Here is a 144,179-nt window from a genome sequence, read left to right as displayed (position 1 = left end):
GCGATGCTACTTTGTCCATGATCACATGGCGGGTTCTACTTCTGTATAAGTGATTGCAAGTAGAAACCCACTGCAGACCTTCCCCTCTCAACAAGGTCAGTGTCACTGAGCAAGAGAACCTTGGGGGGTGGTAGGGCATGTGAGCACACCCTACCAGCTGTCCACAGACATATTGCTTGTGTGTTCCATATGCAATGACTTCTAGCAGTGCGATTTTTCTTGAAAAAGAGGTGCTGGAACTCACCATGTACACCTCCTTCATTCCCTTAGAATGGCAGTGGTGCCCACCTGAGAGGTGACAGAACTGAGTTCCAACAAGTTCTGCCTGAAAAACAGCCCTCGTCTCTAGGTAGTTATCACATGGTAAGTTGCCATCTCTGCTTCTTCTGTTGCCTGGAGATATTGCACTCTAAAGCCCCTCTTTTGTGACTTCTCTATGACTTGCTTTGTCATAACTAGCATGGTTGAGAAACAAAAATAATCGTACATGGAATTAATAACAACATAATTTTTAGTGGTGTGGCAGTAATATTGCTGCATGGCTGTCAAATTTGGGTCCTCTTTAGGATCAACAATTGTCCTGAAGAAGTTGTCACAAGGAAGCTATGTTTGGAATGTGTTGTTATCAGCCTAATTATGGCAGCTAATTTGCATAGTATAATCCCATGTGCTGAAGCAGTGGAATAATGCAGCAATGGCATCTTAGGGTATGGATTGTCAGTTCCATTCAGAAATTGAGGGAAAATTTTCCCAGTGTGTTTTGACAGCATCTTTGACAAGGGTAGTTATTCATGTTATTCCTTCCTTTTTAAAAATAAAAATAAAGGAGGGGGGGGAGATACATACCACAGTAATTTCAAACATATATTTTTGAGATTTCCTCAGTCTGTAGCTTTTCGTTGTGCAGGTTCCATGATAGACTGAACTGAATATTTCCCCTCTTAATAAAGACAGAGTTGAATGCGTTAGGAACTTTCCACTTCTTGCAGCTGACTTTTGCGTATGTGCTTGTGTGGTGCATTAGAGCTATTTTTATCTCCCTCTTTTTAATCTCTTTTTCCTTTGTGCTGGATCCCTTTCTGGTGAAGTGCTCAAGGTTACAGAGTTGAGAGGGAAAATCTCATCCAGTATTTATCAGAAGAGAATTTTTTTGACAATTTTTGAATGTGGTCCCCCCCCCCCTCAACTATTTCCCTGGAGAATATTTGGCAAGGTGGTCTCCCTGCTCTTGCCTTCCACAAGAAGCTGAGAGCTTTTTACCAACTTCCCACGTTACATCATTCTGTTTTATTCCACACCCCTCTCCCCACATGTGTTCACATGCCTGCAATGTGCCCTGCCTAGATTTAGGGTTATGATTCTCTCCTCCCTATTGGAGTTGCTTCTCTCTGCTGGCAACTCTGTTAGGGAAGTGTTTTCTGCTCCTCCTCCTCCAGTCCACTTTCTTTTCCAGCCCTCCCTTCTTTTCCTTGGCTCAGTTCAAACCTCTAATACACTTGCCCCCTATTGCTGGCAGTTTTGCCCTTGGCTGGGGCTGGCGGTCTGGCTCCCATCCCTGATGAAGAGACATGATGGTTCCTGATGGTTCCTGAGAGAAAACAAAGCAGAAAGCTCCTGTAAGCACACCTATCGACAGCTTTCAAGGGCAGCAGGAGTGCTTGGAAATAAGGACGTGCCATTGCTGATTCCACTTGTAAACAGTTTAAAGGATTGTAGGGCATTTGGGCACCACCAGCAGAGCAATTAGATATGACAGTGGGGGAAAAAATGAATAAAAAGTTATTTTACAGAAAACAAACAAAAACATGCATGGGGAGGGCTTTGGGGGGGGGACCCAATAAACCCTCTGGAGGTTGGGCGTCCCCTCTTGGCCATTAGTTGGCCAGTGTGGTCTACATCTTTGATCAGCTTTCTTTAACCAGAATTTTGGACCGAGATTCTGGCGCCCTGAGTCTGGGTTAAGCCTCCTGTGATGCATTTATATGGATCTGTTAAATCTGTCACCTAAAAATGAGATGAAGCTGAAGGATGTTCTTTGGATTTTAGTGCACGTTCTTTTTATGGTAATTGAAGAACAAAAGTTCAGTACACTGGTAAAGCTTTTACTGGACTGATCTAGTGGTTGAACAGTCCTCCATGGGGGAAAAATATATCTGAATGTAGAAGGCTAGTGTGACCTAGGAGGTGGATTCCATCTTGCCTTCTCCCTGCCATCTTTCCATCTATCTAAATTTTCATGGAAGAGCATCCCCTCATGCATACCTGAACCTGTACAGCCTCAGAAAAGCTTTACCAGTTGGTTCTGGTCTTCAGTCAGGAAGGTTTATGCTGGGCCAGTCCTACCTTGAGGCAGAGTGTGGTAGCTGCCTCAGATGGCAAATTCTGAGGGGTCAGAAAGGTGTGGCATGTGGTTTGCCCTGTAGCCCCTAAGCTAGCTTTCTGCCCCAGCATGGCTGGCATTCCAATGAGGCAATCTGAGATGATTAGCCTTGGGTGGCATGACTCTCCCACTCCACCAGGGCATGTGTCTGCTTCAGGAACGGGGAAGCATTGGTCTCATCTCTGACACCAAAAGGTCTTGGGCCGGCCCTGGGTATGCGGGATAAATTTGCAGCAAGCATCCCGATTTTGCTGAGAAACAATCACAATGCAAGCGTATGGCAACACTGCTGAAATAAAACCGCTAAGCTGGGCTGGGGGGGTTGATCTGTTTACTTATGTGCAAAGAGCCAGATCCCAGTAGCCAAAAGAAATTGGATGAGCCTTTAAGCCTTTTCTGTTGACTGCATTCTATTTATATTATTTTTTAATGAGAATATCATCTGTAGAGTTAAAATAAAAAGAGCCTATCCTTGGAGGAGCTGGAGGAATCTTCATGTAGGGATATTGATTTTTGTGAGGCGGAGATTTTAAGCAGAGATTTTAAAGAAGCTCAGGTGTTTTTGTTTTTGAGCAAACATAGATTGCTGTTTGTCACTAATTTCATGGTTGACTTCAGGGTTTTAAATTTTTTATCTCAGATGTGATAGAGCATATAAAATGTTTGCTTCCATCCCCCTGCTTCCTCCTTTGCTTGGTGTGTGTTTTTTCAAGGAAATCTACAGACTGAAGTCTGAATTACAGCCTTTATTTATTCTTTTAGAAAAAGAAAAATGTATCAACCACTTGTTTAAAAACCATATTTTCTTTTTCTTTGGTGATCACTCATAGCCGAGTAAGATGGTCTTCCATGAACACTGTCTTAACTGTGAGTCCAGAAGTGACTGTGGAGGTCAATTCTGGATCGACATGTCCTTTCACAGTAGGTTTCTAGGTGGGAGCTGATCACGGTGAGGGTTTGCCAAACGTGCCTTCCTCTTAGCACATTTCTCCCTTTTGTCCTGAGTTTGAGCATCTTCAAAGTCCAGGACACCTTTGCTAAAAGCTGTTCTCCAATTGGAGCACTCACAGGCCAGTGTTTCCCAGTTGTCAGTGTTTATACTACATTTTTAAAGATTTGTCTTGAGAGAGTCTTTAAACCTCTTTTGTTGACCACCAGCATTATGCTTTCCATTTTAAGTTCCTTTGGAAGAAAATAATCAGGCATCTGAACAACATGACCAGTTCATTGAAGTTGACGTTGAAAAATCATTGATTCAACACTGGTAATATTTGCTTCTTCCACAATGCAGAGTACTAACTACTATACGATTACAGCTTCTTCCAGTACACTGGAATTAGTTTGCCTGTTTTCCCAATGTATTTTTTTTTTTTTGAAACACCGTTGATGGAATCTTTTGAGGAGTTTGGGATGGCGTTTATAAGTGGTCCATGTTTCACAAGCAGTAGTAAGGTTGGTAGTACAATAGCTTTGTAAACAAGAATTTTGGTTTCCCTGTGAATGTCCTGGTCCTCAAACACTCTGCACTTCAGTTGGAAGAAAGCTGCACTTGCAGAGCTCAGGCGATGCTGGATTTCGGCATCAGTGTTGGCCCTTGTGGAAAGATAACTGCCCAAGTAGGAGAAATGATTGACACTTTCCAACGTTACACCATTGAGTTGGGTTTGCCCAAGCTCCTAATGCTATGCCTCAGTTTTGAGTTATACCTGCATGAAGTTGCTGTGTTAATAGCAAAAATGCATTATAAGGTGAGCCACATGTAAGCACAGATATATTAGGATTGAGTGTAGGAATACCTCAGTTTTCCTGTTCTTCTATATGTGGGGTATATATTGGAAGAGTGAAGAGACTTCCTAGTTTGAAATAAAGAGGAAGTGCCAATTGTATGTGCAATTTTGAATAAGGTAGCATATTCTAATAATTGCCATGGGGATCTACCATATTTTTCGATCTATCTATAAGGCGCACCAGACCACAAGACACACCTAGTTTTTGGAGGAGGAAAACAAGAAAAAATAATATTCTGAATCTCAGAAGCCAGAACAGCAAGAGGGATCTCTGTGCAGCGATCCCTCTTGCTGTTCTGGCTTCTGGAATAGCTGTGCAGCCTGTATTCGCTCCATAACACACACACACATTTCCCCTTACTTTTTGGGAGGGAAAAAGTGAGTCTTATAGAGCAAAAAATACGGCAATTGCAGTCTTGCTAATTCAAAATGTTGTGCACAGTCTAAAAGTAAGGGACGCTCAGCTGATGACCTCCGATTCTCCTAGCTCTAGGCATTCTTCCTTCTCTCTCACCAGCAGCATGGCCACAGTCCCATACTGAAAGAGGCAAAGGCAGGGGAAGACCACAGGGGCTACGAAAAGGCTGCCCCTGCTCCAGATGGCATGCTGCAGTAGTGATGAAGCTGGCACAGCACCATAGTTTGTTGCAGCCTCGGGTTGAAGAAGCGGGTGATGGAAATGATCCAGGTGGTGGAGCAAAGGCAGCTGTGAGAAAGTGCCAGCAAGTGGCCCAAGATGCAAACCGACTTCAGCAAGATGGAGCAGGCTTTTAGAGGAAATCTCTCTGGAACAGCAAACACGGAGAGCTTAATTGCTTTTAGAAATGCTCCAACAGGAAATGACTCTCTTTGGCAGAATGTAGGAAAGGAGGCACTGACACTCGGAGCCATAAGGGGTTGTTTATAATAGAACGCATAGGGGCTTATCTTGAGAGCAAACCTAAATAACTTTTAACGTGCCATCCCCCCAAATGCAGGACCCAGCCCTAGACAAAGGAGAGGTGGTTGCAGTACTTAGATAAGCAGATGGTGTCAACCGAGTGGCAGCTGTTCAGCCTTCTTGCCACGCCAGAAAACTGGTTGCAAATAGGTTGGTAGATTTTGACAATATACATAAGGAAGAGGTAAAGAGTGGCAAAGATGGGGGGACCCACAGAGGTGGTTGCCCTATGCGCAAAATGATTAGGGGCACAAAATTTCAATACCCAGATTGTGTGCTTCCTTCGCTGGGCTCTATTGAAACAGCTTCTCCATGCAAACCAGGAGGTGACCTCTCCAGACAACAGAATGACTCTTCTTTTCTCTGTGGCTGTGATCTCCTGGGTGACGCAGATGCTGTTAGGCAGTTGAATGTGCATGCGTACTCCATCCATTTCCCTCCCATCCAGCCCTCCACACAGCCCTGGGCACTGGCAACCCATGCTACACCACTGGAAGCAAAGTAAACTGAATAGCTTCTGAGTGGGTGGCAGGGTGATGATGGGATTTCCCCTCCCCCCAATATTCAGAAAAGGTGCTGCACACAAAAAGAGGAAAAAATCAGAACTGTCAAAATACATTTGCTGTAACGCTTATTTTACTTCGCTGCTTTGCATCAGAGTGGTGTGTTTTGAGCTTTCAAATGGCCTTTCAAAATTCTCCACTGTAATTGTGAGCAGATGAATTGGAGGAGACCATCTTGCCAAATTTCTCCAGTGAGAGAGTAAATTCTCCAGCAATTTCTCAGGCTCACCATTTGCAGGGACAGTAGCACAGGTTCTTTGGTTTGCCCTATGGCTTTTTAAATTTTTGCTGCTGCACGTAACAACAGCAACCATCACAATGTTCTGGATGTAAATCAGAGAAAACTCTGCAAAGTGCCATTCCCATCCACCTCTAGAGGACTTAGTCCAGTACTCCTAGTTCAGCATTCCAGCCTCTACACCCCGGATGCATTCCAGGCAGGAAGAAGCATTTGGGTGGGGCATGGAGCAAGGCCAGTGAGGGATGTAGCCTGGGGAGGGTCCCGAGGGCCTGGTTTAAAAGCATGGGGGGGCCACATTCCACTCTGTTTTTAGCCCGTTACCTAAGATGGTTGTTGTGGTGGTAAAATGGGCTAACTTCCCCTTAGCTCATGGAGGAAGGATGAGAAGAATAAATAACATTTAGTGAAGAGGTTTCTTGTTGACATAAATGGCCCTTAGGATATTCCAGGCGCTGAATTGATGCTGCTTTGGAATGTCTGTTGTGTTCATTCTTTCTGTTTGAGCATCCTTTACATTTGTAATGTATAAGAATCTCATGACAGAAGGCAGTATTAAGTCCCTGGTGTGCTCTGTTCTGTAAAAGGCTCTCTCTTGAATGTCTTACAATTCACACAAAAATGGGGAACAGGAAAACACTGTAGTTTTAAGTATGGAATGATATTTGGAATTTTGACCAAGATCTGTAATGCTAGATTTGCCCCAAGGGGGGAAAAAGTCCAACCATTCATATACCGGGCAAAGGGAAATTGAGGAGGAAGCAAAGCAACACTGTCAAACCTTTTGATGGCACAAAGCTTTCTCTCCCTTCGTATATTCTTTTTTTTGTTTTCAGCTTTTGAAGTACCATGTTTCTGTGTCCTCTTTCTCTACCAGCTGAGGTTAGGGTCACAGCCAGCAACAGCAGGAGGTCATGCTCACTACAGAATGAGTATTGAGCCACTGAAGGAGAATTTGACAATTTCCTGACCCACTTTAATCTCTTTCTCTGTTCTCACCGGCGACAAGGAAGAGTAGGAACAGCTGCCTGGCTAGGTGTTTCAGAGCTGTTTGACAAAATGGTTGCTATTTAGTTTGGTCACCTTGACTTTTCTAAAAAATATATATATATTAATGTGTTTATTTATTGCAGGTAAATATAATGTTCTTCAGGGGTAACTTTCAAACTCTGTTTTTTTAATTTTTATGCAGCAGTTAAAGTATGCAAGAGAAGTATGTTGCCAAATTGTACAAAAAATTTAAAATAAATACAGTAATAGTTCCACTATCCAAACTCATAAAGGTGCAAGTCCAGTTTAGTTATAAATCCCAGCAGCTTTATCACAAACTCTTGCAGTACTTTGTCATAATTCCATGTAACAGGGAACTTAATGGCCCCATGCCACCCAATAGGGGAGTGAGATTGAGCCACCCATTGTCACTGCCCCACATTAGGATTCCTCAGAGAATCCTGCCTTTGAAGAAATCCTATGGTGCGCAAACATATTTGCTCAGCTCGGTAGGTTTAGACTGCACTAATGGTTTCCTGCATTTCTTATCTCAGCCCAAGTGATGTACCCCATTAGGCTCCATAGTGGAGATCAACTGAACTGAGAAGTGCAAAGCATAGATCATGGAGAAAGCAGCTTCTCAATTACCTGCTGCTTAGACACATGACAAAGTGAGGGAAGGGGTGTGGGGAGAGGAGGGGCAAAGGAAGAAATTTATTCTCCCCCAGTGATTTGATGGTCCCTTTTAATTTGTCACATTTGTATCCCACCCTTCAGTGAACTCTGGGCAATGTAGATAAGGTCTCCCATATATCTCCCCATTTGGAAAATGAAGGGAGGGAAGAACCTGCTAGTTTTGGTTGCCTCAGTTTCTCACCTTTCCAATCTCAAATTCAGTTCTCTGCATTTCTACTGCAATCTACTTTTTTTTTTTAATCCTCATGAAAATTCATCAGCATTTCAAAATGAATTTATCCCAATAAACACATTTTTGTATGCAGATGTATTTTTTGATTCGTGGACATTTGTGAAAGCAATCTTTCAGAATAAGATGTGTTTCACTAGTCTGTTATTTTTTATTGCAGCCTTTCCCCTAATATATGCATTTTTTGCAAACATTGTTTGGTTGGAGGATTGCATCACAAAATGTGGATAACTGCGAATTTCAAAGGATGGCTGTGTTTTGGTTCTCGTATTGTTTTGGAATGTGGGAATTTGATACATTTGCCTTTAAATGTGAACAGAATGTCCTTTCATGATGAAGAAAGAAAGTATGGAAGCTCTTAGAATAAGCCACTATCAAGGTGAGCCCTGTGTTTACTGTGAACCTTAAAAGCTGTAGGAAACTGAAGGTAATAATCTGATCTTAAGGAGCTTCATAACTCCACCATATTAAATTGTGCAATGCAACAAGAAGTGGCACTTTGACCTTTTGATCGGCTAGTACATACTAGTATTATTAGTTAATGCTGACATGGCTTTTCTGTATCATATACCTTTAAATGTCAAGAGTACCGAGATGAAAGTGAAGTGACCTATTGAGCAAAGATTAGGGAAGGGTTTCTAAAAGGCAGAGCCTGCTTTATTTCATGAATGTCCTGAATATTGGTTGCAAGACTCATTTTATTTCCAAACAATGAATGCATCTGAACATTGCAGAGATTGTCACTGCGATTCAGTTTTGCACTTGCTAATGTCCTGATTGAGAAGCTCTAACATCCTGCATGCGGCATGCTCCCATGAACACCAGAACCCATGTCCCAGCAGCAATATACTGTATGTGGCCTGTGAGGAATTGATTGACACATTCACCATCTACCAGAATTCATGGTGAATGCCTGAGTTTATGCTATATTTATGAGCAATGAATCCTGTTTTCATTAACAGGCAGTGCAGGGCAGGGAAAAGAGAATTTGGATCAGTCCCTGGAAAACTCTCCCTAACAGTTCTGCCATCTTTGCCATATGTGTCTTGCTACAGCCTTGGATTTCTCTTTGATCACTTTGCAAGGGAGAAATCCTCTGGAAAAAGAATCTCTCAAAGGACCTGTTGATGGCATTTTACCATTGTACTGTTGAGAGTGTATTAACTCTGTGTGTGTGGTTTGGGAGCTGCATGGACCATGGTCCAGAGTAGTAAAGACTGCGGAGAGAATAATTGGGTGCACTCTTCCCACCTTGGATCAAATCTATGCTGCCAGGTGCCATAAGAAAGCTGCAGAGATAGTGCAGGATAGTGCGCACCCCGGAAATTATCTCTTTCAGCTTCTGCCTTCTGGAAGAAGGTACAGGGTTATAAAGACTAGGACTAGCCGCCTGAGAAACAGTTTTTGTCCAAATGCGATTTTAGTTTTAAACACAGTGTAAGGTTGTCTCTATGGGAGTATATTGTATTTAATTATGGGGTTTCAAAGTTTTTAGGGGGCTAACCAGGCTGGGATAGCTGGGATAGCAGGCTTGTTGGTTTCTGAATGTCTGATGTAGATTTTCAGTTTCGTTGTTCTGCATGGAACAATGACAATAAAGATTATCGTATCGTAGTGAGTGTTTTGTCCTTTCAGCTCTCTTAATCTAAGTGAGGAAAAACAACTTTATGCCACAAAACTATTCTGTTAATTTAAAGGATACACCAGCTACGTAAGAAAAGCCATTATAATTCTTTACTTGTGTTAAGGAGATGGCAAGGGTAGGAGGTACAGTTGCTACAGGGCATGCAACATTGGGCAGAATTGTCCTAAAGAACTCAAGCGTTGCATAATGGAAGCTGCGCCTGCATTTCTGTTTGCATTCATAATAACATGTTATCTTGTGGAATAGGAAAGTTAAACAGGATTGTTTGGCTTAAGAGAGTTACATGTTTAAAACCCAGAGCTCCTTGTTTGCTGTCAAGGTGTAAATGGGCTTTTTATCAGGGTTACAAGCTGCCCTCAACAGTGCTCTGCAAGTAAATGCTTTAGGGGGAAAGCCAGTTAATTATATTTATGAGAAATCCAAATCAGCTTTATAACATTTGGATTCTCTAACCCTTAATAAAATATCCACCCTGGCCAACTGGCAGTGTTTTATCACCGAGCTCTAAGATGTATGGGAGTTCATAAAGACTCTATCAATTGTAATTCAAAAAAGCTCAAAAGATGTGATTTATTACCATGTTGCAACACAAATTCCTTTGTGATATGAGAATTCCTTGTCCTATGGAAGGTCATAATTTAATTATCATTCTCTTATTCACATTCCTAATAATTAAATATTGTACTTTCCTCTTCAAATATGCATATTGCTTTTGGGGGAGGTATCTCATTGTGAACAGAATTGGTGTGTGCCGGTTAAAAGAATGCAGCAAGCTTTGTCAAAAGACAAGTCTGAAGGAAATGAGTCTGGTTGAATGGTGGACATCCACTATGAACTGAGCTAACAACTTAAGGTCCTATGGTTCAGATTAATTTCTTGCAGATACATATATTGTGTTGACGAAAATGCAAAAGCAGTTTTTTCCAAAAGCCCTCAGCTCCTGGTTATTCAAACAAGGATGTGAGAGAGCTTGAAAAAAATGAGGCCAAAATCTCTTCCAGCTTAAAGGTATTGACTCCCTAATTCTCTCTCTAGCCTCATTAAACTGAGGCAGGTGACTTTGTCACAAGCAAGAACTCACATAAAAGGCAGAATAGTTTGCAGTGACTTTATAAAGCAATAAAAATGCATTTCAGGTACATGCAGAATGTTTGCTGCTGTTTTCATTAGTGGAGCTTACCTTTCCCTTCCCTTGGGCACTCTTTTCCCCGTGCAGCTGCTGTCTCTTTCTTCCGTCTCTGCAGCGTCTCCACTCAGGCACGGGGTGGGGGGCTCCCCCTAGAAATGGTAGGGTGCTCGCTTGGAGCCACCGACGCCGACCGAGCTGTTCACTTTGCAGTGATGCCTCGGACCTTCGTCCTTGTCCTCGGAGAACGCGGATTCCTGGGTCAACTGCTTGGAAGGCAGCTATGCTAACCACTATACCACCAACGATCTATAGCTTGGCAGTATATGTAATCAAAACCAAAACATGGCCTGTTTGCATGTTTACAATATAAAAATACATGGTAAGAAATGGAAGCATATTGGAGTTGGAATGCGGAGAAGGGGTTAAAGCAAAAAGTTCTCAAAGTGGTACTCAGATGGATAATTAAGAGTGTTCCTTTGGTACATTTATGCATTTATAAGAAAATGGATAAACCAATGAATTGCTACCCAAGTGCTGAACAAAAGTCTACAGAAATATATAACTACACTAAAAACATTTTTAGGACAACAGATAAAAAGCTCCTTCATTATAAATATAGTGTCAGCTGCGGGCAATTCCGTGAGCTATTTGTGAAGTTCAGAGTATTGAGACAATAGTTTTAAACCAAAACCTTTATGTCATGTCAATTATGATGGTTGATTATTATTAATTTGTTGCCATGTATCATTGTGGTCTCAAGGTGACTTACGAGGAACACAAAGTAAAATATTTTCAAAATGACATACAATAAACTGCAATGAAAAGATAAAAGTGATCATACACTCTCAATAGTTGAACCTTCCCTGTCCATCCCGCTCCATTACCACTGAGTATTCTCAGGACATTGCAACTATTAAATCCATTTATTAAGGCGATTACCCTGAGGTCAGTAATGGATAACTTGGAAATGGAGGCTATTTTCCAGGAAACTTCACATAGTAGGTATTTGGGCCAGCTTTGCATACTACAGCAATAATACCTCACAGTGCATCTCAGGAGGTCTCATGAACTGTGCATGTTAATAGCAAGTTATGCTATTGTTACATTAAAAAGAGGCATTTGGTTCATGGTGGCCCATATTTGACTCTGTTTTGTCCCATTATCTGGCTATAATAGAGAGAAGCCAACCTTGTCAAAGTATACATTCAATTACTTGGCTTGCAATGTGCATTGTAAATTGCTTTTACATGTTGTGCTTGTTAGATTTATAGGGCAACCAGGCAATAAAGAATGATGAGCACTGAATATTTTGGGCATAATAGAATTTTATCACAAGCCATCTGATATTTGACAGATAGAAATGGCTGGAAGCTCCTGGTGTCTTTGTGGCTATGGAGCTACAACTGGGATTGAGTACTGAAGGCATTATGATGGCCTCTCACCCTGTGCCAACCACAAACCCAACTATCACACTAAGGGAGGGCACCTGTTAGTTTAACTTACAACTTATATTACTGGGATCAAGAGGTTTATTTTCTTTCTCATCCTTACTTTATTTTTGCAATTTTAACCAGTCACTTTAGGGATTTGTTTTTATGCACCCTTTCATAATTTAATGCAACCTGCATTGAGTTCTTATTTAAATATGGTGAGGTACATTTTAAAAATAAATTGCATTGCAGGAGATAGGATTTAATAATATTAACAACAGAGCATAGAGGCAGCCAATGTGATGTCTTTGAGAAGTTGCTAGATTCCAGCCTCCATCAGCTCCAGGCAGCATGGTGTATGCCCAGTGATTATGGGAGTCTAAGAACTCAGTATTTTAATTAGCATTTTTAAATAACATTTAGATTAAAAGAACTGGAAAAGCCAGTTTGTTATCTGCTAGACACAGACATTATGTTTACACAAGAAAATTTGACCACACTTCTGCACATAATCAGACAAATAGGCAGTGGGTACAATTCAGTTCATAACTGGACAGGACAATGTAGATCATTACAGACCATTGTTGTTGTCGGTGTTATATGGTAAGTACGGTAATTTATTGGTAAATGATCATGTTTATTCACCCCAGATCTGCCTGCACACTGATGACTTCAGTAGTACTCTACTGAGAATTGTTCCCCAAGTTATTTGATGCTTGCTTCTCCCACAAAGTGGGCTTCCATTCTGTCTTATTCAAAGGGTGCATTCAGGGCTGTATTAAGCATATGCAGTGCCAGGGTGCAAAGATCCGCCCAGTGCCCCCCCCCCCAGGTTGCCCAGTCCCAGGCACGCAGGAGGGCGGAGCCGGCCAACCGCCTCAGTGTCTTGCTGGCTTGGTCGCCCCCAAACCCGTGGTGCAGAGCCGCCCACAGCAGAAGAGCCTGCTGTGGCGCTCCGACCAATGGACAGGCTCTTCCCCAGACTTAACTCTTGGGCCCTGGACTCTTGGCCTGGCACCCCGAGAGCCCGGTGCCCGGGTGCCCTGCACCCCTAGCGCCTATAGGTAAGACGGCCCTGGGTACATTACACTTCCTTTATCATTTTTTAAGGTGCATAGTTCAGGTTTTTGTTGTGAGGTAGTCAATATTTCATTACCATTAAATATTTCCCCAGCACTCTGCAGCCTTCCTGGTTGTCCTCACTCCCTGATCTAAAAAGGCCCCATAGGAAGATAGGCTCACAATGGCCTTTAATTGAAACATGGGAAGCCAGGGGGACTGGCTAGCAAGCCCCAAGATTGGTGAGCTTGCTGATTTTGTTTTTAAGGGAATGTCTTCCTTTCACCTTAAAAAGAACCTCACTTTTCTTGGAAAGACCAGCCATGGACATACTACAGTTTGCAGGGAGCATGGGCATCTAGGAAGCTTGAAAAATGCATACCACCAAAGATATAGCTTGAATTATTTTATTTATTTTAATTCATAAAAAATTTACCCCACTTGATTGTAAAAGAAACCCTCAAAGCAGTTTACAAAAAGCTAAAACAATCAAATCCAGAAAAAATTACAACCATACTTTAAAAAGATACAATGTAGAATGAAAGGGCATTCATTTCTCTAGCATCTTGAAAGTAAGATAACTCCTAGAACCGTAACAACGATCCACCCCAACCTGTGGGGGCTTCACTGATTTTTTTTCTCTCCCATTTGATAATTTTTGGTGGATAATTAATTGATAGTGGATGGTCGGGGGGGGGGGGGGAGAAATCTTCAGCATAGCACAAAATTTCAATGTGCAGCATAAATGTTCCCTTCTTTCCAACTTTATTTATTTATTTATTTTTTTGTTTCTTTTTAATATATATCTTTTGCATAATCCAGGACATGCCGCTGAATTTCCTTAGCTTTTTTTTTCTTTGCAGAGAAATGAAGGTGGCAGCATAGTTTATTGATTTGGATCACGTCCCAGCTTTCAGGTTAAATGGGGATACTTTGCTCACAGGCTTCTTTGTGAAGAACTGTTAGTGCTGACAATAATGTCATTGCCTGATTTCTAAGAAATTCTGCCAAAGCAATTATGCTCAGGAATGAAAAATAGCTTATTAGCTAGGCCAAAATGACAGGTTGTAAGTGCTTTATATGGTAATGATGAGAAGTTGGTTCCACCTTCTTGTGCTGGGTGCACTGGTGTAAAGTAGATCTGATCTGAGACAGTCCCTTCAGTTTTGATTCTCATATTCGGGAACATCACCTTCAGATGGGCTCCTTGAAATTTTGTCTATTGTTTTCCAATTCTTGGACTGTAGGGGAAGTATGCAAACTCTCAAAAAACTGATCTTATGGCTCTGGGAAGCTGTGCAGCCCTTGCACATAGCACAGCACAAGGAACAAAATGGTGAAAGACTCATGATAGTGAGTGGATTAACTAAACTTGTGTTAAGGATAACTTCAATTTCCTGAAATGGGAATGTTTGATTATGTGGAATTGCTGTGTATTTTTAGCATCGGTTTTTTCCTTTGGCAATAGCTCTCATGTGATTGGCTGACTGTCAATCACATGAGAGAGGCATTCCATTCTGTTGTGACTGTTATTCAAGGAACTGTTGTTTTTAACTTTTTTTTCTGGCTGCTGAGAGAGACTTCTCAGGATGCTGCTGAGGACAGTGTGAGTGTGATCTGTCTGAAGTGAAACAAAGGAGATCCCTAAACGTTAATAGCAATCTGAGCATGATATTGTAAATATATTCTTCTAAGTTATATGTTTATTAAAGTAAAGGTTTTAACCTGGCCATCTTTTCCTCCGCTGCCCTCACCTTACCATTGTGTAGATGATTGTCATTGAGTATATCCTGTACTTGACAACTAAATATGCATATGTTAATCTATAAGTCAGATGTGGGTGAACTCCGGATATGCCTAAATGGCGTTTTGGGGAAAAGTTGGAATCAGGCTTGTTCTAGGATCATCACAAAGGGTCTCCTATCATATTAGAGTTATGTCAATCTTATACATGCCATGAGTTACAGAGATACACCATGTCATAAGTTCAGATTCATATACATCTCTTCACAATCTTGAGTGGTGGGTGGGATCAGGTTGGGGAAGGCTGATATAGGAGCATTCTTCATAACTGTGGTGTCTCGGTGTGTAGAACCAGAGAGACAGCTAGAGAAAAAAGTGCCCCAGAGGGACAATCATATCATCTGAAACATCTATGGTGGTACTCATATGACACTGGTCTCATGACATGCCAAAACGAGTGCTTGTGTGGATGGATACCCTTCAAAGAAAGCCCCAAAGTCACCAGCTTGATGTTCCTCCAGATGTTTCCAGAAAACACAGCTGCTTCTCACATGTTTGTGTTCCTTATTCTTTGGCAAGCAGGCAGCACTTTAAAGACTAGTTATCCCATCAGAAGGAGAGAAGGCACTGAACCGTATGAAAATCATTTCAAGGAAGGGTGCTATTCTATTTGGTGGGTTGTGTAAATTATAGATGAAATTTCCCCTTTAAAAGTAAAGAGTTCTGTTGCAAGGGTGGGGTGGGGTGGGGAGTAGGCTATAATTTTCCTTCTCACTTTCCCCCTTCCAGCAGCTGACGTATTCTGGGAGGGAGGAAGCCCAGGCTACTTGATTTGAGAATACACAGAAAATGGACCTTGTCTTAGACCATTGCAGGAGGGAAAACAAATCAAAGTTTATATCAACCGTATAAATGACTCAGAGCAGAAGGGGTGTTTTTTTCTCTCCTGCTTTTTTGTGGCAGCAATCCTTTTTACACAGAGCGACTCAATTCAAATGATGCTCCAAGGCCAAACAGCGGTTTGGAGTACCAGAAACCAGATTGGGCTCTGTCCTCCCTGTTTCATGCACCTTTCTCTCTCAATTTCATGTTTGAAGTTAAACATAAATCACTTGGATTTAGCAGTGCAATTATTACTAGTTAAGCACAGGAGCATGTCAGGTTTGTTTTGCTGTTCTCACAACAGAAAGCTTTGATTGCATGGGAAGAACAGAATGGTCATTGGAGTAAGCTTCTCCTCCTTACAGAGGGGAGGAGTTGTGAGCAGGAGCCGTTTCCCGTGTTGGCAGGGGGCCACACCCCCAGGTAGCCAACCAGTCAGGTGGAGGCTTGGGGGCGGGGTTTAGCCACTCAAATGCGGCCGTGGCAGTGCTTCCCTTTCATTGTGCTCCTGGTTTTCCTCTGATCACCCACCCACCCTCCCTTTAGTTCATTGCCTGGTTCTTGACATTGCTATGGACCTCCGGTTGGTCGCCTTGGTTGTCCAAGGGGCCTGGTAGGAATTTTTATCCAACTGGCAAATTGGCATCGGCCACTTGGTTTTTCGCCTACCTCGTAGCAACTCATCACAACTTTGTGGGTATTGGCGGTTAGGCATTGGAATATGTTTGTGTATTGGAGAGGAGGGTGTGGCCATCGCCTACCCCTCCACTTTATGGGTATTCCAGTAAAGGAATCCAGCGGTCGTGGATCCTGTCCGATGCCCTTGCTGGTGGCTAGGGCCATGGCACGACCCCCGGTGATATCAGGGGGAGCTTTCAGTTGTATTTGCACCAACAGGCTCCTCGCACTGGTGGTTAACCCTTGATAGCCCCCCTCCCTGAGGGGGTGGAGTCACACTCTGATGTTTTATCCAATGCCTAAGCCAATACCTCTCACATGCTGTAATCAATAAAGTTGTGGCCTTTTTTAGCCCATTAACCTTATATATTGTCCATGTGTCTTTCTTATCCCCAAGCGGGTGGTGGGTCCTCGAATCACAAAAGAAACCTATTATCTCTTGATTATTTTCAGTCTTACTTATCAGTATATACATTACACTGAAACAAAGGGATTTGGTATCAGTTTACACATGAATATTACAATTTATTACTTGGGCACAATGATATGCAACCATTTCTGTTTGTAAATGGGGGCATGCAACAAAATGTTGCAGTGTGAAGTGCTTCACTTCAGGGTACCAGGCTTTCCATTCCATCCTCTCTGTAAAAGTTGGCCAGTATTCTGTTCAGCCTTGTATACCTGAAGGAGCGTCTCCACCTCCATCATTCAGCCTGGACACTGGGATGATGATGTTGGTGGTGATGATATGATGATGATTCCTATTGAACATGTTCAGTCTTTATGGGCTGTTTTGTGCACAGAGTGAGAAACACTAGTATTCAATCCTAGCTACATGAAAACCCTGAGTTTCCCCACTGGTTTCTATGGAGAGTTCTTATTTCCATCACTGAAGACACTGAAAAATAGCTTTTTATTTTGATCCAGGAAATGACCTATCAAGACAATGAGATGCTCCATTGTCCCCCCCCCTCTCTCTCTCTTTCTCCCCCCATCCTCCACTTCCTGCTGTCCTTTGACAGCTTCTCTGTTCCATTCCCTCTCCCACCCAGATTTGCTTTTCCAGCATCAGGGAGACACCTACCTGTTGCATCCTGGAGGTTAGAGCTGCTTCATTGTTCGTGTAGGAAAATTTGTTTTGGTGTCAATTAATTCACCTTTCCATGTTGTGCTGCACAACAAGATGCTTTGGTCTCAATTCTACGGTGTCTAGTTCAGGTGTTAGTGTTGCCCTGTAGTTACCTGTCTGCATGTGTTCATACCTGCATGTCTGTGCCCGAGCACACACAAATGAAATAGCTTTTTATAGGTAAAATAACAAAGGAGTCATTTTGTTGAAGGTTGCTTGGCTGTACATAATTGGTTTTTTTCTTGCGTGTATATTAAAATACATATTTTAGCAAATGAATTGTTACTGCATGGGAAGCATCAAAATACTTTTTGTGCACTTGGTTAGCTTCAGTGAAATATTCTTATTCTTGAAAACTCTGGCAATATAGGTGGATGCCATGCTTTCTGAAGCCTTTTCCTTCTTTAAACTGAATGGGCTATGATTTCATATAATATTATAGTCAGTTAGCGTTTATAGGTTCTTGAGATACAAACTCCCTAGTGCTTCATTAGATCACATATTGCGGAGCCAGTTGATATAGTATCTTTGGAATGAAATGGGACATAAGAAGCTTCCTGTGCTGAGTCAGATCATTGGTCCAGCTCACTGCTGTCTGCTAGCTGACAGTGCCTCTCTGGGGCTTTAAACAGGGGGCTTTCTGCCTGAGATCATTTAGACTGGAGATGCCAGTGGTATAATCTAAGTCGTTTTATAAATGCAAAGCCACATGTTCTATTGCTATGTGCCCCTCATCTCACAAAGCTACATCACCACTACATGCATGGGAATTTTCCTTTACTGCGTTCCAAAAAGTCACCATGGCACCTTTTGTGGACAATTAGCAATTTATAAAACCTCTAAATAAACAAATATAATTAAATAAAAATATTGGAAAGTTTGGACATGGAAAGACATCTGAAGGCAGCCCTCTTTAGAGAAGCTTTTAATGTTTAACAGACTACTGTATTTTAATACTTTGTTGGAAGCTGCACAGAGTGGCTGGGGAAATCCAGCCAGATGGGCAGGGTATAAATAAATTATTATTATTATTATTATTATTATTATTATTATTATTATTATTATTATTATTACAAGTAGGAAATGGCATGCATCCTGCATGTGGATTGCTACATATTTATTTATTTGTGTATTATTATTTTTATCTTATAGTCTATTCTTCCAATAGAAAGCTTGTGGTCACTTAGGGGAGGATCATGATTTTCTCTCATCTGAGCACTGAGTCCCCAAATCCTAAACTTCACCAGTGCTAAAGGAGTAAGTGAATAATCATGTTCATTGCACATGACTTGCATGTTATTTCTGTTACAGGAGTGCCTTGTGCCTAGTGTTTAATGAGTGTGTTGGTGCTATCTTAAAAAGAAAAGAGAGTCAGCAAGTCAGCATTGCTTTCATCTGTTCTGCCGTGTGCTAAAATATCTCCAAAGATGCATTTTAATTAACTGCACGGGTGTTGGGCCCGAGGCAGGCTGTGTGGAGAAGAGTAAATCCCTCTGTTCTCTGCTGACAGCAATGTCCCCAGTTGTAGCTGTGCATGAAAGAATGTGGGGTGTCCGATTCAGAGACATGGGAAGTCCCTGTGCAAAACTAGCTGCTCTTGGTGCTCGGAACCAAATTGGTGCATGCTAGATAGCAGTTCACTTGAAAGATTCAATCGGCAAATCTTTCCCAAAGTGAAACGGAATCCTTTTTCATGCCACATTTCCTTCCCCTTTGGACCTGCCAAGACCCCGCATGATCCCTAAATTATTAAATTAGGGCTTTCATGATCATCCGAAGGTCATGGTGCCTAATGTGTGCTAATGTGATGGAAGTGTCAGATACAATTATCTTTGGCAGTAAAACATGGTTTTATAGCCCTAAATACAATAAATTAGAGTGGGCTGCTCAGACTGCTGTCGTCAGGGATATTTCTGCACCATTAAGGTCTGATGAGGAAGTCAGGTCTTTGCTTGGATGCTGGGGAGAAGCAGAAAGAAGGGAATTGGTTTGTTTCTGTCATTGCTGCTGCTGCTGTTTGATGGATTAAATATCAGAGTGATTTTCAAATTCCTCATCTAGTCTTGGGGGCAAAAATCCAAGCGGATCCACATTATGATGATTCTAGTGTTTTCTTTGCAGCTGTCACTCTCCGGTGTATTTCCTTTGCTTCCCTTTGTGAAAGGCTCAATCTTTAAATCCTCGGCTATCTCTTTGGGCACAGCCAAGCAAACTGTAACTGATTTATCATAGCTTGTCTACACATCTTGTTGCTCCAGGGACAACCAGGTAATGAACCACCATGCCTGGGATGTAAAAAAATACAACCGTTTAATTTTGCTTTGCACTCGTATCTGTGGATAACTTAATTATGGCAGTTTCCAGGTGGGTTCCAGTTTGGCTGACGAAGTTGCTCCCTTTGAAGGTGCAAGCCCAGCCAATCAGCTGCTTAGCACCGAAAGCTCATCTTCCAATGAGGTTTCTGTAACTGCTAATCAGCTAATCGGTGGTTTCAGCAACTGTCTTTTAGCTTTGACAGGTGTCAATAATGTGATGCTTTTATGCCAGTTGATTGGCAGGTGGTTGGTTCTGCCCACCTGCCAAAGTTGACCCATTCTTGTCTCTTGGCACCAACATGTTGAATTACTAGTTGGGCCAATCAAGTATCACTTTCATATGTGATTTACTTTACAAAAGATCTGAAACCGCACCTTTTCTATGCTCTTCTAAAAGGATGTGCGATTCATGGGGAAGGGAGGGGAAATTATTCTGCTCAACATCGATCTGTTGTCATATTAGTTAATTCTGGAACATCAAGCTCTTCCTCACCTTCCAAAGCACATGTCTGAATAGATAAGGAAGACAAAGCCAGGTAACCCAGCTGGGAGTAATAAAACAGGGTAAATTACCATTGTCTATAATCTGTCTTAATAGAGTCGGATGCTACAATTAACTGCTACTATATCTCTTTTCTGCCTGTAAGCAAAAAAAACCATACAGATAGCAGGCGATAGGAGGGACGGAAGGGAGAAGGGATCAATTTTAATTGAAAATTCTTGTAGCTTTGCTGTTGAAAGGCATAAGAGACAGTGCCAGATTGTGAAAGGCTTGTCTCGGATAGCTGAAGGGTATTAAGAGAGAAGGGAAAAGTTCACTCTTCACAGAATAAAGTCCAACACCTTTGTGAACCTGAACTATTAAAAATGAAACCGAAAATTCAGTCCTTTGGCTTGAGTAATTGCAGAATGGGTACCGTAAAATTTTGGGGAAGGATTTTGCTGTCTAAAGTAATCCCGTATGTTTAACACTAGCATATTCTTTGGGGGGGGGGGTTAAGTTTTTTCCATTGGGTGGAAATACCATTGTCATGCCAAACTTGAGTTGCTGAGTTTACATACTTGGAGAACTCCCCAGCAGGTACCCTGCCCAGGCCCTTTGGGGCTTTTGAGGCACCCAATGCTCTCTCTTCCCTTGTGTTAAAGTGTGGGCTATGCTGGCTGCTTTCTGCTTTCCAACGGGATTATTATAATTATTATTATTTTGCCTGTCAATCTGATTTGCCTTGCTTTCAAGGATTTTCACCTGCTTCTGCTTGGAAAGAGCAAGTCATTTAGGTGGCTGTTAGTGGTGTTGGCTCCATTTCTATTAACTAGGTTGAGAGTTGGTCACACTGGGAAGGAGAGTGCCAAAAGAACAAGAACAGACAAGAATCTGGTGAAGAACCAGAGGTGACTTTAAAGTCACTGGGGACTCCCAAGACTTGACACTCAGAGCTGTGGGATCTTTGGGGTGAGGTCAGTGTGAATGTGTGTCTGGGGAAAGCTGGTCCTGCTCTCTTGGCTGAACAACACTTTGTGTGAACCAGCCCTAGAGGGACAAAAATGCAACCATTTTGACTTAACAAATTCGTGGCTCTGACTAACTGTGGGCTGCTTCAGAGCTCACTGCTGTTAACCTAGTTGTACAAATGGGGATTGCACAGCTCACATTTTCTGATGACACACAGCTTAGGTGAAACATCTAACTCTGAGAAAAGCAGAGATAAAACTCAGCAGATTCTAGGGAAGCTAGAGACGGGCGAAGAAAAAAATCAATAGAAAGAGGTTTAATCAGGATAAATGTGGAAATGGTTCCTTTGGGAAAGAATAAATTGGTATGTAAGGATAATCCGGGGGGGGGGGGAATGTCAGCTAGGAAGCCACACTGAAGGGGGAAGATTCTAAACTGGAAATAACAGGGTGTGGGAGATTAAATTTGGATATACATCTTGATGAAGCGAAATGTTCTGTGAAGTATGTTGTTTATACAGAATAAAGACAGTGATCCTGGCTTTACAGCAGCACTGTGTAAGCCACTGACTTTAAATTGTGTGTTTCTCTCTTTGTTATCTATATTATTATGTCCTACTGGGGAATGCATACTTTTTAATAGCACCATCTTATGCATATTTTCTCAGAAGTAATTCTCGCTGAGTTTGTTTTGACTTACTCCCTGTTTCTCTGACTGCACAGAGAAAACAGCATGAACCATGACTGGCCCTAACATGGAGCTGTTGTCAAAAAGTAATCCTTCTGATAATTTCTATAGGTATATGTCTTCCAATGATATGTGAACTCTGCTTGGGGCTCCTCTAGAGTTGGTTGCACTACTGCACTGGAAGCTTCATGGTGAATATTTCCTATGTTTCCTGATTAAGGATTTTTTTTGCTCCACTACCTTTTGAATTAATGGAGTCATTGGGGTGTTTACATGTTACATTCAGTGAGTGCGCAATCTATGCACCTGTGTACCCAAAAAGGTTGGGTGATGTGTGGTGAAGTACATCTGGAAAGGGACACGGGTTGTGGCAGGAAAACAAAAAGCCCTTAGAGCAGTGTTTCCCAACCTTGTGCCTCCAGATGTTTTTGGCCTACAACTCCCATCATCCCTGACTAGCAAGACCAGTGGCAAGGGATGATGGGAATTGTAGGCCAAAAACAGCTGGAGGCACAAGGTTGGGAAACACTGCCTTAGAGGTTCACTCTTTGCAGGTTGGAAGAGGTCCATGCTGGCTGTGACTTGACCACCCAGTCCCTGAACTAAGAGCAAACCCCAGAGTCCCCCTCTGCTGTAACGCTGGTGAGAGAGTGGAGAGGTCTGATGAGCTCCAAGGGCAAATTTTGCAGCTTAGCAAACCCTTGAACAACTGCTACCTTTGCTTTATAATTCCCAGTCTACATTTTTCCAGAAGCTCAGTTCAGATGCAGTGATAGCTTGTTCACCTGCATTCCATACATTTATTGACTGTTTCTTTGTAACCTGAAATCTTTAGTTGTTAATATTCATATTACAATTTGATTCAGCCCTTCAAAACCTGTCTTCTCAGCTTTGGGATTTTGAGTATATGTTCATATTGATTACAATTATTTGATTTTTAAAAACGAGAATAGCAAAAAGGTCACTTATAAAGGCAAGCTCAGGCTCTGTTCATTACCTTTCCATATTATTTCTCTCTCTCTCTCTCTCTCTCTCTCTCTCTCTCTCTCTCTCACACACACACACACACACACACACACTTTTCAAGATGAATCTTTTCTGTCTCCCTCCTCTGAGAAACGCAAGTTGGTAAAGATTGCTTCAGCAAACGGGAGAGTTCCCCCAGGCATAATTGTCTTGTAAGTCGACTTCTGTTTTTAATTAATTAATTGCCTTGGTTCTCCAGCTTTTGCTATACATCTTTTCTTTTCTCTCTGCGATAGAAGGATTTAATTCCGGAGCTCCCAGCAACATCACATCTTATTATAAGCACTTTCATTATAACAATGCATCTTAATTATACTTGAAATGCTTTGAACTTGAGAATTCTGCTTTAATGAGTTTGCTCTGTGCATTGTACTGTCTTCTCAGAGGTGTTTAACTGAAGATGTGAGGTCTTCATTGGATCCTGTAGCCTGGTTCAGTTACTGACTGGCCTGGTGCGCCAGTTCATTCATGTGATGGAAGACTAGGCATGTGCCACTCTCTTCCCCTTGCACCTGAAGTAGTTTGCAAGGTGTGCAGGAGAGCTGAGCTGAAACCGTCCTGTTTTCCATTTCCAGGAAAGCACTGTTTTTCTGTGTGCTGACAAACACCCTCCATGTAATTTTGACCCTGGTCCTTTGAAGAATATCTGCGGATGCTCCAAGGGCTGCTTTAGAAGGCTCAAGGCAACTGGCCTACCCTTTTCTACCAAGTGCAGAGAAGTCCCCTAACCCAACTGAGCCAGGGGAAAGGAAGCTGCTGTTGGACTCCAACTCCCATCAGCCACAGCCATACTTGGAAAGGAAAGTGCCGCCATACTTGCTAGGCTCTGGGATGGCTCTCAAAGTGACCATCCCCAAACCTGGTAAGCAACCTTACAGCGTGGAGCGGGGGGGAAGCAATTCTGGGGTTTCCTGACTTTGCTTTTGCATGCAGACCCTAAGAACCGAACCCTCACATAAGTGGTTGACCAACTAAATTCTTTTGTAAGCCCTTCCCTAAGGCCATGTGATTGTACATAACCCCACTCTAGCTCTGACATCAGGCCTTCATGTGAGTGATAAGGAAAGAAAAACTCACAGAGGGTATATATAACTTTTTGGGTTTTTTACTTATTAAATTGTATGTTGTTGTTGTTTAGTCGTTTAGTCGTGTCCGACTCTTTGTGACCCCATGGACCAGAGCACGCCAGGCACTCCTGTCTTCCACTGCCTCCCGCAGTTCGGTCAGACTCATGCTGGTAGCTTCGCGAACACTATCCAACCATCTCGCCCTCTGTCGTCCCCTTCTCCTTGTGTTCTCCATCTTTCCCAACATCAGGGTCTTTTCCAGGGAGTCTTCTCTTCTCATGAGGTGGCCAAAGTATACTGCCCCTCATCTGCAGATCACAGGGCGGTGCACAACATGAAAATACAAAATGAGAACACAAAATACATAATAAAGACAAGAATGAGAACAGACCAATAGCCTCACTCCCACAAACACATTTTTTAAAGGGCATAGACTGTTAATCAGTCAAAGGGCTGGTTAAAGAGAGACCTTTTCACCTGGCACCTAAAGATTTGCCATGAAGGCACCAGGCGAGCCTCCCTGGGGGAAACATTCCACAAGTGGAGAGACCATTCCACAGAAAAAGGTGCATTCCTGTGTTGCCACCCCCCCCCCCCAGACCTCTCCTGGACAAGGCACATGAAGAGGGCCCTCAAATGATGATCGCAGGGTCTGTGTGTTGGCATTCAGCCAAGGAAACAGGGGCAATTGGCAGGCCCCCAGCTGGCTCCAGCCCACCGGCCGGTGTGCCAGGCAAACTCCAGTCCTTGGTGCAGCATGAATCTGCGACCCGAGCTTCAGAAGCTAGGGCACGCTACTCAGCAGAGTAAACGCTGCACAAACAGAAGTGGCAGGAGAGGCTGTGTGAGCATATTTACAAGCAGTTTATTCAGCATACATCAGGACAAAAGGAAACATGTCTGATCTCCTTCGTGTCCAAAGCAAAGCGGCAAAAACAAAATCTATACACAAACGGAAGTTCCCAGCATACTGTGCTGGAGTGTAAACAGACATGTGACACAAAACAATCATGCCTGTTCCTTAAGGTGGAATGGAATATCCCAACATCCTTCTCCTTTCCGTGTAACCTGTGTCGCAGTATTTCAAACCAACTGCAACCGCTGTACATAAACCTTAAGCTGTTCTCTGTTAACAACCTTAGACAACAGATCTGTAAGAATTTCGTTCCCTGGCATGTAGGACATCTGAATGAGTCTTTTCTGGATACCCTCTGGTGCATGAGGTAATTTATCTGCAAGTAGAGGTTCATATAAAAGGAATCTCCCTCAGCTTTTCCTGAGTTGGGTCAGAACACTGCATGTGACAGTGCTAGGCTGTGGCTGCAGCGCTTCTGGCAAGAACATAACAGCCTGCTTGTTGTTGTTTAGTCATTTAGTCGTGTCCGACTCTTCGTGACCCCATGGACCAGAGCACGCCAGGCACCTCTGTCCTCCACTACCTCCCGCAGTTTGGTCCAACTCATGCTGGTAACCTCGAAAACACTATCCAGCCATCTCGTCCTCTGTCGCCCCCTTCTCCTTGTGCCCTCCATCTTTCCCAGCATCAGTGTCTTCTCCAGGGAGTCTTCTCTTCTCATGAGGTGGCCAAAGTACTGGAGCCTCAGCTTCACGATCTGTCCTTCCAGTGAGCACTCTGGGCTGATTTCCTTAAGAATGGATGCGTTTGATCTTCTTGCAGTCCATGGGACTCTCAAGAGTCTCCTCCAGCCTGCTAACAGCCTGCCAACAGCCTGCTAGATCAGGCCAATGGCTCACCTGGTCCCACAGAGGCCATCCAAGTGACTGTAGGAATCCCGCAAGCAGGACCTGAGCCACAAGAGCCCTCTCCCCTCCTGTGGCTTCCAGCCCCTGGTAGAAGCATTGCTGCCTTTGACTGTGGAGACAGATCATAGCCATCATGGCTAGTAGCCATCAATACACAAAAGTGTCCTTGTAAGACCAGGGATGGGGACTCTGCAATGCCTCTTTCCCACCACATACTTTAAGAGGGCTGTAGAAGTTTGGACGTGCCCTCTGGGCTGCCTTCTTGTTCACCCTGTTCTAATGCATGCGTCTATAAATTTCTTTTATTTTTTAAAGACACCAGAATCCTAGAGTGTTCTTTAATGAGCGCCGGACAAAGTAGCTTGCACTGCTCCATATTCTGGCTTGGAAATGGGAGGCCTGACCTCAGATTGCTTCCTTAATAGGCCAGGATTGGCACTTGCTGACTGCCTTCCTCATCCCCCATTAGGAGAACTGTCAGGGAAGTTTAAGTGTGGCAAGCTCACGCTTCTCGACGCAAGCTCTTTGGGAGTGCATGGTGGGTTAATTGCCTTGAGGCATGTGACAAGGAATCCTAACTTGTGGAACAGCAACTTGTCGGCAAGGAATCACACGTGATGTGGAGCTCTGGACGCAGAGAGTCTTCGTCACCGTGGTAACCGTTTGCACCTGCGAATGGAGGAGTGAGTCACAGGGCTGAGAGTCGGCATTCTTTTTATGGAACATCGGAAGCTATTCATAGTCAAGCTCTTGTATAGAGTAGAAAATCCCCCCTGTTTTTAACACCACAGATGCCTCTTGAGAGAGAGAGAGAAGGAGAGAATACTGAACATCATTTAATCATATGTGCAGAAGTACTGTCTTGCTGGATCAACCTAAGATCCAAATTCAGTCCTACTGCTTATCCCCACTTGATGAGCTTCCTGTGTTCAAGGTGCTAGTCTCTCGCTCAGTTCCCCATTCCAAGGGCTGACCAGTTTAGTTCTGTGAATAGTGACCAGCTATTGCTAATCCAGACCGTCCAAGTGTTCCTATCTTCCAGGGACAGTCCTGGATTTACAGAAGCCATCCCAGTTTCTGATTTGATCCTGGAATGCCCCACTTTTCCTTAAAGGTAAAGGGACCCCTGACCATTAGGTCCAGTCGCGGATGACTCTGGGGTTGCGGCACTCATCTCGCTTTATTGGCCGAGGGAGCCGGCGTACAGCTTCCGGGTCATGTGGCCAGCATGACTAAGCCACTTCTGGCAAACCAGAGCAGTGCACGGAAACGCCGTTTACCTTCCCACCGGAGCGGTACCTATTTATCTACTTGCACTTTGCCGTGTTTTCGAACTGCTAGGTTGGCAGGAGCAGGGACCAAGCAACGGGAGCTCACCTTGTCGCGGGGATTCGAACCGCCGACCTTCTGATCGGCTCTGTGGTTTAACCCACAGCACCACCTGTGTCCCATTTTTCCTTAGGATGTCCCTATTTTCATCATAGAAATGTTGGAGGATATGGAAGGACCAGGGATTTTTTTCAGCGGAAACTCAATGGAAGTCCATACTGGAACCTCTCAGGTGGGCGCCATTGCCATTATAAGAGATCAAGGGAGGCATTCATGATGATTTCCAGAACCTCTTTTTCTAGAAAAATAGCACTGGGTAGGACCTCCCTATTTTCATTGGAGAAATGTTGGAGGGTATCCTAATCTCTGTATCTCATTCAAATGAAGGCTAGCGTATACAATGCCGGACAGTTTCATTTCTTTCCCAACTCTGTACAGTTGGATAATTGTGAAGCAGGTCACAATTAATGGCAATTTGTATACACAATTTGTATGTACAAATTTTCCAAAAAACCCACTGCACTTTCCTTCAGTGAAGAATCCATTTTTGTGCCCGGAAATAAAAATAAAGGAAATTCTGTTTCATTCCTATAACAGAGTATGGATATATCGGCAATTGTCCACTCATAGGCAATCTGGGGATACATAGTTTTTAAATATATATTCAGAGTCAGGCACGTACTGAAGTCCAATCATTATGTAGTGTCATAGCTGCTAATTTAAAACTGGAGTGATGCGTTGGAAGACTAGCGTTGTTTTTATCCTCCAGATCTAATCTGTTTAGGATCAGTTCATTTTCTTAGTTACCGCTGTATTTTAAGAAGGCAATTTTTCAGTTCTGTGCTAACATCATTTATCACCTCTGTACAAGGCTCTGACAAGACACTTGCCTTGTGATTATGCATAATAACAGCTGCCCTTTTCTGAACCTCCAAAGTTTGCACTCTGCTATCTCTGTGCAGCAAAAGTATTGGTGTAACTTCCTTGAGCGCCCAGTTCCTTCCCCCTGCTTGGTGCTGCTGTAACAAAGCCAAAGGGTTAGTTAATTTCTCATCCTGCCCTGTAACAGGCAAGATGTACACTTGGTGCTAAGTGTAGTGGAGAGGGGAAAGGGGCCAGGGCTGCTGTCCAGTTGTTTTATCTTCTCAAGGAGGAAATAGCAAATCTGACCTCTTAGCTGCCGAACGTCACTCAATTAATGTCTCGGCAAAGGGCAAGAGCAATGTCTCAATTGCATTAGGGATTAGGTGGAACAAAAGGGATGGTGCGAGAGCACCATGTTGGTAATCAATTCTCTGATTAACAAGACCAACCTTCTAGTAACCCCAAGAAACTTAATTAACGCAGAGCCTCTTCGGTCTCTCTTGCTCAGCGCATAGAAAGGAGCTCTTCATTCCCTAATGAATTCTCATCTACTTCTCGGGCTCCATATTGTGACAGCGTCCAATAACGTCATCTGGACAGACAGACAACTGAAATTGTCACAAAACCTAAGTGTTTTTAGCACAACACCTCAGTTTATATTAGGTTCAGGGAGCTTCTCCTAAGCAATGACTGCCACATGTTTGAAGGCCCATTCACTGCCATGTGCTTCCATAAGGAGACTCATTGGAATAGGAGAAACTTTTTTTAAAAAAATTATGCATGTGTAAGGAGTGCTGCTATGGATTTCATGTGGTTGCTTTGAATGCTGCCATAACTATTTGGACCAAGGGAAGGACTGTGACAGTGATAGAGCACACGCTTGGCAGGTTCAATCCCCAGCATCTCCAGGTATCGCTCCCTGAAAATATGGAGAGCTATCACCAGCCAGTAGAGACTTGGGATGGAGAACCACTAGCCCTCCAGATATTGCTGGACGCCCAACTCCCATCAGCCCTGGCCAGCATGACCAATGAACAGGGATAATCTAGACCACAGGTCTAGTGCAGGGGTCAGCAAACTTTTTCAGCAGGGGGCCAGTCCACTGTCCCTCAGACCTTGTGGGGGGCCGGGCTATATTTTGGAGAGAAAAAATGAACGAATTTCTATGCCCCACAAATAACCCAGAGATGCATTTTAACTACAAGGACACATTCTACTCATGTAAAAACATGCTGATTCTCCGACCGTCCGTGGGCCACATTTAGAAGGCGATTTTGCCGGCCTTGAGCCTTAGTTTGCCTACCCATGCACTAGTATATGCAGAACTAGATGGATCAGTAATCTGATAGTATAAGGCAGCTTCCTACATTTATATTGTTGCTGTTTGCAACTGGTGGTGCTCAGTGTCCTTACTTTGGAGTTTTGTTTTCATTATTTATTTCATAACATTTGTACGCTGCTTGATTGTAAACAAACAAACAATAACCCTCAAAGTGGTTTACAAAAAAATATATTGGTTTAAATACAGTATTTAAATACAGTCAAACTTTAGTTCCCAAATGCCTCCGTTTCGGAACATTTCGGAACGTTTCGGCTCCCAAACGCTGAAAACCCAGAAGTAGCTGTTCTGCTTTTTGAACATTTTTCGGAAGCCAAATGTCCAACGTGGCTTCCACTTGAGTGCAGGATGCTCCTGCAGCCAATCGGAAGCCACCCCTCAACAACTGAGGTCTGACTGTATTATGCTTGTATCCAGTGCTTTTTTCCTGGGGGGAAGCAGGTGTACGCATACCCTTAAACATTTTGTGAATCTAAGTTTGGACTCCTTGAGGGGCAGTATTTCAATATGAGTAGGAAAATGAGAGTACCCCTAAACATTTTTTTAGAAAAAAGCACTGCTTGTTTCCTTCCCTTCCTTTAGCTAGCGCTCATAGTGGTGTTCATAGGTATTATTTCATTTTATCCTCGCAACAAACCTGTGAGGTAGGCTGAGGTTGGCCCAAGATTACTGAGTGAGCTTCATGGCTGACTGGAGCCTGAAACAAGGCTTTGCTAATCCAAGTTCTGTATCATCCACTTGCCACACAGGCTCTCAAAAGTGGCTCTTTATATCAGCCTTTCCCAAGAGGGTGTTTTCCAGAGGTTTTGGATTATAATTCCTATCATCCCTGACCATTGACCTGGCTGGCTAAGACTTATGGGAGTTGTAGTCCAAAACATATGAAGGGCACCAGGTCGGGGAAGGGTGCTTCATAACGTATTTGTCGAGCAAAGCACCTCAGGAATTCTTATGGGAGGATGAGATGTTCAATATATATATATATGGAACCAAGAAAGGAATTAAAAGCAGAGAGCAGCAGCATTCATAACCTACACTTAAATGGATATCAGATTTCCTCTGCACACAGGTTCTGGTGCTGTATGAACAATGGGCCACATTTCAGTTGCTACAAATATACTGTGGCATTAATAAAAGGAGGGATATATCTACATTTATTTCTACACTGACAAACAAATTAAAATGGAAACAGGATTGCTGTGGACTTTAGCACTGAAAATAATAATTGCAGCTCTATTGGATTTTTACCATCTCCAATGCGTGTGTGATTTGCAACCTCTCTCCTTATCGGCTAAAAACAAGGTCCTTGTGTCAGAGTTCCAGAAATAACTGCATCCTCATCATGAATTTGAATATCCAGCTGGGATTTCAAATTGCAGCCCCAGAGAGCAAAGGCTAACGCATTAAAGCAAATTCCTCATTAGCGCCTTGAGCTTCTATATTGGGCTGTGCTACATATAAAAGGTTTGTGCTGCATAGATCAGTACAGAGAGGAAGGAATGGGGGGGGGGGAGAGATGATCTGAGGCTGTAATATGTTGTTTTTCCTTTGAGAATATCAACCTCATCTTGGTGGTTTTGTTGGGGATAATGATGAGACCATATACTCAATCAGGATTTATAGCTAGTCTCACTTTAATCAAATGAGGCTAAAATCATCCTGGTGACCCTGTAACCTTGCCCCCTTTGACCAGCAGAGGTTTGTGACATGAATACATAAGAAGCACTTAAGCCTTGAGAGACCACCTACTCTGATCAAAGCTTCCCTTTCTTTTTCTTGCACTGTCGGTAAAGAATGCTGACTGAAACCAGCATGGTACGGAATCGGTCTCTCCCTATTAATGGACATCCCTTATTGTGTGGAAACATGGCAAGGGAAGGTGAGAAGATTGGCCTATAATTGTCCTCTGTCTGTGAAAGTCCATCAGAGAAAGAACCATGAACTAACTGAGGGGTACTCTCTGTCATACTGAGCCCTGATTCAACCCTAGACAGCTCATCCTCTGATGAGGAACTAGACTTCCTGGACTCCTGAGATGTGGGGGAACAGATAGAGTACCCCAGTTACACAATGGATTGAAAAGTTCTCTAGGTCCAGAGAGAGAGATCTCACCAGGAAGGATGTGTGGTAGAGGAGCCCCATGTCTGAGCTGGAGCAGGAGGCTCTTGGAAGACTCAAGCTCAGGCAGCTGGTTGGCCAAGAATGACTCCCCTGGAAGCTCTATATATTTGTGCTACTTGTGAGTAAAAGGCTCCTTGACAGTACCCACACTTCTCAGTAGTAAAGTGTTCCTGGTGAGCAGGCTTCAGCACCTGTAGATGATTTTGGGTGGTTCTCAAGATGCCAGGGTGTATAAGCCTTCTTTTGAGATCTGCTGGTTGCAAGAGCAACAGATTACTTTCAGCTCTTTCCCCTGCAATTTGATTTCCCTGCCTTTGTAATGCCTACTGACAGGTCTATCTAGCTGCCAGCTTCTGCCTTTGCATCCCACTTGACTCAGGCAGGACTGCTTTCTTGTGCCCGTGCTTCACATTGGCTTTGCTTTTGGACCCCACTCGCTACTCTTTTGTGGCTGCTGTGTTTTGGAGCTCAGCTTTCAATGGATGTAGTGATGCATTCTTGTCCCCAGCCAAGCTCAGGGGCTAACCCAACCGGATTAGGACCACTTGTATTTGTCTGTGTGGTTTCTGTCCCTGATTTCTGATGAATGTATGAATTGCTGCACTTTCTGCTTGTTTTGCATTTCTGGTGAAATTCTCCAACCTCCCTACTCTTGTGTTGCAGGGGCTATTCAGTTTGCTCAGACATCTTCCTTATGTGTTACGCTTGTGGCTTGCTCAGGTAGATAATTTTGTTTTAAAAGAATGAAGGCAGAATCATGAAAAAGACATACACAACAATAATTAGAAGTATTTTCTTGCCTAAGTAAAACTAAATTGGTGGTTTTTAGCTTTACTAACTTTGGAATCCAAATTAACTTGCAGTTAACTCAATCATAATTTTCAGGCTCATACTCAGAAAGCAAACATTGTATTGATTTTTTTGATAAAAATAAAAGTCTGAAGAGAGCTGGTGAACCTGACTATTTTTAGAACCAATTACTGCTTTATTTGGATAATTTTGTATGTAAACCACACAATTCTCTTACCGGTTGGATATGCATAGCAGCTTGGGGCTGTTTCTTTGTTTTTATTTCTCAGTATTTATTTTTAAACCAAAGACAACACCCAGTGAGTGATCTCATTATGGCTACGATGTTCAGTGGGCCTCTTGGGAACTGGTTTCCCATTTTAGATTAATTTAACATCTCCCGCCTCTCGTTCAAAAAAGAGGGAGGGAAGTGTGTTAGACTTGTTCTGCTTGTTTTGCATGGCTAAACGTTGATGACATTTTGCCGTGCTGATTGGGAGGGAATGGATCGAGCATTATAGAATCCGGTAACAGGGAAAGTGCCAAAGAAATCAAAGGTGATAGCCAGTCATGTAAGGAAAAGCATGCATTGATTTGGCGTTTTGCTCTGGACAATAAGGTGTTGATGGGCCGTGGGATTTTATTACAGTGCCAAGATTAAGCCAAAGACTAGGGATGCAGAATGTATGGCCCTGTTGATGTTATTGGACGCCTACTCCCATCAACCCCAGCCGCTGTCAGCTGTAGACAGCGTGGCCAGGGATGATGGGAGTTACAGTCCAAAAAGCATCTGGAGGGCCAATGGTTCCCCATAGGCAGTGGTCCAAGATGAGCTAAGAGCAGGAGTTTTGAGATGAGGCACAACAACAGGTGAGGGGAGAGAGACTTTGCAATGGCTTTTTCCACCTACCTGGCGCCTCTCTCCGACCCCAGGAGCTTTTCCCAGACCATGACTTCAAGAACAGCAGAAGCAGCTGGGAAGAGAGAAGAGTTCAGGGATATTTTAAAAAATAATAATTTTATAGGTTGTATTTCCTTGTTTCTCAATATGATCGTTTTACATATTTTTAATGCTTTGTGACCAGCCATTACTTTTATTGATTATAGCTTAGTAAAGTGCAAATTGTTTAATTATTATTTGCTGATATTTAATTTTACTGTTTTACTATTATTTTCTAGTGGGTTATTGAATGGAAGGCAGGGATGGGCTTAATTTTGCCAGCCGGCGGACGTGTATCAGGACCTAAACAGTTTCCTATTTCAGCATCTCTCCTGTGGATGGAAAGTGGCAACTGTAGGTAACAGTTTTCAAAACACTGTGCTGATTTCATAGTTGTGGAATTAAATTTAGTTGGTTGCATTTTGCTTCTTCCTACTATGCAATAGTGTTTCCCAAAAGATTTTATGGTATGGGGCACTTCCTGACTTAATGCATGATCAGAAGAAATGTACAAAGCTGCAGAAGTTGTTCCCCCCGGAATTTCACCAGTTCTCTCTGGTGTAGTCAAATAGCTGCCATTATAGCCATGTTCGGGTGTTCTAATGAATGTTCTAGCTTTGCCTCCCTGTTGGCATCATCCTCCATGGATTTGTGTTGTGTGAAGGGTAGTTCATGGGCATATTTTTATATTTTTCCTGTTTTACAATACACCTGCTATGTGGAGTCTTGGAATGATCTCTCTCCCCTTGAGGGACCTTTCTGGGCTCATCTGGCAAAGGTGTGAAGCAATTCTTGTGCTTTATCTTTACTCCTGTTTGCAGCCATCAAATTTTATGACAGTTTGTTGTTTATGTAAATATACTGCAGACAAGGAAGGAGGCAGGGCACTGCAGAGATTAGGTTTGATGGTACAATGAGCAGAGTAGGTTCAGCATCTCAGTGAAATGAATAACAACCAGAGACGAAGTCCTGTTTTTATCTGCATTGAACACATTTCATCCAAGTGTGTTAATATATTAAATAATGTGCCACATCTTCGTGAATCTGTTTGTCTGCTTTCACCTTCTTAATTCTTTTGCTAGTGGAGATAGGACAGGTACTGGCTGAAAGCTGAGAAAGAGGGGAAGGCAATGGCTTTCTCTTGAGATAGCCTAGCCAACATCCTTTTCCCACTTAGTACTGCTTTCCTCTGGGGTGAAAACAGTCCATTTGTAACATCGTTGGCTATTTCTCCAATTGCCCCCCTCACCTCAGTTCTATTTTCATGACTAGCAACCAACACATTTCAGACAACGCTTCTCAGACTGAGGAAAATGGTGAAGACTGTCATAATTAAAAGGCCTGGAAGCAAGGGAACGAGAAGAAAGTGGGCATACTGTGGTGGTGAGCTCAACAGCCCATCTTTGTGGAAACATAACTGCGTGACTGTTCTGCCAATCATAGTTGTTCAATAAGCATGCTTTTGAGTGAGGATCTCACATAATTTCACATATGTTCGTAACAGTCCCACACCATGTTGCATTTATCTGCAATTTTTTTAAAAAAATGTGCATGAAAATATGGGTGCTCTAAAGCATTTTCCCGCAAAATAAAATATTCCTAAATGTATTATATCTCAAAATACATTTTAAAGCTAAGAACTGCATTGCAATATTCATAGAAGTTTGAAACCCAAAGGAAAGCTATGTTCTGATCTGTACACTAGTCAATTTTTGGCTCTCTGAAAACTATTGTCTCTTTCCAGGTTTGCATTTCCCTGCTCCCCTCAGCATCCCGCCAGTTATTGTCGCTGAGCTAACATGACGGGCTTTACTCAAACACCTGCTGGGCTTTCTTTATATGACAATTTTTCCATCTGTTTGTTCCCCAGGAAGGGCTTAAACATTCCTCCACAGAAAGGAAGCTGGCTTAGAAGCAGAGCCTGACAAACTCTCTAGAGTTTTGAGTCTAGGGAAAGCATAATTACTATTAATGAAAATTATGAATCATTGAAAAATGCTCCGATGTATTGCAGTGGTTCTGTGCTCCTCTGAGTCCTCCTACTTTTTCCCTGGTACATCTGGGAATGCAGTGCTTTATAAAAATGCAAAATCATCAGACCCGGAGGCTGCAACAGCTACAGACTTAGTAGCAATCTTGAAAATTCTGGTGTGTCCAATATTATGAATTAATTCGTAGAATAAATATAGCCCTCTGGTTCTGTTTTCATAATCACTTAGTCAGTTTATAGACTTTAGATTTATTTTCTCTTTTTTTAACAGAATGCTACATTATCATTTCATCCAGGCATTGAAAATACTACAGGCAATAGCTTAGGGCAGTTTCACACCTTACATGGCTTTACCAATTCTGGGACTGTCCCAGCAGTATCAGGGCAGTTGAGAGGTATGAGATAGCATGGGAAGCTCTGGTGCACATAAATCTTTGAATGTGAGCTGAGGCTGTTACTGGTGACTACATACCCTCCAACATTTCTCCAATGAAAATAGGGACCTCGTATTCCATTAAAACAATTTTACTATTCATACCCTTCCCATCTGACTGGGTTGCCCCAACCACTCTGGCGGCTTCCAACATAAAATAATAATAATAAAACATTAAGCATTTTAAAAGTTCCCTATACAGGGCTGCCTTCAGATTATTTGTGGGCTGGATAACGCCACACCATCCAACATTTCTTTGATAAAAATAGGGACATCCTAAGGGAAAGCAGGACATTCCAGGATCAAATCAGAAACCGGGATACCTTCTGTAAATAGGGACACTTGGAGGGTCTGTGACTAGGAGTTATCTGTCATAATAGTAGTAGTAGTAGTAGTCGTAGTAGTAGTAGTTTTCAGGTTTTACATTTCCACATTAACATCTTTAATTATACCCATACATACAACGACTTCCCTCCTTCCCCTTCCAAGGTTCTTTTAATTTACCTGTAATTCCTGCATATTCTTGTATCTGTCTCTATACTACCTTTTCCAAAGAAGATGTAAAGGTGTAGGAGTTTCTGCAGGTATCCTGTAGGCATGGTTACGAGCCCAGTTGTTCCAGCATTGGCCTAGCTGAGCACCTTCTCTGTTGCCTTCTCCATGATAGCTTCACCTTTGAGGTCAGGCTACATTCACCATCCCCTTTAGAACAAGGAAACTCTTTCCTTTCTCATCTGTATGGCTGGGAAGCTCCTTCTGCTAGGAAATTGTGCCCAGTCCTTGCATTCCTGGCATGTCACTCTGTATCTCATTCAGGCACCCCCAACCTTCAGCCCTCCAGATGTTTTGGCCTACAACTCCCATGATCCCTAGCTAATTGGACTAGTGGTCAGGGATGATGGGAATTGTAGTCCAAAACATCTGGAGGGCCGAAGGTTGGGGTTGCTTGGTTTAGTTGCAGTGGGGTGCTGGGAGTCGGAGTTGAATAACATCTAGATGGTTAGCTCTTCCCCCATCTAGCTAAATCATTGCCTTTACATATATTTTCAGTTGCATGATAAGTGAACACACTGATTACATGAACTAAGATTACTTGTGTCAGATCCAGGTCACGTGTGATGAAGGATGGCATATAAACTGAAATTACGTAGTTTACACACATTCAGGTGTTGTTGTTTGCAATATTACTCTCCAAAAAATAATGTGTGGCATGCATGGTTTGAGGCTGCCTAGGCAAATTCTAGAGCAAAGGATATAATGGAAATATTTTTATAATTTTAAAAAAATATATAATTACCATTGTATTGTATAATGTTCAACCATTTTTAGTAGTTACATTGGAACTCTATAACAGCCTGTTATAATTCAACAGAACTTTTTTTAACACTGTAGAAGTTAATCTGTATTCAGTTTTGAAAGTGAGCATAAAATAACATTATTATATTTGTGTTTGCTTCCTGCGCTTGAAGACAGGCTAGTGGCCTAAGCTAATCCACTTTTAAATCCACTTAGAACCTGACTTCCACAGTAAATTAGCATTTAATTAGGTTTTTTTTAATAGTCACAGCATTTCATGGAAATATTCAATGGAAATATTCACATTATTTTACTTCGGAGTCATTACTGTGGCATAAATGCCATGCAGGGTTACCTCCACCCTCTGAGTTTGTTGTCACAATCATTCACATGGAATTGAAATGCCACTCTAATGTATTTATTTTTTAATCCAAGTTAAGACAAAAACTCTCCAATTTTGTTTGGGTTTGGAGACTAGGGCCTAACAATTTAGCAGAGTAAACATTTTCCTGAAAGTTTTCTTTGAGCTGTTTGAACCGTTGCAAAGGTTGTGAGTAAAAAAATGTTTGGCCTAACCCTGGGCTGGGGTGGAGGGGAGAACTTAGAATCATAGAATCATAGAATCATAGAGTTGGAAGAGACCACAAGGGCCATCGAGTCCAACCCCCTGCCAAGCAGGAAACACCATCAGAGCACTCCTGACGTATGGTTGTCAAGCCTCTGCTTAAAGACCTCCAAAGAAGGAGACTCCACCACACTCCTTGGCAGCAAATTCCACTGTCGAACAGCTGTTACTGTCAGGAAGTTCTTCCTAATGTTTAGGTGGAATCTTCTTTCTTGTAGTTTGGATCCATTGCTCCGTGTCCGCTTCTCTGGAGCAGCAGAAAACATCCTTTCTCCCTCCTCTATGTGACATCCTTTTATATATTTGAACATGGCTATCATATCACCCCTTAACCTCCTCTTCTCCAGGCTAAACATGCCCAGCTCCCTTAGCCGTTCCTCATAAGGCATCGTTTCCAGGCCTTTGACCATTTTGGTTGCCCTCCTCTGGACACGTTCGAGTTTGTCACTGTCCTTCTTGAACTGTGGTGCCCAGAACTGGACACAGTACTCCAGGTGAGGTCTGACCAGAGCAGAATACAGTGGCACTACAGTGGAACTTAGATTTTACAAATAGTGGCTTGGCTCTAATGACCTCTTCCATGCACGGAAGCACTTTTCCTGAATTAGCAGCAAGATCCTTGTGTGAGAAAAGAGATACCTCGGGATGCATACATGTAGTAAGTCAGTGGTGTACAAAGTCTTATGATAGCTCTTGTACAACTGGGTGCAAAATAGTGCCACTGCCAGAACTTCTTCCATTATGTTTCTGCATCCAACCTAATTTTTGTGTGTGTGTGTAAATATTCTGCTTGATATCATGGCTTCCTCGACTTGATTCTTAGGCACCATTTCCTTCCCTTCTGCTTTTTTTTTAATCCCTCCTGCATTAGTGGCCTTGTAAAACGGTTATGTGATGGTATCACCAAGGGCAAAGTAAATTTACAAGCAGTTTTTATCAGAAATGTCGAGGAACAGAAAGTGAGGCTGAGATTTTTGGCACAATCCTTTGTAGACATAATAAAGACATAAGGAATAAGTTAATGTTCTCTGTTACTGATAGGTCTGTCAACTGATTCAAAGTTTGTTTGTTTTTTAGTTGCTCAAGTAGTTCTTTTTTAATCAGTCAATGGGTTAAAGTTTAAACAAATGTGCATATTACCAAGATTTCAATACCGGTGCCATTTTGATATATCAAAGGCAGTATGAGGCAGTTTAAGTATGTCATCAGGAAAGGGGGCCTGATGATATTTTAGTTTTCATTCCCTGTTGCAGAAATACACCACTTCAAAAAAGCCCACATTAAAATTGTCCCCCAACAACTAATCAGCTGAAGGTTTGGTTAATTTAGGGATTCAAACTTGCTGCCATACTTCTGCATCCATTTTGACATGTGAATAACGAGGAAATTACAGTGGGGTGTATGAGAATCTTGTGCTGGTGCAGTACCTCTATTAATGCAAATAGTACATCTCCTGCTGACCTTTCTCTCCTATTAGTCTGCTGACCAGAGAAGATAGGAGTCTACTGGGGCTGGGCTCAGGGTGCTACAAGTCTTGAAGAAATCTAGTGTGCTGAATTATCCTATCTAATCCCCCCCTCCCCAAACAATCCTGTTATGTACCTCAAATAGGCATATGTAGCAGTAAACCTACAGCAATGCCAAGCCCTAAGTTTTCATGCGGTGACATTTATTAAACATAATATTAAGGGGAAAGGGTGCTGAAGAGAGTGACCTCAATGATGGAAAATCAATTCAGCAGGGAAGAACAGATGCTACCAGACAAGTTGAACTTATTGTCAAATCCAGGAGCTCAAGGTCATGAACTGCAGCTAATGGAGGATCAAATCCTATGGGAATATTGATGGAATTCCTTTACCTTGACAGACAGTAGTTAAGAAAAGGAATCGACAAGGGTGAAGGCAAAAAATAATGTACGAATAGGTTTAAGAGTGAGTTCTTGTTGTTGTTTGTTAAAAACAGATTTATAGAAAGTTTGGCTTTTATTGTGTTCCATGTTTAAAATTTTCAATAAAAATACTTACAAAAGCCGTGCGGCGGGTGGACGGAATCAGCTTACAATTGTTTACATTCCACCCTTCCTCCATGGGCTCAGATTTTAACTATCCTACTAGTCAGGTGTGTTTTCTCCCCTCAAAACACCCCTATGTGCCAGCAGTTCTCAACCTGTGGGTCCCCAGATGTTGTTGGACTACAACTCCCATCATCCCTGACCACTGGTCATGCTGGCTAGAAATGATGGGAGTTGTAGGCCAACAACCACAGACCCACAGATTGAGAAACACTGGGTTAAACTCAAATAGAGTGATTGGTCCAACATCTAACAACATTATCCCTCCCCCCCCCCCCAGATGGAAGCCTTTTGTAACAGAAGGGTAAATGGAAGAGTGATTGACAGCAGAGGACTTGGAATGGAAGAGGGAGTGAGTGACAGGGAGAAGAACGTCAGTTAGAACGTCAGTTAGGAATGAGTAGTTGGAGGAGGGGAGGAGAGAGAGAGACACTGAGAGGAATCAGAGAAGAAAGAAAAGGAAGTTTATTCCTTTTCAACTCTGGCTCCCAAAAAAAGCTCAACAACTATCACTGCCAGTTTTTTTATACTGTGAGTAGATCGCAGTCTCTTGGGAGTTGGACATCCCTGTTTTAGATTAATCAGATTTAACTGTAAGGACTTCGTATATTGGACCACTACCTGTTCTGAATGTAATGGCCCTTACTTAAATTCAGGTTTAACAATCTGTTTTCTGTTTTGGGTAGTTTAGCAGGCATATTTATCTCACCCAACACGTGAAATCAGACTGGTTCGTGTTAGTTGGCAAAGGGAGACTTCTCTGCAAGTCAGTAGGTGGTGGCAACCAGTATCTAAGGGAAGTCTGAGCTCTGTATATTTCAAACCTAACTGTCACACAGACCATTGGGGGAGGGGGGAGATGCAATTCTCCAATTTCAAAAGAATTGTATCTCATTCTTACCTTTAACACAAAAAAGTTAGATGCACCAGTTCCATGGAAAAATAAAGCAGGATAATCTAATGTTGACTTCAATTGGTCTTGGAAATATACAGGGGATTTATGCCTCTTAAATGGGATTGGGACCAGAATCTGGCTTGTCTTGAGCAGCACTGCAAAGGTGTAAGAGCAATGTTGAAGTGATGTATTTTTGATGAGAGCTGAAATATTTATAGATAGCAGTAGCTGAGCCAGCCAAAGAAGAGGAGAGTTCAAAGGAGCTGCTTCAAACTTAGTAGATGAACAGATAAAAGCTATTACTATTCTGGCAGTCCATCATGTATGTAGTGATGGACCTTAGTTAAAATCCAGAGACAAATAGGATCTAACTTAAGAAGGGAGAGTTCTCTTGTGATTTCAGTTGCCTACTCAAGCATCAGTTTATATGGGGAAATAGTTCTTAGGTTATACTACTGCAGGTATGTGGGGGAATCATGTGATCAAATTCATCCAATTGTGCATATGTCACAGAGAAGGGTTCGACCATACTTTTCTCCCTAGCCATACTTGTTTTCTTTGTGAGGGGATTTTGTGGAGAATAATTCAAAGTTATACTCCCTTAGCAAAAGGTTTGGTTTGTGATCTGTTGTTTGTTTGTTTGTTTTTTGTCTGCACTGGCCACAAACCACAATTTGATAAAGCCAGTGTACATAGATTTAAGCTATTGAATCCTGAATCCAGTAAATCCAAGTGATCTGCTGGAAGTGATTTGTGGAGCCAATAAGGAAAATACTTTTAAATCCATGAGTTTTTGTTTAACTGCACAGCTTCCACGGTTCTTCTTTTGCATAAAATGACATGAGAAAGTTGGGCCATATATTGCTGTTCAGTCGCTTCTGCTGCTAAGGCAATCTTGGATTTTCTATGTGACCTTTCCCATAAGGTGAAGATTGCCGGGGGGGGGGGGGGGAGAGAGAGACAGATAGATATGTTCTGAGTGTTTGAACAGAAATTGATTTACTTTGGAGAGTTGGTAGGTTATGTCCTAACATGCCTGATACAGCTATTTTGTAACTGGAACTTGAGTTGAGTGTGTGTGCACTCATCCTTCTTCAGATTATTTCCTACACATCTTGAATTTGTCCTAGATGCATTCAAAATAGTTAAATCTGCCATGATAAAATGGGCACAGGATGTTGGACATAACATTATGTTTGAAGACTGGGAAAGGTTATGGAACACCGGAATAAAATTCACGGCATGTACTGCCCTGAAAGAAAATATTATGAAAATGATATACCGGTGGTACATGACCCCAGTCAAGCTAGCTAAGATATATCACCTGTCTGATAATAAATGTTGGAAATGTAAGGAGGCAGAAGGGACATTCTTTCATCTCTGGTGGACCTGCCCAAAAGTGAAGGCTTTCTGGGAAATGATTTATAATAAATTGAAAAAGGTATTTAGGTATACCTTCCCTAAGAAACCAGAGGCCTTCCTGCTGGGCATGGTGGACCAGAAAGTGTCAAAGAAAGACAGAACGTTGTTTATGTATGCCAGCACAGCAGCAAGAATACTCATCGCAAAGAACTGGAAGACACAAGATCTACCCACGTTGGAGGAATGGCAGACGCAGTTGATGGACTACATGGAGTTAGCTGAAATGACCGGCAGAATCCGAGATTTGGATGAGGAATCAGTTGAGGCGGACTGGAAAAAATTTAAAGACTACTTGCAAAAATATTATAAGTTGTATGAACCCTAAGATAGTGCATGTTATTGGAAATGTTATGCTTTAGCAAATATGATTAAGCAAATGGCAAAATAAGTGATAAAAGAGAAAAGAGGACAAAGTGAACCAAACATATTATGTTTATTTTAAAGGTATCAAATTTGAGATACAATATATTGAATACGGATACATAATAATTGAAAGTTGTAACAAGGTTTGAAATAAGGTAACAAATTGCTGACATTGATATTACAGAGAATGCAGATTTGGAAGGTGTGGGGAAGTACAATGGTTTTTTTCTTTTTCTTTTGTTAAAAAAAAAAGTCAAAAAATTGTTTCTTGTATTTGATTTATTCTGTATTGTTTGGAATGCACAAAATTATGAAAAGAAACGCAATAAAAAATATTTAAAAAAAAAACAAAATAGGGCTTCAGAGGTGAGATCATGTGATGCATTGTGGCCATATATCAAACGCAAGATGATAGAATCTGAATAGTAGTTGCAGTGATGTTTGGTGTTATGTGAAGCTTATGTGAAATCTCCAGATGGGTAAGTGAAACAAAAAAAAAAGTGTTACACCTTCAAATACATCCAAATTTTAACTAATTCATTTTTCAGATATGTCACATTCAAACACTCATTTGTTCAAATGGCTTTGAGCTCTGGATGACTTGGTTTTGAAGAAGAGGGAAACCATATTTTAATGTCCAAACGTCATATTTCCTGATGAGAATTATGTGGCGGCAATTTCAAAATACGCTTTCCCCATACCTTCATGCTAAAGCATTTAAACTAAATAAGGATGGGTTCCCCCATAGCTAAATAGATACATTTTTTCTCATCGTGGAGCTGCACAGTAGCAGCTCATTGTTTGCACTCTGCTCACATATGGAACATGTATGTATTTCTTAAAAATCAGATTAATGTACAAATGTGATGCAATGAAATACGAACATGTGAAATTGACACTGAGTGGAAATATACTGATCCATCCCCTATATAGCCAGTGAATGTTATGTGCATATTTACAAATATAGACTCAGAGAAGCATATCACTTGCTGTGTTCTATAGACTTTGTGCTGTGTTCTCATGAGACATTAAAACAGAGTACGAATATTGCCACAGTAGTTAATGAAGTAATGTACCATGAAAGCTAACACTGGCAGTGTTTGAACTGAATATTTCTCACACAGGGTTTAGGTTTTGCTTTTAATAAAAAGAGTGCATGTACAGAATGGCTCCTTAAATGTGCTTATTAAACAACAGCTGCTTGCTGTATATGATTAAGGTTTTGTTTTTAAAAATCCAATAGGCTAATCAGTAAACATACAAACTGTGTTGGTTTTCAAATATTCCTTAATGTTTGTTAACATATGCATTTGCCTTACTCTCCTGAAGATTTAATAAGATGTTTGTTTAAGAAATGAAGAAGTAGACTGATATGAACTGCAAAGACATTCTGGGCAAAGCAGAAGAACTTGAGCCCAAATTAGTAATGCAGAATAATGTTAATCACAGCTGCCATTCATAACCAAGAAGAACATTTTGAGTGTCTCTGTGTTGCCACTTGTTAATGACAGATGAAGCAGTCATCACATAAATTCAAATGATAAAGTGTAAGTACAGATTGTAACTTGGCACATGGCACCAATAATGTCAGAAAGTATGGAAAGAATTTATTTGAAGAGCTTGTCAGCAAAAAACAACAGTACAATAAAAGAGTAGGTATCAGCAGATAACCATTGTAATACAAATTAATTGCTATTTGATGTAGTAAAACCAGGGTTTAAGAGGAGAGTATTTTCAACTGATAACATACTCTAATTACTATTAGAAATAGATCACAGTAATCCCAACTACAGAAAAATTGAATTGTCGCTTTGGGTGGCTGAAAACTTGAGTGCAAATCCTTTGAAAGGTCCTGGTATTTCTAGCTCTGAAGATAAGCTATACTTATCAGACGAACATCTGAACAGGCTAGGGCACTGTGGCACAGAGGGGAAAAATGAATTTGGAAGACTTTTGATACTGTCTCCACTCAGAAAAATGGAGCCCACTGAGTGACTTTGAGGCAGTCACTTTCTCCTAACCTAATCATCTTCATCAGGTTGTTGTGAAAGAGAAAAGCGAATAGTCCCAGGTGCAACTGGAACATGCAACAAATTTATTGTAGTGTGGAACGCTCTTTTTCCAAGTTTCAGCCAGCCAACCATCCCTTCCTCCCCAATACAGCAAATCCTCTTACCTGGTTTTCCACTCACCCACAGCATACACTCAGCATTTTGTGGTCACTTAGCATGCTCAGTACTCATTGGGCTGTATGTGATGTTCCCTTGCCTTTGTTCTGTAAATATTTTGTGTACTTCGGCAAAACCTGCTTGTGCATGGGTAATGCTGTTTTGACTTTATAAACAACTGCACTCATGCCTGAATGTCAGGAATGATGTTCCCCTGAGGATCTAGGGAGTATAGCAGGTTACATATGTAATAAATAAATATATTGTAAAGCATCTGACAGCTAGTCACAGTATCCAAACATGCAGCCCTTTAAAGTGCCAAGTCCTAGCTAAAATAAGCCCAGGTGAAATATAAAGGAAGCAGGTCAGGGAGAGGGATAAAGCACATAGATGGGGCAGCAAAGGAGTTTGTATGCACTTTAAGATTGCAGATAGTAAAGCAAGAGTGGAGGGGGGGAGGGAGAGAGAAAGGACCTTCAGTACCTTGGACAGCTCCCCAAGAAGAGACAGCACATTCTGACAAATGCTGGATGCTATATGAACTCTTGCATATACCTAGCAACCTTAGCCCGTCTTTCCCAGACAATAGTAATAATAATAATAATAATAATAATAATAATAATAATAATAATAATCATTTCTTATTTGTACCCCAGCCACTCTGGGCGGCTTCCAACAAAGATTAAAAATACATCAAAATGTCACACATTAAAAACTTCCCTGAACAGGGCTGCCTTCAGATGTCTTCTAAATGTCAGGTAGTTTATCTCTTTGACATCTGATGGGAGGGCGTTCCACAGGGCGGGCGCCACTACCGAGAAGGCCCTCTGCCTGGTTCCCTATAGCTTTGCTTTTCATAGTGAGGGAACCACCAGAAGGCCCTCGGAGCTGGACCTCAGCATCCAAGCAGAACGATGGGAGTGGAGACGCTCCTTCAGGTATACTGGACTAAGGCCGTTTAGGGCTTTAAAGATCAACACCAACACCCCTTGCTGCAGAATGAAGACCTTTAACTTTCACTTTTGGAGAAAGGGCTGTACCAAATAGTCTGGGTAACCGTGATGTCCATTTCAACCCCACCCCTTACAGTGAAGGCTTTAGGGGAATGTGGGAAGGAGCTCCCTCTCATTTCTTCACAGTTATGAAGGCAAAATGAGAAGGTTCACACTTACATCCTGAATGTATAGCCAGATAACTTAGGGGACAGATCATGTCCCAGAAGGCTTGAGATGTGATCTTTATTTTATGAAACTCCTATGGAATTTTGTAGATAGTATACCATAGCATCTCATGAGGATGCTATTAAGGCAGGAACGGAAAACCTGTGATCATCCAGATGTTTCTGGACTATAACTCTCACCACACTTGACCATTGGTCATGCTGCCTGGGGCTATTGGGAGTTTTACACCTTCCCTGTACAAGTGCATAGTAGTGTGGGCTCTCTGACACAGCGAAGTAAGTGTGCATGGCTTCAGAAATCAATGTGCTTTTAAGAAAGGTAGTGTGCATGAGGTTTTTTTTGTAGGTCTCTCTAAAAAGCCTTAAAATGCCCTCTTCCTTTAATGGAAGAAACCGCTATCAAGAATAATGGTAATAAAGTCATGTAGAACAAGTAGAAATTGTTGGATGGAAAAATTCCTCTCATCTGAGAGAAATTCAGATTAAGAAATTTAACAGGAAATGAGAGGGTGCATTAAGGCATGATCCCATCAATGTTCTACATGCATGTAAAATTATAAATGCTGTCGTAATTATTTATTAGTTCAAAGAATGAGATTTTTTTCACCATTTCAAAAAAATAAAAGAATGTACAACATAATATAAAATCACCATGCACACCTTTTAATGCCATTTTAGTGTGAAATATGTTTAGCATATGTTAAACCTTCTCTTCGTTTTGAATTCCAATACCTAAAACTTTTGTGTCCCACTGATATCTCTCTTACCTAAGGCATGTTAAGTATCTGGCTAATGGGGGAACCTTTTGGTGTTCCAGGCATGTGGGAACTGATATACTGAATCTCTTCAGCTGCTTCTAACCTTGCAGTTAGCTTTCAGCCAAGCTTCCAACCCCTTTCAGTTCTTATTTAGCACAACAACTAATTGTACATTATATTCTAACAGTGCAATACAAACCCAAAATCCACCAGGACAAGAGAGTTTGGATTCAGTGGTTCTTGAGTTCTCCTCATCCAAGGTCAGTCGGGGCATAGCCAGCCTGGCCAGACCCAGTTGGTGGAACTGAAGTTTCTACACACAACTGTCATTCCATTCTCCATCCAGGCAAGCCAGGGGCATTGTGACAGTTCAGTGTCACATTCCGGCCAGGCAAAGGTGCTTGAGAAGGGATGTGGTCTAGAGAGACCTAGAGGGCTGTCTTTGGCCCCCGGGCCTGTGGTTCACCACCTATGGTGTAGGTTCTTTCTACATTCAAGAGCTGCTTCTGCTGTCCTGACTTGTTGACCATTGGAACTCAGAAGCTCCTGCTATCTGATAACCTGCAATGGAGTTTGTGGGTATTGTTTTGGCAGAACATAGAAAGCTGCCTCATACTGTGACAGACCAAAGAAACTTAGTATTTTCCGTGCCAGTGATGGGGGATGTTTTGCCTGCCAGGTGTTGTTGGAGTCCAGTTCTCAACAGTCCCTTCCAGAACAGCCAGTGACCAGGGCTGGTGGGAGTTTCTGTCCAACAACATCCAAGGGTCCCTGGTCTACACTGCCTGACAGTGATTCTTCAGGATTTCAAAACAAAGCCATTCCCAGTCCTATTTGGGGATGCCTAGCAGTGAACCTGGGACCATTTGCATGCAAACTGTGTGTTCCACCACTCCAATATCAGCCCTTCCCTAGAGGGAAATGAGGGGATAATAGAGTAGAATGAATCATGAGGCCGTGGAAGGGAAATAGATATCTTGGCCATGTTGTGCTTTCTTTCTGGATACATTTTTAAAATTACATCTCTGCTACTTTCCCCATCAAGATTATGAACTCTGTGACACTATCTTTTCCAAAGAAATCTTTTGCTGCTTGAGATTTTAATGTTAGAGTGAGCTATATGGGTTTTAAAGTGCCTTTTTTACGTAGCACAGCAGTGCAGTCCGGGCTGCTTTCCCAAAAGTTCATCCCATGGCACCATTTGTAAATCTTTTGGCTACAATCCTGTGCATTGTTTCCTAGAAGTAAACCCCACTGAACTCAATGGGACTTACTTCTGAGTAGACATGCATAGCCATGCAGTGTTTAAGGGTCATTTCCTTGGTAGGGTATGTGTTTCATGGGGGAAGGTACTGGTGGGCATTTAAATGTTAAAATACCTCCATGGAATAAACCCACAGCAAAGCAACCTCCATAATGCTGCTGGATATATTTAATGGGCATCTAATATCAATGTAATTGATTGCACTTGGGTGTCCCTTCACATATTTAGTGAATACAATCTATTCTTTGTAAACCACTTAGAGGTTTTATTTACAGTTAAGCTGTATACAAATGCTGTTAGATAAAACAAATCAACAGCTTTTTGTGTGAGTTGAGCTTTTAAAGCTGGGCCCTATGGATGTTTACGTGCATCTAGGGCAGGCATTTACTGAGCAATTTCGGGAAACCATGGTGAGCTCCCACATCTGTAGTGACGAGGGACATAAAAAGGAAAGACCAGCAGTGGTGATGCCACTGGAGCCCTCAAGTGGTTTAATTGGCTCAAATACTGTAATACTATGTGACATGAGAGCCGGCATGGTTAAGCAGTAGTGACAGGTCAGTGGTTTATCTGCTGCGATAAGTAATAGTGTAATATGACAGTTTCCTAATGACACATTGTTAACCCTTACATTGAGAAGATTCCAAACTTTTATTTGAGATGTGAATAACATAATACATTATCTGTGCACCCTTGAAGACTACCTGGAAGCTCCTGCAAGTCCACAAGGCAGCTTTTCACCAATAGGAACAGCTTGTAGTTCATAGATGCTGCATTTTCTTATTGTGTTATCCTAGCACAACTGAAGATGCTTATTAAGGCATGCCAAGCCCTAAGGGATGCCTACCCTAACAAGGACCAAGAATGTCATCTTAACCATACAGCTCCAGCACTAGTCATGCTCCACCACATTGTGGAATTCCCTCAGCACAGAGGTGCATCCGAAACCTTCACTACATAGCCTTTGGCAAGTGCTGAAGACTTGCCTCTTTTTCCTGATCTTTGACACCTGAGATGAGTATTTTTAGGATTCACCCTCTTCCCCTGACTGTGATTTGTCTTACCTATTTTTAATACGTAATTTTAAATCGTTGTAACCCATGTTGGGGCCTGCTGGTATAGAGTGAAATAAAAATGATAACAACAACAACAACAACAACAATACTTTTGAACTATTTTCTACAGCAGTTTAGGACTGCCCTGTACAGGCAATCCCGTGTTTACATGGGGGTTACATTCTGAGGCACTGTGTGCTTTGGTGAATTTGCATATAATTGAAACCCATTGAAAATGCCTGCAAACACCCCATTCCTCCCCTATTCCATTCTTTTAGTGACATTCAGTGACATCTTTATGACCTTTCTGGGTCACTTTCAGGTTCGGCGTGATACGCATGTACACAGTTGCGCGCATATTGAACGTGCATAAATGGGGGCTCCCTTTACATCTTCCAGATTAGTAGGTGTTTCTGAACACAAAAACTTGGTATTCATGAATTGTGGGTGCACACTCAAGCCTCACTCCAACATTGTTGTGCCTGCTGCATGCTTGGTGCTCAACCATCTCCATTTTGAGTGTGGAAGATCTGCAGGGGGGAGGGTCTTCTACTCATGTTGGCTTGAATTTTGAGGAAAACCCTCCATATGATTGAGGACCCTGAATAAAACAGAGTCCCTCATCTCATGAACTGTTTTCTTCACATTCAAGTCAACACATGGAAGGCCCCTGCACATCTTTCCTGCGTGATGTACTTTGCACATAATTTTTTTTTGTGCCAAGGTGGCACAGAAATAAAGGGATGTGACGGTCTGGTGGGTGGGTGTGCGTGTGCCGCAAGGAGCACAGTCAGGGTGGGGCTTGCTTGTGTGCCTGCACCCATAGGTTGAGCGTTTGCATGTTCAGGTGAGTGCCCTTTAAACCTTTTTGGTAGAGCTGATATTTTGTAGCCCCAATTAAGCAGGTAGACAATTGTTTCAATGCATTTCTGTCACATCTTCTCATGCTTTTTTTCCTTGGCACGGTTCATACACAGCTGAGGTGTGTTGGGTCTATCTGTGAAGGGATGCAGGAACAAGCAGCAGACAATGTGTTTGCCTCCACCAAAGAAATCTCTCTCTCTCTCTCTCTCTCTCTCTCTCTCTCTCTCTCTCTCTCTCTCTAAGGGGCAGTTCACAGAAGACAAATTGCCTGTTGCAACAAAGTAAAATTTCGTCCTGTAACTCCTAGGATCAGCAAACATCCTAGGTGCCTTTTGAAACCTCTTCTAGACCTGATGCATAGTTTCCACAATTTCCATCTTCTTCTAGCTGATTTGCTCACTGAAATTTCTAATAAGTATAAAAGCAAGCAATTTGGCAAGATAAGGTGGTGTATTGTTTTGCTATCTAAAATGGAAGGTGTTGCCTTAGGTATATTTGGGATATTTCAAAATCCCGTTTTTGCAAGTGTCTTTCATTTCTGACCCCAGGCAAACCAGCCAGGTTGACTTAAAGAGATAAGAAATCCTGTATAATGTGCAGCACTTTCCTGCCATCCCATGGATACCAATTATGGCACATTTAAGTTTTATTTGGAACGAATTCACATCTGAGCGTCATCTAGTAAATTACTGTGGTGCTCCCATTGGCTCTTGGGAAATGAGGCTGAAAATTCTCAATTGGCCTTCAAGAAGCTTGAGACATGTCAGTTGGAGCGGTAGTTAGAGAGACCCATGAGAGATGTGGAATCACCTGTTTCTACTCAGGCTGGGAATGCAGCCAAAATGGCCTTGCTGTTCTATTCAACACATCCATTTAGGGCCCCAGTTTGGAGCCAGAAAGTGCATCGGCTGAATTAAGATGAAAAGAAGAACAACCCCCTACTACTCCCTATGAAATGTGAGTTTGGAGGCGTGCGGGGAACAGGGGGGTGGGGGAGAGAGAAGCTGGTTTTGAGCAGACTTTAGATTTTTCTGTACACATTCTTAATAGCTTGTCCTCAGACCTACCATGTCTTGTTGGGTCATTTAATTTTCTGGCAGAGCAATGGGATATTTTATACCAGCATTTCCCAACGGCTGGGATTTTGACGGAGAAATACTAGCTGGAAGTCTTGGAGGAAATAAATGGACAGCTTCTGTCTGTTTTTTTAACCTAGCAATTGAACTCCAGACTTGTTACTCCTTTCTTTAGCATCAATATGAGAGTAAATATCCTATATGCAGTGCGTGTGTGGTGGGTACTCCGCTTTCCCATACTTTTAGCAATCAGGCTCAAGAGCATTTCAGCTACCACGCTTATCAGACTGAGAGACATCTGAAAGGGAGAAGTCAGATCTAGTTTGGAAAGGCAGCAGTGATGTTGTCAAGTGTTGCAATTGCCTGGTTCAGAATATGAATCTGGCACACTTTTAATACACACCTGTATTGCAAGCCCAGGGTCATTTCTTTTCCACTCATCATACTCCAACTCAGATTATAAAACATGTCTGAAAAGCACTTGCCATTTACATTTACTTGGCTACTGCAGCAGGAGAATAGGAGCCCCCTCCCCCCACAAAAAGGGACTGAAGCATGAGCTGCTTAGTTTGGACCCAGTCCATTTGTTTTTGTTTTGTACATGCAAGTGTTTTGCACCCTGGGCAGCTGGGAAAGTGTCCCCCAGCTCTGTTTGTAAATGCACACACACCATTTCGGCTGGATTGCAGGGTTGATGAGAGTGGAGGTGGAAGCAGGAGTGGTTACATTCATCTGCAGCTGTTAGGATTTAAAAGTGGCGGGGCCAACAATGAGGTTGCTATAGCAGCAATAGCTTAGCAGATAACCTGAACCCAATGTGCTAGGGATCCCAGTGCTGGGTGACCAATAGCAGGGAGCCACCAGTAGCAGCCAGGTGGAGTATATATTTGGGGTGGAGATGAGGGTGTGGTGTGTGTACTACTGGTAAATGTTTTCTAGATGCTTAATTTATTGATCCTGTGTCCATTGTGACTTAACGTTTAGCTACGGTAAATTTGCTCCTTTTCTTGATCAGTTTGCCCTGGGTTTTCAGGTTGCTGCCATAGATTCACTGGTGTTGTTTCATGCTTGGGATGCTCAGTCTTGGGTAAAGCATTTACAGAATGTTTAATTTATGATTAATGCTTAATATATGCTCCCTATTATTACACAGTCTGTGGGTGGGCTCACACACATGAGTTAATGTTTTGTACTTCTGTTGTAGCTGGAATCTGGATGTTGTTAAGTTGATATATGGAGATGGTATTGGTTATTGGTAAGGGGCTTGTTAGCAAGAATTGTATCCCAAGCATGAACAGAATCTATGTACTACTGAACTACGTGCTCACACGTTGTGTCCTTTTTTACTGCTCAGTTGTGGCTCCTGGTGTTCATATTCCACTCTTGATCTTCCTGGGCCACACCCCTTGACTCATCTGGGTTCTGACCACATGGCAGAATTTTGTTTTTCAGGAGTTGCCAACCCTAACAATTGTCAACCTTTCAGTTGCCCTTTTTACACCATCAGACATCTTGTAGTGACTGAGACAGACCTTGGCTATAATGGTGTAAAGAAATGAATTCACTGGTGTGTGAGAGATGGAGAAAAGCAGGAAAGGGAGTAGAATGTGCAGCTCACCCCATATGATCGTTTGGAAGTAAGCAGGGCATTTTTCAGCTGAACTCGCCAGACCTCAGCTCCAGCACCTCTCATGTGGGCTCCATTGCCATTATAAGAGAACGAGGGAGGTGTTCGTTGTGAGTTCTGGCACCTCTTTTTCGAGAAAAATATCACTGGAAGTAAGTCCCACTGTGTTCAAACTAGTAAGTGTGTAGTCCAATTTAATTCCATTATGTTGTTTAAAGTGGCTTGTGGAATAGACTGGGAATTTCTAGTTAGCACCAACACTGAAGTTGCTATGTACATGTTAACGTTTCCTGGTGTAAGTTGCAGGATATAAGAGGGCATTTCTTCGGGCAATTACATTCCCTCAAAATAATTGTTTTTAGCTGCTAACCTTTGTGTAGTTCAAAGCTCTCATTTCTTTCTCAGTACCCATTCTGATGAGCATAGTTCAGAATACATTGCCTATCATCCATAAAATGCTCTGGGGCAAATTTCTCATTAATGGCATTATTAATAATTGTCACAGAAAAGGCCCTAATAGCATCAGACGTAATCCTGGTCATATGACTCGATCTTTATTATCAAGAGAGGGGGATGCATCATTAAGTCCCACCGACCATTTTCACGGAGCTGTACAAAGTGAAGCCCTTGCTCTCAGAAGCATGAAGTCTGGGGGAAATTAAAAGCTGTTCATTATAAATTCAGGATTCAAAAGTCTTGTTTTCAATTAATAAGGAGTGAAGAAGGACTGGGTTCATAACTTCTTTTAAGTTGGTATCATTCCCTAGTTACTGAACTCATTAAGAGATTCAAGCCTTCTGCTCATCTAATGCACTGAATTTATGCTGAGTTAAGATAGCCCTCCCAAACTCTTGGCACAATAGTCTATCCTATCAAGGCCCTGATATGCATATTTAGCAAACTAAACAACGTCAACATGCAAGAGGACAATAGGGTTGCATCCGTCTGAGCATCCTTTGGCCCCTCTTCGTCCACCATTGGCTTCTGCATCAATATGATACATTTCCCCCTGTACACTTGAGTCCTAAGTGTGCATATCCAACATATAGGAGACCTGATCAAGTACAAGCTAAGCATGTTTACATTCTATTTGTTTAAATGGAAGAGTTTGGCATGCTCCTAAATGTATCCTGTGGACAGGTGCTTAACTTTGAGTTGGATTATTCCCAAGAACATCTCCTTGCACCTTGATTTAAAGCTTATTTCTCACTGAGACAAATGGCCTATATGCAGATGACATTGTGTCTGCCTGTCTATTCTATTCATTTAAGAAGGTTCATAAACTGCTTACTCGAAAGATATCTAAGCAGTGTACATAAAGCAGTAAGATGATTATCACTAATATGCAGATAAAATCGGCGGGATTTAAAAACCAAGTATACATAACTAAATTATGTCTTCATTGCTGAAATAAAAAGAAACCTGTCTAATGTTAATAAGTGGGGAGCTCCAAAGTATAGGTGCTGCCACCCTGAAAGGCTGAAAGACACATGCAGAATCAACATTATGAAGTGCTTGTAAATGTTCAGGTTCCATAGATTGAAGTGGCTGAGCACAGATCTGCCTGAGACCATCATTAGAGAGATTTTGGGGCTTTTCAGATATTCAGCTAGGGTAGAAGGTATTAAAAGGAAGTGGAATTGCAATGGCAGGTTCTGCCTCCCAATTATAATTGGTGGTTTGAAGATCGAAGAGTGTCTCTTACAGATACAGATGATAAGGCAGGGTTTCTGATCATGCAGAGAGGTTTCTCTTCTATCTGTGGAACAAATGAGGCTGTTCATAACACACATTGTGCATGTTCCGTCTACCCTAATTGAACATCTGAAAAACCCTACTGGGGCAGTGTGTCAAAGGGAGCAGTTGAGCTTAAAAACCTCCAAGGAGTGAGAGTTCACAACCTCCCAAGGGGGACTGTTCCACCTGTTGAACAGCTCTTACTGTCAGAAAGTTTTTCCTGATGTTTAGTCAAATCTCCTTTATTGTAACTTGAAGCCATTGGTTTGAGTCCTACCCTCCAGAGCAGGAGAAAACATCTTCCATGTGACAGCCTTTGAGATATTTGAAGATGCCTATCATATCTCCTCTCAGTCTCCTGTCATAGTGATGGGATAGACAAGAGATGGAAAAAATGGAAATTTTAACTACATGAGGGTTTGTTTTCTGTAAGCCGGCTCCTCAAACATCCATCTGTCTGGTTTTAAGGTGAAAGCCTTGAGACTGTCACAAAGAATGATAGGCTTTGTTAAAGAAGGGAACTTGATCAGCCCACCTCATTGGATATTTAAAAGGAAAGCCATAATCCATCCAAAATAAACTTTTTAAGTCTGTGTTAGCAGGATCTCCCGCTGCTTCTATGAGAACAGAGGAAGGCAAACAAGCTTTTTGAGGAAATTGCTGAATAAAACCCAGATCAACTGCCTTGATGCTGGCTTTAAAACTATGAGAGATTTTTCCCTGAAGGAAGTTCATAGCCCTCGTCAGGGCTGTTTTAATGTCAGGGTCTGAAAACAGACAAGATGGGCCTGTGGGAATGAATATAGTGGTACCTCGGGTTAAGAACTTAATTTCTTCTGGGGGTCCATTCTTAACCTGAAACTGTTCTTAACCTGAAGCACCACTTTAGCTAATGGGGCCTCCTGCTGCCTCCATGCCGCTGCCGCATAATTTCTGTTCTCATCCTGAAGCAAAGTTCTTAACCCGAGGTACTATTTCTGGGTTAGCGGAGTCTGTAACCTGAAGCGTCTGTAACCCGAGGTATCACTGTGCACTAGCTCTACCCCACTCCATGAGATGGAAGGCAACTGCCCAAAGTGGGGAGACTTCTCTCCTTCTGGAGCCCCCCCATCTGCTTTAGCAACCCCAAACCGCTGAAGTACAGTGCTCCAACCCCTAGCTCCCTGAGCCATTCCAGAAGGACACTGCAGTCAACAGTATTGATTTGAGTTTCTTAGCTGAGATTTTCCTACCCTTACTTCAACACTCCTCCTCCAAAGGAAGCATTAATCACTCACTGGATCCATGCAAGCAATTCTATTTGGCAAGCTCTAAGAAGCTAAGATGGGTCAGCGTCAAAAGGCAGGTGATCAGCCACACTTCCCCAAGTAATTGGTCCACATCCCTAGGTGACAATAATTGAAACAGATCCAGCATCACGAGCTGCAAAGTGTTGATGCACAATCTGTTGGGGTTTATGTGTGTGTTTGTGCATGTGTGTGTGTGATGAACTAAATGTTTGGATAACAATAGCACTTGATTCTGTGTGCATTTGCATAGTATTTATAGGCCACCTTTCCCATGGGAAATTGCTCAAGACAGCATACGTGCGGAAAATAATAATCAATTACAGTGAAAACAATACAACATAAAAGCAGGCATAAATACGAGGTATGAAAACAGCAACAGACAATTCAAATCAATTAACACCTTTTGGTAAATACAAAAGATATTTTTAGCTGCCTTCTGATGAAGGGGTTTGAAGCAACGACATTTCAAAAACCACAAACCTTTTGGCACTTTTCTTTCTACATTAACCCTTTTTAAAATCATGTGCTCCAGATTCGCCACTTGGCAAAACATTGCCTGACTTACAAAACTGGAGAGATTAAAGGAATATAATAAAAGATTGCAAACTTTAGCATAAATTATCTGGGAAGTGCTGCCTGCGCAAGCTCTCCTGAAATCAGCCAGCCAGCTAAGCACATTTTGCCCCATTGATAACAATGGGAGACTCCAGCATGTATAGTAGTCTTTTCCATTGAACTCAGTGGTAATCTACAAATGCTTAACTTGGGCTGCAGCAGTGCCATTTTTTAGGGATGTCCGTTTGGTATGATATGGGGCTGCTGATGAAAACAGCATCCCTGTGCTGCATTCTCCCCTCCTCTTTCAAAATATGTGTTGCTCGTGTGTCCCTGCTCCATATCAGCCAACGAGAGAAGTCTTGTTTCTTCAATTATATTTTATTAAATTTCAACATTTTTAGCATCTATAATCAAAACACAGTTACGTCTTTTTTCTTATTTTTGTCAACTTCCCAACCCGTTTTCCGTGGAGTTGTTTCTCCCCTTCTTCTATCTATCAAATCACAACCAGAGTATAATAATCTAATTACTTCTATGGCTCATAGCTCAAATCCTGCTCATCATACTATAGTAGAAGAAGAAGAAGAAGAGTTTGGATTTGATATCCCGCCTTTCACTCCCTTTAAGGAGTCTCAAAGCGGCTAACATTCTCCTTCCCTCCCTCCCCCACAACAAACACTCTGTGAGGTGAGTGGGGCTGAGAGACTTCACAGAAGTGTGACTGGCCCAAGGTCACCCAGCAGCTGCATGTGGAGGAGCAGAGACTCAAACCCGGTTTCCCAGATTATGAGACTACCGCTCTTAACCACTACACCACACTGGTGTATTTCTTTAAGTAGTCTGGAAAAGGCATCCATTCTTCCATAAAACCCTCATCATTAGATTATCTTACTTTTGCTGTTATTTTTGCCAGTTCTGCATACGGTAGTTCATTATCTTACTTATCCATTCTTCTTTGGTGGGAACGTCTTCCTTCCATTTCTGCGCATAAAGAATTCTAGCTGCTTCTGTTGTGTACATGAACAACTTCAACAGTTTTGGAGTGGGGGATTTCTGCCCCTGTAATCCCTAACAAATCCCTAGGGACGTGGGTGGCGCTGTGGGTAAAACTTCAGCGCCTAGGACTTGCCGATCGCATGGTCGGCGGTTCGAATCCCCGCGGCGGGGTGCGCTCCCGTCGTTCGGTCCCAGCGCCTGCCAACCTAGCAGTTCGAAAGCACCTCCGGGTGCAAGTAGATAAATAGGGACCGCTTACCAGCGGGAAGGTAAACGACGTTCCGTGAGCTGCGCTGGCTCGCCAGATGCAGCTTGTCACGCTGGCTACGTGACCCGGAAGTGTCTGCGGACAGCGCTGGCTCCTAGCCTATAGAGTGAGATCGCACAACCCTAGAGTCTGGCAAGACTGGCCCGTACGGGCAGGGGTACCTTTACCTTTACCTTAATTCCTAACAAAAACACTTCAGGGTTTTGCTTGCTTGTTTGTTATACTCATTTTAAACTTTTTTTTTATCTTGTCGGGTATAATTTCCCAAAATACCCTCGCTTTTTTAGAAGTCCTCCATGTATGAAAGAAAGATTCAGCTACCTGTTTACACTTCCAGCAATTGTCAGGAGCCAATGGGAGAAGCCTTTCTGCATGTTATGGAGGTGTAGAATGCAACACAGGTGCCATTTTTTGGAGGATGGAGCCTGTTGCAGTTACCTCGCATTCTGCACTCGACAGTTCCATTCTAGGTTTCCAGCACTAATATTACGACCAGCATGGTGTCATTCCATCAGCCCTGGAGTACAGTTTGTGACACACATTGCCAATTCTCAGCTCTCGAGGCTCCTCATTGGTATGCGGTGCAAGCACAGCACCTCTCTATAACCTTGATAAATTAAAAATTGACTTATCAATATTCAATCATGCCACCTCATTTGTCCATTCCTTTTCTGTCTGGCATTTCTAAGTTGAAATTGGCACTGGCCTAAGTAAATGGAATTAAAATTGCATATTCCCCCTTTAAAACTGAAATTAAATCAGTCTGCTACTAATGTCATCCTAAAACACCATAGTTTAGCTGAGGTGATATAATGTATAGTGGCAGATGTAATATTAACAAGTGTTCCTTTTCATTACAGCACTGGTCTTCTGGCATTTTATCAAGCACCTGATTTAATATTTCACTGGGAAAGTGAAGCAATGGCAGGTGCAGGCTGTCCAGCGTATTTTGGTATTAAAATTAAATTTGCAGATTTCTTGGTAGCTTTTATTTATGAGGCTCTATCACACAGAGAAAGGAGACTTTCAAGTTTTTGCATGCTGGCTGGTTGGTGATTTTGCACATCTGCCTCTCGCTTACCTTTTGCTTCAACTCCTCTCTATTTTAGAATCCATCAAGTCAATGTGTCTCCATTCTAAAATCTATTTATTTTAAAGTGATTCGCTTTCTGAATACAACTGCGGCGTAGTTTACTAGTGTGGAGTCATTCCCAGTTAACAATATTGGCTAAAGAGACTAAAAACATGAAGCCTGACTTGGTTTCCTCCCGTTGTGGTTTGGAATGTAAAATTATTGCATCAAGACATCTAACCATTTAAGCATCATGCTGAAGTATCTGAGCATGAAGTATCTGAGGCATGCAACTTTCAGAGCTGTCATATTTCACTTTTAAGCTCAGGCATGAAAATTATTGGAATTTGAATGGCACAATAAACATGTGGCATTATCAATTGTAAACAGTGTGCATGCATTTAAAGAGCAGAGTTTCTCTGCATTATACAAATGTGTATGATGATTCTTATTCTTTTATTTATATAGGCCATCTATCACTTTGCAATGTTACATGAGCAAAGAACAAGCCCCTGTTGTGCAGTGCTTTCAGTCTAAGCTGGGACTATGGGCGAGGATAAGCAAGGGTAACAGATCCGAAGAGAGCAATAGGGAGGGGGGAACTGGGTAATATGGGGTCTGAATGTGAACAAATGCAGTTATATGTATTTAACCTTAATTATGGTTGAGAACAGGGACGTGGCTGGTGCTGTGGGTTAAACCACAGAGCCTAGGACTTGCAAACAGAAGGTCGGCAGTACAAATCCCTGCGATGGGGTGAGCTCCCATTGCTCGGTCCCTACTCCTGCCAACCTAGCAGTTCGAAAGCACGTCAAAGTGCAAGTAGATAAATAGGTACCGCTCTGGCGGGAAGGTAAACGGCGTTTCCATGCGCTGCTCTGGTTCGCCAGAAGTGGCTTAGTCATGCTGGCCATTTGACCCGGAAGCTGTATGCTGGCTCCCTTGGCCAATAAAGCGAGATGAGTGCCGCAACCCCAGAGTCGGTCACGACTGGACCTAATGGTCAGGGTCCTTATGGTTGAGAACAGAGGGGTAAATCTGAAGGCTTTGTGGAAGAAGCAAACATTGTGTTGCAAGTGGAGGAATCTGTCTATTTCAGGTCTGGGTCACTTTTGCTTGCACCAAATTCTGCATTGATCTGCCATGTTTTTGATCTTCATGAAAACTCACATTTAAATACAATTTTCTCTCAGTTGATGCACTTCTGAACTTTGTTTTCTCCTCATAATATGCACTTCTAAATGTATTTTGATAATTTTGAGTAGAGAACGACAGAGCGGCACAGCTCCCCCCCCCCTTACCCTGATAGCTTGGAGTGGGCTTGGGAGTCGCGGGCGGGGGCACACCAAATGTCACCCCCCTCAGTGAGGGCACCCAGGGCGGTCTGTCCCCACTGCTCCCCTTTCCTACGCCCCTGATCACTATCTCCCTGCAGTTTGAGGGAAGAGAGGGACCATGCACCTCACAAAGTTGTTCTGTGGGAAAGGGTGTACAGAGGTCATGATGGAGAAAGGACCAGGCCTTCACTTCTGTGCACAGCACAAAGGAATTGGATCGTTTTATATAGATGTTCCATCTATATAATAGGGGAGCTAACCATTCCGCGACTCCTCCTCGTAGTCTAGTTTATGCTCTCATTGCAATTTAGCAAGGAAAAAAATTGCTAAATTGTTGTTAATTTTGTGAGTGCATCCAGATTTTATGGTTTGGGGATTACATTAAGTATTGTTTTATTGTTCCTTTTAAAAATTAAATTTGATTATCTTTGGTTCTTATTAGTTTTACCCTCCCGGGTTTATCTATAGCAGAAACGTTCAATCTGTTCAGTCAGCACTTTGATGCTCTGTAGGCAGTTCCATAGACAAGTCCTTTTCAATTTATGTATTCTGAATGTATTTATTAGGGGTTGTGCATCAGCTCTGTTGCTTTCCGAATTATGAGTCAGGTGGGAGCAATTCAGGCAAGTTTATCACATTCCTAAGTCAAATTGCATCATTTAAAAGGCGTCTCAAAAGTCCTGAGTCACTCTGTGGACTTGGGTGCCCCCAAAACACTGCACTTTTAAAAAGCAAAACAGATTAAGCTGTCCCAGAGAATGCTCTGAGCATGAGTGAGAAAGGGCAGAAGAGGTGAGGGAAAATCTTTCATTCTGATCAACAGATCTAGGTTTTAATCAAAGTAAATCATTTCTCCAGAGCACTCCAATCACAGTTATTCTTTTTTGGGTTGGGGAAATGGTGAAACTTTGTTTTTTTTACATGCATCTAGACTGATTCAAGGCCCCCACACCCCTTCATCAAAATGTCAGTTCTGCAACAATTGTAAATGTGAATATGCCAAATATGTAAATACACCAAATAAATCAAAACATTGCCTAAGGCTACAATTCTAGCCCCATTTGCTTGGGAGTAAGGCACACTGAATTCAGTAATACTAACTTCTGGATAGACCTGATTAGAACTGCACTTATAATTGGTAGCTAACAAAATGACAACATTCAACCAAGTAAAGGGCTGATTGTTCCTCCTATGTCTCAGATCTACAGAGAAGTAAATCTCATTAAGTTCAATGGGAGTCACTCCCAGGGAAATCCTAAATTTCCCTAAGCATATCATACTCAAAACATGCTTTGATAAATGAGAATGATGATCACAAAAGCAACCATGTTTAGCTAGCCAACAAATAGAGTGGTACCTCGGGTTAAACACTTAATTCATTTCAGAGGTCCGTTCTTAACCTGAAACTGTTCTTAACCTGAAGCACCACTTTAGCTAATGGGGCCTCCCGCTGCCGCCGCGCCGCCGGAGCACGATTTCTGTTCTCATCCTGAAGCAAAGTTCTTAACCTGAGGTACTATTTCTGGGTTAGTGGAGTCTGTAACCTGAAGCGTATGTAACCTGAAGCATATGTAACCCAAGGTACCGCTGTATTTATCAAACTAATCTATACTATACCAATAAAATATCAGCAGAAAAAAATGTGAAGATCAAATTGTACTATGATTAACACAAGGTATGTGCTTCAAAATCTGTCAAATAGGTGGAATTATGATAAGGCAGTGGAAAGTACATGAGAGCCAGTGTGGTGTAGTGGTTAGGAGCGGTAGATTCGTAATCTGGGGAACCGGGTTCACTTCCCCTCTCCTCCACATGCAGCTGCTAGGTGACCTTGGGCCAGTTACACTTCTCTGAAGTCTCTCAGCCCCACTCACCTCACAGAGTGTTTGTTGTGGAGGAGGAAGGGAAAGGAGAACATTAGCCGCTTTGAGACTCCTTCGGGTAGTGATAAAGCGGGATATCAAATCCAAACTCCTCTTCTTCTTCATCTCAGAGAGCATCAGAGAACACCAGAAAACCTCTCTCTAATTTTTTGTCCCTTTAACCACACCCTAGCCCCTTCCAAGAGAGTTCACCAGGACTCACCAACAATGCAGTGGTAGAGTTTGACAGTCAACAGCTTTTGAGATCCCACACCAACCAAAAGCATTACTGTCAAGACAAGAGACACAAACAAGTCTGAAGCATTCGCATTCCAAATGGCAATGGAACCAGTTGCCATTCAAAGTGAATAATTGCATCCTAGACTTGAAAGTTCTCATACAGATTTTGCCTACAGATTTGCAGATATTTTGATGTTGTTGGGGGGGGGGGAGGCAAAAGCTCTTCTTGCCAGTCATACTGGGTTTGGGAAGTGCTCAGAATCAGTGAGAAACCCAGAACAAAGTTAAAAATGTGCCCTTACCAGTCACTTTGTCCTCACCACAGTGCGCTTGCCAGGTCATAATATATTCTCATTGTGAGTGTGCTGGTGAGCACAGTTGTTGACCTCAATTCATATGTTTCCCACCAGAGAAAAATTCTTCATGGGATGGAAAGGGATGGGCTTCTGAAAGACTCTAAAGCACATCTGAAGCAGGGCCTCTCCTCAGAGCCTCCTATGCACTGCCACATGATTCATCACCTAAAAAGAAGAAGAGTGAAAATAGAATAAATTAGGGTATATCTGCTGGAGTCTTACATTACTTTCTCCTAGATGGTAAGGAGGGACAATTGCCCATTCCTTCACTATGCAGAGAGAAAATCTACAGCAGACAATGTACCAATCTGGGAATAGGAGATCCCTTGCCTGCATCCTCATTTTTGTCTTGGAGAATGAAGCACATTCTTTCATTTTGTCTCTTATTTTTAAATAACGAATCATTTCACAAGAGAGCTCCAAATCCATAATCTGTTCTTTTAAAGATGGGATGTTTTAATGTGTTTTTGCAGCTTACCCAGACCTTGTGCATATTTGCTCTGTGCCGTAAATATTACCACTGGCTTCACTCTTGAAGTGCCTATTGCTAGCAATTACTTCCCAGGAAAAATTCGGTGTAATATAAATGAATAGTATAGATATAGTTTTTTTATCTGCTGGAAACAGAGCCATGTTTCATTTTCTCATTCTCTCCCAAGTACTGCCTGGGAACTGATGGGTTTGGTCGGTATTTACTGATATGTGAAAAATTAACTTTCTATTCACTGGCTGGAATTTGCTCTGCCACCAGGGATGGGAGATTGATGTTGGGGGAGAGTGATTAGTGTTCTGACAGTAAGACAATGGTTGCTCCTGACCCTTGCCTGGCCTTTCTTACACCTCATTGCATCCTGATCCATAGAAGGAGCTGAGCTGACTTTTTCTCACTTTGTGTGGGTGCCACAGAGGGAGAGGCTGCCTGTGAGTTAGTCACCAAAGACCCTAGAACGTTCCTTCCGAAAAGAACCACCCAAGGAATGGCTATTCAGTCTGAAGTCAGACAGGTCTTTGAAAATTGGGATTAAAGGATGTTCTAACTTATCTTTGCAGCAACCAACTTCTCAGAGGTAGTCAATGAAGCAACCAAGTGGTAGTAAAGAATTTAGCTAGAGGAAAACACCTTGGAGCATAGGAGGAAACTGCTAGGGGCTGTGGGGGCTTAGACCCCCCACAATAAAACATTTGAATGGGCTGGGCCCTCACAAAGTTGATGGGTATTCCCATTCAAATGGTGTGTGTGCCCTGCATCATGTGATCGATTATGAGGGGTGGGGCTTACCTGGGCCTCCACCATATTTTATTTGTTGGCACTCCTGCCTTGGAGGGTGTATTGGGGTGGAGGAGAAACTTGTTAGTTTGTATTTTTAGGCCAACCTACCTAATCCACACTTCCCCAAACAATATGTGAAGTGAATTTCTCTGAATCTTGTGGTGCAGTTCTCTAGCGAAAAATTGTGTGCAAAAATGTTTATATTTAGGGGAAAGTGTGCCCAGAAATGCACATAATTGTGAATGTAACATACAAATATGTGTTAATGTTAGACAAAGTTACATACAAAAGATGTGTGTGTTGGGAGAAATGAGCACTTAAATACGGGAAATCTTTCATGAGGACTTCAAAAATGTGGTTCAGAAATGTGGCGAATTGAACTTCAGAGAGGAAGAATGGGCAGCTGAGAGAAACCAAAATTGACAGATCTTTCCATCCCTAAGTATGAGAAGCTGAGCACGCGGAACCATTAACTTGTTTTCAAATGTCCTATCCATCATTGTAATGTTTTGGAGACTGAAGAAAGCAGGTATTAAACAAGTGTGAAGTGAAGAGACAGGCTCTGGGCAGCATATTCGGTGGGCTTAATGGCAGAGATAAATGTATTTTCCCCCATAAGATTTTATTAAAGCTTTTTCATAATACAATAAAAGAACATAAAATAAAAAAAAACAAAAAACAGAGAAAGGAAGACAAAAGAAAATGTAGACACCTCTCTCAAAAGTAGCTCTTAATTTACAGAAAGTGGTGGACCCTCCCAGTTCTCACCTGGGAACTTTCCTTCTCCCAGACTTTCACCCTGGGAGATCATCACTTCCTTACTTCAGGGTTCTTCCACCAACTATCCACCACCTTCCTGTGGGCCCCAATAACGGCCCAAAGCAGAGGACACCAAAGAAGAAAAAAGGAAAGGGGAGAGAAAGACAAAAAAAATAAAAAGGACTTCCAATTTTCTGTCCATCAGTTACATAAAATAAATTATTCAAAACGTTCGCTCTAGGATGACATTCAACTATTCTGCTTTCTGCTTTACACGTGAATGAGGCAGACACCTATGTAAACAAGTGTGGCTGTTGCCATCATGCCTAGTTTGATCTTAACATTTTTTTTCTTTGGGGAGTTGTAGTTATCAGCACTTTCAAAGAGTGTTGGGGAGATGCTGGCTTTTTCAAGGGACTTCCAAGCAATCTCTCAAACCTAAGTCTTATTATCTTGGTAGGGAAAACCAGTAGGTGCTGATGGCGGCCAGCTTTCTTTCTTTTCTGAGATGCTCAGCAGCTTTCGGAAAATTAAGCTTGTTATCATAATTGATCCTGGGGAGAAGGTGCCGACACGTTCATTCATTTCCATGCCGGCATACTGTGAGATGGCAAACACAGAATTATGACCTTGCACCTGGCTCGAGCAGGAGAAGAAACTGGACCCCAGGGATCTTTGCATTTTCATGCAGATACAAAAAAAAATCTAACAGGGGGAGATCTTAAAAAGTGATTGCCCAAGTTTAATTTTCTTTCTGAATAAATAACCTCTTCTCTCCAAAAGTGGTTCCAGGGTGCAAGATCTCATTTAATTGCATCTAGCCATGATATAATTTGTAGTGAAAGTAAAAAGGCATAAAATGCCACCCCCAACAGAATTCCTATCTTATATGAGGCTCTGCAGGTGTCAAATATGAAACTCTTAAAGAACAAAAAGGAACCAGTAGCAATTATTCCATTTCCACACTGGTGGGATGTTGCCAGAATCCAATAATATTTGAAGGAGCTGGTACTTTTAGGGGATATAAAATGTAGGTCTGTACTATCTTCTGCTGAATCGCAATAGATAACCATTGTCAGCCAGTTTCCTGGGTTGCTTAAATTATTATTTTAAACCATCACAGATCTGACCTTCAGCTTTTAAAACAAATTTGTATGTTGGCATTGGCTAGCACTAGAAGTTTTGCTTGTTTGTTTTGCTTATCCTTCGCTGAACTTCCTTCCATATTTCTGACTGGTACTGCATAGCAACCCTAATCAAACTAAAAGCAGCCCAATCCAAAGCCTTGGGATATTTGAGTTGCACCTAATTTCTTCTGTTAGTTTCAGTGTGACTTGGTCACAAAGATCAGTTATCATGAGTGTGCACATACAGCGATTACATTGATAGATGTACCCCTGAAGCTTTGGACATCATATCCCAACAGTTTCATGCAGATCAGGGATCAGGGTCCCTTTTTAGCCTGAGGGCAGCTTTCCAGGGGCCAGATGCCTGATGCTGGATGAGACCAGAGCAAAAAGTAGGCGGAGCAATAGGTGTGACTCTTACCTTTGCACAGCAGGCTGCATTTCAGCTATGGAAAGGCCAGAGTTTTCTACATACCCATGCTCCATCCAGTCTAACGAAAGGCATTATCATGGTTCAGTGACACATTCCAGTCAAGGCAAAGGACTTGGAGAGGGTGTGGAACAGAGCCAAGGAAGAGTGTGGCATGGGTTAGGTGGAGACATTTCACACCCCTCACCCAAGCCAGTGGTTTCCCACCCATGGTGTCGATGCTTAAACAGCATGGGGGGACAACATGGAACCCTGCAGAACCCTGTAAGTCAAATGTCACAAGGACAAGCCACTGTCTGTCAATGCCACTTCTTCAAACCTACCGATCAGGAAGAATCAGAATAGCTATAAAAGAGTGATATGTGGCTTAGAAGGATATTGGTTGTTGGTTTTATCGGAAGCCATTGAGAAGTCCAGGATAACCAACAGGAACACACTCCCCTTGTGGCAAGGCCATGTCTCTGAAACAGAGGGAGGTAGCCAGCATATCACATGAAGCTGATAAAAAGCATTCCTGGCTAATGCCGCCACTTGGTTATCCAACAAAACAGGATGCCAGAAGGATGCCCAAGAAGTGCCCCTGATGCAGTAGCATAGCACATATATGCAATCCAGTAGAGATGCCAGGGGACCTATTTGGTCAGAAAATTTTAAGAAAACTGACCAGATTCATGCTTCCCAGGCTACTACATGGATCAGAATGCAATTACCCTTGATTTTTCACTCTTCTCTGAATTTTGTGATATATTTCGTGTATGTGTGTGTGTTTAATTTACCAAAATACACATGTAAATGGTTGCATATAAAAGCAAATTTTGGTTTTGGTTAAAATGTGTGCAAAACCCCATTTTTAAAAACATCAAATCGATATGGAAATGGGACATAACATGCAAAACTGAAATGGATCAAAAAAATAATCTGATCCATCCAGATCTGTGCTCCAACCAATATTGCTTCTGTTCTCCATTCTGGGTTCCATTTCAATTTCTCATCCACCCTCATCCACATTGGCTGCAGCTTCCAGACATCCATTCAGAACCATGACAACTGGTCCTGGTTGCTTAGTTAAAGTAATGCTGTATAGAGCTAGGTGGTATCAGCATGCCAGAGACGTCCAGCCACAAAGCTCTGGACAATCTCTCCTTCTGCCTGAAGGGCCCCGATTGTGTGAACAAGTCTTCAATTGTTGTAACATGCTGTGGAATTGCTTTTTTCTTTTTCTCTCTGGTTGTGAGATGCATTCCCTTGATGCCACTGAAACTGTTGGAGTGACAGATGATTGGAGAGATGTGCGTGTTGGGCCAGTGAAGCATTTAACTGCATTGCTGTCAAGGGAATCCTTTGTTCAATCACACACATTTTCTGCCCCATGGAGATGGAAGTTCCATAATCACCATACATGGGAATGGCACTCACACAAAAGCACCACTTTTGATGCTTATTACATATCTAAAGAAAGGCATTGCTGTGTTCATGTTGCCTTATTTCTGAAAGGAGCCATGATGATCAAAATCCGCTACTTTCCTAGATATTCTAATTCTACATCAACCACGTTCAATCTTCACTGTAGCCATTCTCTTCCATAATTTCATTTCCAGGCATTTCTTTCTCTTTTGCTGCATCTTTCTTGAAGGGAAAGCATGGGTCTAATTACCATAGACCAATAGCAAACATCTGACACCATGTTTGCCATTTCTCCCAAAGCTTGGGGAAAATTAATTATGAATACATCCAAGGGTGAATCTTGCCGAGAATTTTGCCATCTCTACTGAAGTCTTTACTCTCCCTTACCAAAATCTCTGGGTGGAGCCTGACAGCAAAGTGTTTGAAATTTGGACACGTGGAACCTTTTTTTCTATTTTAGCTAGTGCGAGTTGGTGCGGTATAATGGCTCGGAGATGGAACTGTGAAACTGAAACTCCCAAATTTGAATCTGGGTGCATTGGCATTGCTCTGAAAAATAATTTGTGCTTTATAAATGCAAAATATTAATAACAGCAGCTGCTAAACATAACCCAAGGAGGCCTGATCCTATACTTTGCTTTATAGATGCATATGTGTATGTTTATGTAAATAGTGATATTTGATAGAGGCTCAACCTGGACAGTGCTTCCCAATTGGGGGAAGGGGGTTTCCCTTTACAAAGGAACAATAGCAAGTCAGAGAAAGAGTTTAGCCTTCTCGCAGATGTGGTACTGTTATGTATACAAGTAAATCTAAGGCTAAAGTCTTCTCAATTTTAATGAACATTTTTCTATTGTTTTTGACACTTTTGAGAGACTGACTGCCTATTCATTTCCACTGAGCTGTATTTCTATTCAATTGACTTAATGTATTCTAGTGATATCATCATGTAGTAGCCAAATCCTGATAGGCTTTGTGTTGTTGTGATGTTATCAATTCACTGTTTGATCCTTGATTGAGTGGGATCAGTCATGTGACTATCTCAGGAAGCACTGGCTTTGATGGTGTTCTTACATAGCCAAACTTGAAACGGTACTGTTGTGTTATCTTCCCATTTACTGTATTATCCTTGATTCTTTAAGATTATCCATGTGACTAATCAAAGAAGGAGAAAGAAACAGCAGGCAGGATAAAACAGTGCTGAGAAGTAGCAGCAGCAGAAAGTTATTTTTAGAAAATCTTTCACAGAAATCATGACTCCCCCCTCCAAACTGAAACTGGAGAATATTTGGCAGTGTTTTACTCCTATGGAAGCATCCCTATATGTAGCTCCTCTCCCTTTGCAGTTTGAGATGGTCCAGTTCTGGAAAAAGTTAAAAACTGGCTTGGTGGATTTAATTTATATTCCCCTTTTCAGATCCAAAGATTCTCACCCCCCCCCCCCCATGGTGCACAACGATATAAACAACAATTAAAACCATAAAGAACTCCACTGAGTTTATAAACTGGCCCCTAGTCATATATGTCAGCCTCTATTTAAGAACAATGATTTAGCTAAATATGCATAACAGCTGCCCAAGTTCTATACTAGCCTGCATATTTCCAAGTTCAACTTGAGGATGGATATTTGGGGACTCTGATGGGGCTGCACTCCTCAAAATCACAGAGCTTTCTTTGCAATATTAGAAATGTGAAGCTGCAGCACTGACTCCCCTGAGGGAACAGATATTCTGAGTTTGTCTGAGTCCCGTATTAGATACAGACTGCTGTCATGGACACACACCAAAGCAAGAGCAAATACCCTCAGAAAAGAAGTTATGCTAAATCACAAATGGAAGCTATTTGAATGGTGTTATTTTTAATACCTGTCCATATTTATTCATGGGGCTGCTGCTTCCTAGGTAACATTGTGTCATCACAGGCCAACCATTTGTTGCTTAGAATTCAGAGTTTTGTCATAGCTTTATAAAAGGCCATTGTTCCCCACCACACTTACATTGCTATGCTAAAAAGTCAACAGTCCTTGGGGTTTTATGCTGTTCTAAAGATCTTCTCTTGATGCCATGTAAGGCATCGTACTTGGGTCAGCAAACCGCAATGTCTGTACCCTTTGTCAGTGGCTGATTTTATAGCAGCCTGTCAAGTTAAACTGTTCAGATTCAGCATGAATACTCTCCTCTCCGAATGCACATGCAGGTAGTGTTGTCTCAGTGAGCAATCTACACAAAGCACATGTTTAAACAATCACGCCAGTGGTTCCTGCATAGAAACCCTTGTGCAAAGAAGGCACATAACACCTGGCTTCTTGGTTTCTATTTTTTTGCCTGTCCTTCTTTCAAAGAGGAAGTTCATCTAACTAAAGGAGATGCCTGTGGAAGGAGATATAAAGCTGTGTCTGGCCAGTTGCGTTTTTCTACCACTTAAGTACCACATTGGGTAGAGGAAAGAAGGAAGGAAGGCAGGAAGGAAAGCTGGTTTGCCTTGTCAGTTCATGTTTGGCACCACTAAGCACAGCCATATGAGTATGATTCTCCTGTTTTTGATAGCTTAATGCAGTGTTTCCCAACCTTGGGTCGCCAGCTGTTTTTGAACTACAATTCCCATCATCCCTGACCACTGGTCTTGCTAGCTAGGGATGATGGGAGTTGTAGTCCAAAAACAGCTGGAGGCCCAAGGTTGGGAAACACTGGCTTAATGGTTGCCTTTCCAGGGAGGGGGGTATTTTTATCCTTTTAAGATAGCTCATTAACAAATGTTTAGAGAATACAGTTGTAGATCTTGAGAAACATTTTGAGAAGTTACACAATTTGTTTATCATATATGTATCTCCATTTAATTATTTTTTATTTAAAAATAGAATTTAGAATTTTCATTAAGTTTTCATTAGGTTCTGAAGCACATCCTGTTAAAACCTGGAAGCTCTAAGCACTAGCTAGCCTTCCCACATCCATGCTTGCAGCCTTCTTAGTAGGAGTTAGAAGCCAATTTCCCTCTCAGACCGAGCACTTGCAAGCACGTTTGACAGATCCCCTCCCTCACCCAAGTCTTTTTGCTCACAACTCCTTGGAAAGCAAGGGCACCCCCCCCCCCTGTGTCCTTTAAGCATCTAGCAATGCCCCCTCCAGTAAGGAGGATTAAGGTGGGAGGAAGTGACTAGCCCAGGAGCTTCATGGCTGAATGAGGGTTTGAATCCAGACTTCGCCTATTGCAGTCCGGCATCTATCCACTTCAGCGCACTGACTGTGCAGGTTTACCTAAGCATATCATAATTACCTATGAATGTAATTATGGATTAACTGTGGAAATTGCCCGTTGGCTTTAGGGAAGTGTTCTAAGAGTGTTGTGTTTTTTTAGGAGGCCATTTACCCAGCATGCTCCCCTCCCCTCCTGTAACAATTTCTATTAGAAATTCCTCTATAAACAGCACAGAACACAGCCAGGAAGCTTCCATTCCTGGGCCATTATCATGCAATTGTTCTGACTGACACAATTCACAAACAATAATGTGTAACAGAGTGGTATGAAGTATCACTGAAAGTTATGTGATAAAGGCGCTGTTGCGCAGCTGGCACTGTAGTCTAAACCACAGAGCCTAGGGCTTGCCGATCAGAAGGTTGGTGGTCCAAATCCCCATGATGGGGTGAGCGCCCGTTGCTTGGTCCCTGCTCCTGCCAACCTAGCAGTTCAAAAGCATGTCAAAGTGCAAGTAGATAAATAGGTACCACTCCGGCAGGAAGATAAACGGCGTTTCCATGCACTGCTCTGGTTCGCCAGAAGTGGCTTAGTCATGCTGGCCACATGACCCGGAAGCTGTATACGGACAAATGCCGGCTTCCTTGGCCTATAGAGCAAGATGAGCGCACAACCCCAGAGTCGTCTGTGACTGGACCATAGCTGTCAACCGTCCCTTATTTGGCGGGAAAGTCCCTTATCCCAGCGCTGTGTCCCGCTGCTATCCCTTATTGATGATGTCCCTTAAATTTCCCAGGTTTCAAAGGAAACAGCTCCTCTCCCTCCCTGCCTGCCAGCCAGGGAGGAGGGAGGCTCCAACTGTGTTGCTTGGCTGTGTTGCTCACCCAATAAGGAGTCTAAGAACGACTGGGGGGTGGAGCTTGCATGCCTTGTGCCGATCAAATCGGCTGCGTTGCCTGGGGACTCGCCTTTGCTCAGCGCTTCCCAGCGGAGAGGTGACGGTGGTTTTCTTTGCTGCATCCCCTTTTCCGGGTTGCTGCGCTGTGGGAACCACCGCTTGAGGCTTCATTTGGCTGCTGGCTGGGCTTTCTGCCTTTGGCTCAGAGGGGCTCAGAAGTTGAACATACCTGTGTTTGGAAAATCCCTTATTTTGGCTGCTGATGCCTTATTTTCGAGGCTGCTGGTCCCTTATTTTCAAATCTGTAAGTTGACAGCTATGGACTGGACCTGACGGTCAGGGGTACCTTTACCTTTTTACATACACATATGCTTTTGTCACACTGTCGTCTCTGGTCAAACAGGCTTTGAAATATCCCCCAAACCTGCAACACCTATTTCCCCAGAGGTAATAATGGAGTGAGAATACTCACCATGGACAACAACTATCTTTCATACCACCTTCAAGACTCAGGGGGGAAAATTCATATGCAAGATGGAGGGCAAGTGGAAGAAATGGGTGGATGTTGTGTGAAGCAAGAAGTTTGGAATGATGAGTAGGGTATAACCTAGAATATATATCACTAACGCTGAGGAAAGAAGATGTGCAATTTGCCTGTTTCTTGCCCAGCGCCAGCGAGAAATAAGCCATGTCCTCCTTGCACTGAGGCTGACGGGACTGTAGGTAACAGCTGGCGTTTCTTCAGCTGACTTCATTCTAATATTTCTTCATCTATATTTTAAAGCACTTCGCCACTCATGAATTTTAGGTAGCATCTTATTACTCCTTAGTTCCTCTTGAAATAATAATTCACTGGGGACAAAGTCCAACTAAAATACTGCTACGTTTGGCTCATCCTGATAAAATGAAAATGAAACACTTTTGAAAGCTACAGTTACCATGATGAAAATTGATTTATTATTATTATATAATTATTTTGTTAAGTTAAATCACGAAAACTTGCAAACTGGCCAATTTGCTTGCAGGAGAAAATTCCTCCCTGGCCCCAAATATGGCGACTGAGTGAATCATAGCAAGGCACATACACAAACTCTTCCGCTCCCTCACTGTGCGAGCCCTAACAGACTGGGTGGGTGGGAAATCCCATGAAGAAAGTGGCTTACATTATGTTGCCCTGTTAAAAATGGCAGGGGCAGGCCTGGTTCTGACCCACCCACCCCCCGTGCCTGATGGACCTGGTGATTGGGCCATCCCTGTAGGTCTGGCACAGCTGGGAAGGGGTGGCACCTGATATCCCACCCACCCACGGCTGTGTGGGAATAAGTAGAGCCCTTTGAGACCAGGCCGCAGCCAGCCATGGTCGTAGAGAGGAGCGTCTCCTTGGCCAAAAGGCAGCACAAATTTTTCAAATAGACAAATAAGTATATAATATGGTTAGGGAAGACTGAGCTCTAAAGAAAGCAATTAACTGGGCTGCTCTGAGGTCTGCATTTTTCATTCTTTTTGAGAATGGAGCCAAAGCATGGACCAGCATTGGTTAATTTGATGGATGGGTGGATAATTCCACACTCCATTTCATTTCCTTCTGGTTTGTCAAACTCGCCTCCTCACCCTCCACCCACCCACCTCTGGCAGATTGGCAAGTGGGATTATTAAAGGTTTAACTATTGTGATTTCCCAAGGAGGTGACCTCTTGAGTGGTGCAAGAAGTTCACCCTGCCTGGAATGAGGTGGAAGATGGTTAGCTGGGAAACTGCAATGACTGGGAAAGTGGCTCAGTCCTCATGGTAAAACGGATGCGGAAAACATCAGCCTACCATCAGTGTGCCATTATAACATGGATTTGCCACTGGAAAATGGTTGAGAGCTTTGCTTTCACTCCCATCCAGGATGGAGGCTTTTGGACACTATACGACCCCAGACAATGCATGGCTTATGTGTTGGGTGGCTCTGGGTGTCACCCAACATATAGAAAAAGATAATAAAACATTAAACATTAAAAAAAACTTTCCTGTACAGGGCTTCCTTTGGATGTCTTCTAAAGGTTGTATAGTTACTTATGTCCTTGGCTCGGGGGTTGCATAGTTCCGTACCCTCCAACATTTCTCTGATGAAAATAGGAACATCCTAAGGAAAAGTGGGACGTTCTGGGATCAGATCAGAAACCAAGATGGCTTCTGTAAAACCAGGCTGTCCATGGAAAATAGGGACACTTGGGCAGTCTGAGGTTGTTTGGCTGAGACTATCTATTCAAGTGTGTGTGTGTGTGTGTGTGTGTGAGAGAGAGAGAGAGAGAGAGAGAGAGAGAGAGAGAGAGAATAAGATGAGGGCTCCCCCTGCCTTTTTTTTTAAAAAATAAAATCTTTCTTAGCCACCACTTCTCTAGAATATAATCTTCAGACTCCATTGTTCACTTAGCAAAGGTGACATGGAGGGTTCTTTTTGCTCCTTCAAAAATCCTTCCCTACCTTCCCTTTTAAGTTAACTTCCTCCACAAGCAAGCAAAAATAAATAAATTAATAAAGCTAACTAGCTAGCTAAGGGAACCATTTTCCTGTGTTTCGAAAAGATTGCTTTTGGTGAAGGCATTTAGCTGAGAGAGATGTGGACTGATAGCAGAGCAAGGCCTTAAAAAAGCACTGTTGGGATAACAAAGAAAGTGCAATCAGCTTGTCAATAGAAGCTGGATTCGGATTCAGCCAGGTGACAGGGATAATAGACAAGTGCTCCGCAGATGAAATCTCATGAAATATTTGGTTTAAAGTGCCCCCTAGTGGTTCCATTAATTTCCTGTTGTCTAATTGCAACATTACTGGAATGGCAATTTTTGCTCTGCTCTCTCTTGCTCAGCACAAAATGTCAAATTTATTTCAGAAGCAAAGGATTGCAGCTGTTCTACATTATGAGCTTTTCAGGTAACCCCCTCCCCCTTTGCCCATTTTCATCAGCAGTGGCAGTGAGAAGTATACAGAAAACACAGTTATTTAAATGCTGTCTCAGTAAAGGTTCTGTTCTATAAGTAGCTGAATTACTCAGCCATGCTTGCAAAAGGATTCTCTTCTCCTTGCTTAATAGTTATTTTGAGTTGCCTTTTCCTCCTTCCTATGCTTTACTGTAAAATGGTTCTTGTGCCATAGGCACATTTATGTGGGTTGTTTTTAATCTGTTTTCATGGTATCTGTGTGTCTGACCATGTCAAGTCCTAGTGATAATCTCTGCTTGTCTTCTCTGGTGAATGTATTTTATATTAAGTCATTTCCTTCAAAGTAGGCCATTTTAAAAAGGGGAATCGCCTTTGGGTCAATTTTAAGCGGATAACACGATCTAGGCAGACATTTCACATGAAGTATCCTAAGACTACAGTTGTTCATCCAGTTCTCTGAAGGGAGTTGTTTGCTTGTTAAGTACATGATACTTAACAGAGTTATATGAAAAAGATAGGTCTCTGCCCCACGGAATTTACACATCAAATCAGTGTTCAATGTTTCCATTGCAGAAGAGGTGGCATCTTTTTCGAAGGACCACATCCTTTAAAAAGTATTTCATTTAAGCCAGAAGCCCGCCCTGCTTACTAAGACTCTTAAGTAAGTGTTGCAGAATTCTTCATGACTTACTCCCAAGCAAGTTAACATGAGACTGCAGCCTTTGATCCATTTATACAGAGGCAAATTTAGGGGAGTATGACTGGTTTGATCGCACTCAGCACAGGGGACATTGCAAGTATGATGTAGAATAGAGTGCAGGAGGCAGAGGGGCGGCAAATTTTGGCATTGCACAGGGGCTCTGCTGAAATTTGAGACCAGGTAGATCAACAGGACAGAAGTGCTTAAATGCTGCCTGTATTGTCCAGGGGAGCATGCTGTCTTTTTCTAGGCAGGAACATTTGGATCCTTAAGTAAGAACATAATCACTATAGAAACTGCAGCAGAAACTCTGACTTATACACAGTGCCATTCTAGGAGGAAATGCTAGCTTAGGGAGATACAAAAATAAAGCCCCTTTTAAAAGAGGATAATATTTGAAAGGAAACACCCATTATTTGGGGGCTTTTGATATGTCAGTTCCTCTGTTCCTACAAAGGCAGTGTACGTACATACAATCTGCAACATCTGCATGAATCATTGTGGGCCATCATTCTGCTTCTGAAAGGGAGCTTTCTTCTCCCCACTCCTTTTTTACTACCTAAGTCCACACATAAAAAAAATTTATTCTGACTAAAATATTGATGTATTCTAGCCATTTTGAAGTTCAGTGGTGGGCAGATCCTTGTATGCCCGTCGGCGGTTCGAATCCCCACAGGGATCAGGTTACAGGGTGCACAAAGACAGAGTTCAAATGTTGTTTCAGCAGCAATAATCCTCTAACTGAGGTTTAAGCAAGACCTACCTTCTGTGAGAGACGCAGGTGGTGCTGTACGTTAAACCACAGAGCCTAGGACTTGCCGATCAGAAGGTCAGCGGTTCGAATCCCCGTGATGGGGTGAGCTCCCGTTTCTCAATCCCAGCTCCTGCCAACCTAGCAGTTTGAAAGCACGTCAAAGTGCAAGTAGATAAATAGGTACCACTCCGGCGGTAAGGTAAACGGCGTTTCCGTGCGCTGCTCTGGTTCGCCAGAAGTGGCTTAGTGATGCTGGCCATATGACCCGGAAGCTGTACGCCGGCTCCCTCGGCCAATAAAGCAAGATGAGCGCCGCAACCCCAGAGTCGGTCACAACTGGACCTAATGGTCAGGGGTCCCTTTAGCTTTACCTTTAGGCCATCTTTTGACTCCTCCATTTCGAGATAAGCCCAGCAACTTTGAAGGACAAGGAGGCCTCAAGCACCCTAAGAGATAACCAACACAGTTTAACCTAACTGTTAATATGCACGTGTTAAAACGGGGCAAACCTTGGTTACAGCTCCTGGTTTGTTTGAAGAGAGCTGAAGCACGAACCCAGGTTCAGACAACATGCCCTTTGTTTCTGCATGTAGGCATCCAGCTCATTCTTTTATTAATTGCCCCACACAGGTGAGCTATATCAATGAAAACATTGTGGTGGTGCAGGAGAAGGGTGGATACACATGCCTTTGACCGATGAAGTGAATAACTGGCAGGGTAAATGTATGTACCGGTCCTAGTTCCTTGCAGAGTGATTATTTTCATTTCAATCCCTTCGCTTTAGTTCTATTTGTCATATATTTTTGTGCTGACTTCAGATTAGTAATTTGATTGTCAGTGGACTGGGGCTTCTCACGGGCTTTTTCATTTCAAAAAGAACATTAACTTTAAACATTTTGAATAGCTTTCAAATCTCCCAGGAGCAGTATTGTTCTCGGCACAGAGGGTTCATTTACTTTGTTGTGGAGTTAAAACCTTCCTGTAACTGACAGTCCTAAGAAATTTCTGTGATCTTGCCAAGTTAGCCTGGTGAAACTACATTAAGGACTCCTGTCAATTGCCTTGTCTATAGATGTTCTCCTTTAACGGCCATTTTGCACAATATAAAATAGCAAGCTCGGGTTGGCTGAGTGTCAGATGTTCACTTGAAGTCGGAGCCAATTCTGACTTCCCAATGAGCATACCTATGTGGTCTGGGTGTGGGTGTGCGCATGTGCTTGTTGCATTCATACTTTAGATAGACTTAAAACTTAGATGTACACCTATAATAAAATCACAGGTGAGGTCTACCTTCAACATTCTTTGCAATCTTGGGGTACAGACCTGTAACCAAATACTCCTGGCAGTCTCAATATAATTGCTTGACGCTCAAATGACAACAAGCAATGTAAGTAGTTGATAGGCACAAACACCACCCAGAATACAGAGCAACATTTGATTTAACTGGAGAAATGCTTTATGCATTTGAGGCAAACTGAACAGCTGTCTGCATTCAAAGGAATTAATTGCATTAAATGTTCACATGGCTTACGTGTGCTTTGAATATAGGGTGCATTTTGAAAAGGCTTCTTTGGTGCTTATACATTAAGTCTGGCAACCTAGTAATTGATTAATCAAATAGATGCATTAAATGAATGGACGGCATCCACATAAATATGTCTGTTGCTAACTATCTTAGTTCATTTATACGAGAGTGGGCAAAAGCTACCACTTACCCTTGCAAGGAGAGATTGTATTTAGAATTTTATTTTCATTCCAACGTTAGTTAGTCATTATTGAATCATAGAATTTGAAAGCTTGAAGGGACCATGAGGTTCATTCAATCCAACCCCCTGCAATGCAATAATTTTTTTGCCAAATGTGGGGCTAGAACCCACAACCCTGAGATTAAGAGTCTCTTGCCCTACCGACTGAGCTACTGTTTTAGCTCAAGAGTTGCAGACCTTTCACCCTTGCTCAATCCTCCAGGGGCTGCATAACAGCAGTGGGTGTGGCTACCCCAAACTTATACAGTGGACACTCGGGTTGCGAATGTGATCCGTGCGGGAGGCACGTTTGCAACCCGCAGTGCCATGTCTGCGCGGGTTGTGATTCGGTGCTTCTGCGCATGCGCGAGCACTGAAACCGGAAGTAACCCATTCCAGTACTTCCGGGTTTGGCGCGGTGCACAACCCAAAAACGCGCAACCTGAAGCATCTGTAACCCGAGATATAACTGTACACCCACAGACACATAGCCCTCCCTCATCTGATATATGTCGTTTAGCTAAAGAGAGGGCTATGCCCCACCCTGCTCATGAAATGATTGATCTGATGACTGGGAAAGGGGTGATTTGCATCAGGGTGGTTGCTGGACTGAGAGGTTTACAGTTCTTCACTCACCCCAGTGCATAATTTTATTAACTTTTTATCATTCCTCCAGCAATCTTTCCCTCCTGTCCTGCTAATCAAAACTTAAAATCCCCAGTTGCTTTGGCATTTCCTCTTAGGGATCATTTTTGCTGTCTTTTTGGGCACCTTTTTCAGCACTGCGATACCTTTTAGAGATGGGGTGACCAGAATCTTGCATGGTACTCATATGCACAATGCTCTGTATAATAATAGTTGAAAACCCAGAAGCTCAGGTCCGCAGCAAGTATTGAAAGCTGCAGTCTTGTGCTGGTGTGTATGTATATAGCTCTCAAATAAAAAGCTTTAATTCTCTGTTTGTCACCCACAGAGCATAACTGCAGTTCAAATTCTGAAAAGGTTCAGCCATGGGTGTGATCTTCCCATACATCAGGTTCCTTTGGGAGAAACTCTATTCCACTTTCAGTAATCCACATGCAGAGACTGGCCCTGGATGTGGAACAAGCAGGTCTCTTGTTGCTTTGCTGACATTTCTTCTTTCGCTGAAATTCTTTGTAGGGCCAGAAAGTACATGACTAGTCCAAGTGAGAACACATGCACACACACACTCTTAAAAAATCCCTGTGTTTCACAATTTGTGTTGACATTATGGGGACACACAGTCACCACTTTGTTCAGTATCTTGCATCATCTAGGAATATTAATGTGGAGGGACTGCTTACCAGCATGAGAACAGTGGGAGGGGAAACCGTTTTTAAGAAGAGAGAGCAAAAGTTCAGGTCATCTGAAAAGGAACAAGGTAGAACTTTATAATGAGCATAGAAAAAGACATGATTAATGAAACCAAAGAATCAAAGAAAAAAAAGCACGTAAAAGGAAATGGGGGGGGGTGATAATGGGGTGCTTAGTACTAAAAGACAGCACTGGTGTAACGGGGATGTTAGGAACCTGATGGAATAGTGAGAATCAGTGGGACAACAGCTCTTTATGAAGATTAATTCTATAGAAAGGATGGGGAAATAGTATGTTGAGACGGGTCTTGCTATAAATATCAAGTAGAACATAAATTTTAGATACCAAAATTGGCTCTCTTTGCCGGTCATCTCTTAGCAACTTTCATGGAAGACTTAGAGGCCACACCAGTCAGGAGTCTAGACGAGAACTTGTTTGTATCTCTCCATCACAGAACAGCAATAGGATATCAGATACCACTAAGAAAGGGCTACCTAGTGATTAAATTATATAATGACACTATCCATGTTGCTAGCCAAAAACACAACTCAGATGTCTGGTAAAGTATTTGACGGGGTGAGCTCCCGTCTTTCGGTCCCAGCTCCTGCCCACCTAGCAGTTCGAAAGCACCCTTAAAGTGAAAGTAGATAAATAGGTACCGCTTTATAGCGGGAAGGTAAACGGCGTTCCGTGTGCTGCGCTGGTGCAGGCTCGCCAGAGCAGCGATGTCACACTGGCCATGAGACCTGGAAGTGTCTGTGGACAGCGCTGGCTCCCGGCCTCTAGAGTGAGATGAGCGCACAACCCTAGAGTCTGTCAAGACTGGCCCGTATGGGCAGGGGTACCTTTACCTTTCCCAGAAAAGAAGAATCATTAATCCTTAGTACTGTAAAGTTTCCTGGTTCATGCCATTCAGCTTTTAACTAAAACAAATCTTTAAGTAAGCCACATTATGTAATGTCTCTTCCTTGGCTCAGTTCAAAGCCTAAAGCAGCCTTTTTCACTCTTGGGTCCTCAGATGTTGCTAGACTACAACTCTCATCATCCCTAGCCAGCAAGTGATCAGGGATAATGAGAGTTGTAGTCCAACAATATTTGGGGACCCAAGGCTGGCCTACGGTAATGAATAAATCAGATTAGATTTATAACGAGCAAGTTACCCTTGCCTTAACTGTGTTTATGTGCTCCAAAGAACGCATGAGGGTGCAAAGTTCGTATGGGGTGTGTGTGCAGTTGTCCCCTCCACAATATCTCCATGTACACGGACACACCAATGCCCCTTTCACTCTCTGCCCACTACACAAATGTGTGAAGGGAAATCCTAAGGACGTCCAGCTGATTTTGGTAGAATTCACCTTGAGGCCTTGGGAAAATGAATGGAACATTGCAGGGGGTTGAACTAGATGACCCCTGTGGTCCCTTCCAACTGCACAATTCTGTTCCTTAAAAAAGAAAAGTATGCTGGTGCCCAGAGTCCCTTCTGCAATAAGCCCTTCTGCTTAACTTGTAGCTTCTAAATTAAAAATCAGATTAATTCTGGCCCCAAACATTTGATTTTGATTTCCATGTATTGTGAGTGGGGGTTAAACTATTGTGGTCAGTTTACTAGCACACTGAGCTTCAGTCTCTCTTGGGATAAAAGAACAGGGCACACGTCACAAGAAGCACCTTCAGGCGTGCAGGAGGGGTGGCGACGCTTTTTGCCTTGAGGATTGAATTCACTTAGGGTCACAAACCAGTGAACCACCACACATACAAACATACACAGGCACAGAGCCCCACCAGCTGATCCATGAAGATCAACTGAAGAGGGGAGTTATATACCCTTCCCCACTCATCAGATAATCTATTCTGATGGAGAAGGAACAATACACATCCTCAAAGACATGGGACTGAATGAACAGCTTTGCATTTCTCTTCCCTCTGCAGTGCTGTGTCTGCTTTAAGGCTCTGATTGGTTAAACACCTCACTGGCCCATTTCACACATACAGTGGTGCCCCGCAAGACGAATGCCTCGCAAGACAAAAACTCGCTAGACGAAAGGGTTTTCCGTTTTTTGAGTCGTTCCGCAAGACGAATTTCCCTATGGGCTTGCTTCACAAGTCTTGCGAGTTCTTGTGAGTTTGTTTCCTTTTTCTTAAAGCCGCTAAGCCGTTAATAGCCGCTAAGCCGCTAATAGCCATGCTTCGCAAGACGAAAAAACCGCAAGACGAAGAGACTCGCGGAACGGATTAATTCCGTCTTGCGAGGCACCACTGTAACACTAAGCCATAGTTTAGGAAACCAAGGTTTAACATTATGCATGAACCCACCCCAACAGTTTAACTGTGGTTTCAGCTCACTCATTAACCAAGATTTGGACTTGTTTTCTAAACCTTGGTTTAGCATTTTGTAGAAATCCGGATTTTATCACTGCAAATGAAAATAGGTGGGTGGGGGGAATCAAAGTGCTCTGAATAATCAACTGTTTCACTGGTGCTTTTAACTGTTTTGTGACATGATAAACCCAAGCTTCAAGTGATCATTTGTCAGGCACCTCAGCTTTAACTATGGTTTATTAACTGTGATTAACTTCAACCATGGTTTAGTGTTACGTTGGAACCAGACCATTCAGAATAAGCACTGCTCTGAAACTACCAAACGCTGTAGGTTAGCCTTCCTCAACCAGGCGCCCTACAAATGTTTTGGGGGGCAGCTCCCATCAGCCTCAGCTTGGATAGCCAATAGTTGGGGATGGTGGGAGAAATATTCCAAAACACCTGGAAGACCGCAGATTGGAGAAGTCTGCCCTAGACACATTTTCAGAGCAACTCCTGTCTGTCTGTCCCAATGGCATTAGTCTGCCACCCAGATTGTGTAACTCTGGATTTATTGTCTCTGAGATGGGTTCTGCTTCTGTGCCAATAAAAAAAAGCCTGTATTGCACTGCATTGAGAAATCTTCAGGTAAATTCACATTTGTTTCCTCATGCTTTTGGGTCTGTGGCTGTCAGGAGATTTTTGCAATGCTCGTTGACTTTGAAAGACCAAACTGTTCTTAAACAAAAAAACTGTAATTTACCAGAAGGACCTCCTTTGAGCAATCAGTTTGCTCAGCCCCCACATTGCTCAATCAGCAGGTTATTTTAAATATAAAATGACCGCTGTGTGATGGAAACATTATTCTCAGTGAACCTCCACCCAGAGCATCAGATATCTCAGAGTAAGTTGGGAATTGTAATCTTATGGTATTTTCGTTTTTCTGCTGTTTTGATCAGGAATTGTAGGTTTCTAATAAGCATCCTAGCTGAAATTTCCTTTCAGTAAGGAATTGCTCAGTTTTATGAATGAGGTAGAGTGCATGGTTTATGTAGTATCTATTTTATTTTGTGCCCTGTGAAACGGCACCTATTATTTTTAGTTTGACTGGTCCTACATACACTAATAGATTGAAGACGCCTTGCAAACCATGGTTTGGGTACGTACTATGCATTCAAACCAGGCTGTGCAACTATGGTTTGAAGACAGGTTGCAAACCATGATATCTTCAAGTGTTATAGATGCACTGAGCAAACCGTGGTTATGTAACTTTTCTTACCTCTCCAAACTCTCCTTCTAAGGAGCCAAGCTGGTCTTCCTGATGTATCCTTATACACAACCTTAGAGAGTGGGGGAGGCTCAGCCTGATAAGTGAACCCCCTATTTTCATAATGTATCTGGTTAAACCAAGTTTAAGGCAGCAAACGATAATTATTGCTAACCATGGTTAAGTATTATGTCTGCACTGTCATTGTTTCTGCCATGTTGGACAGATTAATACAAATAATCACAATGTGAATAGTTTTCCAGGTTTGGCTTGTACATTTTGAATTGGAAATTTGCATGCTTTGCAGACTCATCCTTTTTGTACACTGCCTGGAAGTAAGTCCATAGTGTTCAGTGGGGTTTCCTCCAAGTAAGTGTGCAGAGGATTGCATTTTTAGTGTTGTTGACATCTCTTGATTGTTTTGATGTTGGGCAGCCTTCCAATATTTAACCTTACAAGCTGTCAGCTGTCAAATATTAATTACCCTTGGATGTGATCTACTGAATGCAGTAAGATACTATTTAATGCTGTTGAATGTTCTTAAAAATAGTGCCTGCTACAAAAGGGAACATTGGCAAATACTATACACCAGTGGTATGTTCTACAGCAACAAGGTAGTACTGTAGTGAACAAACTTGAAAGACCTAGGTTCAAATCTCCACTCACTCATGAAATGCATGATATTAAGTCCAGTTGCTAATTCTCAGGCCAATTTACACATCTCTGGATTGTTGTGAAGATAAAATGTCATAAAACAAATCCCAGGCACATCATTCTGATGGAAGGTCTGGATTGCAAAGTGGTAAAGATGGATTTGATACACTTGTGGTGGTGGTGTTTTTAAATCACAATCATTATTTTATTATTACCACCTGCAGCAGCAACATCCCAGACTTTTAGCACAAAGAGAGAGATATAAAAATATGACAAAACAGCAATGTTTTGAACACTGAGAAAGCAGAAAAGGCCTTGGAGCACATAGAGCACAACTACACAAAATTCAAGCACTATTTAATCCCATTGGTTTCAAAGGAGGGGTAAGTTTGTGCTTCACTTGCTTCTGTTGCGATCAGTGAGGATTTAATAGTGCTTAGCTTTGGATTGATTGTGCTTAAATTATGTGAACACTAAAAGTTAGACTCTAAAGTTGACTATTAGCCCTAGTCAGCACAGCTAAGCATCCAGGCCTGGCTAAAAGCATTTGTACTCATCTCTATTAATCACTGTTATGTTATTTATACACTGCCTGTGTAACTGGGTTGCCCCAGCCACTCTGGGCAGCTCGCAACAAAATATTAAAAGCACAATGATATATCAACCATTAAAAATTTCCCTTCAGATGTCTTCTAAAATTCAAATAGTTGTTTATCTGATGTTCCACAGGGCGGGCACCACTACCGAAAAGCCCCTCTGCCTGGTTCCTTGTAACCTCACTTCTTGCAGTAAGGGAATCGCCAGAAGGGCCTCAGAAGTGGACCTCAGTGTCCAGGCTGGACGTTGGAGGTGGAGATGTTCCTTCAGGTCTACACTATAGTGAAGCAGCAAGTGTTTTGCAACAGGTTTGGAGAACAAATGGTTGTTTAGAAACCCTTTAAAACAAAACAAAAAATACTATTTGTGGAGCAGCATAATACTCTCTAGCTGTAGCTGCAGACCAAATTCAAGGTCAAGAACACAGGACAATAATCAAATGGAAACTTGGTAGGCTGCTACTGCCACCTTACGTCATCAGGGACACCAGCTCACACTCTCAATGTCTGTCTGTCTTTCTCTCTCTCTCTCTTTTTATATATTTCAGACAGTCTGAAAGATGCGTCTGTTTCTAGCATTCAGTGTTCTTCTTCTGGGAACATCTTTGACCAGCTCACATCCAACCCCAGACGAAGATTTGAACAAAAGTACGTTCGTATAATAAGCACGTGGATCAGACATAGCTCAGGGGTACAACACAGGCTTTCGATGCAAAAACCTTGGTTCTTGACATCTCCAATCAAAAAGGGATCTTAGGCAATAGAGATGGCAAAGACTTCTGCCTGAGATCTAGTTCTCAAAAGCTGCTGGTGGGGTGGTTAACCTGTGTTTGGACTGTACCATCTCAGAAACAGTAGAATGGGACTCAGGTGTTGATCTACTATTTAAAAAATGAACAAATCACAGCACACAGAAGCCAACAAATCAAGGCTGGGCCTTGCCTTATAGCTTTCTGTGTGCAAGGAATGTTTCTTTTTGGATAAGCACTCAGATGTGTGGGACCTTACCTAAAGTGGGACAATCCAGAAATAGGGTTAACTAGCACTTACTGTTCATAAGAGTTAGACCAGAGCCACTGTCAGTTAACATAGCTAATACACGAAATGGGGCAATTGTCTGGTTTTGCGTAAGCCAGATCCATATATTCTTTAGACATATGTTGAACTTAGGGGATCCAATTGAAGAATGAAAAGTGTATATTCAGAGTTTTAAAAGTAAATGCCATACCCAAAGAGAATAGGTATAATGCATGCATAATAGCTAATAGTATTTCTTCAGATGGATAGAAATCCTTTGAAAGAAAAGATAGCAAGCCCAAGGAATATTAAATGTTCCTGGATATTTGTCTTGGAGAGTTAAGTCCCAGTGAAAGTGATACTGTTTTTCCTTTCAGGAGTACACAGTTTGGAAGAAACTGTGAACCATTTGAAAATAAAATTGGACGCACTAGACAATGCTTTTTTTACAGTCCATAAAGGTAAGACAGCTGGAAGTATGTTATTTCCCTCAAACCTTTCCCAGAATCCTAGATTCTTTTCAATGTGGATTTCCATTAAGTGGTCCACTTTAGAATTACACTCAGTATGTTATGTTTGCTGCCAGCTTTTAAAGATTTTTTTTTTTTTTTAAGTATTTAGGATTTGGGAGTTATCACAATATTGAAATGTTGATAAAAATAATTCCTGGTCTTGGCTAGTGATTTTCACTTTGATGAGGAAACAAGTGTCCCAAGGTACAATGTCTATGCTGCGGAAACATTGTGTCCAGACGTCCCTATTTTCCAGGACAGTCCCAAATTTACAGAAGCCGTTCAGCTTTCTGATTAGATTCCAGAATGTTCCGCTTTTCCTTAGAATGTCCCTATTTCATTGGAGAAATGTTGGGAGGTATGTGTGTCTTGCCAGAGATTCTGGGTTATGCTCTCGGGTTTGAATGGGTCAGAGACTGTCAACATAGTGCCCTCCAGCTGTTGATAGACTAGGGCTCCCATCAGCCCCAGCCAGCGTAGCCAATGGTCAGGAATTATGGGAGAAATTTAATAACTAAAAATAAACAGCATCTGAAGGAGACACCAATGGTAGGTACCTAAAGCTCTCCTGCAGCTACAGATTGAGTGCTTAACCAATGCTTCCTCAGCAATCTTGCCTGCCATTACTGAGTTCCTGTTCATTTCCAACGTAACACAGGATTCCGTGTTTACAAATTGCTGAAAATAGACTCATAGCATATTAGAACATTGCTAGTTTTAATTTTTGAGTTTGACCAAACGGTGGGAGGCAGTGGAAGACAGGAGTGCCTGGCGTGCTCTGGTCCATGGGGTCACAAAGAGTCGGACATGACTAAACAACTAAACAACAACAACAGTTTTAATTTTTAACCTCCTACTCTTTAAATAAGGTGCATTGCCCTTTGCTTCTCCATTGCCGTCCTCCACATCTGATCTCAGATCGTAAGCTGCTTGGGTCTTTCACTTAAGTTGCTCCATAGTGCATCGTGAATATTGGGGTCTATATCAACCAACTTGTAGCAGCAGAGCATTTGAAATTATTGGAATGATTGTCTCCTGTATTTCCAGCTCGCAGTTTTGGAACTGGCAGTGAAAGGTTATACACCACAAATCTTGGTGAAGGGGACTTCGAAACGCTCAGTGCCACCTGTCTCGCCGCTGGCGGTCATGTTCCTTCTCCGAAGAAGGAGGCTGAGGCCAACGCTTTGCAGAGTGTGTTGAAGAGGCATGAGAAATCGGCCTATGTTACGGGCCACAATTTTGACGCATACACAAACTGGGCATTTGGGGAACCAAGCAACTCTGATGGATCTAAGAACTGTACAAAAGCTGCCAAAGATGGAAAGTGGCACTCTACATCATGCAAAGAGAAGCTCCTCACTGTTTGTGAATTTTCCTTTATCCCCTAAATTCAGAATCAGTGTGGTGTTAATTGGAAAGAGTGGTGGACAAGGAGGACCTAGGTTCAAAGTCTCACCCTCTGGGTGACTCTCAGCCTAACCTACCTTGCTGTGTTATGAGGATAACATTGGGAAGCCCCCATGTATACTTCCTTGAGCTTCTTGGAGGAAGGATGGGAAGTAAATGATTGTGATAAATAAATAAATGGCACTGCTTGAGCTTCTCTGGTACGCTTGATATGTGTTTTGTCGGTCATGTATGAAGCTTATGCCTAGGAAAGATAAACCTACTCCATATTACCCACCCCAGTTTCTGTTAAGCCAGGCCAGCAAGGTGAACCTACCTACCTAAGTCACACATTCTGAAACAATACATGAACTAAAATGCAAACATCTTTTGAAACTCACACTTTCTCTTCCCGGTCAAAACCAGACTTCCTTAGCGTATATACTTAACAGCACTCATGTTGCATCAGTTAGTCGTTTTTCCCAGAGTCATCATGCTTCAAAGTGTCATCAACCACCCATTTGTTCATTTTATATTTACCAACCACTCCTCCAAGAAAACACAATCAAAGCAGGTACAATTAAAATATATAAAGGCAACCAACTCATACTAATCAGTAGGCACATTTGCATCTTATTCTGAACATTGTCTCCAAAGGCTGTGTGTGTTGTATACAATAATTTCTTAAAGAGTGTCAAGCATGCCATTCAGGGGTGCCAACTTGGATAAAATATGGGGGGGGGCAGGTAAGGCCCGCCCCACATAACTGATTACATGACACAGCACACACATTCCATTTGAATAGCAATGCATATCAACGTTTGGGGGGGGGCTGGCCCACTCAAATATTTTATGGGGGAATGAAGGGACCTCAGCCCCTAGGAGTTGGCTCCTATGATGCCATTTTTTGAACTGCATATCAGCTTTGGAAAACATTTGCTTCAGCTTCTTACTTACCAATTACAGCCGTACCTTGGTTGCAAAACGCCTTGGAACTCGTACGTTTCGAATCCTGAACAATCAAAAACCGGAAGCGAGTGTTTTCGAAAGCCGAACATCTGGCGCAGCTTCTGATTGGCTGCAGCTTGTTCCTGCAGCCAATCAGAAGCCGCGTCTTGGTTTCGAACAGTTCTGGAAGTCGAACGGACTTCCCAAACGCATTCTGTTCGAGAACCAAGGTACGAATGTATATTTATTTCAGCACGAAGACTTCCAACAAACCAAAAGAAAACCCCAAAGCACTGCTCTCCTTTCAGTTTTGTGACATGTTTGAAGGAGATATAAGCAATACACTGTTTGCTATTTTATTTCCCTTATTTGAAGTGGTATCTCCCATGGAGAAAACTTTACGGCGTGTGAAAAATCACCTACAACCATTTTCTGAATCAGAGTACAGCATATCAAGAAACACATCCTATTTCCAATTAAGATCTTTGAATAAGAGATAGTGACAGAATCCAGTAAAATGAAAAGGGGAAAAAAGTCATCCCCAGGGAATGTGTAAGTTTGTTTTCTTACACTCTCCCATATACATTATTAAAGTTTTCAATCCATTGCCTCTGTGACTGCCAGGAGGCTCTTTGTTTGCTTGTCAGCTCAAGCAAGTATTGAACGAGTCTTGATTTAGTCATAGCAAAAATAAAGATTTGCAAAACACTCCGTTTTACTGTCAAATTGCAATGTTCAGCAAATAGCTGGCAAGCACAGCTCAAGACTCCATGGGACAATGAAAAATATTTTAAAGACCATCATTTCTTTGGGGTAATGATTTGAAGGAGCAGAAGTGAAGGGGTTTAGGAATGTGATTTAGCATTTGTTAGGGTTTCAACCAGGGCTTTGTTTTTCTTCAGCTGGCACTTCCCAGGTGGGCGCCACTGCCATTCTAAGAGAATGAGAGAGGTGTTCATGGTGAGTTCCGTGAAAAATAGCACTGGTTTCAACCAAAACAAAAATCAGGTCTGGGGTGGATTGAAGTGTCTTGTGGTTCATTCTGGCATTGGGAAGAGGTTTCTGAGAATACATGCGGCTAACCCCACTTGCTAAATGCTGCTGCATGTACCAGTCACACCTCCGGATGATGTGCAAGCAGCATCAGGTTGACAGGGACCTCTGCATGTACAGCCCCTTCCTTCCATGGCAATTGGAAGACTGGTCAATAATAATAATAATAAATTTTAAAAAAATTATTTATACCCCACCCATCTTGACATCCTACAGAGAGAGCTGTACATGCACACACTATTACAGTGGTACCTTGGGTTACAGACACTTCAGGTTACAGGCGCTTCAGGTTACAGACTCCACTAACCCAGAAATAGTACCTTGGGTTAAGAACTTTGCTTCAGGTTAAGAACAGAAATTGTGTGGCAGCGGCACAGCGGCACCAGGAGGCCCAATTAGCTAAAGTGGTACCTCAGGTTAAGAACAGTTTCAGGTTAAGAACGGAGCTCCAGAACGAATTAACTTCTTAACCCGAGGTACCACTGTCATTTGCTATTTGCTTACTTACTGGATTTCTTACCCATCCTTATCATCATAGCATTTTCTCTCCCCCCCCCCCTTTTTTTGTTTTTGTTTTGTTTTTTAGGAGTCTGGGCCCCCTCAATGTTCAGAGGGCATTCAGTTCCGCCCCGGCTCCTCGCAATGTTGCACGCGCAACGTCGGAACATCATGTGACATTGCACATGCGATATTAGGTTGTTGAGCTGGGCCCCCTCAATCACCCTAAGCAGCTGTCACCTCTGCTTACTGTAATGACTCAGGGTGCGTTACAACAATCAAATATACAATTATAAAACAAATGAAAAGGTCACAACCATAAAACCAGAAAAGTGTAAAAAAATAAAATAAAAACAGTGGAAAATAGCTGCAACGCAGAAAGGCTAGTTGGAAGAGGAAAATCTTCATGAAGTATATATCCATGTAGGAGGGTCCCCTTCAGTGTTACAGAAAGTGTTCATTGGCAGAGGGAGGGAGGGCTACCTGAGCGCCACCCGCGTTACCTAATTGTACACATCTACAGGGGACGCGGGTGGCGCTGTGGTCTAAACCACAGAGCCCACGGCTTGCTGATCAGAAGGTCAGCGGTTCGAAACCCCATGACGGGGTGAGCTCCCATTGCTCGGTCCCTGCTCCTGCCAACCTAGCAGTTCGAAAGTGCGTCAAAATGCAAGTAGATAAATAGGTACCACTCCGGCGGGAAGGTAAATGGCATTTCTGTGTGCTGCTGTGGTTTACCAGAAGCAGCTTAGTCATGCTGGCCACATTACCCGGAAGCTGTACACTGGCTCCCTCGGCCAATAAAGCAAGATGAGCGCCGCAACCTCAGAGTCGCCCACGACTGGACCTAATGGTCAGGGATCCCTTTACCTTTACACATCTACAGACACACACTGCTCTGTTTCTGCTGCTGGATGGCCTGACTATGTTACCCTTATACCACTCATGTTATGAAGGTGCTGTCAATTGAACCTGAGGTCAAAGAAACAGAATAGACCCCCTCTCTCACACACACACATTTTTTGCATTTGGGAAGCTCCCCCATAATGGTACAATGGGATCTCCAGTTTGGTTGGGGTTCTCTGATTTAATTCACATGCAGGTAAATTGAGCCGTGCTTTTCTCCTAACACTAAATCTCACAAAGGTATTAATTTCCTCAGAGAAGAACTGCTCTGTTCTCTCAGGAACATTGTGTCACTGCCAGCTGTAGAGAGGCAGACTGTGCCTCCACCAATAGCAAAGGTTGGTATGTGCAGGGGGGAAAATGCTCCCCCTACGAAGGTCTGTGTTAGGATTTATTTATTTTTAATTTGTCATTTCTCCTGCCTACGCATTGAGACAATCATAACATGCTTTATATAAGACATTGCATGTGTTTAAGGCACTTTGGGCAGATCCTATGTAGTTGAGGGCAGGCTGAGATGAATGAAGATTGTCAGGAAGGCAAAGGCAATCTGCTGCATGGCAGGGTCATCTCCGAATAGCAAGCAAGGTGGATCCCAGTGGGTTTTTTTAAATTCAAGAAGGCTTCCTTGGCTGGTCTCCCTACAGTTCTTCCTTTAGGTAGACCCAGGTGATAACCAGGGCCAGCCTATTACTATGAAGAGTGCAGAAACTGCCTTAGGGGGCAGATATTGCCAGCGCGGTGTGGGCAATGACCTGCAGCCTCCCAGTCATGCCCCCCTATTATATAGGGCAGAGTTCTGTGTCCAACGTTGCCAGTCCTCCACCCCCTAAACTAGACTGCTGCCCTCAAGTGCCATGAAGAATTCCCCCATTGCCAGCATTGGAAGAAGAAAAAAAACCCAACTGACATTCCAGTTGGTTTCTGGGCGAGGCTATTTTGTTCTTTGCCTCGGGTAGCACAACATCTTAGGCTGGCCCTGCTGAAGGCACATTGGCTGGATCCACCTGACATCCTGTCACGGGTTCAAGACACATTATGGGTTCACAAGCTTTTGGCTTGGAATCAACTTGATCCCCTCTCCCTCTTTCCTTTTTCCTTTCTCCTTCTGTGATGGAACTCCTATTTGGGGACTTCCCTGGCTTTTTTCTGGCCCATGTAGGACCAGTCTGGATAGTTGGCCTTGGTGAAGATTTGATGTTTTCATCCCCAAAAAGTTTTTGATTTGAGTTTCTACTGAAATGAGGCTGCATTTTAATGTTGTATTTTAATATTGTTTTTAATTTGTATTTTAATCAATTGTTTTTATACCTGGTGTTAGCTGCCCTGAGCCTGGTCTTGGCTGGGGAGGGTGGGGTGTAAATAAATAAGTAGTAGTGGTAATAATAATAATAATAATAATAATAATAATAATAATAATAATATAATACAAGTGGGAAATGTAATAATAATAATAATAATAATAATAATAATAATAATAATAATAATAATAACAATAATAATAATAATATACAAGTGGGAAATGCTGTACTGTTTTTAATATTCAGTTGGAAGCCGCCCAGAGTGGCTGGGGAAACCCAGCCGGATGGGCGGGGTATAAATAATAAATTATTATTATTATTATTGTTGTTGTTGTTGTTGTTGTTGTTGTTGTTGTTATTATTACTAGGTCACAATTTGTACCAGAAGTGCAAGGTAAGAAGGGAGGGTGGGAGGAAGAAATGTTAGCTGCATCCTCCCCCATTTGTGCTTGCCTGAAGGTACCCACCATAACAGTCCAGGGAACTATGGGAAATTCAAAATGGTGGCTCACATGCCTGGCCTCCCAACATGCCATACTCTCGGTGACAGTGAGTTCTGCTTTTGTATGGCGGTCTTAGCAGCTGCCTGTGGATGCCGACAGCTGGCGCCAGTGCTGGCAAGGCCCTTCCTCATACTACGACCGGACTTCCCCCACCCTGCAAAGCTATTAATATCAGTGGGGGAAGAGGAGATTGAAAATTTCTAGACAAATAACAAGGATAATCCTTACTGCACAGCAGTTGTTTTGAACTGGTGAAGCCCATTAAACTCTGTTGACACAGTGTTGGGGAAAGACTCAAGTAAACAAGGAAGGCATGAAACCATGTAATTATAAAATACTTATCTCCTTATTTCCTTACTTCCATTGCCTGCCCCCCTGCTCAGATACACACACCAGTTGCCATTCTTCATCATATTATATCTATAATAGCTGTCTAATTCTGCAACTGGATCAGGAGGGGCGGAATGCTTGTGCCTCTATAACAACGCCCTCCCTGGCTCTGCCCACGCGGATTTATTTGCACAAACGATTCCTTTATCTTGGAGAGTTCCTCCAGTTTCAGACTGTTTTCCTTTGAACTTGTTCCATATGCCAAGAATGACTTTAAAATTAAATCATCATCACAGCAGGTCATTGTCAGCCAGAGATATAGGACATGTGGAAGACAAAGAGTACCTTATTGGCAAAAGTGGTATTAGTGGTAAAACCATTTCCTGGATTACTGGTAGGTTTAATAGTTATGTGAGCTCACAGTGCACCCAATAATGGAATGTCATTCATCCCTTTTAGATGCTGGCCCTACTCAAACCTTACCTGAGATTTTCCCTGACTAGGGCTCAAATGAACCAAACCTTACTTGCCCACAAAAGTTCAGACTAGCCTGCTTGCCTAGATATAACATGCAATTGAAATTTATGCCTCAACAGCTCAACATGGAGAAGAGGAAAGAATTGGACAAGAGGCCTTTAGTGTACGGACAGTGGCATCTCCCCTTTGGAATTCCCTCCCAGGATGTATTAGACTGGTGGTGTTCCTGTTGGGAGATTTAGGATAGAAAAAAGAAAGTACTTTTCCCTACAGTGCATAGTCAAACTATGGAACATGCTCCCCCAAGCAGCAGTCATGGCCACAAACTTGGATGGCTTCAAAAGACAAATTTATGGAGAGGATGGTTATCAATAGAGAGTAGCTATAATGGTTGTGGCTCTACCTCCATGGTTGCTGGAAACCAAGGGAGGGGAGATTGCTGTTGTGTTCATCTTCTGCTCCCTGGCTTCCCAAAGGCATCTGGTTGGCCACTGTGGGAACAGGATACTGGACTAGATGGGCCATTGGCAATGCAATGTCCATTCTCTCTCACACACACACAAAAATTCTCATTCAAAATGCTGGCATTACTTTCTAAAGTGTTTGAAATATTTTGTTGGAAGCTGTCCAGAGTAGCTGGGGCACGTTGGTGCTGCTGAATCAAACCAAAGGCTCCATCTAGCAGTCTGTTCCCACAGTGGCCAATCCAATAGCTCCAGGAAGCGCTCAATCAGGACATTAATTTACTTTTATTTCATGTAGTCATAGAACTGTAGAGTTGGAAAGGACCCTGAGGGTCATCTTGTCCAGCCCCCTGCAATGTAGAAATATGCAGCTGTCCCATATGGGGATTGAACCTGCGACCATGGCTTAATCAGCACCGTGCTCTAACCAACTGAGCTATCCAAGCTCAACCACTCAGCCCCATCCCATTCATGATTCTCAGCAACTGCTATGCAGAGGCATACTAGTAGCCATTGATAACCTTACCCTTCAGGACTATTTCTAATCCCCTTTTAAAGCTATCCATGCTAGGGGCCGTCACCACATCTCGTGGTAGCAAATGCCATGATTTAAGTATGGAATCACAGGAAGGAAATTACAGGTTGGTCGTGGGGCTCGGCGAAGCACTATTGTGACTGTTGAAATGAGCGGTTAAGGAGGTTCCATTTACTTTGCTGAAACGTTTTCTCAAGAGACAGAAATGTGCTGAAAAAGTACTATACAGAGTACTAAGCTATGGATTTTGCAAACAATGCATAAGCACATGCCAGTTACTTAATATACTGCTGTTTCAGAGAGCACCATTTTAACCGCTGGTTTTTAAAGCTGGAGACTCAGAGCTCAGGGAGAGGAGGGGTCAGAAAGCTTATGGAAATGGATCAGCTTTAGAATGCCTGGTGAAATACTGTTGTTGAAGAAAATCTTTGTGTGAAAAAACCGTGTGTCTCTCTCTTTCAAAGGGGCGTTGTCAGGATTACCCATGGGTGATTATAACATATTTGGAGTTCCTTAAGCACTCCCAAAAGTACATGATGTTGCACAACAATTTGGTAAGGTGGAGCTGGTTATTCAGCTATGCCATGCTTTTTACGGGGAGGAGTTGGGAGTGAGCCAAAATCTTGCAAAACTGGATGTGGGAGAAACAGCATTTTAAAAAGCCGTTCATGGCAATCGCATGTTATATAAAGTGCCAATTTGCATGTCTGAATGAGGTATCATAGATCAAACACCACAGAAAATGTCACTCTTTCATGTGCATAATGGCGAGGAGGAGTCATAGCACAAGGGTGATGTAGATGCTATTCACAGATAAGTAGCTACCCCTGGTACCATACATAGTTAGAAAAGCTTTCCCCAAGATGTCCCAAAAGTTGTTGGATCACACATTTCACCATCCTTGACTATTAGCTGAGTTGGCTGGGGATGATGGGATCTGAGCACATTTGGGGACCCAAGATTGGAGAAGGTGAGTTAGACAATTTCTAGTACAGTGGTACCTCAGGTTACAGACACTTCAGGTTACAGATTCCACTAACCCAGAAATAGTACCTTGGGTTAAGAACTTTGCTTCAGGATGAAAACAGAAATTGTGTGGCAGCGGTGCAGCGGCAGCAGGAGGCCCCATTAGCTAAAGTGGTGCTTCAAGTTAAGAACAGTTTCAGGTTAAGAACAGAACTCCAGAACGAATTAAGTTCTTAACCAGAGGTACCACTGTAGTAGAGCTGGAGTAAACTCTGCTTGAGACCTGGATCAGCTATTGCCATTGAGAGTAGACAGTACAGCATGAAACAGATGGATGGTCAGGTTTAGAATAAGGCCACTTTACATCTTAGAGCACTTATTGATGGGCAGGCTAACATGTGCCCTGACTCCAATGAGCAATGTTGTGTATGAGACCATCTATGATGGTCCATTCACATGAGGAGAGCACATTGCATTCAAGCCTCATTTCTGGGCCTCCCATGAGCATCTGGAGTTGCCAGATAGCCACATAGTCTAAGACAGTGTTTCCCAACCTTGTGCCTCCAGCTGTTTTTGAACTACAACTCCCATCATCCCTGACTAGCAAGACCAGTGGCAAGGGATGATGGGAATTGTAGTCCAAAAACAGCTGGAGGCACAAGGTTGGGAAACACTGGTCTAAGATGGATAGTCAACGTGGTGCCCTCTAGATGCTTTACACTGCTACACCCATCATACCTGGCTATTGGCCATGCTGACTGAGGCTGATGGGAGCTGCAGTCCACAACAGGCTACCTGTGCTCTAGAGAGCATGAGGATATATAAAACTTGCTGGATCAGACCAACGTCCTCTCTAGCCTAGCATCCTGCTTCCCAAAGGAGCCAGCCAACCAGACTCTAGGAGTAGGACATGACACTTGTTCTTTTCTGATGCTGCAGTCATCAAAGCTTGAACATGCTTGAACCAGTTCCAAGTTTTCATATCACTGGGCAATGCCTCAAATGCAATGCTTTTCCATGGAGACTGTTCACACACTCAGCTACGAGTCAACCACTCAACCATCACTTACCCTATCATTCTTTGGGCAAAAGATTCCTGCATTGCAGTGGGTTGGACCAGATGACCCTCGTAGTCCCTTCCAACTCTACAATTCTATGGTTCTTTGGTTCCAGTGGGGTCATTAGCCACATCTGGGGAAACCCTGACCATTGAGTCCTGTTACTGGCAAGATATGCTGCTCAATGTTCTGCATAGTAAAAATGTTCTAGGATAACATTCATGCATATTTGAGCCCCCAGCCCTTTTGCTCCAAAAGACAAATTCCTTACATTTTGCAAGCCATGGGAAATCCCATCCTTTGTTCTGTGCATGTCTTATCAGCTACACAACGTTGAAAGAGGCCAACAGCTCCCAAAGTGTTATAAATTGGCTATAAGTTTCCTGCGAGGTCACATGATTGAGAAACCAAAGCCTGTGTTACTTAACTCATAGCCTATAAAAGGAAGGCTGAACTCCTAACGGATGATTCCTGTCCGGGCCTTTGTAGAGCACCAGAAACGTCAAAGTGAGTGAGTAGATTTTTAATTTGTCCTTCCTTAATGATGGCTATGCGACTGAAATACATGCGATATTGAAGACTGCCGCCAGTTCCTTGTTCAAACGGGTCAGATTGCATTGTGCTCCATGGATTTGATTAATTTCAACCAGAGCTTTAACTCTCTCTTCATTGATAATCCATCCTTTGATTATTAAGTGCTTTTCGTATCAGCCTTTCACATCTGCCTGCGCTTATCTAATAATTATCTCCAGATTTAACGACGAGTTGATTTTGTGTCCAACAGCAATGTAATTTGTTAGTATCTTGATCCATTTTGCTTAACACCCTGATTTAAATGCAGTTGGCAAATTGTCCTTTTGAATGTATTGTTCGGAAGGAGGCATTCCGTTGCAAAGGAAGAAGGCATTTCTATTCCTTTTATAATGATGCAGGGAAAATGATATTTTGGCCAAGTACAGCTTGCCCTACCCAGGTGATAAAAGTTCCACTGGCTGAGATACCCTCTTAGTTAGAGCTGGGAACTGACTGCTTTGCATATAGTCATCTGGTGTCAGCATCCCCTTCATAACCTTCTGGTTTCATGTTTTCGATCAACTCAATTTAGCCCAGAGATGCTGCTGAAGCATAATAGGGGAAGGGCCATAGATCAGTGGTACAGCCCATGCTTTGTATGGGGAAATCCCAGCTTCAGCTGTGGGCATCTCCAGCTACAGAGGGCAACATCTATTGAATCAGATCAGTCCATCTAGCTCAGTATTGTTTGCACTGACTTGCAACAACTTTCCAGGATTTAAGATGCTGGAGATCGAACCTGGAACTGGAGGCAACTCCCCCACACAGTGTGCAGGGCCAGGAAGGCACCTTCCTACCTCCTTCCCAAAGCCTAGTAAACACTTGCTTCAGGAAGGAGGTGTGAGGGTCCTGACAGGGTCCTAGAGTCCTCCCTCCTCCTTCCCAAAGCCTAGTTAGTGCCTGCTAACCCTATGCAGTACAGGGGTACCTCAGAAGTAAAACAAATTCAATGGAATAGTCCAATATACAGTCGTACCTTGGTTGTCGAACGGAATCTGTTCCCAAAGTCCGTTCGACTTCCAAAAGCATTCGGCAACCAAGGTGCGGCTTCCGATTGGCTGCAGGAAGCTTCTGCAGCCAATCAGAAGCCATGGAAGTTGCGTCAGACGTTCAGGTTCCAAAGAACGTTCACAAATTGGAACACTCAGTTCCAGGTTTGCGGCGTTTGGGATCCAAGGTACGACTGTGCTATCTTTCTGCATGCATTACAAAGATTACTACATGCATATTTTTAATACAGTTACATGCATTCCTTTATGGATCTCTTTATGTGCTTGCTACTTTAGGAAACACGGAACGTATATGCAAATAACAATTGGTATTTAACCAAGTTTTACTCAGAGCACACCTGCTGAAATTAGGGAACATGACTAATTTAGTTCCACTACTTAGTCTTCAAGTAAAACTTGGCTGAATAGCACATAATACATGTGTAATATGATACGCATAAGAATGCATTTAATATGTGTGAGTCTTATTTGTATTTTTAGCAGAACCAGTAAAAATAAATAAATAGCCCACTTCTCATCAAGATCAAGGAGTGATGTAGGAGGGGGTGGAATATATATTTTTTTTGGGGGGGGGACCATGCAGATAAGCTTGACACTGCAATTTGCAGAAAATCCCACCCCTAGTAGAGTGCAGAATCTTATTCTTTCCTAAATGGGATCTAGTACGGCACTCTTGAAATATGCCTTATGTGAGGAGGTGTGTCTGGAAGTTTCACTATACAGTTTTTGTTGAATGCTAAATACACGTCTCTATACCCTGCCCTATGACACCTGAGATATGTGGTTTCAAGACACCCACACCCCATACCTGAGATTGTAACTTGCTTTAACTGACCTAACCCCTCCCCAACAACTTACAAATCAATATGACTAACCTGACACAACAACAAAAAGCCCCACACACTAACACGCAAATAAACCACACTGCAACCAACCGAACGCAGCCAACCAAACCTTGGACCCTCCAGTCTCTCACAATGCCAAAAAAAACAAATAACTATATAAATAAAGGACCTACTCATGAGACGCTGACACAAAAACCCTGCAGAAACACTATGCAAAGAATGAAAAGCCCATCACCCCACAACCCTCTCTCTCCCCTCTATTTCCCCCCAAAGTCTATGACAATAGTGTCTCATACTGAATGTAAACAAACTATGAAAAGACACTCTGAATTGAAAGCGGAGACACTATATGTACTTTTCCTTGCTTGTGTGTTTGTTTTGTATCACAAAATATTTATTTTATTTATTTATTTTTTAAAAAAACCTGTTTATAATACTGAATTTAAAGCACACCCTGGGACCTGTTGGCGAAGGGTTGGTTATATTATTATTATTAGTGACGACAATAATAATAGTAATAATATAGGTGCTAGCTATTATGATAGGCATGAGGCCTCTTCTGGGTGCTCTTGGGCTCCAACTTGCATCAGCCCCAAGGCAGCATGGCCAATGGGTTCTCCTACCTTGCATAAAAACTTTCTTGTTGTGTGTAGCTGTTCAAAAGATGAGGAAACAAAATAAAATTAAGAGTGTTGGAAATGGTGCATAATCCCCTACTTCAATCTATTAAACAACACTTTACCCACAATATTTTAAATCCTTGTTCATATAGCCGGCCTTCATTTCATTGCAGTGCATTATAATTGGTACGGTTGGGTTTGGGTTAATTCTTTTCTCCTTTAATTTTTATTCCCCCCCCCCCAGGTCAAACCACTGAACAATGCTGGTGCTTCTAACGCTCTCTGTGTTGGTTTCGCAATTTTCACCAGCATCGTTCCAGGGCTCACCGCAAGTTATCCAGAACTTGGATCGGAATGCCTGCTCACTGGTTGTATGTGGACCAGCTGAGAAAGGGTTACCAGGGATAAATGGGAGAGATGGAGTCCAAGGACCAAAAGGAGACAAGGGAGAACAAGGTATGGAAAAGGTGACTTCCTAAGAGCTCCCGTTCTTTGAGGATCAGCTTTTGATTCACACACTGGAGGAGGGGAAAGACAGTAAACCATGCAGTCCCACCTAATTTAAGCAAAAGCAGCTTATGATGCAACTTCATGATGACCCCCAATTACATTGCCTTGTGATAAATATCATTTAGTTTTCAATGTTAAGACAACCTCTTCTCTGGCCATGACTTAGGCTTATCCAGTGCCTAAACCACCACCTGAAGGTAAAAGCCTTAGTCTTGGTTGGAGGGGAGGTTGTAAGCCTCTTGCTGCCCTTTCAAGGGAAAGGGGTATCCTGTTAAAAGGATACTGGAGGAGATGCTTCTATCCAGATTCCCAGGTGAGGGCCAGAGCCATAGTGGAGATCCTGGCAGAGATATACCTATTTGATGTAAGTCATAGGACCTCCTTGCCTCAGGGTAGACCCCATGGAGAAGATACTTCCAGCAGGCAGGTTGGTTGTTATACCCAGTGCCTATGACAAACCTCTTACATCTGCAACCAATAAAGCAGTGCTCTTATTCAACTTAAAAGAATGTGTCTTGACTGGTTTTTCTCCACTGGGTAGGGGCAGCAGAGTCACAGCGCCTGGACATGCAAACAGCATAAAAATTCTACCAAGACAACATAAAAGCAAAGTTGCATGACATCAATATAAAAATGAATCTTAAGTTTTCAAATTGATACTGTAAAGATTACGGTGTAGGTCCATCAACAGTGAGGGCTAGAAGTGCAAGACCGCATGATGTTCTGCATTTCTCCTGGATTAAGAGGGACATGATGCCAAACAGAGAAGGAAAAGGCAGAAGAGGAGAAAGCAAATATAGGGAGGGGGTGGGAATGTCATCTGGTGGATGTATGGCAACAGCCACAGCCACCTTGAATGTAGCTGCCTTGGCTAACTTTAGGATTGCCATACACCCAGAATTTCCCAGACATACCTGGAATACTGTAGTCAGAAGCAGTGTCTGGGTGGAAATCGGCTAAATGTCAAGACAGAAATATGGCAACCAATGTCGGCAGTGTCGTTTTTGCAACTACAGTGGTACCTCGGGTTACAGACGCTTCAGGTTACAGACTCCGCTAACCGAGAAATAGTATCTTGGGTTAAGAACTTTGCTTCAGGATGAGAATAGAAATTGTGTGGCGACGGTGGCAGCAGGAGGCCCCGTTAGCTAAAGTGGTACGTCAGGTTAAGAACAGTTTCAGGTTAAGAACGGACCTCCAGAATGAATTAAGTTCTTAACCCAAGGTACCACTGTATGGCCAAAAAAGCTCAACAACTTCTCCGTCCAGATTTTCACTTTTTGAAATATGGCAACCCTAGATAACTTAGCAATGATGATGACCCAAGACTGGAATCTATGCATTGCTTCTTGTCTTAGCATCTTTAAACTGAAACTGGCATGAGATCGTTTCATTTAACTGATTTGCCAGTAATTTATCAGCCTTGTGTTCATCACAAGTGCCTCTTGTTCACCCACTTAGTAAACCACTTTCCCCCTCTTTTTAAAGATTTTAATATGATATTATAACAATATGTAGCCAAAACCATTAAGCTGTACATCAAACATGTTTGCTTCCCATGCAGAAAAAGAAAGAAAGAGAGAGAGAGAGAGAGAGAGAGAGAGAGAGAGAGAGAGAGAGAGAGACATATGAAAGGAGAAAGGGACAACATAACAAAGACCCTATAGTATCGTGCATAAGTTAAAAGGGGAAATATCATTTCCACTGTCATTCCAGAAAAGTAAAAACAAGGCCCACCTCTCAATAAACTTCTCCCTTGGGTTATTATGTATTGCATTCCTCACATATGTAAGCTTTATCATTAAGATAACCCCACTTTTCATTCTTCCACTTAATGCCAGGGTTGGCAGGACCAAGAGGAATTCTTGGTCCTCCTGGAAAAATGGGACCAGCTGGACCACAAGGAGAAAAGGGGACCCAAGGAGAGCAAGGACCCAAAGGAGATGCTGGATCAATGGGTAAGGAGTGTTGTTGACTAAATGGAATTGTATTGCATCAAATTCAACAAAAGCTAGATATTATTAGAAGAAATCAAACTTCTTTAATATTTTTATCCACATCTGTCTCTAAGTCTTGTTAGAGGGCCATCCTGCCGATTGATGGCATCAAACATTTTCCCTGGACGAGAGTACAAACCCACCAAGGTGCTCTTCCCTTGCTCCCAGTACAGGACTGGCCCAAAACATTTTGCTGCCTGAGATGAAAGACAAGATGGTGCCCATACCCCAGTCCATGTATAGAACCTCACCAGACTTCCAGTTGAAACTTATTTCAACACTAGTGTTAGGACAGCGTCCTCCACCACTCTGAAGGCATACCAGATTGGGACAATGGCATGCACATTTCAGTGTTCCCAGTTCTAAGGCCCAGGAGCCCCTGATGCACTGCAACTCATCACAAGAGACCTTCCCCCTTTGGTGTATATCTCTGCCTGCTCACAAAACCGCTTTCTTTTGAGTAGGACCGCGTGGAATCAGAGGTTTGCAGGGTCCTCCAGGAAGCGTCGGCCCCTCTGGAGCACAAGGCAACAATGGCCCACAAGGTGAAAAAGGCGTCAAGGGAGAAACAGGTAATCCTAAGTGCTAAATAGTTGGATTTCTGCAAGAGGGTTCAATATACCACAGTGGCCAGGATCCAAAGGAGCATACAACTACTTCTGCACACCCAGTGGGGTTGGGGGCTTCTGCTTCTCAAACAGCCATTTGTGTTATCCCCGGAGACCTACCATCCAACAAAAGAAGTAAAAAGACCTAAATGTCAGTCCAAGTCCTTAAGCATGCCTAAGTAGCTTTTTTGGATCCCAGTCACAGATTTTAAATGTTCACATCCACCCTGTTGTCAAGATACTTAGTATGGTACAGTTTCCAAGTTATAAATGTTATGTGAGTGGAGAAAGCAACCATAAAATGCCCATACCTCTGATGTTTCCCTCTATATATACAGCGGTACCTCGGGTTACATACGCTTCAGGTTACATACATTTAGGTTACAGACTCCACTAACCCAGAAATATTACCTCGGGTTAAGAACTTTGCTTCAGGATGAGAACAGAAATTGTGCAGCGGCGGCACAGCGGCAGCAGGAGACCCCATTAGCTAAAGTGGTGCTTCAGGTTAAGAACAGACCTCCAGAATGAATTAAGTTCTTAACCAGAGGTACCACTGTACATCCATCGTGGATGCCAATGAAAGAACAAGCAAATACATCATAGGCTGACAGCTCTCAAGCTTGACTCCCATTGTTAGGCAATTGGCTGAGGTCACAAAAAGATTGTGATCTGTGACAGCCAGCTTCTGAAGTCATGTTCTGGCAACATGCAAGTTATAAAATGTAGTGATAAAGGCCACTTCATCAAATGCATCTGACACTAGTCCAGAAAAGCTTGTGCTATGATATATTTGCTAGTTTCTAAGGCAGGGGTAGTCAACATGGGAGGTTGTTGGAACCCATCAGCGCCATTCAGCAAAACCAATGGCAAAGATGGTGTAAGTTGTAGCTCACCTTGGGAGGGAACCATATTGACTACCCCTGCTCTGCAGTACCATAGCCTCATCATTGTTTTGGTATACCAGACTAACAGGACTACCCCCTAGATATAAAATTGTGACTATCATATCCTCAGTACAAAACATAGTATATAAACACTGGAGCTATCATTTCTGTGAGAATGTCTAACCTAAGATGTAGGCTGCCTCTTCCCATATGAGCTGAGCCAGACAGTGCAATCATCATCTGAAGCCCTTCTTCATGAGCCTCCGCTACAAGAAGCCCAGAGGGCAACAACATGAGACCAGGCTCCCTGTTTGTGTAATGCCCTCTCCAGAGAGGCTTGCCTGGCACTTTTGTTACATATCTTAGGCAAAAGCATTCCTCTTCTCCCAGCCTTTGGCTAATTAAACCATCTATGACAGGCATAGGCAAACTCGGCTCTCCAGATGTTTTGGACTACAACTCCCATCATCCCTGCCCACTGGTCCTGTTAGCTAGGGATGATGGGAGTTGTAGTCCCAAAACATCTGGAGGGCCGAGTTTGCCTATGCCTGATCTATGACCTTTTAAACCGCATAGGTGGGCTGGTATTTTGTTACTATTGTGTGTATTTTTGTGCTTTTATATTGTAAACTTCCCTGTGATCTTTGGATGAAGGGCAGCATAGGAACAACAACAACAGACAGACAGACAAACTAGGGCTGAGCTGAAACTATTTACCTACTTTTGCATTTGTCATAATTACAAAGTACCTTCCATTTTTGTTGATTCTCCCCTCCCCATTCAATATTTCTGTAGGTTCAAAAGGAGCTACTGGTGCCCAAGGTCCCAAAGGTGACACAGGTGTGGCTGGGCCCAAAGGCGACAGAGGCCCAGTGGGCGAAAAGGGAGCGAAAGGAGATGTGGGAGAAAGAGGTAAGTGATGTGGACGAAAAGGTGCATCTGAACAAACATTCTGATGGCATGAGAAAGGTTCCAAAGAGTTGGATTAATTCGGCATAAACACCAGCGTGTGAGGATATACAGCAAACAATAGGCAGACAAATTTCACACAGAAGCATATCATTGCTTACTTCAACTTGCCTGTGGAAACAACTCAGAGGCCATGAACAAAGGAAAGGTAACAACAGGAAGAATTAAAAGAACTGTTGGAAACTCAAGGCAGTAGAGATATAAGATGATCAGAGCCCCACCAAACTTGAAGCATGGGAGGCCCCAATAAAAATTTATAATTTGGCAGAATATTCAGACTATATGATATGTATTTTTATAATTTGGAATATTTAATGTGATTTGATTGAATTGTTAAAATGGAAAATTTAATAAAAATTATTTTTTTTTAAAAAAGAGAAAGGTTCCGAAGAGACAACAGAAATAACTTCTTGATGTAGTGCATAGTTAGTCTGAGGGATTTTCAGCTGGCCACTAACTTAGATGACTTTTTTTTTTTTTAAGGAAACTGGAACTCCTCAGATTCAGGTCTGAATTTGAGGAGCAAATTGCCCTAGGATTGAATGCCCTCCCAGGTCAGTGGGACTCCACCTGCAATGAAAAAATGATCATTTTAAATTCCCCACAATACCCCGAATAAAGCATCACTCCAGGGCATACTGAGCATTGAAAATGTCTGTACTCACTCCCCCCCCCCCCCGGGACTGCTGTTTCAATACTCCACGAGGCTCCAGAACTTTCCATGTCACTGTAGGAAATTTAAAATGGCAACTCGCCTTACCAGTGCAGAAGGGCTCTGCCCCAGGGGTGCCAGGTGTAATGCCAAGCTTCTGCTCCATGTCAACCTCTGACACTCCTTTCCGGTTAACGAAAAGAAAAGATGGGTGATTTGTTCACACTGCTCCTGCATACAGCCTTTTAAACCAATTGGCTATGGCTGTTTATCAGATATTAACATGCATAGGAAAACAGAAGCCACCTACCAACTAACTTGCTAGGGTTTTTTTTTATTTTAAAAATCCTGTATCAATAAGTTTTTAATGTTAGACATCTTATTATGTTTTCAAATGTGATGGAAGCTGACCAGAGTGACTGGGGAACCCCAACCAGATGGGCAGGGTATAAATAATAATTATTTATTTATTTATTTATTTATTTATTTATTTATTTATTTTTATTATTAATTATTATTCTCTCCATAGGATTACAAGGAGCGACTGGTCCCCAAGGGCCAGTGGGGAAACCAGGATCTCCTGGATCCAAAGGAGATAAAGGATCTGTAGGTGACAAAGGGACCAAGGGTGACAGCGGTCTCTCAGGTAAGGAGGGGTAGCCTTTTGTTGTTGATGTTAAAAGTGATGCATTAAAAGTGTTAGAGCAAAATTTGTCTTTTAAGTTGCTGTGCCCTTTTTAGTTGGTGCAATCCATGTGAATTTTGTAACTCTGATTATTGAGGGAAAGTTTAAGTGAGCAATCAGGGTGGAGCTAACTTTTTTTTAAAAAATCACACAACTCGATTGAGAGTGTATTTAATTCCAGACCATTCTGGGGGGTGGGGTGGGAATATTTATTCTAGTTTGGGCCTTAACAGGAAGGTCTGAAAGAGGGATCAAGCGATGGATACATGTATCTGTATAAACAAAGGCTTCTTTCAAAAAAGGGCAAACGTTTACCCTTGATGGACATTAATACCACTGAACCATTAATCGTATAATTAATTCATACCATTAATACACACATGCATACACCAACACACAAGCAAAACAGACCTAGTAAGAGATCACCACCCAATATTCACTAATGTACAAATTCATTTCCATTTGATTCTACACTGAGATTATGTAGCAAATATAGCATAATATTATTTAAATTTCCATAGAATTAATGAATGAATGATGAATGTATTAATTATGGCAGCAATTGATTGACTGTGACAACAACATGTTTATTGTGTTGTGCCATTTGGATTGCCTGGCAATTTTTAGTTTCTGGGTGGGTGGAAGTTGGAGAGAGAGGTGGCATTTGGTTTAACAAAACGTTTCACATCCACACTGTGTGCAATATATTGTTTACCGCATATTACTACAGTACTGAATCTTGCAGATCATGATCATTTTATTATTTCTCAGAGGTCAACCTTATGAAAAAACAAGTCAGTGACCTAGAGGGGCAGCTAAGAGCCTTGCAAGCCAGTTTCTCCAAATATCAAAAAGGTAAATGCTGCATGTAACAGAAACATTGTGAACCGTCTTTTGCAATCTTTCTCGGTCCGTTTGGCCCCTTAACAAAGAACCAGTACCAACACACAGGTCTATGGGCACATTATATGTGATAGCACAGGGATGTTCATTGTAACCCTTAGATTCCAGCACATGCATGCATCATCCCCCTGTTGTAGCATTAGAGAACCAGCAACAACATTGTCTTTGCAAGATTATGACTGCAGCACAAGCTCAATAAGCACAGGGATAAATTGTGTAGGTTATCCCTAGTCTTTTGCAGCATTTTCTGAACCTTCTTTTTAAAGATCCATTTTCCTTTCCTGCAAAATAATTGCAACATTTTGAAAATTCGGTGAATAAAATATTCTTTTGAATGTGCTGTAGCCTGGCCAGAGCCAGGTGCACCATCAATTTTCAATTGTCACCTTTGTGGCCACAGCTAAGGTGCTATGAGGGTTCTCTTGCTTCTACATAAAGGTAAAGGTAAAGGTACCCCTGCCCGTACGGGCCAGTCTTGACAGACTCTAGGGTTGTGCGCTCATCTCACTCTATAGGCCGGGAGCCAGCGCTGTCCACAGACACTTCCAGGTCACGTGGCCAGCATGACAAGCTGCATCTGGTGAGCCAGCGCAGCACACGGAATGCCGTTTACCTTCCCACTAGTAAGCGGTCCCTATTTATCTACTTGCACCTGAGGGTGCTTTCGAACTGCTAGGTTGGCAGGCGCTGGGACCGAGCGATGGGAGCTCACCCCGCCGCGGGGATTCAAACCGCTGACCTTTCGATCGGCAAGTCCTAGGCGCTGAGGCTTTAACCCACAGCGCCACCCGCGTCCCTTATCTTGCTTCTGCATAGGATGGCATTAATCATCTTGTTGCTAAAAACATTATCCAAATCCAAGATTCCTATGGGTTGCAAATAGCAGAGGTTGCCATCCATTTATTGGCTTCGCAAAACACAGTGGCTGACTATCAACCTGACGCCCACTCCCTTTGTTTGTTTTAGTTGCAGCATTCCCGGGAGGGCGAATTGTCGGTAACAAAGTATTCGTAACCAGCGGCTACGAAGGCACCTTTGATGACCTGAAGCAAAAGTGTCTGCAAGCCGGGGGCCAGCTGGCCGCCCCCAAAAATGCTGCGGAGAACACAGCTGTCCAACAGATAGTTGTTCAGCATAACAAGTCGGTCTTTCTTGGGGTAACTGATATCCAGACGGAGGGGAAATTTAGGTATCTGAATGGCGATGCCATCGTTTACTCCAACTGGCTACAGGGAGAACCCAATAACGAAAAGGGCAGGGAGAACTGTGTAGAGGTTTATGTGAATGGAAAGTGGAACGACCGGGCCTGCGGGGAAAAGAGGCTAATACTCTGTGAATTTTAGGCCATCTGTTCCAAAAAAGAAAAAAGAAAAAGCTCGACCCAGCCACAAGCTTCAATACTGTGTTTGCTTTTTATCTGTAGACATTAATCATTATTTTTCCAATCCTTTTTTGTTTTAGTCTATTGACATATGTGCACACATAACATAGCCATTGGGCCAGGGCAGACCTGACAGGTTTTATAAGGACTGCTGCTGCTGCTGCTCAACAGAGAGGGCTTCTTTTAAATTGCTTTTAATTTTTTTTAAAAAAAATCCTTTTTGATTTTTTTTTAGTGTTTCAACTGTTTTTAACTGAGTTGTAAGGGCATTTTGTGGGATTTGCCTGGGAGGAGAGGAGCGGGAAAGGAAGCTCCTTCGGGCAGGACCTTTCTTCTTGTGTTACTGTATAAAGTACTATGTAGATTGATGGGCTTATATCAATAAATCATGATCCATTTTCCGCTGAAGACGCACATTCAGAATGAAATGTAAGGTCTTGTAAATCTGAAGTTGAAAATGGTTTGTGGGTGTTTTGTTTTTTCCTAAGTGGGGTGAATTGCTTTTGATGCGGGTGGGGGGATTTTTACATGCACAGGATATTTTTATATTTATATTTTCAAAACTTTATTAAAAGAGATTTTCTTGGAGCAAACAGAAGTATTTTCATCATATGAGTAAGCATTCCTAGGAGCATTTATCTGAGGTAGAGATGGGTTAGAAAGTACTGAATCATTTACGGTAACTAACGAGGGCTGGCCAGAACCTGCTTTCCACTGTTCTGCCTCATGGTCTACCACTTGTGCAAATCAGATCCTCATTGGCATTCACACCCAAACATGTAAACTGACCAGCTACGCCATTGCTTCCAATAGGATGTACACCAGAATGTGGTAAACAATGCTGCCTTTCTATTCCATTGTGTGATGCACATTTGGGCAAAAGTTGGAAAGACATACACATATTAAATTCCACAATGGTTCATCATTTCCCCAAAAACTTGCACAAGATTCTCTGCATCCAGATAGATTTCACTTTCTGACTCGCTTGCACTATAATTTATGCTGGTTATATTTCTGCTGATGAAAAATAAACTGGGTGGAATTGGACATAACAAGGATTTGTGCTAATGGTTCATACTCAGCCAAACGACTATGGCTGGGGTTGGAAATTTTGGGTAGTAGTGTACCAAGTTTTGCTTAGTTAATAGAGGATATCATCTTACCTCCCTGCAAACAAATCAGGGTGAATGCTCTGAGTGCTGCAAACAAATCAGGGTGAATGCTTTTCTCAACTGAGGTCATTTCCAAGTTACCTACATATTGATGTAGGTAACTTGGAAATGACCTCAGTTGAGAAAATATTTTGCAACTATAGGCTGTAACATGAAACATACTATACACGCTTGGGTCTTCTTCTGAACACATGAACAATCTTCTGATATTAGGGCATCGTTAGTAAGTTATACATGTATGATTGCAAGGCAAAAGCTGTACAGCCTTGACCACAGTAAATCAAACATCTCTCACTGTGTTTCTAGATGGTGTTTTAAGATAAGCTAACTTGCCCTTCTCCAAAACAAATATTGACTGGAAATGTAGTTCAAATACTGAACAAAATTTATTCTGCTTTAGCAATCTGGCCAATATGACATCTTTTTTATTTTTTTAACGATTTATTCACCTGTCCTAAAGTGGCGGCGGCGGCGGTGGTTCCTTCTTAACAAAATAAATTACACTACCTGTGTGCTTTCCAGCAACTTCTACTGTTGTCTTTGCAAAAGAGCATTTTTAGTTGGGGGGCATCATGTGCTATCCCCCTTCATATGGACTGAAATGGTAGAGTCAAGCAAAAGTTGCATCAAGTGATTTTCTTGAAATTTGCTTTCAATTCTTAAACCTCCTTCACTAGGGCTGCCATCAAAACTTTGAGCTGCTTGGTGACCAGTTGTGTCAGATTCTGCTGTCTGAAGTGGAGCAAATATGAATCAAGTAATTTCAACAAAGCCAATGAATCCCCCCCCCCCCCCCGCAAGCCTACCCTCCATACACGAGAGGTGCATGGAAGATTGCTTGGCAGAAGTACGAGAGACAACAGCCATCATCTGGCAGCACGGCGATGTGCCGAGCAATGGGAAACCTGCCGTGTCAGATGGAAGCCACCAGAGAAGGTTCTAGATCAAATCCCTGGGATGACCATAGGGTCACTTGTCCACCTCAAGGCAAGAGCCACTTCCTGAGGCACTCCAGCATAAGCACTCAGAGCAAAATGAAGACCTGTGGCAGGGAACAACATGGATGGTGCTGTGGGTGGGGATGAAAATACATGGCCAAGCTTCAGACGAGTCCTCTGAAGCCCCATTCCTACAGTGCATTTTATAAAGGTGCTTGGGGGTTCATTGATGTGAGAAAGGCACTCATCACTCTCAGAGGCAATATTTACTGGCACACTACTAAAATAATAGGTGTTCCTGTGAATGGAACAAAAGAACTACATGAAACAATGGTTGAGGAACAGCAGGTCGTGAACCATGCTGGCTACCAATACAGTGGTACCTCAGGTTACATATGCTTCAGGTTACATACACTTCAGGTTACAGACTCTGCTAACCCAGAAATAGTACCTTGGGTTAAGAACTTTGCTTCAGGATGAGAACAGAAATCGTGCTCCAGCGGCGCGGTGGCAGCAGCAGGAGGCCCCATTAGCTAAAGTGGTGCTTCAGGTTAAGAACAGTTTCAGGTTAAGAACAGACCTCCGGAATGAATTAAGTACTTAACCTGAGGTACCACTGTATGTGATCCAGCCCACCTCCACACTTGCTGCCTCTGTTCAGCTCATCTATGAACTTGTCTCTTTTTCAATGCTGAGGTGGGCCCCGCCCCAAAGTCTACACTAGGCTACACTACACTACTGCAATCATCTTATTGATTTATGGAATGACATGTGAATCGTACGTTATTTTTTTTAACAAAACGCCGCTGCAAAATGTATTCTCAAAGGTCAACAACTTGGGAGGGATGACCCAAAACCCACCCTATCTTACATTGTAGAAGCTCCAGACTGTCTGTTGTCTGGAGTGGGTGGGGACTTGAACTTTGCTCCATGGAATTTCAACTGATAAACACAGTGGGTGGGAGAAGAAAAGAGAGAGAGAATATTCTCACTTGAGAGATAAACACAGAGGACGCTGGGGTGCCACCAATATTGAAACAAAATTTGGACTTGAAGAAGGTAAGTGTGATCCTGAAAACAGGAACCTTTTCTGTGCCTGTACACTAGAGAGAGAGAGAGAGAGAGTACACTAGAGAGAGAGGGTATAGGAATACAGCCTTAGTTGGTTAATTGGTTAGATTAAAATATTTTTCAAGACCTTTTAAACGTCAAGGATGATTAATACAAGCACTTATAAAAATTGTGGCCACTAAACCTATCCTGAGAAAATGCTCACACAGGAGGGGTGCCTCTTCAAATAATAATAATAAATTTATTCGAAGATGGGTTTTCTATGACTTGCCTGAGAAGAAATCTTGCAGTGTTCTTCCTGGCAGCTGTTGCTCCATCTTCCCTCTGCTAACAGAACCTATAACATCTTTTTAATATGGTTTTGAACCAATGCACTCCCTCATCATTTCTATATCTTGTTATTTTCATTTTCTAATTTCATTTTCAGAGAAGGTTGAGGTTTTTCTGACCACAATTAGTTTCATAATCCCACCTCAAGATCCCCCAACTGTCATTTTCCCTACGACATTTTAAAGCCAGTTTTGTATATAAGCACATTAGGTTATAAGTACAGGTTCAGTCCACAGCACCTTCAGTTATAGGTATTGGGGCAACCTCTAGGGCAGCCCTTCTCAACTTTGGGTCGGTCCCTAGATGTTGCTGGACTACAACTCCCATCATTCCTAGTTGGCATGGCCAGTGGTCAGAGAGGATGGGAGTTACACTTCCAGAACACCTGGCAACCCAGGTTTGAGAAGGGCTGCTTTAGAATCTCAGCAAGCAGAGCAAGGGGGTTTCTTATCTTAAACTGTTTCAGACTGCTGCAAATCAGAACGTAGGTAGGTGAAACACTATTCACAAATGTGAATGGCTTCCTAAACCAAATAATTTCAGGGAAGGTTTCAGATCACAAACTGGTTAGGGGGGCTTCAGCCTTTTAGAGGGGCCCGCTATGGTCCCCATCCAAATCAGAGGTTTGTGCTTGCTGTTTGCACTAGAAAAGCTCCTGTTCACACCAATATAGGTTTTCCTTTCAATACAAATGACAGCTGTGAGAGGATCCAAACTGGTAACGTATTTGGGGGCAAAGGGTTAAAGCCCCAGTGCACACACACCCCCCTTTGAGATTTGCTGTTATTGTGCATGGTTATATAGTTCAGATGCATTTGTTATGTAATTGTTATTTTGGAATATTACTTATTTCTTATGTTTTGCTAATTTTTTTCACCACAATGGATTATAAAACATGTATTTTAGCATAAAATGCAACTACAAATCCATATGTTGAGATGAAGGAAGTATTTAAAAATGTTGTGTGTGTGTGTGTGTGTGTGTGATCTCTTTTTTAGAAAGTCACATCTTAAAGTAGAAATGGGATGGAACAGATTTATGAATGAACACATGCAGAATTGGCCATCCCTAGTTGAAACTCTCCATGTTGTGCAACATGTGTGCAAAATTTACAGGGAGGCTATGCCGTGTTGAGCATCCAGTGTACAAAACCTCCTTTTGGTGCTATTGATACACGTTTCCTGAGCCTTTATTCAAATATGCTCAGTTACTACTCTTTATGTGCATTTGCCAATTGACTCAAATGTACCTGAAATTATATCTTACATATAACATTTTTTTCCATTCAAGACTAACAAAATCATCATTTCACACAACTGTTTTACTGGGATCACTTTAGAACTGTTTTTTGTAAAAACGGCAATGGATCACGCTGAAAAGGCTATACATGCATTCTTCTAAAATCAACTTTCTAGGCATGGGATTCCTTTGGACTTTTGGCTTCCTTATCTTGCCGGTGGCATTCTCACAAAGCACAATCCCCACTGCAGGCAAGGACAACACGTGCCCTTTCATTCTTGGAATGCCTGGGAGCAATGGATTGCCGGGTCCCGCAGGAGAGAAGGGTGATCAAGGTAAAGTTACAAAGACTTGTCAGGGGTGGGCTTAGTGCAGGCATGTCCAAAGTCTGTTTTGGGGGCCTAATCTGGCCCGCCGGTCAGTTTAATCCGGCCCCTGTGGCAATTTATTTCCTAGGGTAAAATCCTAAAAAATGCTCAACAACTTCAATCCTAAAAAGAGGACTGTTTTGTAGTAAGGACCTTGGTCAGCAATGGCTGCTCATTGCCTTCCCTGGGGCGACGTTTATGGCCCCTTGCACTCCAGCCTCTTTACCCCACCGCACACACTGACCAGCCCCTATGCCCTGGGAATGGGGGCAGATACCCATCAGAGTTGAAGACCGTGGCAGCCCAGCCAGCGGCTGCTTCGCCAGGGCAGAAACTTGCTGGCCATCTGGACATTGGCCCCTGCCCTGCCCAACTAGGCAGCACTGCTTTAAAAGGCCCATTGCCTGGTGGAGCTCTGCAGCGCAGTCGGCCATTTTAAATTCCAGATCATTGCCTGCCTGCGTTTGTACTCTCCCACGTCGCCTTAGAATTGGAGCAAGAGGGGAGGGACCACGACTGGGAAACATTCTGAGGAGGGAGCGAAGTGACCAGCATTGGGATGCTACCACTGCGTGTGTGTCTCCAAACCGGACCCTGTCATTTCTGCCACCCCTGACGCTATCCTAATTGTCACTTTTTGGGGATACCCCTCTTGGCTTTGGTTTGGTATCTAGGGAATCAATGGTAGCCCTGATGGGATGGGATACGGCTGCCGATTCTTACAATAAGGCAATCTGAGGTGAGCTTTGTGGCTCAGTGTAAAATAAGCCATTAGCCATTAGTCAGAACTTTTCAAAACAAGTATTTCTGTATTTGATGCCAAAGTATGAGCACATCACCACCATAATTGGTCCAGCCACTCAAGGTTTGATCAGGATCTAAATGTTTGTCCATGCAACGGATGTTCTTGTAGAACTTGACCATGGATTCGTATTTCTTACTTCCTGTTATTCCTGGTGTTTCTTGATGTTCATTTAATCCCATGATGTCTAGGACCCCAAGGAATTCAGGGACCTCCAGGAAAAGCTGGGCCTCAAGGCGATAAAGGAGATCGGGGTCTAGTAGGTGAAAGAGGACCAAAGGGAGACCATGGAGCAAGAGGTAGGAGCCTATTCATAGATTAGCTACCTGCTAATCTGCCATCTTTCTTCTCTGGTGGACAATCATTCTGGGCACTGAAGAGACAACCACTGAATGCAACCTGCTTTCACGTAAGAGTATTTGCAAAGTACAAGGCATCATCTCAATGGTTTCACTTTCCTTCACCAGGTAGTAGTAAAGTTACAGCCATCTGAAATCTAGATATAATTTCACCTAAAGCAAACAAACATTGCCTTTTCTGTGGCTGTATCTGCACCGTGAGGGAGCACGTTTATTCTGACAAATAATTACAGAGAACGATCTCACTTCGTGGCGACGTTTCCCTGTGACAACTGATGAGAAAATCCATCACTTCTAAACTAACTGCACATTTATTTTGGTTATGTCTCTATTATACCACAAGAGGGCACATTTAAACCAACTAGTAACAAATGACCAAAGAACAAAAACAACCCAAAAGGGGAAATGCCACTTCCTGATGACTCTTCAAAAAACCTGACTCTGGAAAGCCTGATCTGATAAACTCATAATAGAATTGTAGAGATGGAAGGGACCCCAAGGGTCATCTAGTCCAACCCCCTGCAATACAGGGATCCTGCCCACAGCAATCCCTGAGTAGCTCAAACCACCAACCTTCCCAGTAAACAGCCAGACGCACCGACCCATTGTGCCACAGAGAGCATCCGTCACTGAAAGAAGAGGGTTGTCAGTACAAAGACCTAGGTAGACCAGGGTCACCTAGTTGTTTCAGTTTCAAAAAATTCTAAGTGTACACATTTTGTAAACCTATAAAAGGAGCATTCCCATGGTCAGGGGCTCCAAGACTTGACCACACTGTATTTCCCCAAGTGTCACCAAGAAATGCTCACAATAGGCTTTATGCCAGTCAGTTTGGAATAATGGTTGGCTTTTTTGCTCATTATACAACAATAATGTCAGTAGTTTAAGACTCCCCTCTCTATAGGTACTCAGTTGCTGATGCAGTTCATCCTACACCTATTAGGAAGTCTTCCTAAATGCCTCCATCTATGTCATTCCTATAACAGCATACTTGGTGGATATAGTACAGGCATAGGCAAACTCGGCCCTCCAGATGTTTTGGGACTACAATTCCCATCATCCTTGACCACTGGTCCTGTTCGCTAAGGATGATGGAAGTTGTAGTCCCAAAACATCTGGAGGGTCGAGTTTGCCTATGCCTGATATAGTATCATGTTTCCATAAGAGTGCTGTTAGAGAAACCACATTGGCAAAATCCTTTACCTGCGCCCCAATCAGGGTGAGAACAATCACATCTCAAACAAGATATGTGGGTCCAAGTTCCTAATAGGTGGTGGTGGTGATTTGCAGCATTTGCACAAAGCAGCCGGGACTGCATTCCCATAGTCCTTTTTAAAAACAAACAAACAAAAACAAACAAACTGGAATCTATTTATTGAGCTGACTTAAGGCTGATCATACTCACCCATTGTACCCATTTTGCTTCAATTTTGACTCCAATTAGTGTTTTTGGAAAAGTTTACTAAATAAATAGAATAAAGAGAAACCAGAATCCTACTGAGAACAAATTATTTAGTGGAGGTGGCCTCAATCAGCAGCTCTGGGACAGCTGATTGATAGGATTCCAGTTTTGGTTAGTGTGTGGGTTTTGGAGATGTTAATCAGGTAGGCTTGCATGAAAATGTGAACCAAACAATTTCCTCTCCTGTCCAGCTGAATCTAGGCAAAAATAGTTTTGTTAGACAACTGAGGGTCACTGACTTGTTTTTAAATCAGCAGCTTTGACTTCTGAACTGCATTACTTGCTGTGTTTATTAAAGTACTTTTTCAAAAACTGAGAAGCAGAGGCGGAGAATCCAGAGGTTTTTGACGTTGCACTTGTGGCTTATCACAGAGGTGGTTCCTCTCATTGTCATGCTTTTCTCAGTATATGCTTTACATCTCAATATTAAGAATTTTGTCTTTATTGTTACATCATTTAGAACTTCAGCAACTGGAATCTGAAGTGGCCCGTTTGAAAGAACAAGTGGAGGCTCTGAGAAACGCTATGCTCAGGAACCAAAATGGTGAGAAAATGGAGCGGACTGGCGAGAATGTGGATATCAGATATCATTTTCTGTGAAATGCATGAAGTTATCTATCAAGTGTCCTGCAGAGGGACCTACATGTTGATTTTAATATGATGATGCAGCCTAAATCCAGCTGCTCTGGCTCTTGGAGTTAAAGCTCTAAGAGATAATTTATAAAATCAACAGATTGTAAGCTTTCTCAGGACTGTACCACTTCAAGTGGCAAGGGCAGGGTTGCATGTCTGAAGGTTCCCCAACCAAAATGGCAAAACAATCTCCTTCTGTATAGATTAGTTTGTTAGGAAGGAAGCTCAGCTGATACTACTCAGTGCCGGATTTATCTATAAGCTAAACAAACTCTAGCTTAGGACCCTACTCTCTTGGGGGTCCCCCCAAAAATTAAAAGAAAAAACTGGATGTACATTTCGAAAATGTAAGATAAACTTCTTAATTGTATTTCAGTTCAACAATTACAGAACTTTGATAAAATACATATTTTGTTATGTACAAATGGCTTTAGATATCTATTAGGTCCATAAATTACCATATAGCATCTATTCAACACAAAAAAAGAGTGACAATTTGTTGTTGACAAAGGACAGCTGAACATATAAAAGGTCCCATTACCTTCAGTAGCTTACCTAAATCCGGCCCTGCTACTGACTGTATCTAAAACAGCCCTGAAGGTGGGTTTGGGCAGTTGAATGCACTGTCTGTCACGCCACAACAAACACACAGCTGCTAACAAATTCTTCACTGTGGTGTTACTTTATTTTATTTGAAAGTTGAACTGCCAGCTGAGGGAGGGCCCCTACTGTCTAAAATGGTAACTATGTTGGCTTTCCATTGCTAATAAGGTTGTTAGTTCTGATTTGCTAGCTTTGAGTTAAACCTGATTCTGACTTTGGACGTGGGGATTAGACACGGGAAGAACTGCTAAGCTTCATATGACCAAAGCATTAATTGTATGATTTATGACAAACCTGATTCCCATTCATATTTGTACATAATTATATAGTTAAAGTCACAGCAGATTTAGCAGCTGTTTACATTTCCTAAGGGCATTTCAAACCAGCAGAGAGACAGTGCAGTCTGATAAGTCCCCACACTAAAGATTACTTAAATATCAATGTGAACTCGTAAGGTTCAAACTAAAAGACACTACCCAAACTTCATCTTAATAAACTAAGCATCAGCATGAATCAACAAAAGTGGTAGAGAGTGCCACCCATTAGCTAGCTAAAATGTAAACTCAAAATACATTTTCCATCAAGTTCTGTGATTCTTTCAACTTGCAAGATGCAAGTTGGTGTGGAAGAAGGATGTGTTTAATCCTTTTCCAGTAAAGGGATCAGACCATACCTTCTCATTGCTTCTCATTGCAGAAGACCTCCAGTTCAGTCCCTGCTATATCCTCTTAAAAGGATCAGGGATCATAGAATCTTTTGCCCAACCTAGAGCTCAACCTAGAGCTTCCGTTTGTACAACCTTCCCAGACTGCCCAGGAGGAGGAATAACTAATCAAGTACCATTCAACGAAGCCAAAACTTAACGCAGCTGTAACTGATTCTCTATTCCTCTAGCTCATTTATTCCCAAATGGCCGAAGTGTTGGTGAGAAGCTATTCAAAACCGACGGCTCCCAAGGCAGCTTTGAGGCAGCCAAAGCTACCTGCTTCCAGGCCGGTGGTCTGCTTGCCTCTCCGAGGTATTCTGCGGAGAACGCAGCCATCCAGCAAATAGTTGCTCGTCACAACAAGGCAGCTTATCTGGGAATGAACGACTTGCAGTCAGAAGGCACGTTTGCCCACCTGGACGGCAATGAAGTCAATTACACCAACTGGGCAAGCGAAGAGCCAAACAATGCTGGCGGGAAGGAGGACTGCATTGAAATATTTCAGGATGGCAAGTGGAATGACAAGTCCTGCACAGAAAGACGGTTAATAGTGTGTGAGTTTTAATCTTGGCTGCCAACTTCTGCCCAGTTGCAAGATATGCAAGATCTCCAATCGTATTTGGGAATATCCAATGTGACCCTGTTAGAGAATAGGGACTATCCACTGGCCCCCAGTTCCTGTACAAAGCAAGAAACCATCTCCTCCACTCTGTCTGTATTTTGACATAGTCCTCTTTTTACGCAACTCAGGCATCCATTTCGAGAGACACAACCCACACTAGCCTGTTTGCTCATTACGGTACCATCTTGCTCCTCACTCTGAAGCCACACAACGCAATAGCAAACCCGTGCATTTCCACTTGCTCATTCCATCTGCGATTTCCACTTGTTTATTCCAGTATTGTTTTTCCCTAACCTGATTTATGACCTCTGAACACTGGGAGTGACTTAACCTGCAGAATCAGTTGGGAAATCTTTCTGTCCCTCCTCCATTTTTGGCATTGATTTCCACCATTTCCTGGCCTTTCACTTTCTGAAATCTCAGGTACTTCACCAACTTCCCCTCATTATTGTTCCAGTTGTTATGGAACAACATTTTCCTTTTGCATTTCCCCCAGGGATATTTCAAATGTGAACTTATGCAGGTGTGTACAATACAGTGTCCTACACGCGCAGAGCCGCGCACCTCTGCTTCTTCTCATTTAATTTTTGTTACTTTAAATATGTGGCACAAATAGCCACACAGGCAGTAGCAGAAAACCTGGCACTGGGAGAGCTGGTGTCACTGTGTTCACTGTTACAGAAATCCTTCCCCAACACCTTCAAAGACTACATACCTTTCAACATTACTCCAATGAAAATAGGGAACTCCTAAAGAGAAGCAGGATATTCTGGGATCAAATCAGAAACCAGGACAGCTTCTGTAATCTGGGACTGTCCCTGGATACTTGAGACTACCAGTTGGCAAAAATGTATCTATACATTTGCACTAATGCGACTCACAATATTGCAAAAACTGTGCTAAGCAGGTACCACCCACTTTGCCTTCTCCCTAATGTTCTCGTTTTCTACTTGTATGGATTTTTAAAAAGAAAGGATGGAGGAATTTTTTTAAAATGACCCCATGAAGTGGTAACTATTTTACTACTTCAGATGCAGGGAAAGTTGACTTTTGCCAACTTTGTGCTCAAATTCTACCAAAATTGAAGTAGTGGGTGCAGAATAAAACTTGCAAACTAAGGACTCAGCTAGATTGGTAAAAAAGTGTTTTATATGCGTTGTATATGCGATATAACACTATGGCACCAGATGGCACTGTTGAGTCCCATCCTTTCCAACTGGGTTTCCCTGTATAAGTTAACAAAAGAGTGTGCAAGATTAAAATAAAAGATATACAGAAATACCTTTGGTTTGTTTGATTTAGTTCTGAATCCAACATTCCCTCAAGTGAAAATTGTCTTTTTAGTAGCAGCGAAAGCCATATTATGTTGCAACACTGTTGTGTAATGCTGTGCTTTAAAAACGGGGGGGGGGGGTATTTGCTTTGACAAATAGCAACTTGTCAGCAATGATATATTGGCAGTTTCCCCAGATAGTTCTTGCTTCATCTGGACTTTTCTTCATCTGAGAGCCATTGCTACATATTTTGTACATGGGGGTAGGGTCAGGAGATGCAATTCCCACAAGAAGGTAGAGAGTGGGTGGATCCAACAGGCCGTAAACCACTTTTAAGTGATATGGGGCTGGGAGGTCCTGTAATCAGATTTTGCTAGGTCATACTCGGAGTGGATCTGCAGAAGGTAAGCTAGTAATTTTTCCTTCACTGTTGTATAAATCATGACTTTTCACAAACTAACCTGCAAAGTTAATACCCTGTTAATCTGCTGTGTTGCTGCTGTGCCAAAATCACTTTTGGCAGAGTTAAAAGAGGGGTCGCAGGGAAAGTAGAGGTTCGTATTTCAAGGTTGGCCGTACTCCCTGGTGAAAGAACAGTGGGGCCTTGAGCCATGCCATAGACTTTGAGCCCAGGGCATGGCCTGGGGGAACATGATGCAGCTAAGCAGGTCTGAGTTTGATCAACACCAGGTTGGGAGACTACCTAGGGACCCCATGTATTACAACAGCTTACCTACCCTGGTGCAGAACAATCCAATCTTTAAGATCTTCCAAAGAGACCCTAGTGGTCATTTCATGACCAGCAGACAGTTATCGCATGGTGACAAAAGAGTCTTCTCAGTGGTAGTACGCACCACTGGGATGTCCTCCCTCAAGTCATTTGTGATTGCATGTCCAACTACACTCAACCTTCCCTTGTTCTGTATTCTAAAACCCAAGAGGACATTATAAACTTCCTCCCATGGCTCCCAGTACTTCCACTTTGTCAATCAGTTGGTGAGGACCAGGTCCAAGATAGATTGTAATATGGGGGAGGGGGGCAGTATTTGCCAAGTGTTGGCTAATAGTTATTCTTTTGCTATCTGGTGGTGTGAGTGGTCACTTACTAAATTTCTTAAACAGTTAAATACATACGGGACACTTCTTTTCGTATAGATACTCTGCTATTTATACAGACTGATATATCATGTATCTAAGTTTGAACTTGCCAAAACTACCAATACCCCCAAGGATTAAATCTGACATGTTTTCATTTTATTTCTCTCCTATAAAATCCAGCTTGACCAAGCTTATTACCCCTACTCCTGAGTTATGCACCCAAACAGGCAACAAAATAAGCTACAGCAGGATTTTGAAACCTGACACTGGAAGTCTGCATCAATACCTGGCATGAGTATAAAGGAATAACAAGGAACAAAGCAATCATGTTTCAAAAAATAAATAACTCTGCTGGATGAATGAGAGTGAGGGTGGGAAAATGAAGTTGAGCATCTTGGCTTCAGCTCTGCAAACGCATTATACATATAGAGAGCAAACAAGTCAGGATTAACACTGACTGATTTAGGTCAATTGGCAATCGGTTCTTAGAAAAGCCGCTTCCTTACAACCTAGCATGACCAAGAAGCCAAAATCAGTGTCAGGAGTGGCATTCAGCAGGGTGAAGGAAGCAGCCTTAATTTGGGGTGGGTCAGTGAGGGTGGGGGAAGAGCAGTGGAAAAATGGGACTGGTGTCTGAATGGTGCAACAAGATCTGTAAAGGTGCTGGCCCTTGGGATGGGCTCCACTTTAGGCAATGGTATGACTTGGGCCAGTGATCAGCACGGAGCCATTCATATGAAAGGGTGGCACTACACCAGGCATAGGCAAACTCTGCCCTCCAGATGTTTTGGGACTACAGTTCCCATCATCCCTGACCACTGGTCTGTTAGCTAGGGATGATGGGAGTTGTAGTCCCAAAACATCTGGAGGGCAGAGTTTGCCTATGCCTGCACTACACTATGTAGATAGGAACAAACCTGGCACTGAACATCTGGGGTCAACAAAGGCAGTGAGCATCTTTAACCCCAACCCGAGTGGAGTCTATGGATGCATTTGATGGGGAACCAGTGGCCATCCAAATGTTGTTGAGCTCCCAACTCTCATTATCCCTGAGTATTGGCCATGCTGGCTGGGAGTTGAAGTCCAACAACATCTGGATGGCCTCAGGTTTCCCATCCCTGCCATAGCGAAGAATAAATTGTCACGGGGGGGACACGGCTGTTATGAGAATAAGTCCTGAAGAGACCAACTTGGCTATGAGTCCTGGAAGATCTGTTCCCTGCCTTGTAGGCCTTTTCCACCTGTCCTGGGAAGGTGGAGTTCGGACTGACTCCAGCTGCAGAAGCTGAGGCTGCTGAACCGATTCTTGGGCTGGGAACTGTTTTTGTTGGGGTGTGGGTTGTTGCTGCTAATTTGTTGGTATCTTTTAGATCTTGTGATTTTTGTGGAAATGGTTTAGTTTGGCTGTGTGCTTTTTAACTTTATTTATTGTCTAGGACTACTGTTGTTATGTTGCAGATTTATGATTTTTTTTAATGTTGTAAGCCACCTTGAGCATGGTTTGAACTGTGGAAATGTGGCATACAATATGGAAGGTGGATGCCTGACACACTAGAGTCTGAATGGTCCAGGCCTGACAGACCCCACATCAGAGTGCATTGTGACTTTGTACAGGGACAGACAAGGTCCCTGGGGATGCCACAGTGTGTAAACCTTCCCTTCACCCCCACCTCAACTAGCATGATGGGAGCCATTTTGCTACTAATAGTATAAACCAGTGTTTCCCAAACTTGGGTCTCCAGCTGTTTTAGACTACAACTCCCATCATCCCTAGCTAGCAAGAATAGTGGTCAGGGATGGTGGGAATTGTAGCCCTAAAACAGCTGGAGATCCAATTTTTTTTTGGGGGGGGGTGATGATATAAACTGGGATGTAGGGGGGGCTGTGTGCCTGTTCTCCCCTATGCAGTTTGAGACTTCACCTGTTCAAATGAAAGCCTGGAGATAGCTCAGGCTTCCTCAAACGCGGTCCTACAGATGTTTTGAGACTACAATTCCCATCATCCCTTCCCCCTGGTCCTGCTAGTTAGGAATCATGGGAGTTGTAGGCCAAAAACATCTGAAGGGCCGAGTTTGAGGAAGCCTGAGGTAGCTAAATTCACACATAAATAGGCCCAGCAGTTGGTATTAGCCATGTCATGCCATAATTGAAGCCATATAAACTCTGGTTGCTATATCCTGAGGACTAACAGGGCATTGCTATTATACAAGCCCCAGTTGGTAAACACTCGGCAAAATCTGGCTTGCCACCCTAGATGGATTTCCCATAAGGGTCACACACCTTCTGTTCTCGTGTACATAAATACTTTATCTGAATCAACTAAGCTGCTGGCGTTGGCAGATGTCAGAACTCTTGATTTCCCAGAATATACTCCAACCCACTTCACAGTGGCCTTTAAAAAACTAATTTCCTTATTTACAGGAACAGGGTGAGCAGTTTAACACACATGTATCATCAGATTAGCCGACCTTTCCCACATGGATAAATATCACGTCAAACATTGGGCAATAAAGAGACTAGAGTGACCTGCCTATTAATCCCATCGGTTAAGGTTTGAAATTCAAACCTATCAAGATTTCTGCTTGACTCTGCCACCTTGATTGTAACATAGCTAGAGTTGTCCTCATAGGTATCCATTTCTTTTACTCTTGTGCAGGGATAAAATAATCCAAATCGGTGCTTCTCAAATCCCCCCCCCCCAATATACTAAAGGGGCAGTCAGTCACCCGTGGGGTGTCCTGAACCCCTGGCCTACCTGGAGGCAAGTCACTGTGCCACGTCCAAAGCTCAAAGTCCAAGGGTCAATCCAAACAGGTGAAGTCCAAAGTCTGAAGGTCAGGAAATGAGGTTCAGGGTCCATCCAAGTAGCCAAGTCTAAAGTCCAGCAATCAGGGTACAGTCCAGAGTCAAACCCAAAACACAGTCCTGTGGAAATCCTGGAACATCCATGCTGAGGTCCTTCAATATGTGCAGACACAGCACCTCAGTTCTGCTTACCTTTGGTGCCTTGCCTACTGATTGCAGCACCTGGGCTTGATGAGCAATATGACCCTCACCTGTTCTAAGCCTACTCCAGCAGAGGAATCACACACATTCTCCCAGAGCTAGCGAGGCCCACCTGGCCAGCTTGGGAACTGGGCTGTGGGCCCTTGCCTGCCTCAGCCTCCTAGAGCACATCTCCCACTGTTCCCAACGTCTCAGAGCTCGCTGAGTTCATGGAGACAGGGGACCCTCTGGCTCTGGTGATGGGTCCTGCTGCTTTGGTTCCTGTGCACTGACCCTCACCCCCTTGTCATCCTCCATCACCCTGTAAGTACTTCTTACACCAACCTCTCCATCCCCATCCCCTGCTTGCCCCAATGTGTCCCAGTCCCAGCTACACCCCTCAGCAGGAGCCCCTTCCTCCTCCCTGTTGTCCTGCCAGGTAGGTGGACTCCAGCTCTCATCATCCCCAAACAGCATAGCCAATGATCAGGGAGCATGGGAACTGAAGTCCAGCAACTCCTGGAGGGTCACAGGTCAATTGCCCTCGCCTATGGTGAACATCTAGCAAACTTTCGATTTTGTGGGGGAAACCACTCCAAACCATTTCCAGGAATGAAACTGATGATTAACTGGTTTTGCAACTGCTGACCTAGTTTGTTATACACATACATCTCCACCTCTGTAATGAAGCTGTTGCAATGGAAAGAGCAAGCAGGTTTTTACTTCTTGCTAGCAGGGATCAGAGAGTGCTTCCTGCTAACAGGCATTGGCTGCATACACAGTGGACTTTTCGAGCACATGATTTCACCCAAAGAATCCTGGAAACTTTAGTTAACCTTCAAAGAGCTACAGTTCCCAGCACCCCTTAATAAACTGCAGTTCCCATGAGTTTTTGGGACAAGTTATGTGCTTTATATACATGGTGTGTACCCGACCATTGAATGGCTTGCTAGTATGTCAATACTGTGTGAGAGCAGGCTCGACCACTGCAGTCTTCCAGTAATGGAGGGCAACGGAGAAAGACCAGTGGCTCACTTTCTCCTGCACACATTTGACACTAATTACCTGAAGAGGACTAATGTCCCCTGAGCATTGTAATACATGCTAGGACCTGCTGCCACATTTCTGCTACTCCCCCCCCCCCCCGCAAAAAAACCCCCTCATGTTCACTCTGATTTGGGGTGGGGCAGTGGGAGTAAATAGCAATGTGTTCTTTGCACGAATTGAAAACTATACCACAGGTGAAGTCAGGTTTACCCTTCTCTTGCTATTTATTATTTTAAAAAACCATTCATACAAGCAATAAAGCACTGGATAACATGCCATCTAGTTTGACCCTAACTGTGGCAAATAAGCCTGGGAAATCTGAAGATCCTAATCTATGTTTTAAGTATTTGCCTTGCAGAACTTGAAACCTGTGACCCCCGCTGTAAGATCTTGTTTCCACTTTAGCTTAGGATAACAATGGCCCAGTTATGAGGTGGCAAAACCTGAGTCAGACCAAACCAAACTAGACTGCAAGTGTGTGATAGAATTTGCCCCTGAGAAAAAAAGATTCCTATACACAAATTCCTGGTGTGTGAGAGAAAACTACTGAGGACCTTTTTTGGCTGTGTGTGTGGAACTCTCTGTAGCGAAGAGGATTCAGTCATGTAAAGGTAAAGGGACCCCTGACCATTAGGTCCAGTCGTGAACGACTCTGGGGTTGCGGTGCTCATCTCACTTTATGTAAGCTCAGGTGTACTATCTGGCATGGCCCCAGGCAGAGACGTCGCCTTCAACTAACTATACAAATGCTGTTGTGCTTTGCCTTAGATCTCATCATCGAGAAATGCAACGCCATGTCCTCTGCATTCTTGTGCTGGGAGCGTCATCGGTGAGAATGTCAGATCCGGAGCAATGCAACTGTGAAGAGAAAGTGCCAGCCTGCATGGTTATTCCTGAAAGCAATGGATTGCCAGGCATCCCTGGGAGCAATGGACTGCCAGGAAGAGATGGGAAGGAAGGTCCTCAAGGTGAAAAGGGAGAGCAAGGTATGGCATAAGGAATTTCCAAGAGTTATCCAATGGTAGTCATAAAATCATAGAACTGTAAAGTTGGAAAGGACCTTGAGGGCTATATATTCAACTCCCTGCAATGCAAAGATCTCAACTAAAGCCATTTCCTCTTTTTTTATATAATAATATTTATTAGTTTTCCAACAAATTGAACACAACACTACAAAAAACCAAAAAAGAAAAAAACATACAATAATACAATACAATATAATAAAAAAGAAAACACTAACATACAACTAACAAAACAAAACAAAAACCATTTAAAACACAGTCCAATTTCAATATTTTATCCTTCTTTCGCTAATTTCCACGACCTCCTCACACCTCCCTTTTTGTATTCCACGTCTATTGATTGTTTCAGCAATTCCTTTCCATCTTCCTCTATTTTCTATCCTATAATTATCTTAACACATTTTAACCTTATTTCTCCCTTTAATGCTCTAGTAATCTATTTATACTTAATTCCTTATAACATTTCTACTAAAGCCATATAACTTCATTCCAACATTTTTCTAACATTCATTAATTTTACAGTATTTCTGTAAATAGTCTTTAAATCAACTAAAGCCATTTCTGACCCTAGGGAGGAGGTGGGTTTGCGGGCTTCCCGCCCCCAACTCCCGCACTGAGGCTGGCTCTCAGCCTCACGCATACAGGGGGAATCTTCTGCCGCGTCATACCCTGGCCAGCCTATCGGCTGGCTCAGGGAGTGTGGCTTGCCGCTCTTAAGGCGGTAATCTTAATGACAGATTACCATCCAACGAAGGAGAGACCACATCCTCCCTCGGGATTCCATTCTACTGTTGAACAACTCTTACTGTCAGAAAGTTCTTCCTGATGTTTAGCCGGAATCTCCTTTCTTGTAACTTGAAGCCATTGGTTTGAGTTCTACCCTCCAGAGCTGGAGAAAACAAGCTTGCTCCATCTTCCATGTGACAGCCCTTGAGATATTTGAAGATGGCTACCAGATCTCCCCTGTCTCCTCTTTCCCTGGCTAACAGACCCAATCCCCTCAATTGTTCCTTATAAGGCTTGGTTTCCAGACCCTTGATCATCTTGGTTGCTCTCTCAGTATTAGGAGGAAATCAAAGCACATACCTGGCATGGAGGAGGCCCCATGTTCCATCTGTGGTTCTCCACAAAAAAGGGATCTCAAATAACACAACTAGAAAAGACTGCTGGTCACTCTCCTCCAAAGAGGTGGAACACAGAGCACACTTGGGCAACAATGAAGACCCCCAGTTTCCCGCAGAATGCCCTTTCAAATAACTATTTGTTGGTGTATTCATATGTTTAACTATAACCTAAGAATGCCCATGCATTATGTTGCTCATTAGTTCATCTTTTTCTGTTTATCCATTGGATTAAATGGCAGGTTTACGAGGAATGCAGGGACTCCCAGGAAAAGCTGGGCCTCCTGGCCTTAAAGGGGAAAGTGGTCAGAAAGGTGAATGTGGAGGAAAAGGTAAGGGATGTGGACAACTGCAGACACACACAAGCCAAGAGATTTTACTGAAATTTGTCTGGGTTCTATACACAAGGCTAATAAGAATCTAAACTTTGTGGTTCCATGCGAAAAGTAAAACATTCCAAACGATGGGAGAGGAAATGTCTTTATTGAAATATAAGTGTATTAAAGTCTAGAGTTGCTTTAGATATCTGTCTTAATTAAAATGGCCAATTGATTACAGCTGCAAAATCAGTCTGGTTAAACTGAGGCCTTGTACTCCCATGATTCTTTAGGACTGCTACTTCAATCAACAACAGAAATGTTTCATTTATTGATTCAAGCAGATTCTAGTTGATGGAAGCAAACAGTCTCATATAAAGTCCCATGTGACACTACCAATTCATACACATACACATGAGCTGGGATAGCTCAGCCTGTAGAACATGAGACTCTTAAATCTGAGGGTTGTGGGGCTGAGTCGCACCTTCGACAGAAGATTCCTGCATTGCAGGGGGTTGGACTAGATGACTCTTGTGGTCTCTTCAACTTTACGGTTCTATGATTCGATGAGCAAGGAAGTATGGTGCCATTTTTTTCAGCCTGCTATGATTGTGGCCTCAACATCACTATGGTTAGGTAAGGGAGGTGAGTGGAGTCTGAACCAGACCTGACCTGATTTGTTATAGTTTGAAAATAGTTTCCTTGTTCCTTGATGGATGGTTCATTGTGTACACTATCAACTTTATGCATCTGATGAGGTGAGCTCTTCTGAACCACAAAAATGCATGCGACATTACATTTGCTAGTCTTTAAGTTCTGCCAAGACACTGCTGATTTTGCTGCAAAGACTAACACTCTTCTGGAATTAAGACAATGAGAAACTGAATGGGGCAGGGAGAAGGGCAATGGTGGATTTGAGATTTGTCACTTCTGAAGCAGATTCCTTTGCAATCTTTTATACTTTAACACAAACAGAACAAGAACAATACTGTCCTTTTGCCTTTTAGAACTTGAGCTGCTCAAAACTCAAATCAGTGATTTACAAGGAGAGCTGAAGGCTTTGCAGCTGACTGCAAGCAAAACCCAGAAAGGTAAGCTAGTTGTTTGTGTACCTTGATGAAAGATGTACGGGTTGCCATTAATATCATCCTCTGACATTACACAGTCCTTAATGCAACCAAACCACTCATTTGAGCAACTAAATGTACAGCAATTGCTGTATGAATCAGGCCCAGGTCCTAAATTTGGGCTATTAATGACGAAAGCACATTTGAAATAATTAATTTTGATTGTATTGTCTGTTAGCCATTCTAGGTTACATTTTCTCAAACAGCACAAGAGTAGGAGGGAAACTATTTGTGACTAATGGAGATGACGGTGATTATGAGACTTCAAAAGCGACGTGTAACCATTTTGGTGGCCAGGTTGCTTCTCCAAGGAATGAAAATGAAAACAATGCTGCACTGAAACTCTCTGCAAAAATGGGAAGAAAAGTATTTTTTGGAATGAATGACCAGGAGACAGAAGGCATCTTCAAGCATCTTAATGGTGAAACAATGGAATATTCAAACTGGGCACCAAAAGAACCCAATGGGGTGGAAGAGGACTGCATAGAATTGTATCCAGATGGCAAATGGAATGACATCTCATGCAATGTGGCTCGGTTAATAATGTGCGAATTTTGATCTGACTGTCTTTATGGGTGTTTATAGATATATTAAAGCAGAATTCAAAAATCTGTTTTTTTATTTTTTTTATTTTTTTGCTTTTAATTTTTTATTGAATTTACTTGATAACATAACATTATTATATATGGTCTTTTGAAAAAACAAAAATTACAAAACAATGTCAGTTCAAAATATAATACAATTCACCATACACTCCTACATTTATACACCTAAGATTTCCCACCCCACCCCTCAATGCCTTTACCTTTTCTATTTTCCTGTTGTACAAAACTTGACATTAAACTAATTACCGTATACTATCTTATAATTTCTTACTAATTTTTAGAACCTTTTCATTCATATATACAGATATCATTCAAAAATCTGTTTAATTGACCGAATCACCTAGAGAACTTCGGGCACATTGTGTACCAAATTCCAAAGAGTAATAGGATTGCTGATAGTATAGAAGCCAAGAAGCTAATAATACAGTCGTACCTTGGATCCCAAACGCCTTGTGACTCTAACATTTTCGCTCCCGAACGCTGCAAGTGTTCCAGTTTGCGAACGTTCTTTGGAACCCAAACATCTGACGCAGCTTCCAATTGGCTGCAGGAGCTTCCTGCAGCCAATCAGAAGCCGCTCCTTGGTTGTCAAACATTTTCGGAAGTCGAACAGACTTCCAGAATGGATTCCGCTTGACAACCAAGGTACGACCGTATATTGGACTGTTCCATTGAATTTGTAGGTTCGCTACATTTGGAATAATACGCTGTTCCATTACTGTTTCTATACTTTCCATACTATATTTTATCTTGAAGTTACTGTTTTAGAGTGATAATGATACAACATTTACCTATGTGTTTAGCTAATGACATGTGGGCATATTTGACCATTATTGAAACAGTTTTTACTGCCCCAGTTCATTATCATTACATGCCTCTCCACCACCTGACACACATCTTGCTCCTTATCTATTCATAGAATTGCAGAATGGAAGGGGCCACAAATGTCATCCAGCCCAGCCCCTTGCAATGCAGCCCCCAAAGGGGGGGCTCAAACTCAAGACCCTGAGAATAAGAGTCTTGTGTCCTACTGACTGAGCTATCCCAGCTCCGTGCTTTTAGAACAATCTTGAGCAGCCACTCTCTCGATGTGATTTGGGGACCATCCTTTTTCACTCAAATGAAGCAAACTGTTCCGTTTTGAGCAATTTCGTTGGGTGGTTCTTGCTACAGGTAGAGATCTAGGTTTCGGCAAACAGAGCAAGAACAGGGGAGCTGGGGCAAGGTCTAGGCTGAGGTAAGGGAACAGTTGCAAGATTATATGGCACTGCTTCACCCAGGGATCAGGTTAAAGGGTGCACAAAGACAGAGTTTCAAATGTTGCTTCAGCAGCAATAATCCTCTAACTGAGGTTTAAGCAGGAGCAGTGGCGTAGCGTGGGGGGTGCCAGGGGTGCCGGCCGCACCGGGCGCAACATTTTGGGGGGCGCGTTTGGTCGGCCCCCCTCGAGGAAGCGGGAACCTCTCCAAGGCACAGCGTGCCGTCGGTAGAGGAAAAAATCCGCGCAGCAGCAGCAGCAGCAAAGTCGGGAGGAGGAGGAGGTGGAGCGAGCCTGCTAATTCCTTGCTGGGAATTAAGCGGCTCAAGACTCTCTCCACTGGCCGCCTGGGTAGTGAGCCGAGCCGAGCAGGGAGTCTGGCGAGGGGGCGGGAAGAGACTTTCCCCCCTTTTTTCCACCTCGCCTGGTCAAAAAGGAGAGCGGAGTCTCCTCAGGGCGCCCTCAGGCAGGGCAGGGCAAGGCAAGCAGAGCGAGGAGGAGAGAGAGGGGAAGGGGGGGAGCAGCCAGGAAACGCCGTGGTGTGGAGGAGGAATCAACTTAGGAGAGAAAGCGAAAAGCCTTGGAGAAAGGGGAAAAAGGAAAGAAAAGAGGCAGCTCCAGGAGAGCGCGGGGGAAAGAGAAGCCTCGCTGCTGCTGCTTGGGAGAGTAAATTACTGTACTTGCCTTGCCCCGGGTTAGGGGGCGCAAATTACTTGCCTTGCCCCGGGTTAGGGGGCGCAAATTACTTGCCTTGCCCCGGGTGCTGATAACCCACGCTACGCCGCTGAGCAGGACCTACCTTCTGTGAGAGACGCGGGTGGCGCTGTGGGTTAAACCACAGAGCCTAGGACTTGCCGATCAGAAGGTCAGCGGTACGAATCCCCGTGATGGGGTGAGCTCCCGTTGCTCAGTCCCTGCTCCTGCCAACCTAGCAGTTCGAAAGTGCGTCAAAGTGCAAGTAGATAAATAGGTACCACTCCGGCGGGAAGGTAAACAGCGTTTCCGTGCGCTGCTCTGGTTCTCCAGAAGCGGCTTAGTCATGCTGGCCACATGACCTGGAAGCTGTACGCCAGCTCCCTCGGCCAATAAACGAGATGAGCGCCGCAACCCCAGAGTCAGTCACGACTGGAACTAATGGTCAGGGGTCCCTTTACCTTACCTTCTGTGAGAGGATACGAAAGAAAGCCACCCATTGAAACCTGCACTTTCGCAATGCTGTTCTCTGTCCATGTAATGTGTGCAAAAATGGATATACTAGGGTAAAGCGGCCATAGAAATGCTTGTCAGTGGAAAATAACATACAAATGTGCATTATATTAGGCACCAGCCCAGCCCTCGCCACTGACACTGTCTGCTAGGCGCAGGACATGGAGGGTTCATGGGGCTGCACTGTGCCGCTTGCCTGCCCACGCTGGGGGAGCCTGGCCGGCCAAGATAACCCTTGGTGGATGCATCACCCAACACTGGCCGGACAGCCATTCCGCGAGGAGGCCAAGGTTGTGGTGGCAAGGCCAGGCCAGGCTGGGCTCCAGGGCCCAGAGACCCCTGGTGGCAGGCAAGGCAGAATGGGGATCTCTGCATTGGGCATCTTCTTCACATGCCTCAGAATCATGCACCCAGGGCTACGCTCCCCCCATGTCCCCCAGGCTACAGCCCTGACTGGGATTCTGGTGTTTGTAGGGAACACATTTAAACCCACAACTCAAGGAAATTAATCTGCAAATATCAACCAAACCATCAGATCATATACATACACTTAATCTGAGGGGTTGTTACTTTATGACAAACACAATGATCCAACTTAAGCATAATGCATAGCAATATCAGTATTTTCAGTATTTCCCTTTTCATCCTCATGTGGCCTGTAAGACACCTGAGCATGACTATGAACCATTGATAGGAATATCATTTACGTTGACATAAACTTTGCTAGGAAGAAGCAACAAGCAACTTTTTCTTTCTTGTTTCCCTTTGGAGCAGAAAGTTGCAACCACTGAAGAACATCAGTCTTTTCAGTTAGCAGGTGTAAAAGAAAATTCATGTAACTCCCAGGAAAAGAGTCAGAGGACCATGAGTAGGACATGTTCGGCTCTTCTATTTCCTAAAAAAAAATGATAGAAACAGTTTTCCTTTTAAGATATGAGAAAGGGGCATTAATGAGAAAAATCCGCAGAAATAAAAAAAATTACCCCCCCCCCAATAGTTTGGCACATAGAACGGTACAATATCACAGAATATAAATAATGATAAACAATTCTCCAGCCAGAATGTAGCCATGGATAAGATTATCATTTTACAAAATCAAATAATGGTTAAAGAAAGGAATACTGTATTAAGATCAGGATAAGGCATGGCAGTTGGTTCTGGAAGGAAACACACCTGTATAAAGGCACCTTGTTTGTTACTTTTACAAGAGCTATTCATATACAAATCAGGGTGAAGGGGGAAAATAAGGAAAAAATACCACTTTCGGAGGTGGGTGTTCAATAATAAACTAATACAGTGGTACCTTGGGTTACAGACCCTTCAGGTTACAGATGCTTCAGGTTACAGACTCCACTAACTCAGAAATAGCACCTCGGGTTAAGAACTTTGCTTCAGGATGAGAACAGAAATCGTGCAGCAGCAACAGCAGGAGGCCCCATTAGCTAAAATAGTACCTCAGGTTAAGAACAGTTTCAGGTTGAGAATAGACCTCCAGAACGAATTAAGTTCTTAACCCAAGGTACCACTGTACAGCAAACAATGGTTACAGCAGGGAAACCTCCCAACACAGACACGAAGAGAACAGCATTTCTTATTGATCGCAAAATAATAATATTCTGGGCGCTCTTTCTGCTCTTTCAACTTTTCAGCTTAATAGCTTATAAATGATTTTTAAGAGAACATATATGCCCTTAGCCAGCATTGGGAAAAGAGATTTTCCAGCTTTTATCGGATCACAATGAATTTAAACCTTTTGTGAATTTTCAGAATTGCTACATGCAGAATACTTTCCCATGAATTTTTGGAATTTTGACTCTCAGAAGGCATTTTGCGGTATTTTCAGAATTCCAACCCTCAGATTATTTTTTTTTTTTTTTTAGCATTTTCAGATTAATTGAAACATGTTTTCAGCATTTTTCAGAATTCCAGCTGTCATACCTTTTTTGGAATTTTTATCCCTGGAACAAGTGTTCAGGAATTTTTGGAACTCTGAACCTTGGAACAATCCCCCCCTCCCACACACACACACTTTTTGGAATTCCAACCCTCAGAAAGCATTTTGAAGGATTTTCAGATTTCAAGTCTTGAACATCCTGGCATTGTCCCTCATTTGGAGTTCTGTGTTCCATGGTAGGTATTGAGAAATATTAGAGAGAGCTACAAGCATGAGGTGTATGAAAAGGAGCCAAAGACTTGAGTAAGTTTAAACAACAGAATAGATTAACAGTGTACATATTGTGCATATTCACATATTTTAGATGATATTAGAAAGGGGAGGGGGTACAATTGTTCACTTTATACAGTAAAGCTCTTAGAGATCTTCAATTTTTTGTTTCAAAAAGTGCAAAATGTTAGGAAACAGTAAGCATGGCATAAAACAATCAAAACATTCTAAAGATCACATTGGGAGAGAGGAAATACATGTGAACTGTGTATCCTCATTACAAACTTTTGAAAGAATGTTATCTACAAAAGCCAAGCATATAGTATTGATTATGACAACATACTTATAAAATTAGCACAACCTTTAAACTTTAGAAAGAGTCAGTCTAAACAAAGAAAATCTGGAATATCAAGATGTTTGGTCTAACATACCTGTCCAAAAAGTACAGTAAACAGAAGGTAGTCTAGGTTCTTTGGACGAGGAATTAATGAAAGAAATGGAGACCAGTTATCATAAAAACCATATTTGGTACTGTCACCTCTGACTACTATAGCACTGTTGTGTTAGTTTGCCTACAAGTGCAAATGCTATCCAAATGCTATCATACCAGTTTTACACAGTTAACAATCTCTTCTCCATAAGAATGTGATCAGTATCTGGGCCGCTCCCAGGAAATGGATTTTAATTAATCACTTAAATAACATATATTTATTTGCTCCTCAAAATAATGATAACAAGGTCAAGCCTGGGTCTTTAACCACTGTAAAATTCAGAATTTTAGAAATCACACGGAATACATCATCTCAATACTTGCTTACTGCCTGACACTCCCACTATAAGTGACTATAAGTACCATTAGTGGAGCACCCCCAAGACAGAAAACCAAGCCACAAATATTATGTGCTTGCTACCACCAGTGGATTGATTTAAGTAATTGCTCCTTAACAAGTACTGTAAATTGTTCAGTAATGAGTTAACAATTTGTTTTGAATTGTTTACTTTGAAGTGGCAAGCTCCATTGTTCTCTGCATGTATTTTACCACCACTGGACAATACTTCCTTTGTGTTTCGCTTTCTTGGATTAACAGCGACTATAGCAGGAACCCGGAAACCATGCTCTTGAGAAGTCCCACTTGAAAGCAACAGACCTGCTTTGATAGTTTGACGATCGTGAAGCAAAATATTTATGGTTAAAATGCTTTGCATAAGAAACATGAGCTCTTGTTACATAACCCTTGGTCTATAAATGGAATCCTGAATGCCTCCTAAATTAGTCTTGCTAAGACTTTTGTGGAACAAAACGGAAATTACAAAGGGACTGGACTTTTGATATGAACTCCAAACATGGACCAAACAAAGATTCCTAACAGGTATAAATGATTGTATATTATTCTTTCAGTGTGCTAAAATCAACAGGGACTTATTGGACCGAAATACTCTAAATGCATTTGATTACTGTATAGATTAGCAAAATGCTTGTGATTATAACGGGAGTGAAGGGAAGGTGGGAACAGGTACCATATATTGCAGGGCCCCCAGGAGGCTGTGCTATATTTCTTGGTACTCTTTCTGTACAAGGAGGGTCCTACTGTGCTCAGTGGAACTTAGTCCCATGCAAGCATGCATAGGGGTTGCAGCCAGGCCCCAGATAGGGCAGCATTTCACCATCACTTCAGCAATTCCCCGAGATGCAGAAGTTAGACTTTTTTGCATAGGAAGGAATCGCACCCATTCACTTGGATTGGAGAAAGTATACATCTGTATTCTGTAGGGTGGCCAGATGCAACAGATGACAGGGCTTCCTCACCTTTGTGTTGCTGATGTTGTTGTTTAGTCGTTTAGTCGTGTCCGACTCTTCGTGACCCCATGGACCAGAGCACGCCAGGCACTCCTGTCTTCCACTGCCTCCCACAGTTTGGTCAAACTCATGCTGGTAGTTTTGAGAACACTATCCAACCATCTCATCCTCTGTCGTCCCCTTTTCCTTGTGCCCTCCATCTTTCCCAACATCAGGGTCTTTTCCAGGGATTCTTCTCTTCTCATGAGGTGGCCAAAGTATTGGAGCCTCAGCTTCAGGATCTGTCCTTCCAGTGAGCACTCAGGGCTGATTTCCTTCAGAATGGAGAGGTTTGATCTTCTTGCAGTCCATGGGACTCTTTTGCGATCAGCCTTCTTTATGGTCCAGCTCTCACTTCCATACATCACTACTGGGAAAACCATAGCTTTAACCATACGGACCTTTGTTGGCAAGGTGATGTCTCTGCTTTTTAAGATGCTGTCTAGGTTTGTCATTGCTTTTCTCTCAAGAAGCAGGCGTCTTTTAATTTCATGGTTGCTGTCACCATCTGCAGTGATCATGGAGCCCAAGAAAGTAAAATCTCTCACTGCCTCCATTTCTTCCCCTTCTATTTGCCAGGAGGTGATGGGACCAGTGGCCATGATCTTCATTTTTTTGATGTTGAGCTTCAAACCATATTTTGCACTCTTTCACCCTCATTAAAAGGTTCTTTAATTCCTCCTCACTTTCTACCATCAAGGTTGTGTCATCTGCATACCTGAGGTTGTTGATAGCTGGTAGGGGCATGCAATTTACACTTGCTGAAATCCCCACTTTTGCACGACTATTAAAACTACAGGAGCCCAGCCCTCTTTTGCAGCTGACCATGCTAGCACTCAGGGACAAGAATGGGGTAGGAAGTAAACCCTTATTGCTAGTGATAATAGTTTCTTGTAGGACAGCATGATTTGTCTGGGGGTGGGGTGGGAATCACAGCCTGTTTGCTTTGACACACAGAACTCAAAGGATGCAATTGAGAGATTTCAGGATCCAAAACTTGGGCATTGCTGACGAAAGCAGCGATGCATATTACAGATACTTAGAATTTTATTTTCTTTATCCAAACCTTACCATGTAAAGGCTGTAGAAAACAGGTGGCACAAGTTATAACATGACTGGCACAACAGGCTGGTGTACTATGGTGCTGAAACTGCACACGTCGCCTGACTCAGCAATGAATTAATTCTTTGCGGTACTTCCTGTTTGTGCCACACGTAAGGACCTTTGGGCTCTTGTTCTAATCTTTGGGTCACCAACTTGCTCTTTTGTAAGGTCCCAGTTTCCCCTAGTTCTCCCCTTTCAACAGGGCATCAAGCAATGTTTACTGAACCTTGTCTTTCCAGATCAGAACCTGAAATCACAATCCTGAAAATCCATATCTGTTCCGATTCTCTGTCAAATATTGTCCATCTCCTTCTTAAAATCAGAAGCTGCTAATTAGGATAAAGGTCACACCCACACCATAAATTTAAAGCACATTTAGAGCACACGTCTCTAAAAAGAATTGTGGGAACTGTAGTTTCTTAACAGTGTTGGGAACTGTTGCTCTGTGGGTGACAGTCTACTGTTTCCAGGATTCTTTGGGGAAAACCATGTGCTGGAAATGTGCTTTCAGTGTATGGTATGCATGTGACCAGAGTTTAAGTTGTCTTCTTTTCTAATGACATTGTGCTTGTTTCTGTCCCCATTTTAGACCATACATCCAGACAATGCTGATACTTCTAATACTTTCTCCATTGGTAAGGGGAGCATCTCTGCAGAGAACCACCAGCTCTGCTCCAAGGCTTTTTCTGCCAGGATGGGTTCCTAATGCTTGTACATTAGTTATATGTGCATCTGCTGAGACCAGACCAAAAGGAGAAGAGGGAGATCAAGGTACCAGAACATTTATGGGGAGGGTGCACTCTCTTTTTGTGCACTTTGGGGTAAATATGGGGTAAATAACTTCTATATAAGCTTGATCCACTCTGTTCTCATATACAAGCTTGGAGCAAGTATGTGTGGGCTCTTTTTTTAGCTAACGACAATAGATCAAAGCCCCTGTGACAGGAAATGGGGGACAGGGCAGCTTCCTGTTCCTTATAGCAGCAATGTCAGGAAGAACTATTTTATGGTAATATAGTATTTCATAAGGCTAGAATATCTAACTACTGTAATTTAGGTAAACCACAGGCTACTTCATCACATGCACTAAAATAAAACAAAGACACGTAAAGGTAAAGGGACCCGTGACCATTAGGTCCAGTCGCGGACAACTCTGGGGTCATCTCGCTTTATTGGCCGAGGGAGCCGGAGTACAGCTTCCGGGCCATGTGGCCAGCATGACTAAGCCACTTCTGGCGAACCAGAGCAGTGCACGGAAACGCCATTTACCTTCCCGCCGGAGCGGTACCTATTTATCTACTTGCACTTTGACGTGCTTTCGAACTCCTGGGTTGGCAGGAGCAGGGACCGAGCAACGGGAGCTCGCCCCGTCGTGGGGATTCGAACTGCTGACCTTCTGATCGGCAAGCCCTAGGCTCTGTGGTGTTGTGCTACTGTAATTTAGGTAAACCACAGGCTACTTCATCACATGCACTAAAATCAAAGACACATATAGCAGATCAAATAAGCGAAAAGCTCCTGCCACAATGCTCAAGCTGGTGTTTAACATGCTACAGAAGGGTTGAGGTACTTGCAGCCCACTGATTAAATGCAACCCACCAGTCTTCTCAGTCCACCTTGCCAAGCCCTACCCAGGTCTTGCCCCTCGCCGCATTCTGTGCACTCGAGTGTCCTTTGCTCAGGCTAGCAAAGGGTACCAGGCTTCTGATATTGGACTGGGGAAGCCAAGGGATAGCTGGATAGTTGGTAGCTATCCCAACTGATGGATTGCTCCATTGGTTAGAGCATGGTGCTGATAACGCCAGCTTTGCAAGTTTGATCCCCAATATGAGACAGCTGCATATTCCTGCATTGCAGGGGGTTGGTCCTCAGGGTCCCTTCCGACTCTTCTGTGATCTATGAACACTGCACCAATCTGCTTTCTTCGTGGCTGGTACTGGAGCCAATCAGACTGGCAAAGCAGGAAGAGGCTGGTCTGCTTCACAGCTCCCTACATCTCTGTGGCCCTTCCACAGATAGAACTAATAAATGCCTGAATATGGAGGACTATGGTATCAGCACTTAACTAACGGACTATAGTATAGGAGCCAAAGAACTCTGAGGCACAATTCTCAAGTAAAATCTCATTGGAGAGATGGTGACTGTTCTGACACAAGAGTGCGGAGTACTGTCTACGTAACCTCAAATGATAGGCACTATAAAACAGAGTTGTTGTTGTTTTTAAGTCACATATCAGTTAACTGATTTGGGTCTTCTTTATAGGATTACCAATACCCCAAGGACTACAGGGTCCAGCAGGACCAACTGGCATTCCTGGTTCAGAAGGAGATAAAGGCTCTATAGGTGGAAAGGGATCAAGTGGAAACAGTAATCTTCCAGGTAAAAGCTGTTGTTGTCAGTTGTTGTTATTATTATTATTGTCATCAGCAACAACACAGCTAGGCACTGTACAAAAATAAAAAATAATATGAGCCCTACCAGAGATTTATAATCTAAAGGGGGGGGGGAGCTAGTAGTCCATCCAATATCAATTGCATTGTTTGACCTCCTTATGTTTTTATTTGGTCAAAGTGAAATGTGTCACTGTATAACACATAACTGGCACATAATCAGCAAGAAAAGTATTAACATAATTACAATTGCTCCAATCAAATAGATTGGAAGAAAGTGTTTTCTTCTACAATGTGCAAGTATATTGAGGATCGAATTTCAAAACCGCCTCATATTGAGATTAGCAAAAAAGTGATACAAAGACTTGACGTTTAGGCCGAAAGTCCGCAGACACTTCTCAAAGTCAAGGAGTGAGGAAGAAATATATCCCTTTGGTTTCTGGGCCAGTCATGACTCCATGAGGAAAGATGCTCTCTCCTTCTGAATCAACTCTCTTCCTCTAAAAAATAAAATGCCCTTGTATGGTTTCTACCAGTGCTATTTTTCTTGAAAAAGAAGTGTCAGAACTCACCATGAATGCCTCCCTTGTTCTCTTATAATGGCTATGGCACCCACCTGAGAGGGGTCGGAACTGAGTTCCGGCAAGTTCCGGCTGGGAAAAAAAGCCCTGGTTACTACTAATCTTTTTTTTTTAAGAAAAATATTTTTTTATTAACCGACCAATCAAATCAAATCAAATCAAATCACATCACATAAATTCCGAATTACAAAGCCGAATTTTAATTTTTTGTTGGGGGTATCCATATTTCAAGTTCCGAAGGGGATTCCAATCATCTTCTTGCTGCTGCATTAATGTCCACAAATCTGTCCAAATAATGTTCACAATTCTATCCAGTCCTATCTTACTGTTCCCACATCTCATCTTGTTATTTTCATATATTTTTCTTTTTTCTTTGTGATCTCTTCTGATAATCTCCTTAAGCAGGTAAACACAAGTTGTAATCCTGTGTGAATTTTTCCGTCCGTCCAATAACCATATCGAGATGGTTTCCATATATCATCACTTCCATAAATAAAAGCACTCTTTTCATCATTAACCTTCGCAAATCTGTCGCCTTCTTTAGTCCTCTGAGGAGGTTCGCCCACAGTATGAAAACAAATGCATTCCTCCTCCCAGACATAAATGGCGACGCTGTTTTTTACCGCGTCATCCCAAAGCTCTTGTAGTTTCCACGATCTCCTTAAAACATGCTTTTGGTTAGAAATTATCTCCACACAGTCTTAAATCATGCAGCTTAGGTCATTAAAGCAGCATTTCTGACTTGTGAGGGGGGATTATTGGTTAATCACATAGAAGAAAGAAAGGAAAGTTCCCCCCCCCTTCCAGTCCCGTTGCCGACATACCAAGCCTTGATGTGTCTTCTCATGATATATTCCTGTTTATCCGACCCGTCTTCTTTCTCAGAGATCCCTTCAATTAGCAGTCTTTACTCCCCATTCTTCCTTGAGGATATGTGCATTTGCTTCTTCCTAATTGTTTCTTTTGAAGTTGCTGCAGCTAGTGGAGCGAATCAGAGACAGTGTCCAGGAGAGCCAAAGTCCACACAAGGGCTTTCTGCCTAGTGCCCCCACCCCCCTCGAATTCGGGGGTGGTATATGGGCACAGCAGGCAAGGGCAGTCCCCCCCATTCCCTTGGGGGGGCAGGGAGGCTGCATACTCCCATCCCAGGCTCTTAATTACCTCGTGTGGGTCGGAGAGATGTTATTGTCGGCCATCTTCCCTAGTGGCCCCCCGGTTACTACTCTGCGTTGTGGTTACTACTAATCTGGTGTGCACATGTGGACATTTCTCACTTAGGGGTTCTGGGGAGGCAGTTGTCGGCTTTCTTCCCCCAATGTGGTGGTGTCAGTGTGTGCAAAAAGAGAAGCCACATCCAAATATTAACCACCCCTATCGTTCTGCCCGGACACTGAGGTCCAGTGCCGAGGGCCTTCTGGTGGTTCCCTCGCTGCAAGAAGCCACGTTACAGGGAACCAGGCAGAGGGCCTTCTCGGTAGTGACACCCGTCCTGTGGAACGCCCTCCCACCAGATGTCAAAGAGAACAACAATTACCAGACTTTTAGATGCCATCTGAAGGCAGCCCTGTTTAGGGAAGCTTTTAATGTTTAATAGACTATTGTATTTTAATATTCTGTTGGAAGCCGCCCAGAGTGGCTGGGAAAACCCAGCCAGATGGGTGGGGTATAAATAAATAAATAAATAAATAAATAAATATTAGTGCAATCTTAAGAGCCAACACACAGGGCTACTGGTCCTTAGACAGAAGCACTTTCTGAGCTCTGGGAGAAAAGAAGCTGCACAGCAGACACTGTCCCAACCCTAAGAGGCAAACCTCTTGGCGGTTTCTCTGAGTCCTCTCCCTTCCCCTTTCCCCAGAGGGCTCCAGCTGGACCTACTATTGTCCTGTTGCAGGGCAAAAACTTGCACAGACTCTCCACAAAAACGTCTCTCTCTCTTCCCATAGTTGGCTGCACAAATCTGTCACTTGCAATTATTAACATGAGGTTATTTTAATTCCATCTCCAAACAAGAGGGCATTTAAGTTCAACTCGCCATCCAGGAAGTTAACAAAATTTGCACCTGAAGAAAAATTTCCAAGTGAACCAGCCAAGATGAGTGAGCTCAAGAACTATTTGTATTACATTTCCTTCCTACAGAAGGCAGAACAGGAGAGAAATACTGAACGTTGGGAAACAGAATAGCTATTGTTTCTGTTGGCAAACACCCTTCGACTTCTTTAAAGAGGAGGAAGTTCATTCTGCTTCTTGTATACAGTAAAAAAATATTTGAATAACCTAAAAGAATGAGCAGCTGAGGACCACTTGGCACATTATAGTTTTACAGTAGGTGCACTGTTCTCAAATGATGGACTCTGTAGCTACATGAAAGCTACAGCTCTGTAGCTACATGAAAGCTTGGCCATAGATTGTTATCCATACATATTTTGAAAAAGTTCACTTCTGGAGTTTGCAGTTGATCAGGAAATCTAATGCAACTATTTTCTCATTCAGAGCTGGAAAGCCTTAAAACACAAATAAGGGGCTTGGAAACAGAGTTGGAGGGTTTGAAATCTGCCATCACCAAAACTCAAAAAGGTAAGAAAGGGAAATTATTGCTTGCTTTTGTTCAAATAGGCTGATATAGCTTCAAGTTGACTATTTCCCCCCAAAATATTTTATTAAAGTTTTCACGATACAGTAAAATAATACCTAGAACAAATAGGATCAGAAAGACAAAATTAAAAGAGAAAAGAACAAGAAAAGTTAAAGGGAAAAAGAGGAACCAGATAGATAAGAACATTAATAATATCAATTATCATAATCATAATAAAAAATAAAATTATATATCTATCATAATTATACCTTAATCTTCACCTACAAAGTGAGTCCTCTCAGCTCTTGCCATCTCAAGTTTACTATTGATGCAATTTGAGTTCACAAAAGTGATGGGGAACCCGTGGCCGATGGCCATCCATACGTTGTGCAACCACTACTCCCATCCTCTCCTCTGCTTTAAACCACACTGAGAACCTTTCTCCTTCCACTGAAATATAAAATGCTGCCCGTACCATCAATGCACCTGGCGTTTTACAGTATTAGATTGAAAGCCTTGCAATCCTGTCTCTTTCCAGTTCTCCTTGCCCCCAACGGCGTGATGGTTGGTGAGAAGGTATTCAAAACAGATGGATCCAGAGGTGATTATGATGCTGCGCGTGAGACCTGCTTGCGCATGGGTGGCGCACTTGCCTCCCCAAGGAATGCGGCAGAGAACAGCGCCCTGCAAAAAATAGTGACCTGGTATAACAGAAGAGCAGTCCTTGGGATCAATGACATGGCGACAGAAGGCAGGTTTGAGTACCTGAATGGCGACGTCATTGGCTACTCTAACTGGGCCCCAGGAGAACCAAATAATCTTGGCAACGAGAACTGTGTAGAAATGCATCAAGATGGCAAATGGCATGACAGAGGCTGCCCACTTGAGTGGTTAGTCATTTGTGAATTCTAAAATCAGGAGGTGCAGGGGTGGCCATGTTTGTGAGGTGAAGGAATAGTTTGTTCTAATTCTTTCAAAATTCGGTACCCCTCTAGCTTGAACAGTAAGTTGCGCAAGTGATATTCAAGATGCTACTTTCCTTTACCTGACTGTGTGCAGAAAGAATATGGCAAATTTAATGTGAGGCTTGTGATTTCTAGTAAAGCATGTCCAAGAATAAAAAATACATGCTATGAGTACGCAGACATTCAGGCAACATCCATCCCCATGGTAACGACAAGGAAACTACACTGGAACGCCCACATGCCTTTTCAACCAGTCCCAAAAATGCAAAACTGCCATTTTCTTCTCTATAGCCCAATTCAAGGAATTGTTCCTCACCTGCACAAGAACATATAACAAAGGCTACTCCAGCTCAGACCATGGCGTAACTTCATAAGGCGCTCAAGGAATCATACCAGTGATTCTAGTATTCAGATTCAGGAACGTTGCTCTCTGTACCAGCACAGGAGCTCGCTGAAGAAAGAAATAGCAGAGCAACAACACTCACCATCATTTCAGGTGGTCAGCGGTAATTGTAGCTACCAACACAAGAGGACAAAAGACTTCCAGTTGATCCCATAAGGCTACTGACTCTGACATTTCTTCCAGGTTTGTGCTATTTGTTTCTCGGACATAGGTTGGGTTGTTCCAGAACTAGCTATCTCTTGTCTTTCTTTCTTTCTTTCTTTCTTTCTTTCTTTCTTTCTTTCTTTCTTTCTTTCTTTCTTTCTTTCTAATAATTTTTATTGGAATTCTATTTACAGCATAACATAAACCCCCCCACCCCCCAATACACAATCCACCCTCTTTAAACGTGAACATAACATACAGTGAGCATAACATACAATACAAACAACGAAATAAAAGACTTCCTTTATCCTGTATCTGGCCTCCTTATTTACTTCTTATAAACTGTTTCCTTTATGAATAATTATTAAGATTTTTCTAATTATAACTTAAATATCCACAAAGTCTCCTGCAGACATTAATCGAAACAAGTCCAGGTATGTATTTTAGGGCACTGTTCTGTGAAGTATTCTCTGCATTTCCCCCATCCTTTTTGAAACTCTTATCTAGTGTGATCTCTAATTGCCTCTGTTAATCTAGCCAGTTCAATATACCCTAACAGTTTGTCTTGCCATTCTCTTTTTGTTGACACAGTTTCTTTTTTCCAGTTTTTAGCAGTTAGGATCCTTGCCGCTCCTGTGGCATAGAGGAATATTTTCTGATTCTTGTTGTCTTCTTTCAACCAGGCCAACAGCCCTGCTAAACTTCTGACCATCAGAAGCAGGACCTTATTGCTCACCAGTTTGGGGATACAGAAAAACCTAGGAAAAGTGGGCCACTTTTGCATAGCAGAATATCTACCCGTCTTTGTATTCCTGTGACAACTTGCATTGTCAAAGTATGCTGCATAAGGCAGAGAGGAAAAAATCCATGCTTTTAAACTGCCTTCTAGCTGTAATCCCAAATGTTTTGTATTATTACCAGACATTAGGTCAATGGAGATGTCTGTATAAACCACAGACCTTGCAAGGAAAAGGATTTTGGATCCCTGAGGGTACTATGATTGTGAAAAGAACCTGTTGCCAAGATATGGAGACTCGCAAGTAATCTTGTCGATGGTGGCATAGTTCACTGGGTTACATTGCCAGCTCTAAAATGTGGCTATAGTACAGATTAGTCATTCCACACCTGTCTAATCTATACAGCCTGGTGCAGACCATGTCATCCCTCTTGCCTGAACCGTCTTCTCCTACACTTACTCCAGTGATGAGTAAGAGCTAAAGTGCAGCCATAATGAACGAATCAAACATGGTTCTATACAGTGCTATTTTTCTAGAAAGAGATCTCGCAGAACTCACCATGAACTCACTTTGTTCTCTTACAATGGCAACAATGCCCACCTGAGAGGTACCAGAACTGAGTTTTAGCAAGTTTTGGCTGAAAAAAAAGCCCTGGTACTTTATGATGCCACCTTCAGAGTCACATTATGAGTCAGTCAGCTGTATCAGTCTTTCAGATCTTCCCTCTGACTGAACAATACTATAAGTTAAAGCCCTAAATACTCACCCTATCTTGCTGAGGAGCATTGCACTTTCATCAGCAAACACATGTTCCCTGTAAGGCCAACTTCAGGTAAGGACAACCCTAGGTTATCTCAAGGTCATCTTTGTTATCTGTGTTGTTATACTACTTGTGGCTTGTACGAGTCCCCTGTTTTATTTGATTTGATTTGTTTTGATTTGTTTTGTTGTGTT

The 144,179-nt window shown here is 42.7% G+C and overlaps 5 protein-coding genes and 1 long non-coding RNA gene across 8 annotated transcripts; 5 read left to right on the top strand and 1 right to left on the bottom strand.

Annotated features, from left to right (window-relative positions):
* Positions 1–61,966: 61,966 nt before the first annotated feature.
* On the bottom strand, positions 61,967–124,412 carry LOC144328056 (uncharacterized). The gene is made up of 3 exons (XR_013393292.1): positions 122,393–124,412; positions 64,053–64,140; positions 61,967–62,179 (listed from the first exon to the last, which is right to left on the bottom strand). It is a non-coding gene; the product is annotated as an uncharacterized LOC144328056 (long non-coding RNA).
* Positions 81,625–86,493, top strand: LOC144328055 (phospholipase A2 inhibitor alpha-like protein). Its single transcript, XM_077930610.1, has 4 exons — positions 81,625–81,753; positions 83,915–84,014; positions 84,761–84,844; positions 85,943–86,493. The coding sequence occupies exons 2-4, from the start codon at positions 83,927–83,929 to the stop codon at positions 86,281–86,283; spliced, it is 513 nt and encodes a 170-aa protein (XP_077786736.1). The 5' UTR covers positions 81,625–81,753; positions 83,915–83,926; the 3' UTR covers positions 86,284–86,493.
* LOC114597103 (uncharacterized) lies at positions 98,619–107,594 on the top strand. The gene is made up of 7 exons (XM_028729211.2): positions 98,619–98,824; positions 100,720–100,836; positions 101,340–101,447; positions 103,166–103,282; positions 104,521–104,637; positions 105,448–105,531; positions 106,546–107,594. The coding sequence occupies exons 1-7, from the start codon at positions 98,629–98,631 to the stop codon at positions 106,920–106,922; spliced, it is 1,116 nt and encodes a 371-aa protein (XP_028585044.2). The 5' UTR covers positions 98,619–98,628; the 3' UTR covers positions 106,923–107,594.
* On the top strand, positions 109,972–118,546 carry LOC114597101 (pulmonary surfactant-associated protein D-like). Of its 2 annotated transcripts, none has more exons than XM_028729209.2 (5): positions 109,972–110,129; positions 111,887–112,045; positions 113,072–113,179; positions 115,162–115,245; positions 116,832–118,546. In XM_028729209.2, the coding sequence occupies exons 2-5, from the start codon at positions 111,889–111,891 to the stop codon at positions 117,206–117,208; spliced, it is 726 nt and encodes a 241-aa protein (XP_028585042.2). In that variant the 5' UTR covers positions 109,972–110,129; positions 111,887–111,888; the 3' UTR covers positions 117,209–118,546. The 2 variants fall into 2 exon arrangements, with proteins under 2 accessions (XP_028585042.2, XP_077786734.1); XM_077930608.1 differs by lacking the exon at positions 109,972–110,129 and adding an exon at positions 110,830–110,959.
* On the top strand, positions 118,788–127,867 carry LOC114597100 (pulmonary surfactant-associated protein D-like). 2 transcript variants are annotated; one of them, XM_028729208.2, is made up of 5 exons: positions 118,788–118,943; positions 124,438–124,655; positions 126,055–126,144; positions 127,137–127,220; positions 127,435–127,867. In XM_028729208.2, the coding sequence occupies exons 2-5, from the start codon at positions 124,454–124,456 to the stop codon at positions 127,812–127,814; spliced, it is 756 nt and encodes a 251-aa protein (XP_028585041.2). In that variant the 5' UTR covers positions 118,788–118,943; positions 124,438–124,453; the 3' UTR covers positions 127,815–127,867. The 2 variants fall into 2 exon arrangements, with proteins under 2 accessions (XP_028585041.2, XP_077786735.1); XM_077930609.1 differs by lacking the exon at positions 126,055–126,144.
* Positions 127,868–132,953: 5,086 nt separating this feature from the next.
* LOC114597102 (pulmonary surfactant-associated protein D-like) lies at positions 132,954–142,802 on the top strand. The gene is made up of 5 exons (XM_077930607.1): positions 132,954–133,859; positions 136,020–136,201; positions 137,693–137,809; positions 140,895–140,978; positions 141,515–142,802. Exons 1-5 carry the CDS (start codon positions 133,834–133,836, stop codon positions 141,886–141,888), a joined length of 783 nt encoding a protein of 260 aa, XP_077786733.1. The 5' UTR covers positions 132,954–133,833; the 3' UTR covers positions 141,889–142,802.
* The last annotated feature ends 1,377 nt before the right edge of the window (positions 142,803–144,179 follow it).

Source organism: Podarcis muralis, chromosome 6, assembly GCF_964188315.1.
Source record: "Podarcis muralis chromosome 6, rPodMur119.hap1.1, whole genome shotgun sequence".
NCBI classification, from domain to species: Eukaryota; Metazoa; Chordata; class Lepidosauria; order Squamata; family Lacertidae; genus Podarcis; species Podarcis muralis.
This window is presented reverse-complemented; position numbering and strand designations above follow the sequence as displayed.

Bases quoted from the DNA above. Each gene is read 5' to 3' on its own strand.
- LOC114597101 (XM_028729209.2), top strand. From the start codon at position 111,889: ATGGGATTCCTTTGGACTTTTGGCTTCCTTATCTTGCCGGTGGCATTC. The intron at 112,046-113,071 runs GTAAAGTTACAA...CATGATGTCTAG, and splicing joins AGGAGAGAAGGGTGATCAAG to GACCCCAAGGAATTCAGGGA. The intron at 113,180-115,161 runs GTAGGAGCCTAT...TACATCATTTAG, and splicing joins GGGAGACCATGGAGCAAGAG to AACTTCAGCAACTGGAATCT.
- LOC114597102 (XM_077930607.1), top strand. From the start codon at position 133,834: ATGGACCAAACAAAGATTCCTAACAG. The intron at 137,810-140,894 runs GTAAAAGCTGTT...TTTCTCATTCAG, and splicing joins TGGAAACAGTAATCTTCCAG to AGCTGGAAAGCCTTAAAACA. The intron at 140,979-141,514 runs GTAAGAAAGGGA...GTCTCTTTCCAG, and splicing joins CATCACCAAAACTCAAAAAG to TTCTCCTTGCCCCCAACGGC.
- LOC114597100 (XM_028729208.2), top strand. From the start codon at position 124,454: ATGCAACGCCATGTCCTCTGCATTCTTGTGCTGGGAGCGTCATCGGTG. The intron at 124,656-126,054 runs GTATGGCATAAG...ATTAAATGGCAG, and splicing joins AGGTGAAAAGGGAGAGCAAG to GTTTACGAGGAATGCAGGGA. The intron at 126,145-127,136 runs GTAAGGGATGTG...TTTGCCTTTTAG, and splicing joins AGGTGAATGTGGAGGAAAAG to AACTTGAGCTGCTCAAAACT.
- LOC144328055 (XM_077930610.1), top strand. From the start codon at position 83,927: ATGCGTCTGTTTCTAGCATTCAGTGTTCTTCTTCTGGGAACATCTTTG. The intron at 84,015-84,760 runs GTACGTTCGTAT...TTTTCCTTTCAG, and splicing joins AGACGAAGATTTGAACAAAA to GAGTACACAGTTTGGAAGAA. The intron at 84,845-85,942 runs GTAAGACAGCTG...CTGTATTTCCAG, and splicing joins TTTTTTTACAGTCCATAAAG to CTCGCAGTTTTGGAACTGGC.
- LOC114597103 (XM_028729211.2), top strand. From the start codon at position 98,629: ATGCTGGTGCTTCTAACGCTCTCTGTGTTGGTTTCGCAATTTTCACCA. The intron at 98,825-100,719 runs GTATGGAAAAGG...ACTTAATGCCAG, and splicing joins AGGAGACAAGGGAGAACAAG to GGTTGGCAGGACCAAGAGGA. The intron at 100,837-101,339 runs GTAAGGAGTGTT...TCTTTTGAGTAG, and splicing joins AGGAGATGCTGGATCAATGG to GACCGCGTGGAATCAGAGGT.